At 41.6% G+C, this 142,127-nt stretch overlaps 5 protein-coding genes and 1 long non-coding RNA gene across 14 annotated transcripts in view; 3 read left to right on the top strand and 3 right to left on the bottom strand.

Moving 5' to 3' along the window:
* KPNA3 (karyopherin subunit alpha 3) overlaps positions 1–45,554 on the top strand; it is a 54,085-nt gene extending 8,531 nt beyond the window's left edge. Inside the window, exons 2-17 of one of the 2 annotated variants that reach the window (XM_061353090.1) lie at positions 11,231–11,275; positions 24,929–25,018; positions 25,570–25,599; positions 25,694–25,746; positions 25,836–25,931; positions 28,251–28,336; positions 31,194–31,280; positions 31,669–31,838; positions 32,915–32,959; positions 35,516–35,647; positions 36,941–37,069; positions 38,735–38,839; positions 38,975–39,046; positions 39,145–39,307; positions 40,196–40,290; positions 42,826–45,554. In XM_061353090.1, the coding sequence (XP_061209074.1) occupies positions 11,231–11,275; positions 24,929–25,018; positions 25,570–25,599; positions 25,694–25,746; positions 25,836–25,931; positions 28,251–28,336; positions 31,194–31,280; positions 31,669–31,838; positions 32,915–32,959; positions 35,516–35,647; positions 36,941–37,069; positions 38,735–38,839; positions 38,975–39,046; positions 39,145–39,307; positions 40,196–40,290; positions 42,826–42,924 (1,497 nt within the window). In that variant the 3' untranslated portion in view covers positions 42,925–45,554. The remainder of the gene's footprint in view (positions 1–11,230; positions 11,276–24,928; positions 25,019–25,569; positions 25,600–25,693; positions 25,747–25,835; positions 25,932–28,250; positions 28,337–31,193; positions 31,281–31,668; positions 31,839–32,914; positions 32,960–35,515; positions 35,648–36,940; positions 37,070–38,734; positions 38,840–38,974; positions 39,047–39,144; positions 39,308–40,195; positions 40,291–42,825) is intronic. The other variant, XM_061353091.1, reaches the window with a different exon arrangement.
* Positions 45,555–58,074: 12,520 nt separating this feature from the next.
* ARL11 (ADP ribosylation factor like GTPase 11) lies at positions 58,075–60,204 on the bottom strand. Its single transcript, XM_061353055.1, has one exon. It carries the CDS (start codon positions 59,410–59,412, stop codon positions 58,807–58,809), a length of 606 nt encoding a protein of 201 aa, XP_061209039.1. The 5' UTR covers positions 59,413–60,204; the 3' UTR covers positions 58,075–58,806.
* A 5,826-nt stretch (positions 60,205–66,030) lies between these two features.
* Positions 66,031–88,745, top strand: RCBTB1 (RCC1 and BTB domain containing protein 1). 4 transcript variants are annotated; one of them, XM_061353118.1, is made up of 12 exons: positions 66,031–66,093; positions 71,687–71,857; positions 72,679–72,829; positions 73,313–73,479; positions 75,396–75,554; positions 76,514–76,621; positions 77,536–77,678; positions 80,728–80,918; positions 83,597–83,723; positions 84,207–84,358; positions 85,074–85,204; positions 87,810–88,745. In XM_061353118.1, the coding sequence occupies exons 2-12, from the start codon at positions 71,714–71,716 to the stop codon at positions 87,948–87,950; spliced, it is 1,614 nt and encodes a 537-aa protein (XP_061209102.1). In that variant the 5' UTR covers positions 66,031–66,093; positions 71,687–71,713; the 3' UTR covers positions 87,951–88,745. The 4 variants fall into 4 exon arrangements, 2 of the variants coding, with proteins under 2 accessions (XP_061209102.1, XP_061209103.1); XR_009725383.1 differs by lacking the exons at positions 66,031–66,093; positions 84,207–84,358 and having other exon boundaries at positions 87,810–87,947; XR_009725382.1 differs by lacking the exons at positions 66,031–66,093; positions 87,810–88,745 and having other exon boundaries at positions 84,187–84,358.
* A 1,573-nt stretch (positions 88,746–90,318) lies between these two features.
* PHF11 (PHD finger protein 11) lies at positions 90,319–108,781 on the bottom strand. 2 transcript variants are annotated; one of them, XM_061353123.1, is made up of 10 exons: positions 108,666–108,778; positions 107,462–107,597; positions 103,521–103,628; positions 102,650–102,783; positions 99,956–100,002; positions 97,132–97,190; positions 95,002–95,068; positions 93,888–94,010; positions 92,584–92,655; positions 90,319–91,214 (listed from the first exon to the last, which is right to left on the bottom strand). In XM_061353123.1, exons 2-10 carry the CDS (start codon positions 107,567–107,569, stop codon positions 91,075–91,077), a joined length of 858 nt encoding a protein of 285 aa, XP_061209107.1. In that variant the 5' UTR covers positions 107,570–107,597; positions 108,666–108,778; the 3' UTR covers positions 90,319–91,074. The 2 variants fall into 2 exon arrangements, with proteins under 2 accessions (XP_061209107.1, XP_061209108.1); XM_061353124.1 differs by lacking the exon at positions 90,319–91,214 and adding an exon at positions 92,252–92,325 and having other exon boundaries at positions 108,666–108,781.
* Positions 108,782–113,184: 4,403 nt separating this feature from the next.
* LOC133212094 (uncharacterized) lies at positions 113,185–121,354 on the top strand. The gene is made up of 2 exons (XR_009725392.1): positions 113,185–113,308; positions 121,185–121,354. It is a non-coding gene; the product is annotated as an uncharacterized LOC133212094 (long non-coding RNA).
* SETDB2 (SET domain bifurcated histone lysine methyltransferase 2) lies at positions 118,827–137,551 on the bottom strand. Of its 4 annotated transcripts, none has more exons than XM_061353112.1 (14): positions 137,237–137,551; positions 136,412–136,471; positions 134,339–134,461; positions 132,822–132,887; positions 131,913–132,015; positions 131,104–131,670; positions 129,753–129,872; positions 128,413–128,582; positions 127,754–127,982; positions 126,026–126,113; positions 124,360–124,468; positions 123,294–123,622; positions 121,223–121,311; positions 118,827–119,157 (listed from the first exon to the last, which is right to left on the bottom strand). In XM_061353112.1, the coding sequence occupies exons 1-14, from the start codon at positions 137,247–137,249 to the stop codon at positions 119,040–119,042; spliced, it is 2,184 nt and encodes a 727-aa protein (XP_061209096.1). In that variant the 5' UTR covers positions 137,250–137,551; the 3' UTR covers positions 118,827–119,039. The 4 variants fall into 4 exon arrangements, with proteins under 4 accessions (XP_061209096.1, XP_061209097.1, XP_061209099.1 ...); XM_061353113.1 differs by having other exon boundaries at positions 126,029–126,113; XM_061353115.1 differs by having other exon boundaries at positions 128,413–128,555.
* Positions 137,552–142,127: the final 4,576 nt, after the last annotated feature.

The following is a 142,127-nucleotide window of genomic DNA, read 5'->3' as shown; positions in this document are numbered from 1 at the left end:
GAAATTATTAAATCAGGAAGGTTCCTGACATGACTGGGTTCATAAAATATTGTGGGATGTCACTGGAGTGTATTTTCTAATTCCTAATGTTCCATCTTCTTCCTGGGTTGTCAGCTGGGTTTGTTGTTTTCTCTTGCATCTTAAGCAGAATGATCTCTTCATAGGTTTAATTAGGCAGCTAGCGTATGTTTAATGGGTTTTTTTTTGCCTTTTGATTATATCTTTAAAAAACTAGAAAAAAAAAGTGATTTCATTTGGGCCATGTAATACTATACCAAAAAAACTTGCTGTGGTTGAACACAGACTAGCTCTCTAGGGACTTGATTTGTTGGGGTGTTTTTTTCATGCCACCCTGTGAATGTATGCAAATTGCAATTATTGTTTCCCATTTTACAGATGGAAAAATGGATTTTTTTTTCCTCACTTCACAGGGAGGTGCTTATAAGAATACATCATGGAATCATAGAATGACTGTCTGAGGTACTTTGATATTACAGTTGAAGACTTAAGTATTTGGAAAGGGAGTGTCTTTGTTCAAACATAGATTTCACAAGAAGGTATCTGGCTAGTGTTTAGCCTAGTAGGTTTTCTTGGGTTTCTTGGGTTTTGTTTTTTTTTTGGGGTTTTTTTTTCCTTCCTAGGGAAAACTAGTATAAATATTCAGCAAACTGAAGAGCGTCTGGTCTTGTGTGGCATTTGCCCCAGAAGTCTGAGGCCTTTCTGACCAAACACTTCATTTTGTAATTAGGTTCTTGAAAGTTGGTATGTACAATCTATAAAAGCTTTTACATTAACAAGAAAAAAAAAAAAAAAAAGAGGACACAAGTCTTTATGCTGATCCAGAGATCAAAATTTTAGTCTGATGTATGCACTGAGTTACTGTGAGCAGTCATCTTCATTTTGTTTTGCTGTTTTCTGATTTCATGTCTTGTAGCGAAGTGAAGATAGTATTTTGGCTGTGAAGTATGACATTAAAAGTGGTGGATTTGTTTTCTAGTAACATCTATTAGAAAAAATCTGAACCTATACCTCTGAATTTGGTACACAAGTGTAGACAATGCTTCTTTTGCCAGCTCCTGCAGGACCTACGGATGGATTTCATCAGGTCCCGTGGATTTGTGCACATTCAGGCTCCTAAGATGATCTCAGACCTGATCCTCTTCTACAGTGGGCCTGAGGTCTTCATTCTCACAGTCCCTGCATTTGCCTTCCAAGATGCGGGTGGTGTGGTCATAGCATTTGCCGGTTGAGACTGAGGCAAAGAAGTCATTGAGAACCTCCGCCTTCTTCATATACAGGGTAGCCAGTTCTCTCATTTCCTTCGTTGAACAGCCTATAATATCCCTAGTCTGTCTTTCTTTGCAACATACCTATAAAAGTCCTTCCTGTTATCCATGACCTCCATGTCCAGACTCAATTCCAACTGGGCTTTAGCTTTCTTTCCTGACCTGATACCTAGCTTCCTGGACAGTGTCCCTGTATTCTTCCCAGGCCTCCAGGTGGCATTAAAAGTGGTGGATTTGCTTTCTGGTACATTTATTAGAAAAAACCTGAACCTGTACCTCTGAACTGGGGTCTTCTAGACTATAGAATGGGAATGGGACTCTTGCTGTTTTGCAGTGGCAATCAACTGTTCTGTTCTGCTTCACTAGATAGGTCGGTGTACTTGCCCTTCTGGGTAAGGGAATGGGAGGGATGCTTACTTAGAAGTTCTAGGAGGGGACAGAGTTGGTGTCATGTGTTGGAAGAGATCAAGAAGTCACGTAGGTGCTTTGCTTGTCCCTCAAGGAAAGGATAAACTTATTTCTAGGAGATTCTAAATCATCCGCTGCGCTGCATATGCCATACAGGAAAATAACAAATATCTTTTTAGTGTTCACACATCTGAATAGAAATTTATGTACTGGCAAAAGCAGATTACTGTAACACAAAACTAAACCAAATTTCATATCCTTATATGTGTTTAGAGTGTGTCAAGAAGCCTTAATCTTCTAACTTAAAAAGTGTGAATAGGAATCACTTGTAATTAGGCTGTCTTGGTTATCCAGTGTTTTTGGTGCTTATTTGGCATATCACACTAGTCAGGTAAGGCAGAGCTGGCATCATTGTAAAATTCAGTATGCCCTTCTGTTTCCAAAAAGGGTGGGGGAAAAAGACAGACTTCATACAGGTATCCTTCAGACCAGTAGTTTCTTTTGGTCTGTAGCATAAATGATCACACTCCACCATTAAGTTCAAGGTGGGCCCTTGTCAAACTGTGGTAGCAGTAGCTGCATTGCCACTACTCTTTGGAATACTACATGCTCAGGTTCCTTGCCCTGTTAGGACCATAGGACAAAAAGAGCACTTTAGTTGGTGATCGTTGTTGCCTGCCTGTTGGTCTGCAGAGACCGTTACGTTATGATGAGTTAGCTTGGGGTGCTGTGGCATTACCTGGAAACTTCAGTTTGACTTCAAGTGGAGCCCATGTGACTGCATTATGGTCTTTGGTCTGATGTCAGTAAAGGTGTGATTAACCCTGTTAAGGTCTACATCTGAATAGAAATGCTGTAAAACTTGACTAGGTACAGAGTCCTTAATAAATGCAAGAGCAGTAACTGGAAATCTACTAGATTCTGGCTTCCTTCCTTCCCCCAGTTGAGTTTTGATATAGAAAGAGAATTCCAGCTATTTTGTATTAAATCAGCATGTTGATTGTATTCTGGACTGCTTTGTGTCCCTCAGTATTGGTTCAATTTGTGTTGAATGCAGCCAGCTAAATCGCTTCAGGTCCAGTCTCCTGAGGGTTGTTTGTACTTGTAAACTGGGTAATTGGTATATGGAAATTAAAACATGAGTGATCACATCTTGCTCCCTTGCTGGTGGTAGCTCAATCTGCAGGTTAAACAAATGCAGAGTAGATATCGAGACCTCGAAGAATATGATTATGGAACAGCTGCTAAGAATAATAAACTTAACAATTGCTTTTCTGCCAAGATCTTTTGGAGCAGTAGAAGTATATAATGTGGATGGGCAGCTTTGTCTGCTTCCATAGAGCTTTCAGGTGCGCGGCAGTAGTTGGAGGCTTGTGGCTTTCCCTATTGGTGTATATGTCTGACTTCCGCGAGTCATTACCCATCACAAACTAAGGGAGTTACTGGATCCAGTAACATGCATCCAGTTTGCTGAGAGTAGCCAGGTTCAGATAGCTGAATTATCTTGCCACAGACTGGCTAACAAAAAGCAGCTGGTATTCATTTTAGGGGCCCCAAACTGGGGGTTAAAGAAAAATAAAATGGTGTGACAGCTCCACTAAAGTTTTCTTTCAGTGGCCTTTATTAACGCTGAGGAACATGAGTCCCAGACAGATTATGGCAGTAAAATACAGTAGCGTAAATACTGTTCTCTGCTCCTACATAAAGCCAGAAAGAAACTTTATAGTATTGATGTTCTGCAGCACACAAAGAGTCTGAACCAAGTTCTAATACTTTCTACAAAATAGTAGAATATTTCCCTAAAAGAGGAGCAAATACATTTCAGGTCAAGTATTAATCAGAGTAAAACTCCCTTGGAGTTTCAGGTCAGGGTACAGGCATATTGTGAGTGTATTGGGCTGCTTTGGTAGATCTGTTGCTTGTACTGTGGAATCCATGCCGTCTGCCTGCATTTGCAATTGGGTCAGCATCATTTAATATGGAACTTTGATAACAAAGCTGGAGGTGAAGTTGTTCTAACTTTGTAGTCTGTATGACTGGGGATGGGGGAAATCAGTTTTTCCTAGACAGTTTGGAGCTTTGTTGGAAATAAAGTTTTGTAATTGGGTAAAGCTCAAATTGGGTGTGGGGAAGAAGAGTCTGCCTAGACCATAAATGGGGATGTGAGGGGGAAGGCTGGGTAATAATCCATGATGTAACTAAAGGAATAAACCTAGCAGGAAAGGTTAATTTTGACTAAATTGGCTTTGTATGGATGTAAAATCTTTTCTGCATGCCCAAAAGAAATAGAGGGGATCAGTGTACAGTGTTGCTGGGTTTTGTTTTTTCAGTCGTGATTAAGTCATTGCATTCAGACCATAGTGATGCTGTCCCAGAATTTCAGTTCAGTAGTCACAGGATTTTTCTTTGCTGTATTGTGATTTGCTTGCAATTCTTGGAGTAAGCTGTACTCACTTTGAAAGTGTGAGCAGGTAGAACATCAGTATCACCTTCTATCAGTGTCCCTTTGTCTCTCTTAGGTTTTGGCTGAGGCCAGCTGTACCAGAACAGGTAGAACAATATTATCAGCCTAAGCTTCAACTTTATACGTACTAACAAATTATATTCCTGTGCAAATATGGAATATTTAACTTCTGATGTCAACCAAAGATGGGCAGCGGATGACCTTAATAATCTCAATTATTGTATACAAACAAGCACTTTTTCTGCCCACAACCAGCCCAGCTTCCAAGGCTTCTGCTTTTTCCTGTGCGTTGCAGTGTTTCGTGTTTTATAAAAGGTGTCAGAGAAAGAATAAGGAAAAAAGCCCAGTAAAGTGGTTTCTAAGGAAGAGCAGCGTTTACCTTCACCAGTGCAAGCACCTTCTTCTTTCACCGTACTGTACCCATACCTATGTTGTAAATTATTTAAACTGTACTCTAGAGTATGCTCATATGCAAAAGAGGAAGTATTATTTAAATCCAGCCCAGCTGTTGGAACTAGGCCAGATTTTTTTTCTTTCAGTTAGGCAGGTGGAAATAGTCTGGAATTGGATTGCAAATGCTAAAGCTCTTCAGGTACTCTTTATGTTTAATCAAACTACTTTGCTATCCCAGCTATGTATTCAGGGTAGCTCTTTTCCTGTAAGCATGTATCTTTTGGTTTTCTCAGACTGGTTCCTGTAGTGTTGAGACACAAGGGCAGAAATAAAGAATTTAAATGACAGTTAGCTTTTAATAAAGTTTTGTAGATGCAGAGAAGTTGGAATCAGTGAACTTGTTCTCTCTTTTCCATTTAATAGCTGGATTTTCAAAAGCAACTAAATGCACATCATACTAACGTTCCTGAAAATGTATCTTTTTACATGCACAGAATAGCCAAAACAGGCATTGCTGTGTGGTGCTCATCTTGTCAAGGTGAGCCTGGCTTGTCCACTTCAGTGGGCTAGCTGGAGGCTGATGGATGCCAGTTGGCTGCAGGAGAGCAGGGGCAGCCAGCTAGCTGCTTGCAGAGCAGCTGGCAGGCCAGCCATGCTGTCAGTGTCAGTATGCTGGCTGGCATAAACACATCTGTTTCCTGCTTCTCTATCTCTGATGTCTTCTGGACTTGCTCCTGTTGCAGTGGAAGTAGTGTAAATGTGTTGATTAGAAGATGACACTCTTCAGGTATCGCACTTAATGAGATGGCTAGTCTGGGTGAGCACCACAATGAGATCCAGATCCTGTTGTTAGAATAAATCGATTTTTAGTCATTAAATGATGGTCATGCTTTAATCTTCCCTCTGACAGGGTTGCTATAGCTAAAAATGGTTAAAATTAATACCCCTTACTGTTGCAACATTTGACTTTTTTGTACAGAGAATGTACATTATTAAACACCTTGTACATGAAACTTAGTTTTCAATTTTATGTAAGAAGATTTTATCCTAGCATAACGAATGGAATAACTTGAGCTTCTCACTAGTTGTATCATTCACACATTTAAATAGTTTGTAGTTTCTGATTTGTACTGTAACTGGGAATGAAGTAATCTTATCAAGTATCCAGAATTTCTTGCCTCTGAAAGTGATATACTTAAGGGAGTTTAAAGTGCTTATAATCCATTAAGATTGATTTTTAGATATGAAGTAAAAATTTTAAATTAATAGGAACCTTAAGACTAGTTCTGCTATTTCATTGTGAATGAGATCTAATTTGCATCAAGTGGTACCGATGTTTAGATCATTCTTTCATAGACAGAAGGACTATTTTGACCACTTTGTCTCAGATTTGTTTTTGTCCTTTTCAGTTAGCCTGAATTTTCTTGTTGTAGTCTTGTATAAACTTTGGTAAGGTTTTGATGGGTTTGGTTGGTTGGTTGGTTTGGTTTGGTTTTCTTCATCCCAGGAAAAATACACTATATTCTGTATTTGCTACAGAGGATTTTGGAAAGTGTTGTCTTGTTCTTATGTACATTAGACATGATTGGGTTTGGGATTCTTTGAAATTTATTTATTTATTTTTCTTTTACAGAAGCTATATGAGTTGCCTTTCAGGTAGTTTAATGTATTATGCAGTTAAATGGGTCTTTTTATGTTAAAGGGTCAAGAAGCCAGAGAAACTTGCTAGGCTTAACTCTCTTCTTAGAATCTCAATGCTATTCAAAACTTCAAGGTAATCTTTTGTTGTTGTTTGTTTGCCAGGAAGGTGCACATGGGCTGTCTTAAGACATCAGGTGGCAGTGTTAAAGCAGTGATACTTGCTCTTTTAACATGTAGTGAGCATTTTGTGTGCCTTTGTATAGGATTTCACAAATAGTTCTTGTGAAGTATGTGTGGTTGAGCCATAGGGTCCCAAATGTTAAGACACTTAAAATAGTTCTTTAAGTATGCTGGTGGTAAGGGGGTTACTGTTACGCTGATAATTAAGAATTTCACAGGGTTATCTTTAGCCTTTGCTGTTTGATATCAAGAGGTTTGTGTACGGTTTTGTGCTTTATCATACGCCTAATACCAACTGAGAAATCAGGAAAGCATTTCCCTTTTCCACAGGCAGCTCTGAACTTACCTTTGAGTTTCTTGTCAGCTTCTTGTTGGAAGAGAGGTGCCAGAGCTGAAATACTGATCTGATGGTCTCCTAAATATCGTCTTCTATAAGATTAGCATTTGTGTGTTTACGTTTGTGTGTATCGCCAGGAAAGAAGGTTCCTTTGGTGCTGTTAGAATGACAGCCCTGATATTTGTGCTGATCTTCTTTATTGGCATTTGAAATTAATTTTGGTGTTGATAACTTTGAGGGAACTTGGGAGTATTTTTCTTTCAAGTGAAAGGTGTTCGGGAGAGGTTCTTGGCATGTAACACTTTGTAATTGGCTTTGGAAAAGTATTCAGAAATTCAGGGTAGAAGTGAGAACACCAGTTTATTTAACAGCATCTCGTAGATCTTCTGGGTTTCTTTCCTGGTTTATTTTCTAAAATAACAAAATGCTGAGGAACGTGAAGTTAGAAATACTGCTGAACATCTACTTTTAAATTGTAACAAGACTTAAGGTATGTGGTGCATTACTGTGGTTATGTCAGCCTGTCAAACACACTGGTAAGTAATTGTTCTTCAGAGACCGTGAATGAGGGAGAAGAAATGTCTTGTTACAAAAGCCTTGGGAACCTGAGTTTGACTGGAGTATTGTGTAACAATTGAGATGTAGTGTTGTAGCACAACTTGGTAAGTGTTCTGTGTTCTTGTGTCATAACAGTACATGCTGACTGTTACTCATTTTTACTTTCTACCTTTATGTTTATGAGAAGCCTCACAGTTCAGGTTCTGGAGGAATAAGTTGCCATCATTTATAGGACTTTGCTTATGCTGAGTTTTCCTTTTCAGAGATTGGGAATGATTTTTTTTTTTATTCAGTGAAACAGTTCAAATTTGTGTTGGGGTGGTTTTGAGATGAGCTGTTTCAGTGTGATGTGAAGTTACTTAAGCTTGAGTACATTAAGATGAGAAGTGACCAGTCAAATGCTGTAGGTGTAAAACAGTGTTAGATCCATTGGTAACATCTCACCAGACTTCAACTGTTGTTGCAGATGCAGACTTTAGCAGGTGGTTGCCCTCCCAGCCTGAAAGCTGGTAATGAATCTGTGGGGTTAAATTACAGAATAATTTTGTCTTTTCTCTCTGTTTTAGCTGACCTATATTAGCTGGGAAAAATATTCAACCTTTCTACTATTGTATAAATCTCTTGTAAATGCCTGTTGGTTCCCTACAGGCTGAGGCTTACAGGTAGTATAAAAATGTGGTATTCTGCTTACAGTGTTTCCTTAAAGGAAGGCTTGTAGTGATACTTCAGCTGCTTCTTTTAAATGTGTTTGGCTTATAATACGTTTACTACTTCTGAAGCTTTAGGAAGGCACTGATAATCTGCTATATTTTTAAAATGTTTCATCTGAAACATAAGCTGTAAATGTATTCTCTCATATTGGGGACATAAAGTGTCAGGTTAGAAATAACATTAGCATACGTCTAGCTAAGAGCACTGGTCATGATGAGACCATGACAACCAAGTTTAACTGCCAGAACGCACCATAGGCTCTTTTGGGAACTTCAGTCGCATATACTTGTAGGGAGACTCTAGCTCTAACTATTACTGATTCTTGGATGATCCTCATGACACCAATATAGGCTGAATTTTTAAAGATGCTGTGTCAGCAGGAGACTCTGCAAGACTCTGAGCCCGTAGTTCAGCGGTGGGCAGATAACACTCATCAGTTCTGTGAAGGCTGAATGATATCCCTAGTTATCAATCTACTTGTTCTGTGAATGCAGAAGCAGCTCTGGACTTAGTGGTGAGTACTGCCTATTCTGCCTTTTGAAGGAGGAAGGAAAAAGAAAATGTGCCACAGTTGTTTTGAAAGAGAAGCTACATATAATAAGTTTAAAAGAAAATCTAAAAGAACAGCTGAAAGGGTAAACCCCAGATAGTACAGAGGATGCCTTAAGAGTATTAAAGTTCAGACAGTGTTTGCTACAAGTTAGCAAAAATGTCCACATAGCTGACAACCTTTTTTGACAGCCTCCAAAGAGAGGTAGTTCTCTAAAGGAGGAGAAGGTTCTTATACATTAAATGTAAAACCATAATGGAGTAGTCATATTTTGAAGATCAGCCTGATAAAAGCAGAAAAACTAGTAAAAAAATATTGAGACAGAACTGTAACAGGGTAGGATCAGTGGGGCTGAAATAATGGAAGTATGAAACAAAGATAAACCCCTAGTTGAAAACCTGAACGAATTGTTAGCCTTAAGAAGCTTAGAGCCTTCCCAGTAGAGCCCTTGTAGATGGATGTCTGTGAGTAACTGTCTGTAGTCAAAGCATTGTTAGAGAAGATTTTAGAATAAATTGATGAATAGTAATGTCTTGTCTGGGACTGCACTGTGTTTGTTTTTTTCCTAAGCCAAAAATACTAAACTTCTGAACTGTTGAACACAGCATATGGTCATACTTTAATCTGCCTTGCTTCCAGAAGAATGGTAGGTGGCGAATGTTATGGTTGACCCCCAAGAAGCTCCACATACAGTCTGGTGTTTCTGCTCCACAGAAAATATCCTAGAGTCCCATCACATCGATAAATGAAAAAACGTAGGAGTATATTGTAACTAGAGAGTAAATTTAAAAGCAAATTATGCTTTGCATCAGTTAAGTCACTGGGATGCCAAATCTGGCATGTACAATACTGGATTTTAAGGAGAAAATGCTAATGGACACTTGGGTTAACTGCTTTGTAACATAATGGAGTACCTCTTAAAGTTTAAGATAAGTAGGAATAAAAGATTAAATTTAAGGGGGTGGTGCTTCTAGTGGAAGGTTCTGTAAAGAACATCAGTTTGTAGCCCATTCAAAATGGTCAACAAAAGGAGGTATTACAGCAGAAATGTAAGGCAGCCTTGTCTTTCTTCCATTGAAATGCAGTTATCATAGGGAAGAAGTACTGAAAAACTTTTTTAGCCTATTTAAGGGCATATTTAGTGCCCTTAAATTTGACACTGTTAAGATTATTAAAATATTAAATTCTAATAGAATGAAAAGCTTGAATGACTGGTCTTGTTAGTTGCAGTGTCTGCTCAGGTTCTTCATCCATCCATTCCCTGCCTACCCAGTGCCTTCTCATTCCCCAGCAATCCAGTCCTGTCATACTGAGCTTTTGCAGCAGGCTCAGAAGGGCACAAGAACCAAATGATTTAGCAAAATAATGGAACTGGGGGAAGAAGTGTAGTTCTGGTAGGTGCTGTGGTGCGAGTGTCCTCTTGCTGTGGTGAGGACTTGCTTTGTTTAAGGTAGAGTAGCTCATACTTGTAGAAGTAAAAGGAGAATTTTTGTGTCTCTGCTTACTTGAGTGAATTGGTTAATCAAGCAGTGGATGGTGAACCAAGCCTTCCTTACTCTCAAGTCAACCTAAGGTAATTAAATAAATACTGCTAAGCAAACTGGTTGAGAACAGTGAAGCTAAGATAATGTTCTAAGCACTGGAACTGTGCCACCTTCATGGTGTGAAGTCTGCTCATTTCATTTACCTGTGTTTGAGCTTCAGCATGTTCAGTATTTCTTTTGATGGCTTATGGGGAGTGCTGGTGTTTTCTGTGTACTGCTGGTCTTTGCTGATACTTTTTACCTCAGAGATGTTATTTGCCCTAACTCAGAAGGAACGTGATAGCGGCAGTGAAGGTCAGTAGCAAGGATAGGACATAGAAAGTATTTTAAAAGGCTAATTTTAGTTGGTGTGGGTGATCTTTCTAGGCTGCCAGTGGTCATCCAGTCCTGATTTCCTCTGAACTGCATTCTGGTGGTACATGTCTTTTCCACTGACTGTAAAATGAACCAAGGGAGATTGCCTTCAGTAGGCTAAAATTGTTCTGTGTTAAACCTTGAGCCTCTATTAAGTAAGAGGCATAGCAGCATTGTAGGGAGTGTGTCCTGAGTGCCCTGTATCTTTAAGGAGCTGAGGTGTTTATGGGCTGATTCTCCTTTGCAGTATTCAGGCTGTAGGTCCTAAATAGACTCTGTGCCACTGTACTACTTTGTTTCCTTTTGCCACGAGCCTAATCTTGTTTGCATTCAGCTCAGTCATCTTCTGTCACTCATGGTTGATTTTGGCCAGATAACTGGCATAGGTTATATGTTTAGTTTATGAATATGATCATATGTGAATATGAGACTATCTAACCTCTATTTACTGCTTCTTTTGATATGCACATATCAACAGCTGGAGAGTCAATCCAGTGAAACTCCGTGGGGAAGTCAATGTTTTCTGCCTTTGGGATACTTGGTGTGGTTATAACAAAGCTTTTTGTAAAATAGACAGTCTTTAAAAAAACAAAACCCAAAAACGAACAACAACCAAACCCACAAAAAACAACCACCCTACAAAACCCCAGCTTGTGCATCTAGCCAGGAAAGATTGAGTTATAAATTATGCACAGTTTTCGTTATCTTTTGATGAATAACTGCACCTTTGACCTAGAAACAACTGATTCCAAAGCAAAATAGTACTTTCATTACATACAAGTAATTTTTATTTTTTATTTACAGACTATGAGAAGACACAGAAATGAAGTTACAATTGAATTGCGGAAGGTGAGTCTGCTTTTATTTATCAGCTGTGTTACTTAGCTAAGACACCAGGGACTATTAGCAAAATCTTTTGCCATAAGCTTTATGGCTTCAAACTTACACAGAAAAGTTGTAAATTTGCAGATTGCTAACTGTGGATTCTAATGTTAGTTTTCATCTCCAACTCATTAAGCTTGGTACAGCAGAACAGTACTGCTTTACTCCAGTGAGTCTCTTGGAAATAATCCATATTCAGTTTCTGTACCAGTTCTCATATTATTACAGTGGAGCTGTCAGCTGTTCAAATGTTTAAAGTCTCCAAATGGGAAAAGGGGGGTGGGGGGGGGTTAGCATTTAGAAAGCGTGGATGTTCTTTTGTTTTCTGGAAATTACTCCTGTGCTATAGAGGGAGTTAATTTTAGGTTCGGATTTTGGTTATATTGGGTAAATGCCAGTATAGCTGGGAAGATCACAAGCATAAGAGGTGATCTAGTTCAGTGCTCCGCCTAAATACAGCATTTGTTGCACCCTCATCATTCATAACTTTTCCAACAGCCTTTCTAGGCACCTTAAAGGCTTGCTGATGGAGCACATACAAACTAAACTACTCTTGGCGATTTATGTGAAGAGGAGTAAACTTATATCTTCCTTTGGGAATCTTCATTATATTTGAGAACTGATAGTGGCCCCTTTAGTTTTATCACGTTGAGACAAATACAGTTCTTTATCCTTTCTGTGAACATTCTGTTTTCCTAAATTAGATTTGTTGCTGCTCCTCAGATCCAAATTGCCTATATCTTTCTGGAAGCATGAATGTCTGGAAGGATGCAGGCCACAGCTGAGGTTTAAGTGGGACAATGAAAACCAGTTCTTAACACAGTATTCCTGTTTATATTGAGTACATTGACAGACACAACAACATTATATCCTGTTATATCCTTTGGATGCTTCCTACAGTACCACAAAGAAATGGTAGTTGTTTATGTTCTCCATTTGCATAGTTAAATAAATGCAGAAGTTTTAAACACGATTCCTTCTTGTCTTTTAAATTGCATCTGCTTTTCCCAAGCTTTCCTAAGTTGAATTCCCGTTGTGTTCCCCAGTATGCTTCAAGGCCTCCTCAGCTTGGTATCACCCATGTTTTTTAATATTTTCATTAATGACTGGATGGAAGTGCTTGCTTTGGACATTCTAGATATAGGGCAACCTCCTTTGGGTCTCCTATTTGATGCGCATTTCCAGTTTGCCAGTTGGATCATGGACAGTCTGAGTGGTGCTTGCTTAGAAATGCACACCCACCCAATTTCATCTCAGTTTTTTTCCATTATTTGTAAACAGAGAGAAGACCAGAAACCTTGCTAAAATCAAAGTGAAGGATTTGTAAATACAAGTTATGTTGATAGGAATTAGCTCAACTTGGCTTTGAGAAATGTGGTCTGCATGTACCACAGAATTGTGTAGGAACTACCAAAAATCTTGTGCTAGTACTTTCCAGGGATCCTTCTGCTCTTTAAAAAAAGAGACTTTTTCGGTTTTGTGTTGGTTTTGGGTTTTTTTTTCCCAGGTCTTCCAGAAAAACTTCAGTATCTCATTACAATGTAAAAAATAAGTATTAGTAAGCTTCATCCTAAGACTGTAAGAATTGGTTAAAGAAACCTAATTGGACCCAGATGACTGAAAAAAAAATAATCTTAGTTCTTACATGAGCATGATGTGTCATCTAAAAATTGTTCAGTGCTTTCATATTTTCCTCATCAAGCTAGCTGAAGATGTCTGAATGTGTTGAGTGGCTTAAGTTAGTTATGGCCTCATCAGTACTGGGGTGTGGAGAAAGCTACTTTTGCGTGCAGTGACAGGTACCAAGTGAAAAATGAAATTGGCCAGTTTTTACTTAAAATGAGATTCAGGTAATGAATTTTGATAACTGAATTATCAGCAGTTGAAGATAATACTGGCATGTTAGAGCCCCTTTCTGTTCAGAACTAGTGTGTTGACTCTGTAAAACTCTTATGTAACTGAAATCTGTCCTGGGAAGAGTCATTCATAACACCTAGGCTATGCCAGCTAACAAAGCAATGCTGCTAAAAGATGGCTTAGCTAATGCAGCATATCCTCATTCATCTCATTAAATTGAAACCACACACGAGCATTCCAGTGCAGTCTTCAGAGAGAGCTTTGCAGTGCAAAGTGAAGATTTTAACTTTAATTCTCAATTTAATTGGGTTTTGTAAAGGTCGTATAATTCTTATAAAGGCTTTTTTTTTTTTTTTTTACCATTGAGGGTAATCAGGGGCTGGAGCACCTCCTATATGAAGACAGGCTGAAAAAGTTGGGGCTGGTCAGCCTGGCAAAGAGAAGGCTGCGTGGAGACTTTACAGCAGCCTTCCATTATCTGAAGGGGGGCCTACAAGGATGCTGGAAAGGGACTCTTCAGCAGGAACTGTAGTGATAGGATGGGTTTAAACTAAAACAGGAGAGATTCAGGTTAGATATAAGGAAGAAGTTCTTTACTGTGAGAGTAGTGAGGCATTGGAACAGGTTGCCCAAAGACATGGTAAATGCTCCATCCCTGGTGTTCAAGACCAGGTTGGACAGAGCCTTGGGTGACATGTCTAGCATGAGGCATCCCTGCCCACATCCTGGCAGGTATCCAGGCATCCTGGCAGGGGGGTTGGAACTTGATGATCTTAAGGTCCTTTCCAACCCTAACTGTTCTATGATTCTATAACAGGTCACAGTTTCAAGGCCATTTTATTAAAGAAGCATGGTGGGGAGCGGGTCATACACATAAGGCAATGGATTGTTCGGTGTGGAAGGAATCTTACATGTGCCAGTAATACATGAGTGAAAACGAGGAAGAGGTAGCCTGTGAGCTCCTAGTTGACTTTTCACTGAAAACTGCACATGCAAAGGTCAGTTACATATTTAGAGGAGCCTGAGCTCTGGATCAAGAGTGATCAGCAGCTGCAGAACTCTTAAATGCAGGAAGTTATGTTCTTCTGGAGTGTTTGCCGAACATACTCTACTGCAGAGACCAGAAGAAACCTGCTATAATGAGAGATTCAGCATGTGTCTGAGTTGGTGGTTTGCAGCAACTGAACTGATGCTGGTAGGCAGCTGGTTTGCTGTGGGAGCTGCGTGGCAGCTGTGAGACCATTGCTTCTGGTATGGAACTGAAATATAAAGGGATATATTTTATTAAGCTCCAGCAGTGGAAAGGATAAGCTGTAGTATCATTGCTTCTGTCTTCATCTTTGTAGCTAACACTGCTATTCTAGTATGAGTATGCCAGATTCAGGAAATGGGTTGGCATGACCCCAGTAATCCACCAGTGCCTCTTCAAAACAAAGGGGTATCTTCCCTTTTTCCCAGCTGTTCACAGGCTAAGTGTACACCTGGCTTTTGAAGAAAACGAGGGAATTGAGCATATTCTTGATCTGTACAGTTGAAGCACTACATAGTCACAGGCTTGTCTTTTGAATCATCACGTGTATAAATATTAAATGAATGGATCTGATGAAGTTGCTTACATCTCTTTTTGCAAGCTGGAATAAATAAAATCACGGCTTTGAACAGTAGTAAACAACTTCTGCATTCATTAGTGTGAGGTGTTTATTCCTTTGAGATTAGACATCAACGTGCATTTGCAACACACTCCGTGTTTCAAAAATGTATTGCAAATATTCTTTTATTTGCAATATAAATATTTTTATTTATTTTTGTTGTATGAAGAAGTGAATTTTCACATCTTCACTGTGATGTGAAGATTCACTATCTTCACATCGCATCTTTTACTCAGAAGGAAACTACTTCTTTACTGACACGCCCCCCCATTTTTCTTTTCCCAATCTCTTATTTGTTTAGGATTTGAGCTAATAAAGCTATCTGTGACATAAGAGGGTAGCAGTCATCTGTCATAATTCTGGCTGAGACATGGGTTGGCACTGTGAGCCAGTCAGATGACATTCCTGATGGTCAGGTGCCCTTTTCTGATTCCATATTGGCCTTGCTGAACATGTGTTTTATGTGTTTTGTGAAAGGACCTACTACATTTCGGGAAAGATGGTCTTGGTCTTTGGCTGTATTGTTAGTACAGCAGAGGTTCTAAGAGCTTAAAAAGTAGGCATCTTTCTTTCTAGAGAGACAAGATAATGCAATTTTTTGGTGATGGAGACTTAGGATTTAGAATTTTAAGGTTAATGTAGTATCTTGATAAAGTCTGATTTAGAACATTTATCACTAAATTTCAGCATCACAGAAACCCAAAGTCTGATGTGTTAGCAATAGGGACCGTGGAATTAACTGGCTAATTTAGCTGATTAATCTCACTTTAAAGGGTAGTGAGGTGGACGAGTAATGGTTAGGATTCAGTTTAAGGTTTCATATCAAAGCGAAGCTTCTGCTTTAAGAAAGGTGGTCCTTTGCGAGGTCAGTAATATGGTCATTGAGTTAGATGTCACCCTTCAAAGGAAGCTTTCATACTCCTGACCCCAGCAGAAACGGAGGATCCTGTCCACCTTTAAAGCTTGATAACTAGCTGGAATCCTAAGAACTTACAGGATCTCTCACAGGGTTTATTTTTGACTTCCTTGGCAAACTCATCTGCCTCTGAGAGCTCATGAAAGCTCTAATTGCCAATTAAGTTTGATGCCAGGCAGAGCAACAAGTAGTGGATTCAAAATCCATGGGCATATATCTTTTTTACCTGTTTCTCTGGCATACTGTACCTGTCCTTACTCTGATCTTTCTTAAATAAGATTGCTTATGTTCATAATAGCTCCTAAATAAAGTAGCGAGTCTTGAAGAAAGGAGTCTGTCTTTATGTTGCTGGGAGAGCTAAAGTGGGGAAGAGCCTTTTTCTGATTCTCAAGAAGTCTGAGAATGCAAAAGAAAACAACAAAAAAATCCACATAAACTTGCTTCCGTTTCACATGTTTCCAAGTTCAGTGTTAGTGTATAGCTTTTCATTCACTCTCAAGTTAATTTTTTTATGTGTAAATCTACCAGCTTCCAAGAAACAGCTAGAACCACAGGGAAACTGCAGGCACCATTAGTATGTTCTTCCAGAGGCTTCCCAATCCAGTGTTAGTAGTGCAGATTCTTGGGACAGAACTTACATTTTACCCTGTTGTGACAGATCCATCTTTTTTTGATGGATCAAACAAAAAAAAACCCAACACATTCTAGGAGAAAAATTGTATTCCTAATGTATTCTTCTGGCAACCTAGATGAAAAGGGCTATGAAGAAATTCCTTGGAGGCTTGCTTGAATCCATATTACTAAGAGCCTAACTTAACAGGCCTTAGTCTTTGCACTCTGTGCTTGGGGCTGTTGAGCCACTCACTTGGTGTACACGTATGTGTCTACTTATTTTTCAGTCAGCCTGCTCATCTTCTGAAAAATATGTGCACTAACCAAACGGGAACATTGTGACTGCATGTGGCAGAGGAGTCAGGCACCTCGCTTGTGAGGCAGAAGCAACAATAAATAGATACAACGAAATTCAGTGGTAAATGTGGCAGTGGCTTAATGTGCTTTGATGGCAAGGTTCACTTTTTTGTTTTTTTACTGCAGAGAGGACAGGGTTAGCTAGAAGTGTCAGGTAGACCCTCCAGTTGAGTCATGAGATTCAGAGAGGACCCCCTTGCTTTCTGAACTCCTTCTCAGAGGGGAGTTTAGGTGTGACTGTATCTACTCCTAGGCCCAGACTCAGTTAAAAATTTTTGTCTAAAGGAATACATATATATGCACAATCAAACTTTTATATCACTTAGTCAAGATGTCAGAGTTTAACATACTATGTAATTGCTATTGCGAAGGCCCACAAAACTGACTTAGGTAGGTTACAAGTCCCAGAGGAAATTTATTTAATAAAAAATCATTTAATACTCCGATAACATCAGTAAAGTGCAGTTTCTAGATACCAGGCAGAATCAAATACTGCACAACCAACTTAAGCTTAAATTTCAGAGACAATTAACCCAAAATATGTTTCCCAGCCCAGATGAGGGCTCCTGGCCTCGAGGAATTACCTTGGACAGTATCCCAACTAAAGAGGAGAGTCCTTGGGTGCAGACCTGCGCCTCTGAGGAGGACTGACTCAAGCTCTTGCCCTTTGGCAGGACCCCATTTATATTCTAGTCAGATCTGATCTGTGATCAGAAATATGGTCTGAGGGTTCTTGGCTTTTGACCAAAGTGTGGGTCTAGGAATAGCAAGTTGTGCAACCCTGTTGTGACGAAAATCAGCAGATTTTGTTGTTACCTGAGCCAGACCAAAGTCAGCAGATATCTGTTAGAACTAGCACATATATTTTTATATTTCTTCAGAGACTAGAGTCAGCAGATTTATTTATTACCAAGTACGGGGGCTCAGCGGTCCTTCCATCAGGATGTGTGCAGCTGGCACACTGCTGCCTGTTGTCAGAAAGGTGAGTTAGCAGACCTCAAAGGTAGAAAAGTTTGTCTTCTAACTGCATATTTAGCTATGCTGTATACCTGAAGAACAGCCTTGGAATCTGTTTGACTGCCTTTGGGTGCAGGAGACCTAGTTCACTAAGCTTGTAGGATATAATTTTGAGATCTGTGATTGCAAGATCATCAGTTGACCTGTTCAGCCTGTTTACAGGAGTTTTCCTTAAATCTGTCTAGGTGTTAGTGAGTTCTGAGGCAGTGAGTAGAGCCAACTAATAGTCCTTTCCCAACCATTGAAGAAATCTTTCCCAGGTTCATATCTGAGAGCTGTTAACAGAAATCCAGTCAGGCTAGGTAGCCCTCTTAAGGAAACTTCCATTAAGAGGATATTAAGTAGAGGTTTTCAGAGGTTCCCTTGAACATGATGAGGTTGGATTGGTAGACATTTTCTTCATGATGGACTGTGGCAGGTGCCTTCACCCCCCAAAACTAAAATGGAGATTACATGTAAGTGAAACCTAAAAGTTCAGCTCAGTCTGTTACAGGAGTGGTAGCTTAAAAGGGATATCCAAGTGACCTGGATCTGTCTCCATCACTGGCCTGACCCATTAGTCTTTTGTAGGGTATAAGAGCAGAGGAAAGAGCTGATGTTGTCGTGTGAGTATAGCTAATGCCAGCCAGCACTCAAGTTCCTAATGTTGAGATGTTCTTGATACTCTGCTCTCCGTCCCCAGAGGGCTTAAACATAAATATCTTAACTTTCATGCCAAAAGAACTTATTTCTCCTAGCTGCTGAGTTTTTAAAACTTTCCCTAACCTGAAGAAACATTTCATAATGGTGTTTGTTACCTGAGGGCAAAGATTTTCTTGTTGATTTCTTTTCCCTGTTGAAGTTGAAATTTCCCAACAGAGTTGAGACTCTTCATAGAGTTCTCCCATGTATCAAATGCTGAGAAGCATGTATGAATTTATATTTAACACCTTTCACAGCTCCATTGGAGTATCCTATTGGCCATATCATATAGTACTAAGTGTAATGCAACACAGAGCGTTACGGACATCCTCTTTGCCCACAAGAATTCTTCTGCTGTCTGTCAATACTGTCTTTGGAACTTGTTTGCATTGGTAAGCTGTTTTTTTTTTTTTGAATCCTGTGGCTATCTTCCAGGAAGGTAAACAAGAATGACCAGGATCTGCAGGATTTGCATATTTACTGTTCATGCAGTCTGACCTTCCCTCTGTCAGTGAAGCAAACCATGGGCATTGGTTATAGTGGGATCTCTTATCAGAATGTTGACATGCTTGAAACCAGTGGATAGCTGCTGTTTATAAACTATCAGGCCTTACTGTACATAGTACACATGGTTCAGGCAGTGGTTAAGGATCTTCCCTTTTGAAGATGTGCTTAGTTTTGTTGGTGGCAAGGTCTTACCTTTCATCAGGGATTCCAGCCTTTGAAAGGGCACTTCACCAGGCTTTGAACAGGACAGCTGTATACAGGTATGCTTATTTTTCTTCACTTTCACCACAGGAGCTTGCAGAAGAGGCTGGTGCTACGACTAGGCAAAAACTTTTCAGTTTGTCACAGTAGGACAAAATGCAGGCATTTTTAGGTCATGCCAAACTGCAGATCATGTTCTTTTTACCTTATGCAGAGAGTTACTGGTCTATCAAATTACTGTTTACAGTGGTTTAGCTATCTAGGAATTAGATGCTTTTGCCAATGGACAAAGCTGTTTCAAATAGTCTTAGAGCCACTTTTTAGGCCTGGAAGGTTTCGTAAACACTTTTGACTTTATAAGAAACGCTAGTAAGAATAGCTTTTCCTTACTAAGAAATTGTTAGTGCTTCTCAGTATTAGCCTCTCTGCTTCAGGCTGCTGTGGAAACTCCTCTGTATATGTTCTTGACAGTTGTTTTTCAGCCCAACCATCTGTAAACAGTGAGTAGCTGCAGGAGCATTCTTGCTTTCTCTTACTTTCCTTGGCTAAGGTAATTTTCCCTGGCGCCTATTGCACCATATGACTGGTGGAATTTCAGCATTCACAGAAACTGTAGTGTCAACCTGCAGTCAGTTATGCCCTATGAAGTTCAGCTCTCTGTCTTAAGGAAGGTAGAATTTCTCAGCATTAATGTATACAAGCTTACTCATACTTATTTTGGTTAACTGTAACGTTAGGAAGCATTCTCTTAGGCATATTCATGTTGCCGAAGGAACTGGATAGTTGCGTGCAGGTATAAAAAGCTCTCTAAGGAGCTATTAACTTGCATGCTGGAATGGGAGAGAACTAGGCTCTTGGTTAGCTTATTTATGGTGTATATTGTGGCCTTCTTTAACACATAGCTACAAGTCGAAGGCTTTTCATTGTTTCTCAGTCTTACCATACTAAGATTTCTAATTAGTCCGATATAGTTTTGCTTCTGTCAAGAGACCCTGTCCTACAGTTGAACTTAAACTTAGATAATGTATGTATGATGAGCTAGAACTTGAAAGGATGTTCTTTCATTACCATCTTCTCCATCAGTGGCCTCCCAGTGGGATATCTCCATTCCTGGTAGCTGCAGTACAGTTAGTTGGAAGTACATTTTATTTTGCCTCTGAGCACGCTGTCACCATTAGAACAGTCCTTCTGTGTCTGTTCACCTAGGGATTCATGGGACTCTTCTCCAGGTAAATGGAGTTTTTGAAGGTACCCACTGCATTGATGTATGCATGGACAATTGCTTTAGGAGAGAAACAAATTACTGCTTTGTTACTGTTCTTTCTAACTATGTGTTTATTTACCACCTGCCCACCTTTCCTTTTTGGCCAAGTCCCAGCAATATTTCTGGGGAATTAGAAGAACTTAAAAGTGTTCATCATCAATTCTGTGACCACAAGCAGAGAGAATTTGTGCATGCTCCTCTAAATACTATTCAAGCAAATTATTTCAGCTAATGGTACTTTTATAGAAGCGTGCTCACCATGAATAAGCATGAAGTGTGTATTGAATAAGGGTTACAGGCAGGTAGTCTTTGTGAAGTTCTTCGAGTGAAGCGGCATGGAATAATCCAGTGCTTTGTCCACTGGCGTGCTCTAGACTTACTGCCTGGTGTCTGTGGAAGGTGATTCTTCCAGCTGTTCGGCTGCTGAAGGCCATGCAGCTCATTCCTGGTATTCTGTGATTAGGCTGTTCAGTCACCCACTGTGGGACTCTCGCCTTGTTCCAGCTACATAACTGCGTTGTATGGGGGGGGGGGGGGTGGTTTAGACTAGAGTAACTTTAAAGATCCTTTCCAGATCAGACTATTCTGTGATTCGCTGCTGTATTCCAGCCTCTGCCATCCTGATGTTTCAGGAGGTTTGATAGAGGATCTCAATATACATCTTAATTCTTGCTTTCAAGAATAACCGGATACCATAGCCCTTACGTTATACTGTATTAGAGGCATAACCCTGACAAACATTGATCACTCAGAATGATGTAAGTGTACACATTGAAGAGACACACATCCATAGAGGTATGCGCATTGAGTATCACAGTTGTTGCACTGTGACTTGGCTTTTTGCCTCCCAAAACTTCTAGATCTTTCAAGCTAGAAAATGCATGATGTGATTTCAGCTGTTTCTGTTTAAAGTCTTTTTGGGAGTAAGAATATTTCAGGTAGAAGCAATGTGTGTGATAGATGCTGCCTGTGTGTATGTGAATACTTAATATTATTTCTGATCTTTATTGCAAGTGGATGTTATCTATTTAATGTCAACACAGTTGAGAAGATTTTAGTCTTATTTAAGTTTTTACTTACAATAGCAGTGCAGTAACATGACTTTAAAAGGCTTTTGTATGCCCTCTGCATTTTGGAGGGATTTTGGTCAAAGCTCTCTGAGGCTCATCTATTCTGTGCCAGTGTAGATGCGTTTGTGGGGAGCAGTCAGGAATGGTGGTGTACCGGTTTCTCCCAAAATACCAGACCAGTTCTTAAAGGTCAGAGGATTCAGTGGTGGGGGAATCTGCTAGTACAGGGCTGTGAAACACTTAAATGGGAGAATCTACTGTTTGAGCTCTTAAAAAGCTTTATCATTTTTACTGACAGAAGAAACTTAAAATAGCAAGTGAGGTATTGTGACATTTCTTAACTAGAATTTTCTTTTCAGTAAGTGCAGTAAGAATTGTTTGTTTGCTAGATTCTTGACTATTCTAGGTATTTTATCATTTTTTTTAAATCAAAGGATCTGCAAGAGGCCTGCATCTAAAAGGCATTTTTACCTAAATTTGTAAGTAAAGATCACCTGTCCTTATTGCAGGATGTTGCAGAACACATACTTGAATGCCACTGATACTGAATCAGTTGTTTGAAAAACAAGTAAATATCACCAGGTGGATTGGTGTGGACAACAATCCTTCCATCAAGTATGTTTTAGAAAAAAACTCCCTGAATTTTCTGAGCATTTCTGAGTAGAAAATCCAACCAGATACTTTAGAAGGAACAGAATTGGAAAACCCTTGCCTTACAGCACAGTAGTTTGCCGCTAGTGACAAGGAAACTTTATGCTTCCCAGTAAATGATTTGATTTGAAACATTTAACTTGCTCCAGGAGACAGTGGCAACAGTTCTGCACAAAGACCCTGATTCCTTCAGGATGCATCTTGTCTGAAGTCAGGGAATATCTGCTGGACCAGTGTCTGCCACCCTCATAACTGAGTATGTCTCCCTGTACATGCATATGCCTTGCTCATAACCATGATCTGTGATGACACCTTAGGGTAGGAGGAGGACGGTGTGCTGAAGACATCAGGACCTTCCTCCAGCTTCAGTTCCTTCTCCTGATACTGGCTTGTTTTACCATAACAGTTCAGCTGATCCAGAGGAGCCATTCATCCAAGGTGGGAAGGAACTGCTTCCTCTGCAGGTGGATGTGTGTAGTAGCTGTGCACTAGGGAGAAAAGCCGACGTAATCATGGAGAGGGTCCCTCTGGAAACTGGGTCCAGTCCCTGCTGTTGCCAAAATACAGGCCATGGTTTAGACAAACAGTAGGAAAAGGAATTGTACTTGAGCAAAGCCAGATTGACTGGGGTTGCCTGATTTTTGGTCTTTGCTTAAAATGGCAGTGCCAAGGACATGGTATGGAAAAGTAAGAGAAATACGTTATATAGGTCTGTACAGTGAACCCAGCTGTGGGCGTGTACCTGCCTGATGCAGTTTGTCTGCAGAACACTAATTTCTCAGTGTTTAACTCCCTGCTCATTTCTGTCTTCCTTATCTCCAAAACACTTGACAACAAAAATACCTCTTTAGTGCTTGTCTGTATGATGTGCTCTGAGTATGTTGCTATTACTGTACAGCTCAGGAGAGGCTGCCATAGCTAGTCCAGGTGATCTTGTACACTTTGAGGATTTAGTTTCTGTACTTAGACTTGACAAAAATTAAACTATGCTAAGTTCGTGGGATGTCATCTTCTGCACTCAAGGGTGTCCTGGGTTCAGCAGTAGCAGTCATTTTTCTCCTACTTAGTAGCTGGTGCAGTGCTTTGTTTTTGACTTTCAGCATGGGAACAAATCTGATAACACTGATGTTTTTAGTTGTTGCTAAGTAATGGTTACTCTGATCAAGGACTTTCTGAGTCTCATGTTCTGCCAGGGAGGAGTGGAAGCTAGGAAGAAGCAGAGACAGGACACCTGACCCAAACTAGCCAAAGAGGTATTCCATACCACAGAACATCATGCCCAGTATATAAACGGGGGGCATTTACCTGGAAGGGCTAGATCGCTGCTCAGTTGAGCTGGGTATCGGTGGGTGGTGAGCAGTTGTATTCTTTTCCCTTGTTATTTCCCTTATCATTATTATTATTGGTGGTAGCAGTAGCAGTTTGTGTTACACCTTAGTTACTGGGCTGCTCTTATCTCAGCCCATGGGAGTTATGTTCTTTCAGTTCTCCTCCCCATCCTTCTGGGAGCGGGGAGAGAAAGAAGTGGGGGGAGTGAGCGAGTGGCTCTGTGGTTCTGAGTTACCAGCTGGGCTTAAACAGCAACAAAGGGTTATATTGGTGCTTTTACGTTGTTTAGCATCCTCTTATCTGGGAAAAAAAAAAAATAACATACTGCTTGGGAGCCTTTCAACCTGGAAAAGTTGTTTTGAGTCCTTTTTAAAATGTCTAAGGAACATACGGAAGTGCCAGAAATTTTGGACCTGAGGTTTCTGGTTTTCCTAACATGAAATATTGGGGACTTCTTCAAAGTTCGATTCTGTTTAGAGGCTTTTTTGTACATTGCAAGCAGGGCATGATATAACACATCTCTGTAGTCAGTACTGCTTGGTTATCAGATAATTGTTTGAAGACTGAAAAGCCTGCCTTTCCTTGGTTGTGTAGTAGATTTATTTTAGCTGTTGTAGCTGTTTTTTACACCTTTTCAGTATTTTGCTTCATTAACAATTGAAATGTTAATGTGTTTATTAAAACAAACAAAAACAACCAGTCAGACAAAAACCACAAGAAGGTCTTCAGCTATGCATGCTGCATCATCATGTTTCATTGCCCTTACTGGTTTTTGTTGTACCTCTAGACATACCAAACAAACGATAGTCTGAAATTTAGGAAAGACCATTTAATATTTTTGTAATACTTTTAGTAGCTTTTAAATTTTGAATTTGTCAAAAGATGCATTTGGATACTGTTACAATTGATGATTTTATTCCTTTCTTTCTAAATTAGGGCTTTGGGTGTTCGAATGTTCTAATTATCAAGCTAAAAATGATAAATAGGTATTTTACCAGTGAAAAGGTATTCCTTAAAGGAGCTATGGCTGGAGGTTGCTTTGTTTTTATTCTGAAATTAGGCTAAGCTAACAGTGTGAGTGGGGAATACTACATGTCTCTGTGTACATGGAGCATGCTGCTTTACACACAAGATGAAAATACATGTAACAGGGTACCTCTGAAGCAAGTTTAGCTGAAAACTAACCTTAACACTGGAAAATAATTTGTTGTGTGTGGGTAAATGTTAATTTCAAGAAAGATCGTTGTGTAATGTAAATGTCTGTTAGAAAATTGATCCCCAAACCGCAAGTTTTAATTCATTCAGATGTCATGGATTGTCATAGTTCTGTCTATGATTAGCAAGCTATTAAATTTTTACAGCTGTGAAATACTGCAAATTCTATTTGCATTTACAAATGCCTTAAAAAAAAAAGCAATCTTATAAACTGTTATTTAGAAAGGGGCCATTATACCATCACCCTGTACGAATAAGCATTAAGTATCTTTATCTTTTGTTACGCCTTTGCAGAACAAAAGAGATGAACATCTTTTGAAAAAAAGAAATGTTCCCCAAGAAGAAAGTTTAGAAGATTCTGATGTTGATGCTGACTTCAAAGCAGTAAGTTCTTTGATTCTTGAATTATTTTAAAACTTTGGTGGTGTCTCAGAACAATGTGTTCTGGTTTTACTTTAACACTGGAATTATTGCAGTTATAGAATCGTAGAATCATAGAATAGTTAGGGTTGGAAAGGACCTTAAGATTATCAAGTTCCAACCCTCCCCTGCTATGGGCAGGGACACCTCCCACTAAGCAAAGCCACCGAAGGCTTTGTCCAGTCTGGCCTTGAACACCGCCAGGGATGGAGCATTCACAACCTCCCTGGGCAGCCCATTCCAGTGCCTCACAACCCTTACAGTAAAGAATTTCTTCCTTATATCCAGTCTAAACTTCCCCTGTTTAAGTTTTAACCCATTACCCCTTGTCCTATCACTACAGTCCCTAGTGAAGAGTCCCTCTCCAGCATCCTTGTAGGCCTCCTTCAGATACTGGAAGGCTGCTATACAAGGTTAGGAATTTATACACTCTTAAAATTAGTTTGATTGGATTAAATGTTTAAAAAGACTATAGCAACAGAATTGCTAAAATTTTTCTTGTTTTTCTTTTCAAGCAAAATGTAACACTAGAAGCTATCCTGCAGGTATGTTACCTTTAATCTTTTTTTTTTTTCTTTTTTTTTGAGTAGAAGTGCATGTTCAGTGCTTTTTTGTGGTTTACTGTGGTTTTTTTTCCAGAACGCCACAAGTGACAACCCAGTGATCCAACTGAGTGCTGTCCAAGCTGCAAGGTAAAAATAAATAAAGGCACAGAAATGTATTTCCCATGCACTTCTTATAATGAGAGTTACTTACTTTACTTTTACATCTAATTTCACAGAAAACTCCTATCCAGTGACAGAAATCCACCTATCGATGACTTAATAAAATCAGGAATTTTACCAATCCTGGTAAAATGCCTAGAAAGGGATGATAAGTAAGTATACTTTTACAAATGTTCACTTTTACCAAAAATTTGCATGCCAAACCACATCTCATTACTTCAAATTAAACTGCGGATTCATAGCACCATGTAATCGGACATAGTCGATCACATTCCATGATGATAAACCATAAATTCTCCAGGAGTGTTTATTCTGCCACTGAAATGTCAGTATATTTTTTAAATCTTGCATGAGCATATCCAACTAACGGAGAAATACCTAAATTTCTGTTTATTACATTTCTCATTTGTTTTTAATATTTTGGACTTTTTTGTTCACAGTTTTTAAGAAACCTATCTCAGACATATTGTGTGTATTTGTGTGAAGGCTGAGAATATGCCTGGTTATGAAGAGAGCTCTTCTCTTTGCCAGAATACACTTGTAATCTTTTTCATTAAGGGCATTAGCTTAAGTTTCCAGCTTCTTTTGTTCTCACTGCAAATTGGGTTTCCATCTGGCTCTGTGCTCCCTCATGTGATGGTAGAACAGAATGAGAATGCTGTCTGTTATGATTCTTTGTTGGAAAACAAGAGATTCAGTAAAGGAGATAGAGAACACTGAGCATGTAGTTGCACAGATTTAATGGCATGTAACAAAAATGCCATGTTCTACAATCCATGAGCCTCTTCTTCAGATAAATGGGGATTAACACATTTGAAGTAAATGTTTTAGCCTATCTTTGGTCTCAGCCAGCTGTAAATATATTTGCAGTATTTCAATTTCAAGGTTATTTCTGCAGCCACAAAGGCTGGAAGCTTCAAAATTGCAAATTGGCATTTTGGGTATAATTTGGTGGTTGCAAAAAAATGAAGCTTTGTTTCTAGCTTGTCTAACAAAACAGTTGCTTAGAAAGCAGCTGGCAGTGATGTTCAAACCAGATAGCATTTTAAAATGGATCATGAATGCCTGTCTGCTCTAGACGTAGGATGTTTAGTGCTGTGAAATTCCTCCTAATTTTAATATTTTGTCTAGTTTTTGTGTGGTGCACCTGTGTAAATGTTTAATAAGCCTTTCAGAATTGAACATTTTCTTAATCAGTTCTTTTAATTGTGATTACTATATAATATTTAGTAGAGGTAAACTCTGCAAAGACTTTCTATAACATTGTTAAAGCTGTTGTTCATGTTATACCTGAATGCTTATCAGAAGGGGAAGAAAGGAAGGACTGACCTAAAACTAGAATTTCAGTGTGTTTGATCCTAGAATGTAAAGGTTTATAGATAGCTGCTGACTGGTACTGTTTGTTTTTAGACATCATGTTTACACATCTTGGGCCCTCCTATCAAATTCTTTCCCAATCCCATCCCCAATAAAACCTTAGAATGCACAGAAAAAACTGAAATGAAGCAGGTGCTGTGACACTATATAAAACATAATCGATAAAAGACCCAGAAAAGCATGGAAATGAAAAAGTCATCTACCAGTAAATATTCTCTGCTCCTCCCAAAGCCAGACACTTTACTGTTATGTTAACCACCATAAGTTGTAAACTCTTTATAGCTTCTAGAACCCTGAACCGTTAACATTTGCTTGAAAAACAGTTTTCATGCAAACTGTTTTACTAAACTGCTGTTTGCATAAACAACAGCTAATGGACATCTTGGAAGAGATGTTCCCCCAGCTTTCATAATACTAGCAACTAATTTTATATGCATTTAATAAGTCAGTTCTAATACAGGTATGATGCTGTCATTTGATACTGATACTAGATCTTTCCTCTGTCTGTGATGCAGCAGGAAAATGTCTTTATCCCAGTATACCAGCTTACACTTGATCTGGGTTGTAAGGTTAGAAGGTCCAAGTTTTTATCAGTTATGGTCAGACATGCTTAATGTATTGAGAACTAATGGCAGCAAGGCAGTTGCACTTTCTTCACTAAACATGAGTGTTGTTTGGATCAGTTGAATATGGAGAGCTCTGTCACCCAATAGAGAGCCAGAAATAAGTTTTATGATGAAGGGTGCTAAAAATCTTTCATACAGGAGATAATTGGTTGGCTGGAGTATTGATCATCTTCACTGATTTCTATGTGCTTCAAATAAAAGCAGTATACTTGGTATTTTTTTATTACCAATATGAAGTCAGAATGATGGGTGGTTTACAAAAGATTATAGAATGTAAAATCTTTTTATTCTTACAGCTTTTTCCATGCAATATCCAGGCTTAGATTTTTCTTTAACTTTTAGCCCAGTGGCACTGCTTAACTGTAGAGTGTCTATCTCAGAGTGGATACAGCTAGTAATCTGAAATGAACCATGAAATAATCTGCATATCATGTTTCAGTTTATTACTATAACATTGTTTCATTACAGTCCGTCATTACAATTTGAAGCTGCATGGGCATTGACTAACATAGCATCAGGCACTTCTGCGCAGACTCAAGCTGTCGTACAGTCTAGTAAGTATTACAGTTTGTTTTGAGGGGTGGTGGATGTTGTGGAGAAAAGTGAGAATGGGATATTTGGATAACAAATGCCATTTGTTAATCATTAAAATAATAAATGCATGTCTGTCTTCTTTCTCAAAAAACTTCTGCATTTGCTCTTAAAGATTAATGTTTGTCACTTACAATTAATAGTAAGGGTCCCAGACTTCATTTTCCAATAAGGAAAATAGAGAATGACAGATTATATTGTATTATGACAAAAAATGACAGTCCTTTCTAATTCTTGTGTTGATTTCTGAAATAATGTACCGTTAAATCCCCTATGGGATTATGCTACGAAGTAATGCTTTCTACCTCGAAGATATGTTCGTATATCTTAATGAAGATGTTGAGCACATATAGTTATGTAAGATCATGTAAGTTAAAATTGCCATCCTTTGCTTGACCATATGATCAGTATCTCCTGTACACACCGAGTTTGTTGCGCTTTGTTTCTTGTTTAACCAGTAAGACTTCCATTATGAAAAGAGATGAGAAATTCTGAAGTTAATGAAAGATAAATTACTCAGATTAATTTTTCAGGATTATGTATGTAGCTTTTATGTATCAGTGTCATTATCTTAAAACAGTCACCTTTATGCTAAATACAATGTTTTGTCATTAAACAGTGACACAGTAGATAAGCAAATATATAAATTGTCTTGGCTCGTTAATATTTGGTTGTTTTATATGGGAAAATGGTGACTTTATTATTTTAGTTTTTTTTAGGTATATGAACTTGCCTTTCAAATCAAAATGCTGTTTTGTATATTTTAATTGCTAATAAAATATCTCACTGATTTTAAGTTTCTGTATAGTTAAGCTATTGGAGCAATAAGAATGCTTATCAAAATGCACTTTGGTTAAAATCCAAAGCCTTTAAAAAGAAAACAAAATCAACTTCTAAAATTTATTTCAAAAAATCCTGATGTGATTTGCGCACCTGATTTTAGATTGCTCTTCTGGCATGTAAATGTCTTTGAAAATCTAATCCCAAGTTTTTTCATCCTTCCCTACCTGTTCATTGTTTCCTTCCAATGTTATCATATTTAAATGTATGAATCTAATGAAAAGGCTGTTTAGAGTATTAGCTTTGCAGAAAAAAATCTAGAAAAAAAATAGTAAAAACTCAGAATGCAAAAGAGCACTGCTGTCACCTGAACAATTGCTTAAAGTTCAGGCTGAGACATCTCTCTCCCAAATTCTGTTTAGCTAGTGCTTGAAAATAAGAAAATGGATAAAATGACTTTAAAGAAGCAAAAAGTATTTTGCCAGCTTTACTCCTGAAGAGAAAATGGAAGAAGTTTAGTCTAAAAGTCTTGCTGCTTTGGCTAGGAGATGACTAAGGGAAAACAGCCTTTCCAACTGCCATTAGGTAAGGGATGGATTGATGAAACAAAGCTATAGACCCTTGCACCTATAGAAGAGGCTAGTGCAGGTTAAATACAAAAGAAGGTCCCCTCCTGCAGTCAAGAGGGACAGATGGCAGTTGGAAGGCCCAGCAAAAGAAAAATACTATGTACACAGACTAGATCTCATCAGAAGACAGTTTGGAGCAGAAGTAATTAATTTTATGAGAGCAGTAGATCAGATAACCTACAGCTCCTGCTTTCTCAGGCTGTCCTCCTACCTGAGTGCTGATACGAAATAATTTCATTCCTGCTTTTGAAAGCATAGCAGGTTTGCAATCTAATAAAAACTACATACTTGACCCTCTTCTCTGAAATATGTTGAATGCACATATGACTGAAGTATAATCTTGATAATCACTAAGAAAGAAGCTGGAATATTCCACTTGAGCTAATGGAAGCAGGGTGATTGTTGAAAGAACAGAGAGTGTTCTTGAGCAACAGTGTGATGCTGTCCCTCCTAACTTGTCAGTTATAGGCAATAGCTGAATTACTCATCTAGGCTAGGGAAGGAATTTCAGGTTACCTTTATTCATTACGCTGTTTTTCAGGAAAATACATGAGGGGTTTTTGGCTTATTATCACTTACAATACCAACAGGATATTGATTTTGATTCACAGTTGCTCACAAATTGTGTTCCAGTTTTTTAAAACCTGTGAAGCTCTTAATACAAGAAGAACTTATTTCCTTCAACAGTATATAAATTGATCTATTTTCTTCACTCAGAAAGACTATAGGACAAGTATGATCATAAATAAAGTTTAAAAATTGCTGCAAGAATGGGTGTCTTGCAAGCAGTATGGCTTGTTTGAAGGGAAGTAGTCAATGGGAATAGTAGCGGGATGGTTTCTTAGCTCTATTAAATGTATTTAATTTAGCAGAGGCTGATATTTAAAGTCAGTAACACTTCTTTAATCTGGTATGTTGCCTGCATTATATAAGAGCAAATTAAAACGTGTCTTAGGACTGGCAGATGGATGTAAATCTTCACTGCATATGGAAACTAACTATAGCCACCTCCTGGGAGGAAGCTGTTTTCTAAAAGTCAAGATTTGAAGCACATTTGCACAAGTAGGCTTGTCATTCTTTTATGTATGTATTGTGATATCGGGTAACTGGGAAATCTGAATTACCAGGACGTGAAACCTATCACCTACATACCTGAGGCTCTTGCCTATCACTGAGAAATATGTGAAAATCTTTAAATGTGGAGAGCATTGTTTAATAGTGGCTTGTTCTCAAGTCTTCTTTCGCTCTCTATTATCTATAGAGATAGAGATGTTTAATTGAGGTTTTGTATGCTCTTCATAATAGAAACATGTTGAAGGCATGGTAGGGAAAGTGGTTTATATTAATCAATGAAAGTATTGTGCATATACCATGTTCCAGTAAAAACAAATCCAATCTTTGCATTCTGCAGACGCAGTACCCCTCTTCTTGAGACTACTTCATTCACCACACCAGAATGTTTGCGAGCAAGCTGTCTGGGCTCTCGGAAATATTATAGGTAACTTTTGTCATTATAATGGTTTGAATTCAGGGGGCGTTTCTTTTCAGAATTTGACTTTTGAACATTGGCATTATCATATGAGACTATGTTTCCTCTAAATTCTGTGGCTTAATATAATTTTTCATGTGGCCAGAATTACTCATGTACATGTATTTTTCTAAATAATGATATCACTTGCTACTCAAATATTAACAGGATAAACTTTGTATCTTGTAAAATATACATATGTATCTATACCTATGTATATGTAATTGAACATGACCTTTTAGTAGTAGACTACTGGTGAGGAAACATAGAATTTCAGTATCCCAACATGTCATTGCATACATTTCAAGATTTTTCATTTTTAATGTAATTTATTTTACAACAATTTTCATTTCTGTAGGTGATGGTCCTCAGTGTAGAGATTATGTCATATCACTGGGAGTTGTCAAACCTCTTCTGTCCTTCATCAATCCCTCCATTCCCATCACCTTCCTTCGGAACGTCACATGGGTCATTGTAAATCTCTGCAGGAATAAGGACCCCCCACCGCCTATGGAGACAGTTCAGGAGGTAAAGAATTACGGGACAGATAATTTTTTATACTCTGGACTAGAGGCAAATGTTTTTACATTGTCATACTACAAAATTATGCATGTTTTTTGCAAGCGTTTTGTGCCTTTTACCAGTTGTTAAAGGATCTGACCAATTTAATGCTTTTTACTAAGTCTGTAACAAAGGTATTCGTAACATCTGAAACAGTAAGACTAAAGACTGATAAGCCATATATTAAAATGGACACAACAAAAAAATTAACACACTAGAAAGTGTGTTACTCAGCATTTCATGGTTTTGTCATAAAAAGGCTACATATGTGATTCTGTTCATAGAAATATTCTTACAGAAAATAAATTAGTGAATGTAGTGTAGTTTGTGTTTCGACTAGCTGTGAACATGCAGCCAGTGTCAAGTCCCCACTTGAGAAGCATCTGAAAGCCCTTTTAAACCAGTGAACAGAGCAAATGCAGTGTTTATAGAGCAGGCACAGCTAGTAAAGTGATGCTATTCGACTAGAACTAGAGTTGTAATGTACATGACGTTCTTCTTTTTCAGATAAATTCCAGTGTGTAGGTACTGTTCATGAAGCCATGTGAACTATAATATGGTTAGCAACTAAAGTTCAATGAATTTTTAGAAATGAAGCAGGGAAACTTTTACAAGTTTCACCGAATAGAAACCCCTGTTCTAAGCAGTCTTATCATGTCTCAGTTTTGTTTTCTCCAAACATGAATACAAAAATAAAATTTTACTTTAGTCCAAGAGGGTCTTATTTATTGATATAAGCGTAATGATTTTCATTATATTCTGTGGTAACAAAGCTTTTAAAATAGCAGGGGATGTCTTATCTCTATTCTTTGTTTCGTTTCCTTCTGTGTCGATGAAATACAATACTGTATTGTATTTTTACAAATTTTAAGTATTATATATATGCATATTTTTATATGTACTTTGAGGAAATGACCTGCTGAAAGTTTGTGAATGCAGTATGGTAATGCAGTCTCAAGCTAAGCTTTGTGACTGCAGTACTTGGATGTATGATTGTACAGCCAGTTTTATTCTACTGTAATGACTGATGAACTTCTTTTCAGATTTTGCCAGCATTGTGTGTTCTCATTTACCATACAGATATAAATGTAAGTAATTCTCAAAATTTTAGCTATCTAGATTTTTCATTTCTCTAGAGAGAGAGTTCTGCAAGATTGCGTTTAAGTGGCAAACTTGCTTTTTTGTTAATTTATGTATAATTAAGTAGTAAATGCACAATTTAATATGAAGAATAATATAATTGTAGTCATTCAGAGCATGAAAAGGAAAGTGCAAATACAATTTCTGAAATATCTTTTCTAAAATTATTATTTTATTTTTTTTATCCTTTACGCTAGCAACTACATTTTAAGAGCCCCTGTTTTTTGGAATTGAGCACAAAAAAATTAGCGTGCCAGCTTTACCATCAGCTTCACTTCAGTTCTGACCCAGTTTATAATTTTACGTAGACAATATGTAATGCATGTGTAGGAAAAACAACGTATTATTCCACTTATCAGTCCAATCAAACATTGTGATCATACAGATAAATCTGACTTTTGTAACCTGTTGGGTGCCTGACTTTGCAACCTGTTTGGCTAAGGAAATCACATAGGAAAATATACTTCAATGAACAGCAATAAACTATTGGATTTGGCACCTTTGACAACTTTTCAGGGTTTTAATACTAAACCTTCAGTACTTCCCACATTTCTGATCCATGAGTTTATGTACATTTTCTAAGTCCTAGAGGGGTGGACTTCGCTCCTCAAGTCTTATATTGGGACTTCAGGAGCAAAGATCTGTGTAAATAAGGGATGCTGAGCTGCTCTTCTCATCCTCCTCCTGTCAGGACTTTTTAATGTCTTTGACTCTTGCTCCCGATAGTGGTCCTTCAACTTAGAGAAGCAGGATTGAATCCTTGTGAATTTATCTGGAGATAAAGGATAAGATAGGTGGAACTGTCTTTCGTTACTTCCACGCTGTGGTAGTGGTGTTTCTGCTGCTCTTTTAATGGTGAAGTGAGCTTGGCTCCACAAAATATTTGCAAACAGTTTAATCTGGAATTTTGCCAGGGTTTTCCCAGTGTAATGTGAGTGGGAGATAGCAAATGGTGACTTTCCAATTCGTAATCTGGACAAACTTGAATGGAAATTCATAGCAAAACCAAACATACATCTAACTTCCATGCTTTTTTTCCTGGCCAAATTTGAAAGCTTTTGCAAGCAATGACTGTATGAGAGCTTCTTGAAGTAGGTAAGAGACCATGTGATGCCAGGTTTTGACTAATCTCAATTAGGGTGCCCGTCTTTTTGATCCTGAGAGTCAGGTGCTAGTTTGGAGGTACCAGTCTGGTCCCAGCCTCCCTGTACTGGAGCAGCAAACCTATCTTTGGAGATGAGTCAGTGATGCAGGTAGGTCAGCCAACAGTCCTGTGAGTGCTTCTGGCGGCTGCTGCTCTTGTCACCAGCAGGGCTGTGGGGCAGCAAACTAGTGAGGCACCATCTCTCACTGCTTCTGCTGTGATACTGGCTCCACTGCAGCACATTTTGCTGTTCCTGTGGCATTAGCAGGTGAGGGCAGCAGCAGGCTGTGTTGAGAAAGCATTAGGTCTGTGCAGTCTGGTCCAACAAGCTGGGTGGAAGCAGCCTGTGGGTCAGGACTTGAAAGTCCTTCCTTCATTTCAGCACTATGGTATTTAGCTGTCTGAATAGCTGGGAATTTTAAATAGGTATCCTGTTGTAGAGTAGATCTAGGTGCCTCAACAGGTGATGTCCTCAGTGGGGTTCAGATCTCTCTTCCTGCATTTCCTAACATCATCTCTTAAGTGATTTGATATCCCTCTTTCTGCTGGCTTTGTTTCTGCGTCAGAGACTACCTTTCAATTACTGCATCTTTTGTACCTTTCTTCTTCTTGAGGGCTCTCAAATCATCCTTATCAAGTCATCAGTGACTTAGTCTTTTTTTTTTTCAGTATACTAAGATTTCCCTGCATGATAGTTATTTCTCTGTGGGTTTTTGCTTTGCTTGAACAGTTGTCACCTTACAGTAGTTGCTAGTCTTTTAGCTAAGAGCTGTTTTCCTTTGCTGTGGATTTTAATCTTAGTATGAAGGCAGGAAAAGGTATACATCCAGAACAGTTTGCAGTTTCACTTCAGAGAAGTGCACTATGGATCAGAAATACTAACGTGTAGATAGATGGATTAAGGACTAAGAGAATTTAGCTATTCTGTAATCAGAAGCACACAGTAACAAATTATAGTAATGCTAAGAGGATGGGTTAGTATTTTCTTCAGGAAGTTACTAGCATGACTGCTTACCTGAGCTGGCTATCTTTGAAATGCAAATCGAGCCCAACAGTTTACCTTTGTGAGATGATGTATGCTGTCACTTTATGCACCAAAATGTGGTATTGAATTTAAAAAAATTGGGAGGACATATAGAAATTATGGAACAAATGGCCCCTGTTTTCATAGTTGTACATAATCTAACATTTTACTAGTTAGGGCTCATCATAATCATGTTTGAGGTTTCGCTGTAAATAAATTGCATGCTCTTCCCCCTTCCCCCCCCAACATGTAGAACGTTTATCACTGAATTAAGCCTTCATTATGTGGATTTTACTGTTCAATGTGTAAACAAACCATGGTCTTTCCAATTTGTAGATTCTTGTGGACACTGTTTGGGCTTTGTCCTACTTAACAGATGGTGGAAATGAACAGATACAAATGGTGATTGATTCAGGAGTTGTACCTTTTCTAGTTCCTCTTCTGAGTCATCAGGAGGTTAAAGTTCAAGTAAGTCTGGTTCAGTTGCTATTGAATAGTCTTCTGTAAGGTATTTTCTAAGAAAGTGTGCCTTAAAGTATCTGTTAGTGGAGTACTGAGATGAACATTTATAGCTACATCTGTTACAGGTAGAACTGAACAAAAAGAGTTACCTACACTAGGGAAAAAACATTATCAAAATGAAAGACAACTTGAACAAAACAGTTCTAATATAGTGAGTATTTTAATAACATAGCCTAATTTTAGTGAAGTGACAAGTTAAACATTAACTTGCAGTGTGTGAGTATCAAGGGTGCCTTCCTTTTGTAGTCCTGAAATATTTAGCAACAACAGATTTTATATTTTCCAGGATTAAGTCACATGTGCTCTTTTCTGTTGCTGCACACATGGTTGTGCATACTCTGTCTGAAGAGCTCACAGAAATCAGTATTTTGGGACCTCTTGAATGTTTGCAGATGCTGAGTCCTTTTAGTAAAGTAAATTTCTAATTAGCTGTAAAAGGTAGCTTAACTGAGCTTGTTTGATTGATTTCAAAGACAAAGGGAAACAAAAGTTAATGTGTGCTTGCTTTTAATAAATGAACAGTTGCAATTGGGGGGGAGGGATGGGGATGTATCTGTGCATTTGTCATGTTTGTTTAGTTTGTACTTCGGGTGAGACTTAGCTGTCTTGAAGTATGTCAGACCAGAGTTCACTCAATGAAAAGGAGTCTCTCCACTATTCTGTCACTTGTAAAGCATTTCCCTGGCAGTATTCAAGGCAAGGTTGGACAGAGCTTTGGGCAACGTGGTCTAGTGTGAGGTGTTGGAACTAGGTGATCTTAAGGTCCTTTCCAGCCCTAACTATTCTATGATTCTATATACAGTTCATTTCTGAAAGACAACTGAGAGTCAATAAGAAGAAAAGTAGTTGTGGGGTTTTTAATTTGTAGTGGAGAGCTGAGTGGAGAAATAAGCAACCTTAGCAGACATAGTCAAAGCATAGAAGCAGCTCATGTAATTGTACCTCAGATCAAATACATGATGAATTAACTTTTCTAATGGTTTAATATCCTTTTAATTTATAATGTTTACACTAGTTGAGTTGAGCTGCAGTGCATCTATTCAGTAAAATGCTATACTGTGTACTTCTGTTTTGATGAAACAGTACTCATTTTGGGGATGTAGCTCAGAGGATGAAGTGCTAAATTGTATCTTGCAAAGTGTTTTTATAGAGACGTCTTCAAATGATCTTTGTTTTGGCATAAGTAACAGCAATGTCTTTAACATGCAATTTTTTTTCCTTCCCACTTTGGATATTCAGACAGCAGCACTGAGAGCAGTAGGCAACATAGTAACTGGTACTGATGAACAGACACAAGTTGTTCTCAATTGTGATGTTTTGTCTTATTTCCCAAATCTCCTGACGCATCCAAAAGAGAAGATAAACAAGGTATGATTTGTTTCTTCCTAACTTGAGCTTTCTGTTTAAGAAATAAAACTGTAGAGTTACAGAAGGATTTCTTACAGCTGTTATTTCCAGCATGTGAACTATTTTGTGTAAAGGCACAGCCTTTGAGGCAGGTGCTTCATTAGGACTAAAGCCAAACAGCCATAGTGAGCATCCATGCAGTAGTGCTGATGCCTAGTGCTTTCTGAGAAGACTGATGTTTTTTGCTTTGAAGTGTGATACTTTTTTGTATTGTAGTTGCATCATAGTTTTTCATAACTAAATGTGTTACTTTTGGTTGAATCCAGTTTAACAATCCAGTTTTTCCACTCTGCCATTTCATAGTGGAGTTTGTTCTCTTGTCCGTGTTCACCTTCAAGGAAGTAGGGCGTGCCACTGTCTTTTTCTGAAACTCTCCCTGCATTTCCTCTCCTTTGTTTTGGCAGAGGTAACTTCACTGCTGCAGGGACTGGATGGAATAGGGGGAATTTGATGAAAGAAAGTGATCAGTGCCCACTTTTCCAGAGCTGTAGTTTGTGTTACTTGCATTTGTTTATTTTTCATTGTGCCATCTTCCACTACACAGATAGGGCTGGCTGAGGAGGAGGCTGGTTTTGTTTAGCTCATGTTGATTCCTCCGCTTAGGGTACCATTGAGGGGAAATCTGTAAGGAATTTGTTTCTTCAGGCCCTGTCAAGTGTCAGGAGATCTAAAGAATTTATCTTTGAAAGTTCAAACTGCTGTGATTTGTTTCTGCCTGCCCTTGTAGCTCTCACAAAAGAAGGATGAAGAGCTCTTCTGAGTGCCAAGGAATTACTTTTGTATAAGGGGAGTCTAGAAATTTTAAGTTTGTTGTGAGGTGCAAATACAAATAAAAGCAGGATGCACATCCCTAAAAATTGGAACCCATTATGTTTTTTTCATAATTGGCTATTTGCCACATCTGGTTGTGTTTTATTTAAGATTGGAGCCTTTTTAAGATGTTCTGGATTGCTTTGACAGGTATCCCCCTTTGTAGCCAGGAGTTTGGAGCTGCTGTTAGATAGGTGCTAGCATTATTGATGAACCACCTGAAGGAGACGGCTGCTAGGTGAAGTCTCAGGACTGAGCGTCCCCTCTGATACTTGAATGAGCTTTGTGAGCTCCCCTTTGTGTTTCAGGAAGAAAATGGTAGTTGGATTTCGTGGTCTTTGTATCAGCATAGAAAGTTACTACTGAGCTGTCAGTAGTAGGGTAAAAGTTGGGTTTTTTTTGTATGAGGTTTTACCAGTTTTCCTGCTTCCTTTGCAAAACTGACCAAAAGTTTAAAACATGGCTGTGACTCCAGCAGTGCAAAGTGGATGTAAGGCTGAAGTCAGTACTGCTTTTGATATATGAAGGCACTCCTTGTAAGTAATAATCTGGACCCATAAATTAATCATGTCTATTTTAGATTAATCCTCTGCATGTTTGGTTTTCAAAGTGCAATAAAAGTTTGTGTACTAGAAATGCTATTTGAGGAGGAAACCTGTAGGTTCTGTTCAGTGATTGGTCATGGTATGAATTTAGGTTTTGAGGTTGTTTTATATATTTTGGTTGGGTTTGGGCTTTTTGGTGTGTTTTTTTTTTTTTTTAATCTGTTGACTAGTTTCTAAAAGTGTTTTGCTTTTTTGTTTTGTCCAATTGTAGGAAGCAGTTTGGTTCCTTTCCAATATCACAGCAGGAAACCAGCAACAAGTTCAGGCTGTAATAGATGCTGGGCTAATCCCTATGATCATACACCAGCTGGCTAAGGTCAGTCAAACGATCAGCTATGCAAGTTGTCATCCTCTTTTTATAAATCTGACACGAGGAGTCTGTGATTTTTAATGATAAGCTTGACAGATGTTTCCATGCTGATTTTAATGAGCTATTAATTTTATTTTTCAGGGGGACTTTGGAACACAAAAGGAGGCTGCTTGGGCAATTAGCAATTTGACAATAAGTGGGAGAAAAGATCAGGTATGTGTAGTAGGATTCCGAATTGTCACTAAAATATTGCACATGCAGCCATTTGTAAGAAACACAATGTTGAAAGCACTTTTTTGTTCATTATTTAGGTTGAATACCTTGTACAGCAAAATGTAATCCCACCATTCTGCAATCTACTCTCAGTAAAGGATTCTCAAGTGGTACAGGTGGTGCTGGATGGTCTGAAAAACATCCTGATAATGGCTGGTGATGAGGCCAGCACAATAGCTGAAATTATAGAAGAGTGTGGAGGTTAGTACTTACTAGGCTTTTAAAAAATTAATTTGGTGGATATTATTCTGTCTTCCCCTTGCTGCTGGTCATGTTTACTACAGCATTTTTTTACCATGGCTATTCGAGTAAGTTAAGTGAGACTGTTTGGTTTGGTTTAGAGACGATCATGTTGGAAGAATTGTTGAAGGAGCTTTCTGTAGCTTGAGTATTCTTTAAGTTTAAATGAGAATTGTACTTCTTTTAATTTGATTATTGCATATACTTTTGTTCTGTGGTAAAACACAGTTCTCTCTTTAGTTCACTGCCTTGGAAGCAGTTGTTAGGATCATTTCATTACAAACCAAATCAGGATGAGGAGTCATCTTGACACTGCAATCCAGGTTTTAGCACATACTAATTAATGTATTACAGTAAGATAACAGTAAAAGGATATTGAAGAATTTACGGCACTGGAAGTTTTTTCCCTTGTATTGTTCCATATCCTGTTTGAGAATGGGACTAGTGTTTTAAGTTGCTCTTAGTTTGGGGTTTTGTTGCCTTGCTGCTTTAAACTCCTATGCAACACATAAAAGTAGCCATTTTCTTTTGATGGTATACAGAAAGCACAGTGACTGAAACAAAAGTAGTATGTGTGAGTCTTAAATACGGAGAGTTTTATCTGAAAAGAGAGAAGATTCCATTATCCCTTGTTCATAAAATGGGATATTCCATGGTATACAAAAGTTCCCAAACTACTTCTCTTTTCTCTTAAGAGATAAAGATAGCTACTTTGTAGATGGTATTTGCAAATTGACCTACATACTTTCTAGTATGTTTCAGTAGTAATGTTTCATTATTTTTCTTACTTTTTTTCAAAGTAGTCAGTAACTCCAGTTTAAACTTATAAAACATTTTATTTTTATTTAGGGTTAGAGAAAATCGAAGCCTTGCAACAGCATGAGAATGAAGACATCTATAAACTAGCATTTGAAATCATAGATCAGTATTTCTCTGGTGATGATGTAAGTATGCTAAAGACTGATGAGTGTATGCGCTGTGCTGTTAGCTTAGCAAGTACATTGTCATTGTTCCTCAGTTCCAATTGCTATGAACATAGGGAATGTCTGGGAAGTCAGTTTTCCCACTCCTTTTTCAGTACAGCTTCCCTTAATTGCAAGTCTTTGAAGAGTTTCTCGATACCAAGAATTTTCTTTAACAACATCAAGATGATTGCTCTGGTTTTGCCTAATAAATTGATTGACACTGACCTAATTTTGTCACACTGACATATAAATTTGCATGTAATTTCTTGAGATTAGAATCTAAACAGTTCTTTGGCTCTTTTTTTGCTTTCTCATACATCAGTCTGGAGGGAGGGGTGGATCTTTAGTTTCAGGTAGATTAGGGTATTTCATGTCTGTAATTGCTCAGTGTGGTTTCTGCATTGAAAAGAGTCATCAGAACTGTTAACACTTCCTGCAACTTATTGATCTAGACCATCTGGTATTTGGTTGCACCCTGGTTAGGTATTTTGAGCCTTTGGGTTCTAGCTCTTCCTGCTACTGTCTGGCTGTGAATGCCTCAGAAGCATTTCAACAAGCAATTTGAAGACAAATAATAAAGGCCATCCAGGGTGTCTGTTGTTCTGCAGCCTAGCAGAGCTGTGTCTTCAGTTCCTCTTAAGTTGAACTCTCCAGATACCAGCTCTAACTTTAGGACTTGTTAATTTAAATTTTCAGTTCTTGGGCCCATCACGGGATTGCAAAGTTAGTCACCAGAAGTTGAGATATGCGAAAAGCTCCCTATGCTTGTAATGATTCTGTGAGCAGTGTCTAATAAACTCCAGAATAACTCCAAGACTTCTGTAGCTAAAACCTAGTGTCTAGTCTACGGGGGGGAGTGGGGAGTGTCGAAAAATATCCCTTTTAAACACTAAAGGGGAGTTAGTGCTCCCTTTTGTGCATTTCCTTCTTACTTAAACACAATTTAATTTGTGCTTGATCTGCTGAATTTTGCTCCTTTACTCAGGAGTAAGGACTTCAGATTATTGTTTATACTTCTACCATGTTTTCTGGGGCTTCTAAAACTTAAAATGGTAGAAATTCCATGACTGGAAGATAGGAGTTCAAACATAAAACCAGACCAATCTTCAGGTGGTAATTACAAGTAGGAAAATAACCCATCTCATGTGAGGATTAGTGATAAGACGGGGGGGGGGGGGGGGGGGGAAGAAAATCCAAATTGCCCTGGGGTGGTAAGAGCCTGGTTATGTTATCCTGCTTGGCAGTGTTAAGATTGACTGCCCATGAGTATTCCTGCCTTCTGTCACTTCGAGATCTTCTGTATTCTCATGAGACTTTGCTGGCTGCCAGATATCCCTTCACTTTAAATCCCATCTGTTCCTTTGCTGAGCCCTGTAAAGTGCACAGCTTTGTAAAGGACCAGCACTAATGGCTTTCTGACTTCAGTTTATTGTGTTAAAGGCATGTGTATTTTGTAGTACTCCTGCAGAAGGCAGAAGTGCTAATTTATTAACCGGCAAACATTTTGCAAAGCATTCTGAAACCAGATTTGATCTTCATTTGGGCATGACATGCCCCACCCTTGCTCATGCAGATTGTTGCTGTCACCAAAGGCCTTAATTTCACCCTCCAATTTAGGTATTGTCTCCCAAAATAAAGAGAAACAACGATTTTAGATGAGTCATTTCTGACTCTGGACTGCTCCAAGGTCAGATCTTAGAAAGCTTGGCCCCCCCACAAAAAGGCTCTTAACCTTTCTTCAGAATGACACACGGTTTGACACAAGTGGTTCCTGTAGCCTGGTTTGTAGAGGTGGCATGTTTGGAGGATAGATGCAGCTGGTCATTGGAGGAGGATGGGTAGCGTTTCAAATTCTGCATATTGATAATACTGATCATGTTATTTGCTGTTCCTAGAGGTGGTAAATACCTACATTCTAACAGCTCTGAGGAAGTTGGGTGAAGTTGGATACTGATGCCTTTCATTCTGTATACATAGAGTAATGATGTACTTTTGGATTCTAAAAAAATCAGATTGGCCCATGAGAGCTATATAAAACTGCTCTGAAATGCGTAAGAATCCACCAGATTCTTACAGGAGATACTGAGTACTCTTTTAAGCTTTATATAAGTATTTCTGTCAGTTGCTGATAGAGATTATCTTCATGTTGAAAAAGAAAATAACGGGCGAAAGTACAAAACTGATTTTGGAATTCACAACCAGTGATCAGCCAACTCCAGAAGTACTAAAAATTGGCACTGAAAATTGAATCACACACCTAAAATAGTAATTGTTTTGACCAAGGAGCAACCTGGTCTCTAACCGTTACAATTTTTTGTTTCCCTAACAGTATTAGAACAGATTTAATGTGTTGTTCTTTATCAACATAACTGAGAAATGGGATTTGAAAAACTGGTCTTATTTTATTGCAATAATATTAAGAAAAAAAAGATTGGCATTTGTGAATCTCTTCTACACGTACTGAACTGTGCAGGCAATTGGCCTCTCATGTGTTTTTGTTGTTGTATCTTATAGATCGATGAAGATCCCAGTCTCATTCCCGAAGCCACTCAAGGAGGTACTTACAACTTTGACCCAACAGCCAACCTTCAAACAAAAGAATTTAATTTTTAAGTCGAAAAAAGTGCAGCTTCTCTGTCCCACACCAGAATGAAGCACCACCAGATGGCTACCAAGTGAAGAAACAAAAGGCTCCAAGACACACACGCCTCTTCGTTTTGATGCTTCTAAAGCAAGCCATGTATTGGTCACTTTGCAGTTGCCAAACATCACTATCACATGGACTGTAAATGCATATGCATGATCTCTTAAACTGTTCCAGAATTCTTTTTAACAGTCCCAACCACCTTTTTTTGCCTTTTTCCTGGTGCCACATGCTGAAAACCGCAATCTGCAGTTTTGTTAAGAATATTCCATAGTGGTGGCACATTGGCTTTCCACGGAAAAGTAGCTTCTTTGGAAAACGGTGCGCTGTGGATCAAGACACTTTGGTATGATGCATACATTTTGGAAGACTTTAGAGGGGCCCAGTTTCTCTGAGCCTCCATCATCGTCCTCCACAAACATATTTTCATATACTTTATGTGGAAGAATAGATTCAAAAATGCAAGCCAATTGAATTTCATTGGTGAAACTGAAATAAAAGTAACTTAAACAAAAAAAAACAAACACTTGGCAATTGATTAAACACTTAAGTTTAAAACAAAAAAACTACTTCAGCTATCAGTAATTGATGTGTGTTCATTAACTGCCTCAGAAACCAGGGTTGGAGAACGAACTGTAGATTTGGACTGGTAAAGCTTTTGCCATTATACCTAATTTTTGAGAACAGCGAGCCCTATTTGACCACTCACTTCAGCCTGTGTGTTCCTGCTGTTTTGAAGTAATCAAATGCTGTGCATGGTATTTTACCTGAGCTACAACCTGTTATGGACTTGAACTTCTGTTTAAGCTGAAAGCAAGAGTCCCAGACTGTAGAAAAAGAAAAAAATATCTGTCCAAAAATGTATTAGTTAAAAAGAATCTTGCTTTCAACTTTCAGTAGTCAATATATTTTGTTTTAAATTGATAATTGGATATGGTTGATTTATATTGGGTTTAAACTGTGGAGCTTTCATGTTTACTGTAATTTAGTCTTAAACTATTTTTTACTTAGTAATCAGTGCTTATGATGATGTGGTTGGCAACAAACCAGCAACTACTTAGAAGCGTCATAAAAGCTTCATTCTTGGAGTATCGGAAGAGTAATTCAGAAGTTAGTCTCAAATGTTATTCACATGATTAGAAAAAGATACAAACTGGTTGACGTGTGAGGCTGTATGGAAGCTGCCGCTATTTAGCATCAACCTGATGTGCAGCGCACATTAAATAACTTTATGTAAGGTATGTAAGGTCATTGCTTTTGGAAAATCGTCTGACCCAGTCATTTTCAAAGGGATTTTGGTATAGCTGGGGTGAAGATTGATAACTTTGAAATTCTGTAAGCTGTCACACAAACTGGTTTTGTTGCTGTTGTTTACTGGGTGTAATTTCCCAATGCATTGATGTGAAGGGATAGAAAAATCTAAACTAATTTAGTTATTGGATGTGGGTTGTATTTACTGTGATGAAGATAAGGACAGATGCCATCAGAGCTTTGTGGATCAGCTGTTTTTCCACTGATGAACAACGCATAGCAGGTGTGCATTCATTAAATATATATCTGCCAAGGTGGAGCCACTTTAAAGAGTGAGTTGTCTTGTATCTCAACTGGATACAAGCGTATGTTTAAACTGCAAGATTTTTACTTGCTAGATAATCTGTTTTAATATAGTGGTTTGGCCTCTGATTATTTATAGGTTTTATAAATTTTAGAATCAATTTCTCTTTAAGGTGGCTCAGATTTTTCAACTCTTGTGCACATAAAATTGAGTTGAAGTTCATTGTGCCTTTTTTCTTTTCCCAAAAGTTGAGTTGAAGCTTCATATGGTAACTGCATCCTATTCACACACTATAGTCTAAAAATCCTGAAACTGTGTGGTGTTCGCTAAAAAACTAAACAATAAAAAGTCAAAGTTAGGTAAGGTCACAAAGTTTTTGTGAAATTAGAGTTCCAGCAGATGTTAACGTGAACAAATACTTCCCCCCTTCTAATTCAATTTAGTGTCCCTGTATGCCATATAGACTGACGGATACCCTGTTCCGCCTGCACTAGCTTATTATCCTGGAGGTGACATACAAATTGATACTGAAACAACAGTTTTCCACTACTGTGAAGATTTGATCCTTTTCTTGCACTCAATGCATTACATTAAAAGTGAACATCAGAGAACTGGGTAAGGCAGGACAAAGCATTTGCTCAGTTCTTTCTGTTGTGACCTTATCAGCTTTTGATTGGGATTGCACCATTTCATAGTTAATAAAGGAAACAAAGTATATTGCTGCACTTTTACGTTTTCAGAACAGTGTTTAAAATTGCATTGTTTTTATTATTTTTTTAAACTATCAGTTAAAATAGACTAAAACGTTCTTTCAAAGAGGCATCTAAATGTGTTCCTAATTTTGTATATGGGCTTAGGTTTTGTAACCAATAAAAAGCTGCTATCAAATACTATAAAAAATTCAAGAACTTATTTTGAAGATTCTGAAACTGCGTAGTTCACAGATTGACTTAGGAGTTTTTGACTAGATACTAGTTAGCAGAACTCCGCATCAAAGTTTGAAGTATGTTATACAAGAATGAATAAAGTACGCTAATGCAGTCATCTCTGAAACTTTGGATACTGTTCCAGTATGGAGTTTCATACTTTTTAAGGGAACGTTTCCCAGTCACGTATACGAGGCTGTGGTAAGTGAGCTGCAGCTGATTTGTGTAACTATTAAATAGCAACTTCACTTTAAAGCTTTCACAGTCCTTTTCTACCTCCAGAAATGTCCTTTCCAGGTTCCCAGTGCTGATTCAGCACTGATTTAAGCTCAGGATGGTGTACAAGCAAGCTCAGCTCCTGCCCCAGCATGTGTTGGGAGGAGGTGTGCATCAAGAACAGCCTTAGGCAGGAGACTGGTCTTCCATGGTACTCCATAGCTGGAAGGGATGGACAACATCCCTCACCTCAGGCATGAGTGACCCCATAAAGGAGGATGGCTCAGAGACAGACCAGAGGTTTCAGACTTGCACTGTCCAGCAGCCCCCTAATTAGTACTGCTTTAATTATGCAAGAGCTGCAGTGGAAGAAAACCTCTTGAACTGCTTGAAGGTGCCAGTGATTCTGCAGCTGTGGCTTTGCCATCCTTGCTGTGTGTCAGTCAGGTGAATCGCCCTCTCTCCATGGGTACGTTGATGGTGGAGATGAGCTTCCAGGGCTGTATTTAAATCTTTGCAAATGGTCTTCCAGGGGTGTATAAAGGATAAAGATTTCAGAAGAACCCAACTCCCATTTCCAAAACCAGTTCAATCTCTTCCATTTTCCATCACCTTTCAGTTGGCAAAATGAATGGTTGTGTTTTTTGGCAACCTGTTAATCATGCAGTTAATCCACCTAGATGGTTTGACAGGCACTACCTTGGAATAAAGAATTTTAAGAGACATCTCAGGTCTGCTGATAGGTGTATTGTTTAAAAGCCTTTAAAAATATCTGTGGACTGAATGATAGTTCAGGCCCATTTTGTTACTCTAATCTGAACCATTACCCCCTCTAGATTCTGAGGGTGTTTCAAACCAGATATTTCTACCAAAGCAGCCTAGTTGCCTTGTGTTCAGAATTCTACTTTGCTGTGTAAAAAGTACTCCCTTTTGTGCCATAATTATGCTTCTATTCAAGCATATGTAGGACAACAAATTATGCCAAGCCGTTAGAAACACTTTTCATGATGAAAAGGAAAAAAAATAGAAAACTGGGGGCTCCAGCAGGCAAAGCCTTGGGAGATTTTGCTGCAGGGACTTGTGACGATTGCCACCATCAACTCGACAGCAGCACGGGCAGGGTTGCGCTGGGACTGCCTGAGCTGCCCAGGTCTGCTTTGGGTGGTGCATTAGTTCAGACTGCTCAGGAAAACTACCTCGTGTTAAGTTTGGCACTGCCCTGATTGTGGTTTGTGCTGCAGAAGCAGTAATGGGCAGCTATGATCAGTGCTGCTGGCCTCGACCCAGAGGTGTCCAGCTGCTGTTCCTGCAGCACCAGCAGCTTCCTTTTTAAATGCATTCATGATACAGCTTGCTTGAGCAGCATCAATTTTATAAAGGAGCATAGGATTTACTTTTCTCAACCTCAGTTTTTAACATATGTGTTGGGGACATTACAGCCTTGTGTACTGCACCTACAAATACTAACCCCATGATTCTTATGTTTTAAAATGAAGGCTAAAGTCTTCACTGCTCTCTGCCTTCATCTGCAGCAGTAAAATAGGGTCAACGTCACCACACAAGCTCAGGAGAAATGGCAAGTTTCATGGAGGATTAAGACACCCTGTAGGAAGGCTCTACCCTGGACACAGCAAGGAAGCTGCAGGAGGAGGAGGTTAGCCTTCAGCCTGCTCAATGTGCATTAATCAGGGCCAGGGATGCATGAAGATGCGGAGGATGAATTAGCTGTCCTCTGCTAAATGGAGTCCTGAGGAAAACTGGTGTTGGATTTTTGCAATGTGCAGAAATGGAGCATGAGGAGCTCATGTCTGCATCTTGATTATTTGCAAGCTGATCACCTGCAGTGGGTTTTTTTTCCCTTTTGGTGTTTCTTTTAACCCTACCTCATGAAGACAGATGATCCCTCATACAAACTCTGTACAGGAAAAGGGAGGATGAAACTGAAATATTTGCCAGTGGCTTCAGCAAGTTCAGTTCTAGGTTTGTGCAGGGAAATGCTTAGGGAAGGTGGTACCTCTTGCCCTAGGATTAGACCTGTCACTGTTCCTTTCTGTTCAATACAGTTTATAGCTGGTTTCCCTTGCATTCTGTACTTCTACATCCTGTTAGGGCTCTCTGAAGCCTAGATACTGCCTACATTGAAACTAAGAGATAAAAGTCCTTCTGTTCTCCTTGCCATGGTGACCTCAGCTTACAAGGGAAGGACTGCAGTGAGGTCAGGCCCCATTCCTGTAATTGTGAGAGTATTTGACATTAGCTCTCTGGGAATGGTTTGCATGGTCTCGGGCTTTGTCACTGTAAGCCCAGCAGCACGCAGGAAATCTTGGGATGAAATGTGGGCAGTTGTCGTCTTTGGACTTGTCAAATTCTCATGTTGAAATAAAATACATACAAAATTCCCAAAAAGCGTGTAGTTTCATCGAGAAAGGTTTTCGCATCCCCCAATCTCTGTCATGTTCCACATCTCTGAGCCTTTAGAATAAATATTAAAAAATAAGAGGTTAGAAACCTATCTTTTTCTGCATGTTTGGAAGCAAACAAAAATGGTTTCAACTGCTGCTCAAACACAAGATGATGCCTGTGTCTCACATGGAATAATTTCTGTCCAAAGGGCTCGTTTGTGAACACTTGCAAGGAGCTGGATGTGCAGACATGGTTGGACACGTAGCAATAGCACTCACTTCCAGCTCTGTAATCTCAGTGTTTCAGGGCCCTGTGCTGAAATGTTTAACCCTTTGCTGAGAAAAGGACGCAGTCCAAGGGGAGTATGTAGTGAGGTGGCATCTTGCTTCTGCAGCAGGGCATGTTCCTGCCCACCCTGTAGATCAAACTGCTGGGGTTTCAAACCTGACCTCCCTGTCAACAGCACAGAGCCAAGTGTCTGCACTGAGCTCTGCATGGCTATTGCTATCCAGGGAGGTGGCTTGGGGGAGCTCAATCAGAGATTTGTGCTTGAAATATTAAAAACTGATGGAAAGGGGGGAAATCACTGCTTATAAGAGTCACTGGGTTTTCTGTATTTGGTATTTTAGTTAACATCTGAGCTCTTAGAATACTCTGGAGTTTTCCTGACTGAAGCAGTTGCATATTTATAAACATATATATATATTTATCCTATATATATTTCTGTATATTTGTAGGTCTCTTGTAAGTCTCCTGTAGATATTGGAAGATTGTCACAGGAAGAGGCTCTGGGGAGACCTTAGAACAGCCATCCAGTACCTGAAGGAAGCCTACTCAAAAAGCTGGAGAGGGACTTTTTACAAGAGCATGTAGTGACAGGACAAAGAGTATTGGCTTTAGACTGAAACAGGATAGGTTTAGGTTAGGTATTGGGAAAGAAATTCTTCCCTGTGAGGGTGTTGCGGTACTGGCACAGGGTGCCGAGAGAAGCTGTGGCTGCCCCATCCTTGGCAGCTTTCAAGGCCAGGTTGGATGGGGCTTGGAGCAAGCTGGTCTAGTGGAAGGTGTCCCTTCAGACCTGACAGGCATGTTCTCCTCTGCCTGCACCCCTGCCAGTTGGAGCTCTCTATAGTTGGACCAGAAGCATAAATCTCTGCTCCAACCCAGTCTGACACCTGTCACCTCCAAAGCTCTAATGCTTTAAATCAGTCTGGCAGCATCAGTGTCCTGTCTACTGGCTGCCGTGAGGAGCAATCGCTCCCAGAGTGGATGAACTGGTCTTATATTTCCCCTTAGGCCTTGGATTTCCATTACTTATTATTTTTGCCTGTACTGGCTAGCCACGTTTGGATGTGGCAATGTGGCTGTTTTCTATAGGCCACAACCACTTACACAGGCAAAAACTGCTTGGCAATTGGTGCCTCTGCAGTAATGCCCTGCTTTGCTTTGGAAGTAGGAGCAATATGTGCTGCTTAACTGAACCACTGGGTTCTGCAGTGAGAGGACAAGCTCATACAGGCCCATGTGAGGTTTGAAAATGGAGGGAAAAGACTTGGAAAGAACAAACTGGAGGTTTCCTCATTAACAAAAATACCATCTGAGAGCAGAGCTGGGGCCCTCATTTTCCAGGGACATAGGATCAGGAGAGGGTCTGTTCTCCTCACAAAGACACGCACTTTACACCTCATTATTTTCTGGCTTTTGACAGTACTTAACAGTAGTCATTTTCTTTGGTAATAGTGTAAATGAAGACCAGTGCTAAAAGTCCATCCCCCAACACCGGCAGTAGTTCCAGAGGTTTGGGTTAGTACGGGGCTGGAGCAGGAGTCCAGCACTGCACCGGCTGTAAGGTACCTGCATGGCACACCTCAGGGTGGAGCTTTCACAAGGATGCGAAAGCAGCTTCCCCCTCTCCCTGGGGAAAGGTCAATACCAAGACAAAATATGACAGAGCACTCCTAAGGATACCCCATTATTTTTGCACGATGGGATGGTCCCGTCACTGGCAAAGCAAGGGAAGCTCAGCAGAGAAGAGCAGGAAAGTGGTCCTGAGCCTCCAGAGCTGCCCCAGGAGGGATGGGGACAATATCCACTGTGCCCCTGAGGAAAAATATCTCTTCAAAGGCTGCGCATGGGGATGACTGGGAGGGTTGGGGACATGAACTGGTGGAGATGGCCGCATGCAATACTAGGGCTTTGGGCAATACAGGCACCACAGCCTGCAAGGAGGGTGCTGTTTCAGTCCCTTGTTTCCTTCTGAGCTTTCCCCCTTAGAGAGACCTTTATTCTCCTGAATCTTCACCCTGGACAAAGCACTTGTGACTGCCTTCTACCAGATGCTGCTCTGTCTTCAATATAGAAAACAGCCTCAATGTTTCTGTTGTTCTTTCCTGCACTCTATCTTCATCCCACAGTAAAAAAATCCCTCGCATTGCTATTTATCCCCCCAGCACCATCAGCAGAAGTAACAAGTGACTTCTTGTTCCCTCCCCTTGCAGAGCTGAAGATCCCATTAGGCACCTCTACCACTGCATGGGAGCTCACGTGCTGCTGCTGACGTGAAAATACTAATGCAGGAAAATCGTTGTGGAACAGGACCTCAGAGTCTTGGCTCTCTGGGAGAGATCAGGGCCTTGGCCAGAGGGAGGAGCCAAAAATGCCACAGATTGGCTTATGGCAGGCTATGCCCTATGTGTCCTCAGGGCTGGCTCTGGCTTGCCTTGCTTCTGCCTGTCACTTTGGTCTCATCACCAGCGAGCAGCAGTCTGTGAGACTGGGTCCTCCCGCCACCCAGTTCATGGCCACCAGTGTTCCAGCCACACAGCCCCTGCTGTCTTCCTCATGGGAGATGCATCCTAAATAAATGATTTCAGATTCATTTTGGTGCTGGAACTTAATGGAGCTTCTTGCCATTTTCTTGAAGGTGATGTCCCCCAGGAAAGAAAACAGGCACAAGGAAGGAGCTTTTGAGAACACAACTTACTGTGAATTTCACATCAGCACGTTGTACCCGTGCTGCTGGTACAGGTCCTGCACTGGAAGTCATGTCAACCTTTAAAAAAGGGGGAAAAAGGTAAAGAGCAATGCAAATAACACATCTGTAAAAAAACAAAAGGCCCAGCCAAGCAACCCCTCCAGACCACATAAACCAAGGGCAGTGCAGGAAGTTTCAGCTGCAAAACTAAAGCCAGACCCAAACCAGGCTTCCTCATTCAAGTCATCAACTACTGACTCAAGAAAATGAGGAAGTTGGTGTCAGACTGTTTGGTTTCATCATGTCCTGCCTGGATTTAGGTTTATTTATACTTAGTATAACTAGCATTATGCATTCCCAGCACTGCACATCTCTGTATTGAGCAACTGAACCCAGCACATACAGTGCTTGGAAATAAGCTGCAGCCAATACAGCAGTACATGTTCCACGCTGTAGCTTCAGGATGAAGATCTTCCCAGTAACAGAAACGATCAGTGCTCCATGCAGCCACCCACTTCACAACTCCAAGCGACCACACTCTGAGTAACTCAGGAGGAAGTTACGCACACGCTAAGTTTCTCGGGTGTAACAGAGGTGAACAGCCTGACCTGGGGGGTCAGCCCCATGCAGCTGGCAGTGAAACTTGCCCAGCGAGGAGCTTTTGCCTCGCTGCTGCCATGCTTAGCTCTCACACAAACTTAGCTTGGAAGGAGCACTGACATTCATGCAGTTCAGCAGGCGGTTCTTTTGGTGGTTTCTGAGAGGGGAGAAGAAAAGAGCCCCCAGGTCCTCAGTGTTAACACTTGAACGCTTACAGAGTTTCTCCTTGGGGTTAAGAGCCAAAAACTGATAGGCTCAAGGGCTCTGAGGAACACCTGTAGCATGAGAAGCAGTCCCCAGGTTCCATCAAGAAGAATCATAGAGTTTAATAAACTTCCATTTCTAAACCTGTAGGATTCACATTTTCAAATTTCTCTCCTATCTTTAAGGCCAAATCTTTCTTCTGTTAAATTTAGGCTGATATCATGGAACCACAGAATGGTTTGGGTTAGCTGGGACCTTACAGATGATGCAGTTCCAATGAACCATCAGGCTGGCGTCACCTTTCACAGCAGTTGCCCGATTTAGCTTTCTTTTTCCCTTTTGTGTGAGGTACGAGGTGTGGGGGTGACACGCTCCCAGCCACACACGCACCGCTGAGGTCCTCACCCACACATCAGCCTTCGCCGGGTGTTTTTAACACCTCAGGAGCGTAAGTCAAGCGAGTGCACCGTGAGAAAATCAAGTGTTGGAGAGTTTAGGTGAAGGCCGGTTAATTAACCTTTGGAAAGGTGCAGTGTCTCAAACAGTTCATCATTTGTCATAGTCATAATCACATTAATGCCATTTGCCAACACTAATAATGTTCTTTAAGATGTGGTGTCACACGTGGCTTTGCTCCTTGTTTTTTCTTATTGAGTTACACATGGTGAATCTTTATAGGTGGTATTTCATGGTTTCTCTAAGAGGAGGAAATTAATCTACAGCTGTTAGGTGCACTAAAGCCATAATTAAGACAGCCTGACCCCTAACTAAAGGTTTGTATTTTCAATCTTTTTTGATGTTGTGTTTGAAAAGAGAGCACTTCTTAGGGTTTTTCTTTAAGTTCTTATTGCCCTTTCTTCCCCAGCTGTTTCCCAGGTCTCTGCCTGCTTCCCTAGCACTCTTTTCCCGGCATTACAGCAGGTCACAGCTCACTCTCACTGCCTGTTCCCTCTTTAAAGAGCTCACTGTCACCTGTTTGTGCCCTTGCCCTGCAGCCCTGGCATCACATGGCTCCCCTCTGATCTCAGACGCCTCTGCAAGACCATGGTGAAACCCATCAGAGGAGCTCCATCCGTAAGTGCAGGTCAGGCAGCAGGTAGGTCCATCCACAAACAAATGGTGCCAAGAGCAGAAATCAGCTAATGTGCAAAGAGAAACGGCTTCGTGTCATAGAATAGCTGAAACACGGAAGTTGTGAAGAGGCTGGGTAAAGGTGAATCATCCTTCCTGTACCGGTGAAGGGAAGGGGAAAAGGTGAATTGTCCTTCCTGTGCCGGTTTTAACACTGGTTGTTGTTTTGTTGGTTTTTTTCCAGCTTGCTGTCTCCTTCTCTCTGGGAGCAAATGGAAAACTTCTTGTCAGAAATTCAAACAGAAATCTGGGCTGGGTTTATAGTCATGACGAGAGTTTGTTGAAGCTGCTTTGAAAAGCAGCTCCTCAGAAAGGCTAGTAAATCAGTGGGTAATTAGCTATGCGCCTTTCATAGGAGAAGCTGCTGCTGCCCTGTTTCTGGCAGTGTTCAAGGCCGAGTTGGACAGGGCTTGGAGCAATCTGGTCTAGTGTGTGGTGCCCCTGCCCATGGCAGGGGGGTGAGAACTGGATGAGCTTTAAGATGCCTTCCAACCCAAACCAGTCTGGGATTGTATGATCCCATAAACAGTGTTAAAGACGGCTGAAGTGTCTTGGCTTCCTTCAAAGAGGCAGCAGGACACAATGCAGCTCCCACTGCAGTGATCCCCACAACACAGAGAAGGGATGGGAGGTCCCAGGACTAGAGGAGCTGATGGGCCTGGGCAATGGAGACTGCTCTGAGAGCTCCAAAGAAAGCAGATACTTTCCAGTACAGCTCTTCTCAGTGGAGTGCTGGCTGGGAAGAGTAATGCAGTTATGGATTCCAGTTATGCTACTGTAAAGGTTAATATATACCAGAGTGCCTCTAAAAGTGTTGGGTTGTTGAACCTCCATCCTTGGAGACATTCAAGACTCCTGTGCCAGGCATTGGGTAACCTGATTTAAGCAGGGTTTTGGACCAGATGTTTTTCCAGCCCTTGCTATCTTGGGAGCGGGCCACTTTGCCAATACATTTAGCTCATAGCCACCAGGTTCATGATCACAGAAAAGCAGACCACATTAACACTAAAAACTGACCAGCTCCATTAGAGAGCTGATGCAGCTTAGGAAGCTACTAGCAGAATTTGGAGGTGGGATGCCAGTTACAAGAAGGGGGTGGGGGGGAAACAGCAGTGAAACTATTCCCAAGCAAATACTTGTTGCTGGGGTGGTGGGGCAAAAGGAACAAAAACCAGAAGGAAAAATAGAAGGAAATAAAAGAGAAGCAGGTTGCTTTTCTAAAGGTCTCCCTTTGGCTTTGAAACAGCCAACATCAGGGATAGCAAGTGGATGCAGTTGGTATTCAGAAAAGCCACTAAAGGGAGATCCTGAGCAACCAGAGTGGGCTCTGGGGCCAATAACCCAAAGGAATTTGTGAGGAACCTGAAACAAGGAAGTGTCTGAAGGATTTTTCTTTTCCTGCTACTAAGAGAGAAACTGTGTTATTCTGGAAACTGGCGCAGAGGCTGTGACATCTGTCACATGGAAGATGGAGACTGTAAGTCTAAGGGTGCCCTCCTGGCTGGAGTCTGTAAGCACAGATGTTTAAGGGATTAATACTGCTCTGCGTGGCAGAGGTTCTCCTGCAGAATTACCAGGAAAAAGAGGTAATAAACATCCCTCTCCAGAGCTGGCTTCTTCCTGCAAGTCTCCATGCTGCTCCCTTTGAACCAGGCAGCGGTTTTGAAACTGAAGAATTTAAGAGCTGCTGCAGAGCGTCCCACAGTCTGTTGATTAGAGCAGGGCAGGGCTCACTAGATTGACTTGTTTTAACATGCTTTCAACGCAGGAGAAAAAAAGAAAATAATAAGAAGTAAACTCTGTGTTGCTGTTTCAGATATTATGACCCATCATCGTTTTGACAGTCTCCAACAATGGCATAAATGAACTGAGTAATCAAGGTATCACAGTATGCTAGAGATTGGAAGGGACCTCAAAAGATCATCTAGTCCAATCCCCCTGCTGGAGCAGGACCACCTAGATAAGGTTACACAGGAACGTGTCCAGGAGGGTTTTGAATGTCTCCAAAGAAGGAGATTCCACAACCTCCCTGGGCAGCCTGTTCCAGTGTTCCGTCACCCTCACTGAGAAGAAGTTTCTTCTCAGGTTTAAGTGGAACCTCTTGTGCTCCAATTTGTACCCATTACCCCTTGTCCTTTCATTGTTTGCCACTGAGAAGAGCCTGGCTCCATCCTCGTGACACTCCCCCTTTATATATTTATATACACTAATAAGGTCACCCCTCAATCTCCTCTTCTCCAAACTATAGAGACCCAGCTCCCTCAGTCTTTCCTCATAAGGGAGATGCTCCACTCCCTTAATCATCTTAGTTGCCCTGCGCTGGACTCTCTCCAGCAGGTCCCTGTCCTTCTTAAACTGAGGGGCCCAGAACTGGACACAATATTCCAGATGGGGTCTCACCAGGGCAGAGTAGAGGGGAAGGAGGACCTCTCTCGACCTACTAACCACCCCCTTCTAATACACCCCAGGATGCCATTGGCCTTCTTGGCCACAAGGGCACAGTGTCGGCTCATGGTCACCCTGTTGTCCACCAGGACCCCCAGGTCCCTCTCCCCTACACTGCTCTCTAACAGGTCGTTCCCCAGCCTATACTGGAACCTGGGGTTGTTCCTGCTCAGATGCAGGACTCTACACTTTCCCTTGTTATATTTCATCAAGTTATTCCCCGCCCAGCTCTCCAGCCTGTCCAGGTCTCACTGGATGGCAGCACAGCCTTCTGGCGTGTCGGCCACCCCTCCCAGCTTAGTGTCATCAGCAAACTTGCTGATAGTACACTCAATTCCCTCATCTAAATCGTTGATGAATATATTAAATAATACTGGTCCCAGTACCGACCCTTGAGGCACTCCACTAGATACAGGCCTCCAACTAGACTCCGCCCCATAGACTACAACTCTCTGGCTTCTCTCCTTCAGCCAGTTCACAGTCCACCTCACTACCCGATCATCCAGACCACACTTCCTCAATTTAGCCGCAAGGATGCTGTGGGAGACCGTGTCAAACGCTTTGCTGAAGTCAAGGTAGACCACATCCACCGCTCTGCCATCATCCATCCACCGTGTTATTTCCTCATAAAAGGCTACAAGATTGGTCAAGCACGACTTCCCCTTGGTGAAGCCATGTTGACTGCCCCTCATAACCCTCTTATCCTTGATATGCCTTAGGATGGCACCAAGGATAAGGTGTTCCATCACTTTCCCAGGAATGGAGGTGAGACTAACCAGTCTATAGTTACCCGGGTCCTCCTTCTTGCCCTTTTTGAAGACAGGAGTGACATTTGCTTTCCTCCAGTCCTCAGGCACCTCTCCCGTTTCCCAAGACTTGGTAAAGATGATGGAGAGTGGTCTAGCAATGACCTCAGCCAGTTCCCTCAGCACCCGCAGGTGCATCCCATCTGGACCCATGGATTTATGGATGTAATGAGACCAGGTGTCCCGAAAAGCCTCATTCCAGAAAACAAGGATGGTAAATCACATGATGCCCCATGAGATGGCGTATTTTGCCAAATTACTGTTTCAGGGGAAGTGAACGTTTTCAGTAACCAGGATGTTGCTTCATCAGTTTCAAGCATTCAGGGTTCCAGTGCCAAGAACAACCCCTTCTTCCCCACCTCCTACCTTGCTATTTTGATTTTTAATTGGTGGTGTCTACCAAAGACTGGTGGTTACCTCTATTTGCTACCAAAAGGGCCCATTTTTTTCTCTTTAAAGGGCTTAAAAAACACTCATGGAGTAATGGGAAGGCTTCAGTGCCTTTTAAAATCACCATCAGACAGTCCTGTAGAGTCAAATGGTCAAACATCATTAAGAGTAAAACATCACTGGGACAACTCCTCAGTCTGAGTTTAAACTATTGCTGATCCCCCATGCTAATGCACAATACTCTGTCTTGTACCAGTGAGACACAAGACCAAAATACCATGAATTCAGTAAGGAGATTTCTTTTTGGCATGGCAATGCAACACAAGAGTATTCTGTCTTGTGTCTCTGGGACTGGTGCTCAAAATAGCCAGATGGGCCACCAAGAAGACGTGGCTTTTTCATGTACCAGCAACCAGGCTGCACAGATGACCTGAGTTTGTTCATCTATGTATAGGTATTACCACTTGGTTTGTCTCACAAAACCTGCTTGGTCTGGCTCTGACAGTCAAACACTCAACACATGTGTTGGAGACTTGTGTTATAAACAAATGAACACCTACAGCAAGCCAAAGGCAGATCGACCTGCTGATGTTAACTGCAAAGATTGAAAGATGTGATTTTGTCCTTACCATGCACACGGGTTTGTCATATAATGAATTATATGATTCAGTACTAAGTATACTCATAACCATGATCACTTTGGCCAGATCAAATTGGAGCACTATTTTATAGCATATACTAGTTCTACATTAACACAGCTAAAAAAAAACCCAAGACTTTTCCCACTGGAAAGGATTACTTTTATTGAGATCTTCCTATAAATGTCAGATTCTATTTCTTCATCACCATTTAAGCTCTCTTATTCCAGCTGCTGCCTTCTATGAAATGAGGCTAATAACAGCACCAGTAACAGCTGGGTGATTAACTCCTAACAACTGTAAAATGCTCTGGTATGAACAGAAGATGTGTGTATTTCTCCTTGGTGTTTCTAGGTTGAATATGTTCTTCCTTGAAAGAAGATGACTTCTGCTGCCTGAAAACTTTGTGTCCTTTCTCCCCTTTTCCCCCACCCCTTCCATTCATTTCATAATGAAGTAGAGAATACTATGACATTTCTTAATTTAAAAATGAAAACCAGCATTTTGGGTACAGGGAGCCCTCAGGCACATATTCTATGCAGGCTGAGCAGGGTTGGACAAAGACCACTACAGCAATAAGGGACCCACCCAGCCCCACTGTGAGCTGCCAGGGGCATTTCAGCTACCCTGATGCAGCTGAGTGTGGAGGTCCCTTTGGTTGCCAACCTGCCTGTGGCCATAAGTGCCCATGGTTACCAGTCATTGCATGTAGAGTGGTCTTGGCCAGTTTCAAAAAGTCTGAGAGATGGGATTTCATCTTGGCTGTTCAGACCACCATGAGGATATTTAGAGGTTGACTGGCCATGCAGATGTGTTTCCAACATTTAGAAGTCAGGTTTAATTTCTTCATATTTAAATAAAACACAAAGAAGATGAGGTACCATTTTCATTAAATCAGTTTGGATAAAAGCAGCGAGTAGAAAAGAAAGACCCAGAACAAGAAATGCAGAAATTACATACACATCCTCAAACCGCATTACCCCATCAAATGCTTACTTGCTTCCATGCCTTGAAGTTTATCCCTGCAGATGCTGCACTAACATCAATTAGCTGTTAGACATTTCAAGTCCTGTGCTTCTGCTGCTCCCATTTAGCCATTTCTTTTAGAGGCTGTTTGCTTTTCCAGCCAATGAACATGTGATTCAAGCAGAGACAGAAGCAGCGTGGGACACATTCAAACACCCCCCTGTGGGGATCACCCCATCAGGATATCTGCATCTGGGCTGGGAGCCACAGAAAGAATAAAACTTCTTCTGTCTGTTGTGCACATCTCTGTTATAGGTTATATCGATCTGACAAAAAGCATCCCCACTGAAGCACTGGACATGCACACAATGGATGAACAGAGCCTGGCAAAAGCAGACAAACTGCAGCCAGTGATGAGAGTCCAAGAGACGGGGCCAAGAATGCTCCATGATGGGAGTTCTGCTCGGAGGTTGTCGTGGTGGGTTTCAGTGGTGAGTGGCTGGGCGCTCCATGGTGTGTGCCAGCTGCAGATCTGCTCAGGTTAGGGGGTACCCAGAGGCTGGGATCCTCCATGATTGGGAAAGATGGTCCTGAGGTTCAGGTTTGCTCTGGAGCTTGCCTGCTCCCCACCGGCCCTGTGAAGGGCTGCTCTTGAGATGGGAAGCTCTGCTCCACACCCCGGAGCAGCAATCCCAGAATGGCCAGGACTTCCTGCAGGCCCTGCCCAGTGTGGGCACTGCACCCCCGGAGCACCCAGCGGCGCCTGGCCAGCTGCCCCCAGCACAGCTTCTCCCCCAGCTCGGCCGGAGCCAGCGCTCCCGGCACCTCCTGCTTGTTGGCCAGCAGGAGGACAGGGATGCCAGCCATGCTGGGGTGGCTCAGGGCATCCTCCAGCGCTGCCGCCGCCTCAGGCAGCCGCGCTGTGTCTGTGCTGTCGAGCACGAAGATGAGGGTGTTGGTGTCCTCCAGGTAGTCAGGCCAGCTTGCCCGCAGGCTGCCTTGTCCGCCGATGTCCCAGAGGGTGAAGGATACACCACAGGGGGTCTGCAGAGACTCCACGTTGAAGCCGACCGTTGGGCAGGTCTCCACAGCCTGGCCGCTCTTGAGTTTGTACAGAAGGGTGGATTTGCCAGCCAAGTCGAGCCCCAACATGACAACTCGAGCATCTCTTTTGCGCCGGTCTTTGGAGATCAGCTTCCCCATCAAGATGCTGCCGCAACTGTAGCACAAAAATTGCAGCCAAAAGAAGAAAGCGAGTGTATTTCCTCGATAATGTCAGTTAGTAAGAGTGCTCAGTCCTGCCTCTCTGAGAGAGCACTTAGGTTTGCTGAAGAAAGACAGGCAGCTTGCTTTTGCTTGTCTTCGTAGCTAAAATGAGGTGAGAGCTATTATTTATGAGGTGCGGAACAGAGCCAGGGAGCACCATTTGAAACAGTTCTTATACCCCAGCTCTGCTGCTGCTCACTTCCATTTTCATCCATGACTTGATCAGTGCGAAAGAGAGCTAGCACTCTGCAGGAAGAGGTGGAGAGATGCTGGAACAAGTTTCCCCTTCACCATGTCCAGAAATAAATAAGCTTTTGTTCATTGGCTTCTCAAGAGGAAATCCACCCCCGGCAGGACAGGACAAGGAGGAACCCGGGTTTCAAACCAGTGTTACTCTGGGAATCTGCTGAATCACAGCTTAAGGGTGTGGATTTAAACATGAGCAACAAGAGAACTCACCATTTTTCTGCCAGTCTCGTGTTAAAAAGTACAATACCAACCTCTGCAGCATCAGCTTTTGCTGCCTGCTGTGCAGAGAGAAATGCCAGCAATTTAAAAAATGCACACAAGCATGTTTTTTAACGTCTCATTGAAATACAACCAGTAAAAACGCCTTCCCTGAGGTGAAAATCTACAAGGTATTTACTACATTTTAACTTTTGTAAGGGAAGCCACGTCAGTCGGTGGCTGAGGGGGTAAAAGAATACTCTAAAAGAAGGAAAAAATGTTTTAACAAGGCAGCACACTTGAACTTTACACGCCAGAAGCAAAAATGTGCTGCTGAAACAGCTCCCAGAGTCACTTCTGCAAGAGCAGCACCAGGCAGAGTCCCAGCAAAGCTGGTATTTACCTTCTTTATTGGTTGGGGTTTGTTCCTAAAGGCTGCTCAGAGTCATGCAGAACTACAAGCAGCTGCACATCTCATGTCATGACGTTAACACAGAGCTGTTCTCCAGCCACCTTTGAAAAGACCTCCAGTTAGAATGGATTCGGCTGAAAGGGAACTTAAAGCTCATGTAGTTCAAACCCCTTTGCCGTAGGCAGAGGCACTTCCACTACACCAGATTGCTCAAAGCCCCATCCAACATGGCCTTGTGATCATTGGCAAACTTCATCAGGGTTCATTTGGTCCTGTCACCCACATCACTTATGTTACCACTGTCAGGCTTTTGGTTAGTTCAACAGCTAATGTTTATTTACAGCAGCTGTTGCAAAGTAAGCTAACGGCATAAATGCTCCACCACGCATGGGATACATCATGCACTGTTTGTTTGTGTGTGATCTTTTCTGAAACCAGTCTGTAAGTGCAAAAAGGGCAGGAGAATCTCTAAATGAGAATAAAAAACGATAACTGCAGTGTGTAGCACATCCTAGCCCTTCAGAGGACTCCTTGTATATTCTGAAATGCGTGCTTCTGCTCAAGGGTTACCCACTTGTCCGTGTTCTTCATTTTTTACATCAAGTTACATTGGTGTGTGGCTCCTTAACCTGCTTGTTCTCCATTTTGGGAAAGCCTGCCTGCCCCTACTGCATTGTACTATAAGGTTAACACAGCTGGTATTTTTTATGTACTAATAGGTCAAGTGAATTGTCTCTTGGTCTTTTTGTGTTTCTCCTGCCTTTGCTACTTCTCATCTTCTCTGAGGCTTGACAGGTGGCTGTGTAACCAGTGTTACACCTGACCCAACATTCTTAGCACTGTAATTTCTTTTAAGTAAACTAAAACGTAGATACAGAAAGCAAGGCTGGAGATTCTAACATCTGATGAGTAACTGAGTATTTGAAATATGATGTAATGAAGTCTTTATTGCGTCATTCTCTAACAGGCTACAGAAGCACGCTGCTTCTGTAAAAATGATATAAAAATAAAAAGAAGACATAAAGACAGAATAAAGATTGCAACCAGGGTACAGTTTTACTGAAATTTGCTTTTGGGTTTTCTATGGCACGGAGTCTCTTGCTGGAGCAGAAAGACCATATGCTTAATAATTCAGAAACTGTGTTCAGAGACAAGGACAGCTCCTACCCTACCTATGTCTTACATGGGTGGAACTAATGTCTCTGAATTTACAGGAGCAAAGCCAGTGGTCACTAACATTCACAGTTTCATAGAATTACAGACTATTTATTTGTTTCTGTTTGTTAGGCATGCATCTCCCTGTATCCTAGATATTCATCACAAAGAGCAATAACCAGGACTAGTACTGAATCCCCCTCCTCCCCATGCCCTAATTATTCCAGTAACTGGAATTTTGTCTTGATCACTATATTCATTGTCAAAGCACTTTGCTCTCACACCGGAGGCACAGACAGGAGAAAGGAAGAGACTTGAAACTGCAAGAAGTTTCTACTGGTTATAAAGAAGACATTTTTTATTATGAAGATGGTGAGATGCTGGCACAGGCTGCCCAGAGAAGCTGTGGCTGCCCCATCCCTGGCAGTGCTCAAGGCCAGGTTGGATGGGGCTTTGAGCAACCTGGTCTAGTGGGAGGTGTCCCTGCCCATGGCAGGGAGGTTGGAACTATGCTCAATACTGCATACATGCTGTTTTTACATTAGAAACTAGTTATGATACAGCTCTGACTATCTTGAAATGCCTTAATTACAATTCTACCATTATTCTTAATGTTTCTAATTGAAAAGCAAATTAAGAGCAAAAAACAGGTACATCTACAAAAGTGTCAGCGTTACGTGTGCCAAAACCACCCTCTCACGTATCTTAGTGTTTGCTTCTCCACCTGCTGAATGTAAGAGCTACGAACCAATGACTGTTTTTTTCATTTTCTTTTACTATTCCTTCAGTTGCAATCAAGAAGAACACCTGCAGAGGCTATTGAATGGTGCTTAACCATACTGCCTACCTGCACTATGTATCATACAGGTAGTATCTATTACTTCTGTGGGAAGTAAAAATTATAGCTTGGAGGTACACTGACAAAGCTCCCCTCTCCAGATTAGACTGGAGGAAATTGCAATATACAAATCCAGCTCCCCTTAAGGGGCCTTCCTTCATTCCAGTTCCACAGGAAAACAAAATATGTGATTAAAATGACCGTGATGTAAGCATGGACCTGAAAATGCACTTCCTACAACTTGGTAAGTTCCAAAACAACAGTGGAGTCTCACTGAGCACTCCTCAGACTTGGGGATTCTGGATGCAAGGCTCTGTTTTATCATTTGGTTCTATTTTTTATCTTACCTTACATGTTTAGGACATTTTTATAACAATAAAGGAAAGTTATTGAAAAGATACTGGAAATTATCAACAAGAATGAAAGCTACAAACTGATCTTTACTAAGTGGTGAAACGGATGACAGCAAAAAAACCCTGTGAAAATCCAGACTGCATTTTATCTGGCTGGCCACAGAGTGTCAATATTATCCCACACATTTCTCTATGGAGAGACTATCAGTGGAATCAACTCCTGCCAAACGGCAGATGTCAGAGTCCCTGTTTTGATTAGGGGAGAACTTAGAGCCCTGAGGCCTTTGGCACCATTTTGCAGCGGTATCACTTTGAAAGAGATTTTGCTGAATAACAGCTGTTTGTGTAGCTTGTGTACCTGTTCTTACACATCCACAGAAAGTTGATGGTGAGGACTGCAGAACAGAGTTGGAATTAAGATGCCAGCTCCATGCAGGTGACATTTAGCTCCAGATAGTTTATATATCAGATTTAGCTGGCACCATAACCTAGGGCTCTGCAGTTTGAGGGAAAACAGTTAATCAATTGGTGGAAAAAAATAATGCTGAATGAGGAGAGAAACACTTTGAATAATGTTCTTCTTCCAATATCCTTTAACAGGTCACTGACAGTTGCCATCATGACTCTTCATTGTGGTCACTTATAGAGCTGCAGATACAGAACAGAGCTTTTAATCTACAACTGACAAGATTATAAATCCTCCTAAACCTGGATTTACCTAGGACTACACACACTTTTGTGATATTCAGTCTGGACAATGGCTAGCTAGGAACGAAACTACTGATTTAAAGTGCATTAAGGTTTGGGGTGTAATTCCAGGCTGTGCTATTGTCCATTTTCAATCTCCAGTGTTCCCAGTTTGGTCACTTGAGAAAAGCACATCAAAGTCACCTGCTACTGTTACCAAGGGAGATGTTAGTTGAGACTATCAATGTAAGAGAGAGGGTAAGGCCAGCGTCTCAGCTGACCCACCAAAGTCAGCAAGAGTTACACACATTGTCTGTATACTGTCTTTAGCAATATTTCCTTTTATTCCACAAAACGTGTCTCTGAAAGTCATGGTTTTGTCTAGCTGGCGTATTTAATGCTTTCATAACATTTCCAAGACGGATATAAGGTTTCATATCCCTTTCCTTCAAGAAAATATGATTGGGGGATGGTTGCTTTTTGTTATCATTGGCTTTCACAAAAAAACAAACTGAAAGACAAAGAACTGAAACTAGTTATTTGAAAGATTATAAAATTACTTCTGCTCCATACAGAGCAATTTTTTCAGCTGTTTCAGCCAATTGTAAAGTTCAGGCATGGTATAAACTGCCAACAACCACTGTTTAAGGACCTACTGCACAGAGTAAAAACTGATTAGCGATAACTAGTAACAAGAAACAAACCCACATGAATAAAAAAACCTGACTGGGGGTTTGTGTTCCAGTACTTGCTAGAACAACCAGGTTTCTTGTGTATCATAACTAAGCAGGTCTGTCCTACAGGTACTAAATAGGATCAAAATTCTGTTTACACAGCTCCACCTTCAGCACCACTCCCTAGCACTGTCAGCAAAGGCAGTTGCTCTTGGTCGATGATTCCTCCGTGAAGCTACAAACACAAGCTGAAAATAAGCGTTGTGTATGTTCCCATTCTGGCTCTTTTAGGGCTTCCCGTGGAGGCTCTGATGACACTTTTCAACATATCTCCTTATTTATGCCTTCTCTTTCTGTTGCTCCAGAATTTGCACAGCCAATTTAGCAGTGCTTTGCTGATGCCAGCTAAGGTCACTCAAGAGCACAGCAAGCAGGAACTTAGCAGGGAACATCTCTTTTTGCCCCAGACCTACTGCTGTGCTTTCCTCACTTCATATTCCAAGGCAGAATTTCTTCAGCATCACTGACTCCCTCTCAGAGGGATCCATCCAAACTTGATTCCTGGGTAGTGAACTTGATTTTTCTTTTCTCTTTTTTAACATCATGATTTCTTCTTTAAACAGCTTCCTCCTAATCTGACCAGCCCTAAACTGATTACTTCCAGTGGACCCTGCCCTACTGCTTTATGTTTCAGACTGATCAGTTCCTCTCCTGCTGCAAACCCCAGCTGCCTCCTGACCCTGTGCACAGTCAGGAAAATGAAATCTTGAGAAAAGCGGGAAGCATTTCCTGGTAACAACTTTGTGTAGCAAAAGAGCTCTCTTGGGAGGACTAGTCTCCAATCTTCCCTTTCCTGGATCCTCCCCCAGCTTTGTCTCCTACTTGATCCACAGGTGTAGACACAGAACTGTAACAAGACAAAATTAAAGAATCATAGGTTAGGGTTGGAAAGGACATTGAGATCATCTAGTTCTAACCACTCTGCCATGGGCAGGGACACCTTCCTCTACAACAGGTTGCTCCAAGCCCCGTCCAACCTGGCCTTGAACACTTCCAGGGATGGGGCACCCACAGCTTCTCTGGGCAGTCAGTGCCAGTGTCTCACCAACACTCACTTTAAATAACTTCTTTCTTAGATCTAACCTGAATCTCCCCTTTTTAAGCTTTAACCCATTACCCCTTGTATTATGCTAAGTTGTAACAGGCACATATGTACTGGCTAAATATCACTGAATGGATACAAGCTTTTAAGCGCCTGTGTCAGAAGACAGTCAACACAGTGTATAGGATGCAGCTGGTTTCAGACACTACAGACCTGCAGCAGAACCAGCACATACCCATCACAGCCCTGCTCGGCTGTGTCCACGGAAGGAGGCCTGGGCTGCTTGCGACCCCACCTCATTCTCGCCTCGCCCTCACGGCAGTGAAGATGTGGAGGCAGAAAGGTGCCACTCAGCCTTACCGCCAAAGGGAGCGGTGGCCGTGCCCGCCGGCCTGCCCCTGCCGCGGACACAGATACCGAGAGCAAACACAAGCTCCCGGGCCCTCATGAGCGCTCTCAGAGCGATGCCTGAGAAGGGGGGATGCCAGCCGGGCCAGGACCCACACCTGAGGTACCGAGAGCTCAGCCTCCGGCCGCACGCCCCTCAGAACGACAGCCAAACCCGCCCCAGACCCGCGGGGGTTGAGCGGATACGTCACGTGGTGGCGCTTACCGCGTCCAATAGGCGGTGAGAGGAGGGAGGAACTACTCATCGTCGGACACGTGACGGCGAGCGCGAACGGTCAAGCGGGAGGGGTCCCTCCCGAGGCTTGCCGTCACGTGACACGCCCCCAACCGCCCTCGGCTCCCGCCCGACCCGCTGCTGTCACGTGGGCGGTGCCGGCTCTCGGGCTGCGCACCCGGTCGTGCCCGCTTTGCTCGCGCTGGGGCTGGCACCGAACGGCCGTTAACGGTCCTAACGGCCCTAACGGCCAGTAACACGGCGGGGGCGCCTCAGAGACAGCGGGAGCGGCCGCGGGGAGCCCGCCGGGGAATGCCGCAGGGGCCGGGTGAGAAGCGCTGCGCGCGGCAGCTCCCGTTAGGGCGCTGTGAGGGCCGCGGCTGGGCGGGCAGTAAGGAGCGGGTGGGGTGGGTCCCCGGTGAGGGGCGGCAGGGCCCGTGGTACCCGTCTGGAGGAGGAAAGGGTCCCTCTTACGTAAACAGGGCTTGCTTGGGGGTCATGGTGAGAGTGACTTGGCGAAGCTTTCCTTGGGTCCGCCTGTGACTTCTCCCACACAGCTGTCTGAAAGGCTCTCTTCCTGCTTGGCGTAGCTCACAATATGTGCTCACAGTATGTTTTGGTTTGTTTTGTTTTTTTTTCGGTTTCATGGTGTTTCAGTTTATCCTTCCCTTTGTTGTCTGCTTCCTGAAGGCTCAACATCTTTTCCCCCTCGCTGGGCTCGTGAAAAAACACGAATAGTGTTTCTTCAGTTATTAATGCAGTTCTTCTAAATTTAATATTGAATTAATATTTACTTTATAAAAGGACCATTCAGAGTTCTGATGTACAAAGTTTAACAGACCTCTTTTGGAAAGCATGTCATCTACTGATGAAAGGTAAAATCTACTTGAGTCGTTTATACTAGGGGTGGGCTTATGAGAAAAATAAATGGAAATGTGTTTGAAACACGAAGGTTTTAAGAAAAACAGCGTTTGGAAGATGCAGGAATTGTTTAGAGCCTTAATGTGAATATTTTCCTTTGAATGCTCTCTCTATGCATTGGATCAGAATATAGGTATTGCTTTAGAAGACGTCCTGAGTGCATAGTTCAGTAATGGCTCAGCTTAAAAAAAGAAAAAGAAGGCACACTGTGATTGTAACTACAGTTTTGTTATGGCGTGTGGATGATTGTTATCTTACTAAGGGTTTTTTCCTATGGCTAGAACAGTCTTATGTTCAGTAGGATTTATTTGCATAGTGTTTTTTACTTGTATCTCTTTCAGCCGGTTACTCAACGCAAATAGGAGGTTTCCTTGTCAGATCAGAAGTTTTTCTTTCCCTTGCTTGCTCATAAAAGGCATCCAAAAATAAATCGTGCAGAGGTTTGAACAGACAGATTTTGTCAAAGAAATCTTGCGTTATGTAAGGTCTAAGGAAAGTAAGTTGAGGCATGTGATTTCAGGGAGTGCAATATCCTTGTGTCTGCAGGGAGAAAACCTCAATAATATGACTTGGGTCACACATCTAATTAATGTCAGTAGTATGTATTGTTTCCAAGTTCTTTCTCAATACTGAAATACGAGATTAAAACCCCAGACATGAACTGGAGAAAACATGGAGAAGATTAGTGTTGCATCTAGGATTTTACTCTTTCTTGGTTGATGTGTACTTAAAAAGGTCAAGTGTGCCAGTCCTTTCGTGTTGATCTAAAGCCACATATCCCAGCTTTTGTGTTCTCACTTCTGTTTATAATTCCTGTAGACAATTAGTAGAAATGAAGACCTGACCCTGCAGTTTCTTTCTGTACTGGAGAGAATCTGCCCAGCCAGAATAAACTGCAGCACTGGGGGGGGGGCTGAGGGAAGAGTGAAGCAAACAAACATGCAATTGTGTTCAAATAGTCTTTACAAATCAGGGGGTAATCTTTGAGGAGTTAACTATAGGGTTTTTTGTTGCAGTGACAATGGATACTGTTTTCCTGGTAGGATATTGTTGTAGGCTATTGTTCTCTTCAGCATGGATTTGTGTAGCTGAATATAAACTCTATAAAACTTCGTGTAAAATCATTTAACAAAACATTTTGTAACTACTGGTGGGTTTTCTTCTGGTTTTGTGTTTTGGTTGTTTTTTTTTTTTCTTTAAGGCAGGGATGTATGTTTGCCTGAATGCATTGTTGAGAATCAGCCTGCATGCCTTTTCTTTAAAAGGCAAACTAGTGAGAAGTTGAATGCATAGGAAGCAATACCAAATTTTTGAAGGATTTATGTGTCTGAAACCATGTGGGTTTTTTAAATCTCGAGCAAATCTAGATTTTTTTTCTTTCCCTAACCTTGTTGACTGCTCTGAGTTCAATTTCTTTTTATCCCACTGTACAGCCAGTTCAGTTTCCTTCTCAACGAGTCATCCTTTCTTGCTTATTTTTAGCCTCACTGAAATTCAATCATCTTTGTTTCTGTTCGTGTTTGTATACCGAGATTGTTGGATAATTTCAAAGATGTCAAGGTAGTTAGAAGAGGGATTGCTGATATAAGTGCCCTCTGCTGGTTAGCTCTGCAGTAGAAGGTACATGGTGTATAGTTGTTTATCACTGGATCATGCAGTAGAAATGAAAAGACAGTTAAAGACAGTGACATAAAGTATTTCTGAAAGCAGCTATCTACCAGAGCACCAAATTTAAGCTTATGAGTTTTATATGCATAAGGCTTTCAACTGCAGTTAACTTAAAATCTAGATGTTGGTGTGTGACAGGTATGCCTTAAAGCTGCTGCTGCATGTTGCATATGGAATCTAAACAATAGCTTGAGACATACATTGAAACAGCTATTTGCTTACAGATTAAAATAACCATTACTTTGGACTGCATCTAGTGCATTTGCTACTACATTTGCACATATAAACTTTCAGTTAGGGTGCAGACTGTGCGTAATATGTAATGTGGCAGGGTCCAGGCCTCTGTGTAATTACTGGGAGAAGTAAATAATAACCTTAGCTCTCTTACTGATGCAGTACACGAATGGCGAGTGAAGGACGCTGTGTTTCTTTGTGCCACTGCTTGCAATGACCTGACTGAAGTCTCCTAAATCAGCCCTTTGTAGCAAAGATTTGCCCAGAAGAAACTGTGCACACACCTTTCCCCTTGTATTTAGACAAACGTTGTGCAAGGATGGAGCTTGAGTGTGATTGGTGTGAGAGGTTAATCACTGTATTGCAGAGTATCTGCCCTTTTGGAAAGTGTGCTGTATGCCTTAGAGGATGCTACAATTAATTAGATTTCCGTTTTGGTGGTGCTCATGCCTAGGTTGGGCACTTACTTTCTGTGGAAAATGGAGAATAAGTAGTTAAAGCAGTGTTCCATGCACAGTTAAAGCTCAGGAACAGTAAGGCCATCTATAAGTCCCAGAACTTTGAGGTTTATATGTAATTTCACTCATTTAGATATAAGCAGGAACAAAAATAGCTGCTGTTGCTAGTGTAAAAATGCTGCAACTGAATAGGTACTCCAGCACATGGCAGCATCTAAGGGCAACATTTAGTAGTTGTAGAGGAAGGGAAAAGGGTCTGTGTTTAGGAGAAACAGTGCATATTATATAAAAGGCAAGAGATGTCTTCTGTTTGTTTAAAAATTTTTGTGCTAAACTTGGAGAGGTTTTAGGATTGAGATCTGTTAAAGAAACTAGCTTGGCACTGACAGATGAGTTGCCATTAAAAGGTATTTAAGGAAAACCTTTAAAATAACTTTGTAGAATTGTAGTAGTAGTTGAAATTGGAAATATACAGCACTGTTTTAGGTAAAGCAGTATTACATAAGTCAGAATTTGTAAGGTGGTTCATCTGTGGATGGAGTTCATTGCTCATGTCTTCAATCTGGAAATTCTTGTGTGCTTGAAAGCTTTTCTTTTATCTACGGATATTAATTTGTCTGACAAGATAGCCAGTTGAGCTTTGAGGCATAAAAAATGCAGTGTGACTTGGACAGGTTTGAGAAGTGCTTGGAAATGTTTTGTTGAAGAGGAGTGATTAACTGAGTCATACAATAGTGGAAAATAAACCAAGCAGATTAAAGATCTAGCGCAGAGATCTTTAAGGGGAGCACATTTTAAACTGGATACATTAAGGGTAGAATATGTTCTCAGGGTGCTTTAGAAGTTGTTAATTTACTAGGACATTCTCCATCAAAATAAGATTTTTGTCTTTGTATCTTATATCTCAAGATATGTTGAAAAGAACTTCTGTGAAGAAAATAGTTTTTTGTAATGTCTGTCCAATTTATGACAGTCTTGCGCATTGCTAATTGTACATTATACAAGGCAAAATAAATAGGGAAAGTCAGAAGGAACAATTACTTGGTCTGCACAAATGAGCAAGTCAGTGCTGTCTCCTTTTAACTGATTGATAGTGTCATGTTAAGAGATTTGCCAAAGCAAGGTAACAGATCTTGGCACCTGGTGGCCTGAGTTTGTAATGTGACTAGAAATTAAGAAGGCTTAAGTGCATTCAGATCTGTTTAGCTGCATAGAATGTGCTGTGGTCTCGATATCACGTAGACTTTTAAAAGCTGTTCTACAAATATAATTAGTATGAATGTGCCATCTGGAGACTTCAGGTGTTTTCAAGACCTGCTTCAAATTTGAAATGTAGAGTGAAGGCAGGCTGTTAGTGAGAGAAGTGCCTGTAGAGTAGAGCTGGGTTTGTTGGAGCAAGGTTACAAAATCTGATCAGGAGACAAGTCTGGGTTTTGTTTGTGATTTTGTTTCTTTTTGCATACAAATTTCCAGTGTGACCCCAGTGTTTCTCAAACTTCTTAAAAATATAACAAGCCCCCTCCTTCCACCAAACATCTGCACCGAAAGACCTGTACTTTGGGATTGACTGTTGGTTTTGAATAGCTTTCTGAAGCCGTGTCTTGGTTGTCAGCACAGTTTTGAAAATCATCAGAACCAAATGATGTATGTTTTAAATTTTTTTTTTAATGATTTACTGCAATTTGTTTCATGTCACTGACATTCTGTGGCATTCTCTATCTAGTGCTTTTAAGATCTCACAAAGCTTGCTGATACTCTTGAGCATGGATCATAGGTTGGCAGTGGCAGAATCCCTTCAGGGTATGAGCAGTGTTACAGTTTTTGTGTGCAGGATTGAAGACCTAGATAAGCTCTGTGTGTGTGTGTTGACTGTCAGCTTTGTTCTTGACCTGGTGCAATTGTCCTAGGGAGACTGGGAAGATATGGAGCATTGTGGAAGGATGGATTGTATAGTCTGTGTTCATTGACAGATAATGTCTATACCCAGTTCATGTTTCCAGCTTTTAATGTTGTCAGCTTGTTTTTAACAGATTATGACAATTTTACTTGATCAGTTCTCTGATGTGTTTCACTGCTTAATTGTACAAACCTGTGAGTTTATCTCATGCTTTTGTGCTCTCACAAATAGTTTTTGATCATAAGAAGAGATTTTGATTATGCAAGAGATGGCAGATTTGTGTCATGTGCTCAACAGCTGCTTTATTTTTATTTGCAGATTTGACATACATCAACAGCTTGCTTACATGGCATATATAAGTTGTAAGACTACAATAAGATTCGTGAGTGAAAATTTTATAAATAGGAATCCCAGCTGAAATGCTCTCTGAAAATTCCCTCAGAAGTCCCCTCTGCCACTGGGGGTGTCACAAAGTTTGTGTGTTTGATTGTAGAACAGCAGATGTTCAGTTGGACCAAATACAATTTACTTATTCTGTTAAGAAAAGGCCTCTTCTTCCAGTGTCCTAGCAGTGACTTGCTATTTGTCCACCTTCATGCATATATGATTACATATTTCTTGCAGAACAGAATGTTATACTTTCAAAGCTGCAACACGTTTTTTTCTCCTGTTTAAAGTTATCTTACTGCCTGCTGATTGAAGTGCAGAATACACTTTCTAACAAGTTTCTGTTTTTATTACAGCAATGTCGTCTTACTTGTAGAAACATTATGACACACAGCAGCATCATGGTGGATGTAAGCAAGTGGCCAATATTTACTTTACTGTCACCTCAAGAAATAGCATCTATTCGGAAAGCATGTGTATTTGGTACATCAGCCAATGAAGCTATATACGTAACACACAACGATGAGGTAAGGCTGTAATAAAATGGAACATATACCCTACAACTAGTTGTTTTCATAGTCCACTGAATACTTGTAAATTAATAGCTTATCAAAAGCATTGTGTGAAATTTGTGTATTTCAAAATATGTTGGATGTAACTTTTCTTTTTTAGTCCTGTATGGGGACAATATAGATGGAGTATTTAGAAAACTTGCAAATGGCAAAGGCCAGGATGGATTACGTGCACTTTTGAAGGCAGTCAGAATTCAAAAGAAGTTGTTGTAGCTTGAAATTAAGTGCAAATGCTCCAGGTATGAAGATACATAATTAGGTTATGGCTTGCTAAATAACAGTACAGCAGAAGATTATCTGTGGATTTTAATGATTCTGAAACAATGCGAGTTAGCATTGTGCTGCTGAAAGAGAACAAGCCAGATTTTCTGGGGTGTATTAATGGGAAGGTTTCTTGTAAGAGTGGGTAGAGTAGGACCTTATATTTTTTTTCCCTAAGTCCTGTCAAAGCTGCCTGAAGGATGAGACTCTCACAGTACACCTGTGGCTCCTCTTTGCAAACTGCTTTTAAAAGAAGGGGCTGTCTTCCACTTCCACAGTTTAATACTTCTTATAGGACAGTTCCCACAAATGAGAGGCCTTCATGGATGTGAAGAATTTAAGTTCACCATTTAACTTCCAAAGTGTCTCCATGCTGACTCTTGAGCTTGTTAACTTCCATGAGTGAAGTCTGTAGCCCTCGAGAGTCCATAGTTTCATGAGGACCTGGATATTGCCACATCTGTCCATACCTGAGTAGAAATCTCTTGAAATCAGTATTCCTCTGTTTTTTTCAGGTGTTTGTTTTTGGACTAAATTGCAGTAATTGTTTGGGAACTGGAGATAACCAGAGCACAATAGTACCAAAGAAATTAGAAGCCTTATGTGGAAAGAAGATTTCCAGTCTCAGTTATGGAAGTGGACCCCATGTTGTACTTTGCACTGAAGGTAGAAAATTAACATTTAGTATTGAAACATTAGTTACGGATTTTAAGTTCCACTTGCATTTAACAAGAGTGGATTAATATGTAATTGTATTAAGTTGTTAATTGGGTAATGCACACTAAGGGTTTCTTATTGTTCTTAAGTGGAGCTAAATGTACTCAATAATAGGTAAAGCAAGTTTCCATTTCCATTATGTTGCAACTATAAAGCTTTACTGTTATCATTTATGACATACTTAGTCTTGCCTGTGCGCTTCCGTGTGTTTCCACAATAAACCTAGAGGTTTATTTTGTGATACATGTATATAAAATAGTTGCATATGAAGTATATAGTTTTTTAGTATACAGATGGTTTTTGCAATAGTTTTGCTCTTTGTTAATACCCTTTCACTTTCTTGTTGATGTTTTTAATTTCTTAGAATTCTGTATATCTTAATTTCCTTGGAATTTTTGGTGGTTTTTATCACAAACTTCAATATTTTTGCAGATGGTGAAGTATATGCTTGGGGACATAATGGTTACAGCCAACTCGGGAATGGCACAACTAATCAGGGCATTACTCCTGTTCAAGTTTGCACAAATCTGTTAGTAAAGAAAGTGGTGGAAGTAGCTTGTGGCTCTCATCATTCCATGGCTCTGTCATTTGATGGGGATGTAAGTTGAAACCTGTTCAAATCTCTCCATCTCCTTGGTGTGAGTAGTGCAAGGGACCTTGCAGTCTGACATTTCTCTGTAGTGTAGTTACAGCATAACCTTTTTTTCTACTGTCTTAAATTAGGGTGTCCTTCCCTTCAGAGCAGACTTGAAAACAACTCAAACACCCACCCACAAACCCCAACAAAAAAAACCCATCCAACCACAAAAAAAAAGGGATAAAAGCTTAATAAACTATTGTGTCTTGCATTTGTGGTATGTCCTACAGGGACAAGACCAGAAAGCTGTGTCACAGGTGGAATAATGGTTTGTAAAGTGCAAAATGTAACACTGATTTACTTGCAGTTCTGTTATTTAAGAGGTATTATTGTGTTGTTTGTATTCACTGTATTAGTCTGTTTCTTGTAGTCTTCATGATTTCCAGACTTTTACTGTGAAAGAATGTTGCTCTACACACCTCTGAATACTTTTGTGTGTAGCTAATGAAAGAGCACTTGGTTTATAACCAAGTTTGCTTTATTCTATTTGTTTACATGGCTTAAGGCTAGATGTCATGGGAAACACATACAATTAGTTTCCAGTTAGTCAGATTTGAGCAATCTGTGCATATCTGATTTGAGTTGCATCTTACTGCATGGAGGAAAGCCTCGTTTCAGCTCTGCTTTAGCAAAAGAAGAGTTCTATTTTTAAATCTTCCTAAAAATGAAAATGTAAACTACAGGTTTTTTTCATCCTGGTAGTCTGAGCATGCCTCTGTTATGGTTCAGTAGAGTCATAATGTAACAGTAATACAAAGTAGCAAATCAGTATTTGAGGGTAGGAAAGACTGTTGGGTTAATTTAAGTGTTGTATTTGGAAGGAGAGCCTATTCTTAAGGAAGATCTTCATGCCATCGCATTTGACTTGGTTAAACCATAAAATCTGGTGTGTGTGCAAGAGGGAGAGGGTGTTCATGCATTAAACTAGTGGTGCCAGCTACTGTAAGGTAGCTGCCTGCGATGGCCATGCTGTCTCTTGTAATAAATGTCAGATGCTTGAAATGTCAGTGGAAGCAGGGAAGTTTCTTTGTATTTACCATGGAGTTGGTATTTACAGCCTGCTTGCCATTGTGGCTAGTTAATGTGCTATAAAACTGTCCTTAGCTATACCTTACAGTAGTTTAGTCTGTTTGTGCTCTGAGGTTTTATCTCTACCAGAACTAATTATACAGGAAGCAGCAAAATATGTTAAGTAGAGTTTTATTTATAGAAGGATTTGGCTGCAGAAGCCCTTGGTACATCTGGAGGGTCATTGAAGTTGTAAGAATTCATGGAAATACTTGGCATAATGTGATGGTTTTGGCTGGGATGGGATTAACTTTCTTATTATAGAATCATAGAATGGTTAGGGTTGGAAAGGACCTTAAGATCATTTAGTTCTAACTCCTCTGCCATGGGCAGGAGCACCTCTCCCCAGACTGTGTCACTCAAGGCTCTGTCCAGCCTGGCCTTGAACACTGCTGGGGATGGAGCATTTGCCTCTTCTTTGGGCAACCTGTTCCAGTGTCTACAGTAAAGAATGTCTTCCTTATGCTTCCTTCTTCATAGTAGCTGTTATGGGGACAGTCCACTCACTATGTTCTCTGTCTTGAATCTGACTTACGTGTAATACAGAAATATGTTCCTTTGTTTTCCTGTTGTAGTCAGATACTCCAGTTCTGTAGCAAGAAGCTGAAAAAAGGCCTATGTTCATATTTGCTAGATCAGTTGTGTTGCTGTTTATAATTTTCAGCTGTTGAAATTTAATTTTAAGCATTTTAGCTTGTTCAGTAGGATAGTTTACTCTGCCTGATGATGACTATGGTAAGATTATAGTTTATTACTATCATTACTATTATTACAGCTTAAACTGCATTTTTTGTTTGTTTTTATGGACAGCTGTATGCTTGGGGCTATAATAACTGTGGTCAAGTTGGATCTGGATCTACAGCAAACCAGCCAACTCCTCGTAGAGTTTCAAACTGTTTACAGGGTAAAGTGGTAGTTGGCATTGCTTGTGGTCAGACCTCCTCCATGGCTGTAGTAAACAATGGCGAGGTAAGCATTGCTGTGTTCTCATTGTCTCTTTTACCTAAACTTACGAGGTTAACCTCTGAACATGGAGAGATGCTGACATGGAGTGCTGAAGTTACAGAGTTGTATTGATAGAGTTATATTGATAACTTCTGAGAGATAAATTTAAGGAAAATTCTGCTATTAACTGGAAATGCTGTCTTCAACAGATTCTTTAACAGATGTCTTAATTACATTGATTTTTGAAAGCGTGCAGAGTTAAATAGTTAATCTTTCTGCAGGAATACACTGATTTATCCTGATTCTTAAACACATGGCTTGATTGCCAGGAATAAAACTGAACTCAGCATTTGCACATTGCCCTAGTATTGTGCAACTGTTCTGTTTCACAGAGGTTTATGGTGCTATCTTGCTTCTAGGTATGAACTGTAACCTCAGTTTTACTACATTTCATCAAACTCGGAGTGTTGCATTTCTTTGTGGCTGGAGGGACTGTAAAAGTCCCTGGGGTTGAGATAAGCTTTCATTGTACATATTTTTGTCTTGATACGTCCACTGTAACTAAACTAAAGTAAAACACAGAGCCAAGCTGGGAACTTCAGTTTAAACTAACCCAGTAGCTAACCAGCTGATCAAAGTAACTAATTTCCTTTTTTATTTAAAAAAGAAAGTAATAATGAGAAAGAAATGTGTAGAAGTCAACTGAAATATTGATGCTAGGGCAGAGATTTTGGTGTATTGCAAAATTTCTAGTGCTTTAATGACAAATATACTTTAAATACAGGATGGAAAAGTTGAATACAGTCAATCGTAGTATATTTAATGTCTTTCAGCCTTCTCAGTACTGGTCTTGAAATAATGTACAGGGTTTTTTTTCCTAAGATGTGCTTTTCTGACTTGTGTTTGATACTAAGTCTTAAATGTTCTGTACTTCTGCTGAGGAGTGGCTTTATTGAATTTTTTCATTTTCCTTTTGCAACCAGGTGTATGGCTGGGGTTACAATGGTAATGGTCAGCTAGGTCTTGGAAACAACGGCAATCAACTAACACCATGCAGAGTGGCAGCGTTACATGGTGTGTGTATACTCCAGGTATGTCAAATGTGGGAATGAAAATGCATTCATGTTACTAGCATCTGCTAAAACGGTATCTTCTAGATGCTTCTAGATCTCACAGTTCAAATACTGATTTTTATTTTTGTTTATCTCCTATAAATTTTTTTAGCTTGTGAAAAGTGCAAGTAAGCTGTAAAATACTTGCTTTTGTAAGTGTTCTGAATGATTTAAAGTTAGCTAGTGTAACTATGAGTAAATTATGCTATGGATACATATTGCATTTTTGTTATAAACCTGAGCGAAATGCACTAGGCAAAGACAAGAAAAGAAGGGGAGCAAGGTATTCAAATTATATTCTACATGAATAGTCTAATTAGTCCTTCAGAAGTGAGTGAGAGAGAAAAGGAAAATGAGTTGTGGTGTGGATTTGTTTTTTTGTCAGTGGGTTGTTTTTGCTTTCCCCAGCTAAAGAATTAAGCTAAAAATTGGGACTTCCTAGGGTTTTAGTAAGGTTCTGTGGAGCCTCAAGTGATAACTTAGGTTGAACGGTTGTTAGCTGTTGACCTGCAGCTTTCATAGTTTGTACTGTATTAAAAATACCAAATTCGGAAAGTATTTTAGAGTTACAAGATGTGATGGTACAGTTCACTGTTTGTGTGACGATTCTGCAACTGAAAGCAACTAAAAGCAGGTAGAAGGGAGACTTTGCAAAAGTGTAGTAAATAATTTAGGAGTAACCAATGAACATTAATTTAATGAATTTGGGACTTTTCTGGTATTTACAGTTAATGTATTTTGTTAGCTTTAAATACTGAGAAATAATGCATAGTAGTGCTAAATGAAGAATGCCTGAGAAATTTAACATCAGCTAGACTAAGGCAGTGTGTGCTATAATTGTGCTTCTCATTTCTGTTTTTTTTTAGTAGTAATGCTTATATATTTACTTACAGATTGCCTGTGGCTATGCGCACACACTAGCACTAACAGATGAGGGCTTGCTCTATGCCTGGGGAGCTAACACTTATGGGCAGCTGGGAACTGGCAATAAAAGTAACCAGCTAAGCCCGGTGCAGATCATGATGGAAAAAGAAAGGTAATCTTGCTGATGCTGTTTCTGGATTGATAAATCTGAGCATGTGTTATTCAGTCTCTAGCACTTGAAGCATGCTAGTGTAGGGCATGGTGGATTGTTTTTCTATGGCAAATGTTAAAAGCATAGGAAAGAATGGTAATTTGCTGTTTACGATAGACTGAATGCTTTTTACTATGTGTAATGATTATTGAAAGTAAACATGCTTTGTATTTACTTCATATTGAAAGATAATGAATGACTTGTTAGGCTATTCTAAATATGGTTGCTTTGGTTAAAAATACACAGTTATGAAATCAACAAGCCAAGCTTTTAAGCTATATTGAGGCCTATGTTTAACAAATAAAAAGAGGGGGGGGAAGAAGCACTGCCTTTGTAAGAAGTGACAGGAGGAAAAAACAGTTTTCTGAAAGAGTGACACACCATGTAAACAGAACTCAGTTTGCAAGGTTGCTAGAGCCGAGGACTGATAACAATACTTTTATCAGTGGTACCAGTTAGTAATTTATAGTTTTAGTTTCCTAGACTCATAAAAGGATTGCCCTTACCCTTGTACCCCTTCTTCCAGCACTCTTGTCATCCTCATATTTAGTATGGCTTTTGTTCACTACAAGCTTGGACCTTGATCCCATTCTCTGGGCTCATGTGTATACCTATAGATTAATGTACCTCAGTTTGGAAACATCTTAATCCATAAATTCCTTAACCTGTAAATCTCTTAACTTGTAATCTCCGCTTAACTAAGAAGCATTTGCAGTTGTTTTTTGTCCTCCATGTCTGAACTGTCTTTCTGGGAAGTCACTCCTATTTTTCCTGTTTCTCACACTTAACGTTAAATTAAAAGCTGCACAGAACTGAGATTATTTAAGAGCTTAAAAAGGGGTGGAGGTGGGAAAGGAGAAAAGAACCATTGCAATAGAAACCGCTGAGGTTAGGCTGGCTTGTCTGTGAAGGAACTGACACTAGCATAGCAAAAGGAAATATTATTTTAAAAAGCACTGAAACAGAAATATGCATGTTTGCAAATAGATCAGCTTTGATTTCTTGGCAGTTTATTTCTTGAGTGAACTAAGGGGACCTGTTGCATTTAGTATTGTGTATGTGAACTCAAGCATGGAACTGTAATAAAGCTGGCATTTGTTCAGGGACTAAAGGAGAGAGAAGATATAAAATTTCTGCTTGGCATCTAAGGGGGGTGTAAGTCACTTGAACTTACTCATCTTGCTTGATGCAGCTCCCTTGGAAACAGTGCTGTAAGTGGGTGAGCTGTCATTTCCCATGAAGCATGTTACTGCTGCTTCTCCTGGTCTTTTCATTTATAGAACTCTTTTGTCATTTACATGTAATGCTGGTGACAGTTCCTTAGGAAGTGGCATACAATGCTATCTCGAACTCGAAGCATATTGCACATATAGCTTGTAAAGAACTCTTAGACTGTGTTTTGTGTTAGCTTGGAGGAGCAACTACAAAGGTCAGCTTCCTGAATTCTGATGTGAAGTGTTTGCTTAACATGTTATCCTGTACACGTGCTGTAAGTATTCAGTACATGTACTATGTATGCGTTACAATATGTGTTCTACTATACTTTTTAAGTATAGTATAGTTCGCCCTGGAAATAAGAATCTGTTCTGCTAAGGGAAGAAAGTTTGGGAAGGAAGTAGTTTAGGTGGACAGTTAAGATGAAAAGTTGTCCCTGAAATAATTGCTTTATGATGTCTCTTGCAGAGATGCTGAAATACCATAATGTTGCAGAGAAGTTCTGAAGTTGATAATGGTTTAAAATAACCTGTTAGTCTTTTATCTGCCAGAAATAACTGATACATACACTGAAAGTCATTGGAGATTCTTCCTGTGTTTTATCTTGAAAAAAAATTTGCACTTAAAATGTGGGCTTTGTGCAAAAAAACCTTTTCACCAAAAAGCTAACTCTCCATGTTATTGTTCTGAAAAGGAACAAACATTTTGATATGTACATCCTTAGATTGCTTGGAAAGACGTTTATTTGTCCCCGTTGATCTGTTTCTGGCACAAAACCATGAAATCCTCTGATGCATTTTTAGCATGGAATAAAACCAGGAAAGCGTAGCTTTTATTTTGAACTAGCACTGGAACTTCCCCTGGTTTTTGCTTATCATGTAAACAGAGACACTGGAAACATCCTTGCAGTCCTTTTTAATGGAAGTGTGGCTCTTCTCAGTTCTTGTAATGTTTCAGATGGCAAGGTAGAGATTGCATGAGCAGTGGGAGAACAGAATAGATAAGTGTGCATCAGCAGCTCTACTATTTTAAGGAACTATGTGAGGTGTAAAGTACTGTATAGACTTCATTTGAAAAACAACCCTAGCTCTCAAGAATATGAAGTTAAGTGTGCTTGTGTTCACCTCTCCTCAAATGAAACACTGTCCGTGTTCCCTGCTGAACTTCAGCGTTGAGGAAAGGAAACTAACAGCAAAATGAGGAGGTAGAAATACAAGCAGTAGGTCACATCTCTGTCTAAACAAGAATAAGAAAAAAAAGGGGGAGGGGTTAAAAAAAGGGAGGTAGAAGGGTTTCTTAATAAAGCATTTATTGAAAAACACCGAAGAACTTAATGTGAGATGATTTTTACATCTGTTTGAGAGACGTTCTGAAAAGTGTTCTGTACAAATCTTAGAACTAAAACTTCTCTGCTCATTCTGGAACTGGAAGTTTCATAAGCTCCATAAGCATTTCTTTTTGAGAAAAAGTGATGTGCATTGATTTTAAAGGGGAAACCATAACTTTGGGTTTTTTCTATCTCTTTCCCATCTTTATGGAAGAAAAGGAGGAATGTCAGATGATGAGAATGACATCACTGAAGCAATACATAAGTATAGTAAAATCTACAAGCAATCTGAAGATGTTATTGCAGTTTTAAAGTATCTGTTCAAACAGTATCACATTCATGCAGGGCAAAGAAAGAAGTACAGGAGTGTAGATGCATAGTTTGGTTGGCTGATATTTTGGTGAGGTATTTGGAAAGTCACTTGATTCTGTACCTGTAAGTATCTTACAAGGGTTCTTCTGTTCACAGGGTTGTGGAGATTGCCGCCTGCCACTCTGCTCACACGTCGGCTGCCAAGACCCAGAGTGGCCAAGTGTACATGTGGGGCCAGTGCCGTGGGCAGTCCGTGATCCTTCCCCACCTCACGCACTTTGCCTGCACTGATGATGTGTTTGCTTGCTTTGCTACCCCGGCCGTTATGTGGCGTCTTCTGTCAGTAGGTGAGAATAAGATCTAACATGGCAGCCAGTGCAGTCATCTCTTGTGTACGTTAGTAGTGATTAGTACAGGATACCACTCCTGTTTTAAGGAGAACTGGCAACATGAACTGGCAATATGAAGGATTGAGTCTCTCTCTTATGTGTCATGATAGGAAAGTAAAGTAACAGAATTCCAGGTTTTCTTTTTTTGAGATGATTTCTCTCAACTTGATTTAGTTCAACTTTTATTTAAAGACAGGCAGATTTATAAAGTCCCTCTGAAACAAGATCCTAATAGTTTCCTCTGTCAGAACTCTCTTTTTATGCTACCTTGGATTGCACTTTGGGATACAGTCTCTGTGACCAACAAATAAGCCCAATCCTTTCTTCTTGATTATCTTTGATTCACATTTTGCTAATTCTTTTTTGACCCCAAATATGCTATGAAGTGCTTAGCTTGCTTTTCCACTTCCTTGAAAACATGAAGTCTTCATGCTCAAAACATTAAGATGTTTTCATTTTAGACCTGCTGCTTCAGTTCTTAAAATCATTTAGGAGCTCTAATCTGATTTCATATTGACAACAGGTCCTAATTTTGTTAGTTCCTGTACAAAATCGTTTTTGTGGACAGATCACATCCTGAGTGACCTTTCTGCAGTCTCAGTCTTTAACCTTGCATGTGATTTGTTCTAACCCTGGTTCTCTACCTTTTCTAACTTTTCATTTAGCCGTGTTATCACATTCATAAAGGTCCAGATAACAGCATCTTGTCTATCAAGAACAACTGCATAGTTTTACTAGAGAGAAAAAATTAGCTTGGAGTGATCTGCTTCTGGGTAAATCCAAGTCTTGTTTTATCCTACTCTTGCTTTCTCCATTTTCTAATCCTTTGTGATAGGTGTTAGTCTTGTCCTCTGCAGAGATCTGATGGTTATCCAGTCTGTTGCCTATTGCAGATAGTGAAGACTGTCTAAATGAATAAATCTCCTCATTTTCACTGCCTTTCAAGTTCTTGGTTTTTATGAAGTATTCCCAGACTGAGTATAACAACATGTTTTAACTTTTGTATCTGCTTTTTAACTCCTCTCGCATGTTGGGGGTTATTCCCTTCTTATTCTGATAATCCTACTTCCTGAATATTTAAAGCAAAAGCATTAATTTAATCTCCATCTTCCCCACCTTTTTATTCATACAAGTTAAAAAAAAACCCTTTTTTCTTTCTATGTTTGGGGTTTTTTTGTTAGTGAGAGCTGACTGTACATAAAGGTTATTGTTCTGCTTCCAGTTATGGTTGCTCTGCCAAAAAAAATGACTCAGTCACTCAGGATTGGCTGTGGTGAAGCACAAATCTGCAGCCTTTTTTGAGGAATGAACTTAAGGTATTTGGAGTGAAAGTCGTTCTGCTGCATAGCTTAAGCTAAGCTGATGACCTAGGAAGAAAAAATCACACAAGCAAATAGAGAGGGATTGGAGCGTGTTTAGTTAGCCCTGGTGAGCTGCGGGTTCTGTGGGTGATGTATGTAAATTGTAGGAGTGTGTGGTCTTTGTGGCACAAACATGACTTGTCTGTTGCAGCAGTTTGTTACAGCAGTATTCCTTTTAAAATGGCAACTAATTCAGCTGTCCTGAATGGTGAAAGGTAATTTGTGGATTGTATATGGATGAATAATCTGCAGTCCTGTGGGACACAGGAGGTAGACCACATCCCATTATAGTGGAAATCCACTTATTTTTCTTTTCCATACTTTGCTTCTTAGAGGCCGTGTGTATTGAAAAACACTTTTAAGATGCATCAGTGTAAGCTTCAAATAGCTTAAATTAGTTTTTCTAGAACTTCAGAGATCTTGTTTTACCACAGGTCTGAGCTATTGTGTGCTGCAACTCTTGTATGATTTCTAGAGACATAGAATGGGACCCCTGTGGGACTAGTGCCATGGGCCTTAATATGAAGGACTGTCAAAGAGCTGTGAGCTTTAATCCACTTCCAAAATTGCCAAAGTCCTGTGTCCTTGGTTGTACCAAGCACATGGTATCTACTGTCGCTCTTCTTCAACAGCACTGCTGTTAGGTTTTGTGTTGTCATAACTGACTAAGAAACTGAGTATAATGGTGTCAGTGATAATTCATGCTCTTGAGCCTTGGCAAAGACCTTGACAGACAACCTGCAGGCTATATCCAGTCTGCCAGCACAAACAAGTGGCAACTGGTAACACATTTTCTTACTGTTCAGGCTCAGATCACACCATGTCAGTGCAGCTGAAGTCTCAAGTTGCAGGTGATGCTCTAGACTCCTGTTAAGAGCATTGTGCAGCTGCAGAGGTAGTTTGCAGGTTGCGGAGCTGAGCTGGCTAGCATGAGCACTAGCAGTGAGCTGTGAGGAGGCTGGCAACCTCATGAGGGGTGCCCAGGAGGAGAAAGTTTTCCAGATGCTTTCCATGATGTTCTGCTACCTCTGTGCGATGAGCTGGAACAGGAACTCCTGACCCCTGCTGCTTGTAGCTGGCATGTAGCAGTCCTTGCCAACAGGAAATGGTACTGGATTAATTCATTCCTCCCATTTCACCACTTAAGCCAGTGGAGCTCTAATACTGACCTGTTTTCCTTAACATGCTCTTAATTGAGCTTCTAGCATTAGTTAGTGATGTGTATGTTCTAAGATGCTTAACATGTTTTTGTTTGTTTTAAAATTGTTTCTGTAGAGCATGAGGACTTTTTAACAGTAGCAGAGTCTCTGAAGAAAGAGTTTGACAGCCCAGAAACCTCAGACCTAAAGTTCCGTGTGGATGGCAAGTACATCCATGTCCACAAAGCTGTTCTGAAAATCAGGTAGTGGTCATGTTTCACAGCTCTTGGTTATTCATAAACTCGTAGTATCACATGTAAGGTGGGGGGAAGTAAACGGTAGGGAGTGACTCCTAAACCTGTAATATATAATATCTATGTATCCATAATCACTTTAAATGAAGTGATTGTGAAAAGAGTTGAATCAAAACTCTTGTCTTAAAATGGTCCATAGTTAATTTTCACTAAGCCCATCTGTTGTTTCCAGGATAATGAATTCTGTTAAGTTGGTCTGATTGCAAGAAATACATAGACATTTCTGTATCATAGATCAAATAAGAGTTTTATCTCAATGCATAAAAATTCCCACAGTATTAGGAACCAAAATGTGGACCACCGGCTGTGATGGAGTATGGTAAAATGTCTGTGAATATTGCGGAGTGCCCCAAATATGTATTTCAGGGGGACTGTAATGTAACATTCATGTGTTCATATAATAGTGTTCCAGATTATGTCTTTGTCTCTTAGGTGTGAACACTTCAGAACCATGTTCCAGTCATACTGGAATGAGGATATGAAGGAAGTGATAGAAATAGACCAGTTTTCTTATCCTGTGTATCGTGCCTTTCTTGAGTACTTGTATACAGACAGTGTGGACCTTCCGCCTGAAGATGCAATAGGTATTGCTTATGGTCCAATTATGTTAGAAAGCAGCATCCAGAAAAACTGAGGCAGGGAATACAGTATTAATACAAGCTTCTGGTCTGGCCTATAATGCATTTTACTGGTGATTAATTAGCCTGTCTTAAAAACACTGTTGTAGCAAATGTACCGTGGCAAAACTGGTGCATATTTAGAAATAATCTATGAGCATTTTCTTTCAAGTTTGGGAGAGAAACTGTTTGGGTTAAAATACTGGAATATTTTACTAAATTGAGTCAGTTATTGTTCAGGATAATACCAAAGAATCTCAGTAGCTCTAACACAGAGGAAACTTGGACAGCAGCGCAAAGAGCAAGCCGTAATTCAGGCACAGATTTTTGTGATGGTACCTTTTTGCTCATGTTCTGTGACATTTCCATTCTGTGACTTTTTGCTGCTTATTCTGTGACATTTCCACTCTCACAAGCAGTTAGGTATGCAAAGCAGTAGAACAGCTTATGTATTTGGAGAGATTAACAAGATTATGGCATGAGGCAATAAAAGGCCTTTCTTCTTGTGTAATGGCAACATTCATTTTCCTGAGTACTGGCCCACTTGCAAAAAGCATCTTACAGAGTGATAGAACATTGCACACAGAGTGCAGGTGCAATCTGTAGCCCAGGAGCATAAGCTGCTGTTCAAAGAGCAGAGATAGTTACAACGGACTAATGTACAATGGTGTTTTAATTGCAGGGCTTTTGGATTTGGCTACTTCGTACTGTGAAAATAGACTGAAAAAACTGTGTCAGCATATTATCAAGAGAGGAATTACTGTGGAAAATGCATTTTCATTGCTCTCTGCTGCTGTCAGATATGATGCAGAGGTAAACTTCTAAACTTCAGTCTCTTAAATAGGTGGCTGCTTTCTGACTTAAACTGTGGAGAAAAGCTGCCAGTTATTTTTTCATGTAAGCTTGCTCCTTTACTATCTCAGATAATACTGTTTCCTGTTGTCAGAATTTGAGAATATTGAACTTAAAAAACCCCTGTATTTGCCATGAGAGATGTATCTTCCTCCACCCCCATAAACCAGTACTGAGAAGGTGGACTAGTACACAGATAGCTGAAGATGACTGAAGTTCCAGGCTGAGACTCATTATCTGTAAAAGTTTGCATTGTGTATTTCAATGGTAGAAGGTTATGATGCTGTGCTGAACTTCATGAATTACTGTTTGGGGGGAGATGAAGATGACTAACAAAAAAATTCGGAAACACTAACTCTGAAACTCTGGTGGGTTTGGGGACTGAGTGCATTTAGGTTTGTTTCTTTTGTTGGCTTGGTTTAGCTACGGTTAAATACACTTTCAGTCTTCACAGTATGACAGAATGGCAGGATAAGAACTACTCTGTGGGCCTGATAAATGTTGAGGACAGAGAGCAAGCGTGTGAAAAGGGGGGAAGGCTAGAGAAACTTCTCTATTGCACCATGTCTGACTTCACTACTACATCGCTAGCATGCTGCTTCGTGGACTAACCAGGATGTATGCCTGGTCTTGCTGTGGCTATTTGTGTTCAGCTTAGTATCTGTACATCAGGTTTGCAGCTTTGGTTGGCTTGCTACTTAGCTTGTAAAGCAGTTTTGGTACTCAGTGTATCAATCAGCTCATTGCTTTTTCTTGTACTTAATACACAGTGATTGGCATGAAGGTGCCCTAACTTATTTCAGAGCCTTGTTGTGTGTTGTTTTTTGGTAACACCTTACCTAAAGGGCTGTGTTAGTGTCTGAATTGTGGCTTCAGCTCTACTGTGAATAACAATTTCTTTGGTGCGACTTCATGGAAAATAGGAAAATTTCCATATTTTAGCCTCAGAAGATTGTTTGTGGGATGGGTGTTCAGTGTGTGATTGATTCTGCTTTTAAAGTGTAGAAGAAATCCAGTTACTGTGCCTTGGCTGTACCTCACTAGCAAAATGAAGTTAGAACCATAGGCCTAAATGGTACATCAAGGAGAGAATGGGTGACACCTAGGGTTTGTTTTTTAAACAAAAAGTGTTACGTGCAGTAATGCTGTGTGCGAGCTTGAAATTGCTTGAGTGATGTAGTGCATTCAAGGAACTGCATCTGGAAGACCACAGTTAAAAGAAGCTGCTTCACTCATTTGAAATACCTCTATGACACAAAACTCTCCTGTCCTTTCTTTTGGTGACTGAGTTGAAGTGGCTAGAATTAGGTCAGGTGTGGCTGCTTGTAGTAGCTCTTTAAATCATCCTTGGATGTACCTCGTGCCTTTATTCATTTAAATCTATATTTTAAGGATAATTTGCTGGGAGTGCATCCATCTGCAAATGAAATTCAGTCTTTTTTTTTCAATACAGAACTTTTAAATATTCCAAAATTAGTACTATGACAATATGTTTATTGTATGCTTTTGTCACATTGACTTGGAATATGATTTTTTTAAAAATAAAGCAGTGCAAAATATTGTAATGTGTATGATGTAATTTTGTTACAAATGCTAGCTCATTCTGCTCTTTAAAACCAAGAAACCCATCAGTGTTCAGTTCTAATAAGCTTGTCTTTTTTTGTTGCACAGATGCCACACAAGCCAAGATCTGCAGCTTCAGAATGCCTGGTTTTAGGCCAGGATATATTTTTATGTTGTTGTTGTGTTAAGAACTCTCAGTGGCACACAGTTGCTGTAGTGTTCAATATTGTGAATATTAATCAGTGGCTTAAAGAGCTTTGCAAATGTATTATGCCTTCCTGCAGGGGCCCAGGTGCTGAGCAGCTGAGGAAGGGAGTGTTCTCACATGTGAAGTACTAGTTCTACAAACTTAAAACACAATAGAGGAATTAGAACAGGGTGGGAAGTTGCTATTTTGTAATCCTCCTTATAACAAGAGTCTGTTTCTAAGGCACAGAGAGGCCTTCTGCCTAAACTTAGCTTTAAAACTATCCAGTCAGTATATGCTTGCAGTGATCCTGGGGGACATGCAACTTCAAGGCTTTAGTTAAGCCCTTAACTAAGCAAGAAGCCAGGCAACCTTACAGATAGATTTCAGTTTGTTATGGAACAAGAGCTGAATTTTCTAAATCCACAGTCTTGGTTGTGTATCATTACCCTGAGGTCTCCTGTTTGTGTTGTGTTTTAGTAAATGTCAGTGAGTGCAGGTGAAACTCTTAAAGTGGGGAAACTTTTAAAATACATATTGCTCATAACAGCTGATTTTTGTGACGGCAGCTACATAGTGAGAACAAGTTATGGCTACTGTGCCCCTTGTAACCATGATATGTGGGTAGAATTATTATTTCTGTTGCATTTACATAGTGACTGTTTGGGGGAAAAACATTGGGAGCCACTGGGTTAATGTGTTTGGCTCATCTGTAAAAATAAAGCATATACAGGCATTTGTGCCTGAATGTCATTTCCTGTGCTGGAGAAAGCAAAGATAATAAGATTCTTTTCTTCTTTTCTTTTTTCTGTTTAGGACTTAGAGGAATTCTGCTTTAAGTTTTGTGTCAATCACTTGACAGAAGTGACACAAACCACGGCATTTTGGCAAATGGATGGTCCTCTGCTAAAGGAATTCATTGCTAAAGCCAGTAAATGTGGAGCCTTTAAGAACTGAAATGAGGCTGTTAAGTTACGGGCGTTTGCAGGGATTTTCTGCAGTTATAACAGGATGTTGTAAACTGTACAGGTGAAAGCGAGTGTTGCCTGCTCTCTTATACCAGAAGACATGAAAAGCCACGGTGGAAACAAAAGTTTTCCATGCTCAAGAGTGAACTGTTATAAAATGTCAAGCAAAATACTCACTTGCATTTAGCAAACTTGGATAGTGGAACCAGTTCAAGATTTCAGCTGCAGAGAGGACACACGGTGGCGTGCAGAAGTGACCAGCCAGTGTTGAGGATGCCTCTTTAGCCTGGGAAATCAGAGTTCTAGCACTGCCTCTCAAGACTTTTCAATTTCTTTGGGAGTTGGAGACTAGTCTGACTGTCACTTAAATAATTAACTCCCTGGGATTATAGAGAAGCAAATGGCACGGAAATCTCGTACTGCATTTGCATGACTGTGAATGACTGCGTGTAATTAACCAAGCATCTGGTGCTTAGAAAAGTGTGCACAAATCATCCATCTGCAAAGCCTACACGAGTGACTTTGAAGAAAGGGGTAACTAGCAAATCTAATCAGAAGTCAGTCTCTGTATTTGAGTATACCTTAATATAAGCTGCAATGTATACTTCACATAATCTGTTCAAGCAATATTTATAATGGCTAATGGAAAAAATTTCCTCTTGAATGACTCCAGATTGCATCAGTTCCCTTGAAAGGGAAGGGATACACTGTCCTGAAAGCAGGGGGTTTGCATTTAAGTGTTGTCTAAATGTAAACTACATGTAATAAAATTAACTTTTTTTTATATCTGTCACTAGTGAACTTCTTCAGCCTTTGAAGAAACTGGCAAGCTTTTTGTGTCACCTACAGCATAGAAGTTGCTTTACCTGAAAGAAGTTTGCCCAACCCCACAGCCTAGGTATGATTGAAGCTTACCTGTTTCCCTGTGCTTGACAAATACCTGTAATCTCAACTTCAGAAAAGGGTAGCTTTATTTGTAGACACCAGTGCTGACAAGCTATGGCTCTTTCATAGTGACTTTAACCTTACAGCACATATGTATGGACACAGCTTCCTATTTGTACTGAATACTTTTATGGTGCTACATCTGCACCAACTACAGAGTAAAGCACAGGATCTGGAACGTCAGAGTTGAAGTTCAGGTTAACTGCAGGTCTAAGTCTGGGGTTGTGACTTTGCAGCCTAGAATTTTGGGTGATTGAGAGAGGCCAAGGAGCTTCTACAGCATGATGGAGTTCAGCCTAGGACAGGCTCACAGAATGCTTCAAAATGTGTCGGAAATGTTTCTAATAAACAACTTGGTTTGGATTGCAAACTCTAGGCTAAAGGTTGAGCTTGGCAGGGGGTGGAACACAAGAGTCCAGGACTTGTCCTCTAAGCTGCTCTGAAGCTCATCAGTAAATAGTGGAAAAGAGCTCATGTGAGCTTTTAAGTCTTTCACTAAAAATTTGTAGCTTTGTCCCCCCAATAGCAGATAAATCCAAGCTCCAGGTGTTGTGGTTTAAGCCCAGCCATAAATCAGAACCACGCAGTCACTCTCTCCCTCCCCCTGTGTCCCCCCCCCCACCAACTCCCAGAGGGATATGAAGGAGAATTGAAAGAATTTTAATTCCCACAGGTTGAGATAAGCACAGTCCAGTAACTAAGGTATAACACAAAACCATTGCTACCACCACCAATAATAATAATGATAAGGGAAATAAAAAGGGAAGAGAATACAACTGCTCACCACCTGCTGACCAAAACCCAGCCTGACTGAGCACTGATCTAACCCTTCCGGGTAACTGCCCCCAGTTTGTATAGTGAGCATGCCGTGCTGTGGTATGGAATACCTCTTTGCCTAGTTTGGGTCAGGTGTCCTGTCTCTGCTTCCTCCTGGCTTCCCTTCCTCCATGGCAGAGCATGAGGCTCAGAAAGTCCTTGGTCAGAGTAAACATTACTGAGCAGCAACTAAAACCATCGGTGTTATCAGCACTGTTCCCAGGCTGAAAGTCAAAAACACAGCACTGCACCGGCTGGCAGCTGCTGGTGAATCCTTGGTGCAAGCAGAAGGTTGTATTTCTAGCCCTTGCACAGCCAGCAGGCCTGACTGTGTAAGCAAGTAAAAATACTGGTATTTTGTTTTCCTCATAGTTCTACTTCAGGAGCTCATGTTGTGAAAGTTGTTACTTTCCATCACCGCCTTCACACAGAACAGGACTTTTTACCAGTCACAGAGAGAGTAAAAGTGTTTAACAACCAACAGATCACTCTGGATCAGTGACGGAGAGGCAAGGTGCTGCTGAACCATGGTGAGAAAGCACATCCCCTCCTCTGGTGTGTCCCGTGGGGCAGGGGAGTATGATTAAACCCACAGCTTTCTTACAAACATTTTATTTTGTTAACTTACCCTTTCGTAGCTAAACAATGCTTCTTTGTATTAAAAACATTTTTTTAAAGACAAAACAGATGGAAGTCATAGCCTTTCTTAATAGTGAAAGGAAGACACAGTTTGTTCTTTGACTTGTTTTACATGTTGTTTATAGCGTATGATGCCCAACTGTTTTGGGTCTGCTTGCAAACACTGTTACAGCAGAACTAGTTATATGTTGAGCAGTCAATCAAGAATCACTGAATTAAAAAACGCCTGTTTGTAATTCAGAAGGCTTCATTAAGTGCAAGTTTTGCTAATTTTATCTTCTTTGGAAAGCCGAAGCAGCAACACAATCCTTAAACCATCACTGTCCTGCACACAGTGAAGCAGCTACAGCACAGGCAGAAGAGGGCTCCCACAGCTGAAGCGACTTTAACAAGTGCTCTGTGGCAGCTGGTGGTCCCTTGTCTGAGAGGAAACCAAAGTCTTCACTGGAGGGTTTCACTGAGCTTTAGAAAAAGCTAACATTTGGTGTGTAATGCTCATTGCTCCAGGGGAAAATGTAAAGAAAGGGACAACTTAAAATTATTGCAACAGTGAGGTATAAAAATGAGTAGAACACCCACTTCTTGCCTGTATCCTTATCTTGGGGTAGAGGTGAGGGCCAGAGGGAATTACTCAGACAGTGACCAGACAGGCTCTATGGTTTCTACCATTAAAAAATCCTAAATACTGACACCATTACAGACAGACTTAGGGGTTATTCAGACATTGTACTAGATGTACTCGCAGTGTTCTCTTGGGTAAGAAGGTCAACTTCTTTCAAGTCCTGCAGTAGCTCAATCTTAGTATCCAGTTTTTTTCTGCTTTCCAGAAGTTCCTGGATTTTTTCCTCTGTTCCTGTTCCAAAAAAGAGAGCATTAAAAGCTTTCATTTGTATGTAACTATTATTAATTAAAAATACGTGTTATATATGCATTAATATTCAAAGGCTTAGTGTAACTGCCTTTCTGCTGTAGTCTAACACCCCCTATGCCTGGTCTCTCCATGAAAAGTTGGACTGTGTCCTGTACACAAGAACTAGCTGAAGTATCGGTATGTCAGAAGAAAACACAAAGCAGGACAGTCACCACTTTGTCACCTGTATGTTGTAAGCTCACTGGCTCATTTTAAGAGCTCTTCTTGGATCAGTTTTGGAATCAACCTTGATGTGTGTTCCCATTTTTGACCTTCAAATTAAAAGTAGGCTGACAGTATCAGAAAAGAAGATTGTGAAGTACAGGAAGAACTGAGCCACTCATGTAGTAGGGAACTGGAGACAGCCAACTTTTATGCACAAGAATCACATGGTTGTGTGTATGTAGGTGCCAATATCAGGAATTTCTCCTGTAAGCTGAGAAAAGGATGAAATAAGTGATGCAGCTGTGACAGAACCAAATGTGATCCATGGCTGCGTCACACAAGAAGTTCTGAGCAGAGATGTGTTAATGCCCTCAGATGATGCACTGGTGGAACTCTGTCTCCAGTAACTGCAACACCCATTGCTCCCGTTTCCAGAAGGGGAATTTAAATGTGAGAACAGGAGGCAGGAGCCTGCCTTTTTCAGTTAAGTCAAAGTGAAACGGCAAACATCACCTTCATGCACTGAACCTCAGCTAATTAAAGCCCATTTCCCTTTTCACAGGGATAAATTAAAGCAGAAGTTAGAAGAAGGCTACTAATTGTCAGAGGGAAACAGAGTAAGAGACTTGACTTGCCTATCTGAAAAACAGTTTTAACCTTGGTGCTTACGACAGCTGAGAGCAGAATCCACAACCCAGAGTTCCCTTCCACACTGGTGGTCCCAAGCAACTGCTCCTGCCCTTGTTTTCCCTTCACTCCGACCACTCCATCAAAACTGCCATCAGGTCCACCTCAGTTCTGCTCAAAGCGTTTAACACCCTGAACTGTGTTCAACACAACTGTGGAGGAGGAAGGGCAATAACCTGCAGATACAGGATGGGTGAGCACCCTGCAGGAGAGGGAGGTCTTTGAGAGCTGTGGAACTGCGACTTGCCTCCCCCTTCAGGTCAGCCAGGCAGCCAGCTCTAGCACTGCTTCTGAAGATTCTGGTACTAGTGGCTTTTTTTCAGTTGTTTAGATAAATGTAGGAAAAAAGTTCCTTGGAATTTTCATTTTCAATGGTCTTTTTATCAAAATGCTCAGACACCCAGCCTCAGTGCCAAACCCCAGGGCAACTGCTGCTGCTCTCACAGCTGCGCTCACGTACCTGAGTGAATATTTGTCAGTATATTTTCAAACAGTCCACAGTCAAAGAGTGACATTACTGTCTCTTCATACTCTAGAGAAAGAGAGAATCTGATTTAGTATTATCAAGTAAAGGTTTACAGAACCCTCACTCTAATGCAGAGCCCTATGTGAGATGTAGCACAAAACAGTAATTACTTACATCATACTGACTGCTCAAGGTTTTAAGATATCTTCCTTCTCATATAATCCATCTTAAGAAAGAAGGATCAATTTGTCAATTCTGGTTTTGTTTTTTTTTTGTAGTTTCCATACAGAGAATAGGAAAGGGGACCTGCCTGTAATTCCCTTTTGGGTTTGCACCACCTGAACAGTCCATGTAAAAATGAGGAACGTGTATACACTTCAGTTATGTTTCATTCAGGACTGCATGTGTAATCAGAGTGCTGCCTCCACCAGCTCCTCCTGACAGACTGTGTAACATGTGGGACAGCACTAGCGCTGGTCAGTGTTAAAACGCAGCCCAGGATGATGCCTCCATTTCATAGCTGGGGTTTCCATCAGAACAGAACACAAAACACCTACAGAGTTCACATGACTATTAAGACACTCTTAACGTGAAGACTGTGAGCCCCTAAACGTGTCCTGGACCTCACTGCTGCTTCCAGCAGCTGCTGTCATATTACACACAAGCTGCTCATGAGGAAGATTTAGCCAGGTAGGACTAATGCTCAGACGTGCATGCACTTTGCATAAATCAGCATTCTTTATCCAATGGTATTATTCATAACTTTGTAAAGCTGGGATGACAACAGGAAAGGAAGGTTTCAAATGTTCTTTTTAGCTGTTGTGGACAGTGTAACACTGGAGTGGACTCCTCCAAGAACAAAGGTCTTCATATAAACTAATACTTAAAAGGATGAAACCCCAAAATACACATTAAGAGTTGGCAATGAAGTTCTGACTAATCATTCAAAGACTTAAAATGTATATACTCAGGGATTTTTCTCTCAAAAGAAAGTGCTGATATTAACAGATAGCTGGTGCCTCTTGTGAAGCTGTAAGAACAACACAGACTTATGACCCAAAGAAAACCTTCCAGTTTCGTCTCAGGACTTCTCTCTAAGTGCCTGGGAGAAGTGGCCTGGCTGAACCTCCCTATGCTTATGCCAATGGGCAAAAGGTGGCTTCAAAAATTCAAGCTGGAAGGCCTTGCTAGAGCATTCTGAATTATGATTTAACACTGTGGAAGTATCCCTGGGAAGGTGACCCAGGGCCTGGCTGGAGTTCTGCTCTGAGAGCAGATTCCCTCCTGGGTCTCCATACCTGTTTCTGAAGTGTTGTCATCCATCAGTTTTTCCTGTGCCAGGTGAAGTGTGTCCAGCATTTCTTCAAATATGTCATCCAGGAGCCCAGCTTGCTTACATTTCCTAAGAAAGTCTATTCGCACTGTTGAAACACAGAAACACTCGTCAGAAGCGATCTCTGTAGTGACTTTTGCTTGCTCCCTCCAGAAACTAGAACTTTGGCTGAAGTCCCCCTCCCAGAAACAACCGTTTTGGCAAATCTCTGGCTCCTCCATTTACCCACTCAGCCTTTTCCAGTGGGAACAAAAATGTGATCAGACAAATGCAAGCATTGCACTGGGGTAAAATTTCCCAAGCACCAGATTTAGCTTTGTTCACCCAAAGCAAGTATCTCCACAGCCCTACCGGCACCATTCCCAAAGCTTCCCACTACCCGCAGTATAGGAAACCAAGTGATTTGTCTTATTTTTTTTTTTTCCTTCCAACACTCAGGACCACCCTGTGGACTGAAAGAGAAAACAATGCAAGAAGTGGATCAGTCTTAGACTTGGTGAGAAAACTGAGGCTACTTCTACTCCAGGTGATCCAGGCATGAAACTCATTTATCACAGCCCACTTTAGAGGCTTGCTTTGTCAGATGTGGACTGTTAGTGAACTAACCACCTATTTTGTCTTCATCTCAAAGCAGCAGGTTAGGGACAGGTTTCGGTAAGATCCATCCAGTAGGCTGTTCAAACGGAAAGTGCTATGGGACAGTTCAGGGAAGTCTGCCAGTCTCTATCAGAATGGTACATTTTACTGGAGACTGTTGTGAGAAAAGAAACGTCATTTCACTTACACCAGATGCGCCACAAGTATTCCAGGATTCTTGACATGTTCCCTGTTCTTTATGAGGGTAATAAAGGTTCAGAACAAAACCTGAGGCAGCACCTACTGTTCCAATACATGCCCATGCACTGAGCACAGCCATGGGAAGGTGAATAATCTCCACTAAAGCCTCCCAAGCAGCAGCATAATCCCAACATGCAATGGAGATACTTTTGCAGCATGGCTGCTATCACCCAGCTCCAAGCTCTGAACTACAATACAGCCCACCACAGTATCTCCCAGTTGTTCTATAAAGCGAGTCGCACCTTTATGCCTGTTGTTTTTCCTTTTTAGTATTTGTAAACTGTTTTCTTCTGCTGTCTCTTGTGTGCTCTGCAAGAAAATCAAAATTACATATTTTTACATCATACTGACATTTACTGCTTTGTTTTTCGTTACCCTGCCTCTACAATTGGCAGGGAGATAAAAAGCAGCCCATATACCCGTGAATGCCGTCAGCTTCTCTGCAAAGCTGGTGATACTCCTCTCCAGACATTGTTTTTAAAAAGGAAAGCAAAAATTGCTTCAAAGCAAAACCTCTTTCAGAAAAGCCCAACACCTGGGACACCACCTGCTAGAATTATTGCATTCGCAAACAGCACAGACATGAGCAAATGCTTACTGCTGCCTCCTGGTGCAAACAATGTTTAGCTCCCTCAACCTATGGAATACCAGCAACCATACCCTGGGCTGCATCAAAAGCAGCATGACCAGCAGGTCAAAAGGTGATTCTTTCCCTCTGCTCTCATGAGACCCCCACCTGCAGTGCTGTGTTCAGCTCTGGGGCCCCCAACATAAGAGGGACATGGACCTGTTGGAGCTGGTCCAGAGGAGTCTATGAAGATGATGAGAGGGCTGGAGCACCTCTCCTACGGAGACAGGCTGAGAGAGTTGCACTTATTCAGCACTGATAAGAGAAGGCTCTGGGGAGATGTTAGAACAGCTTCCAGTGCCTAAAGGGCCTACAAGGTATCTGGAGAGGGACCTCTTAGAAGGTCATGTGGAGTAGGACAAGGGGGAATGGCTTTAAACTGACAAAGGGGAGATTTAGATTACATCTTAGGAAAAAATTCTTCCCTGTGAGGGTGGTGGAGCCCTGGCACAGGTTGCTCAGAGTAGCTGTGGCTGCCCCATCTCTGGCAGTGTTCAAGGCCAGCTTGGACAGGGCTTGGAGCAACCTGGTCTAGTGGAAGGTGTCCCTGCCCATGGCAGGGACATTGGAACTAAATGGTTTTTAAGGTCCCTTCCAACTCAAACCGGTCTGTGATTCTATAATTCACAAAAGGGGAATATTTTTCCTTCTTTTGGACAGGATGCAGTCATTCTCAGTTGTTTCATGTCGTACCGCAGGACTACAAATAATCCTTAAGCTCTGTCACAGAACTCCATCAGTGCAAACATGCATTGCTTATACAATGGTAAACAGTATATCCTGCAGGTATAAATCCTGAAGCCACTAAGGTTCTTATCTGCAGCGTTTGTATTGATTTCTGAGATCGCTAGCACTGGAGAGCAGCAGTGGTGGGCAACTGTGGTTGAGAGCAGCAGTGTGGACAACTGGTGAGATGGATCTGTTATACCACTGGGAATGTATGTGGATTTACAGCTGAGAAATTCTTGGAGACAAATAACCTACCCTCAAGAGAGTACTACATACAAGTTGTGAAGGTTGCCCAAATTCCCTCACACAATCTCCCTTTCACTCTCAAGCCCTGGGAAAGGCATTTTTTCCCCAGGGAAAGCTTGATGCCAATTCCTCAGGAAAGGAGAAAGTCCCTAGGGTCAGCAGAGTTCCCATGCATACTGCTGTGGAGACAGGTCAAACAACAGCCTCTGAAACAACTACCCCTGCAACCAGATAGATGCTCTGCTTCACAGTTCCCAAACCCATAGAGGGCCATCTTCACCAGCAGAGCTGAGCACAGCCTGATGGGCACTGAGAACCTTCTAGCTACCCTGAGCACAGGCTTACAAACCAGTAAGTGTCAGTTCAAAAGGCCAAACGACTCACAAAAAGCAGGTGTTCATGCAGACTGTGCCAAGCTGTAAGCACATCTGAGGGGCACAGTACTTCCCAAGAAAAGGAGACCCCAAAGGGAAGATCTCTCCAGTCACTTCATAACCACAGCCACTGAGCCAGCTTGGTTCAGAGGCTTCTACTGCATTTGCACAAAGTTACCCGAGGGCAGCACTGGCTCTGCCTGAAGCAGCTCCAAATGCAAATGTGTTTGTTTTGACAGAATGACAAAATGAGAACAAGGCAACTGTAAAGGAAAAGTTACTGCTTCTGTGAGGAAGTCTGTCTCTGAGCACGCTGTCAAAATACTTCATTAAAGAAGCCCTTTGCTGTAGCAAAAGCAGGTTCCTGGTTTAGAGGTACTTAAATTCAGACTTACCATTTGCTCCGCCATGGTGGAAGATTTCAGTGTATGTCTTCTCCTCTTATTAGCTGTATCTAGAAATCAAGAAATGACAAAGCAACAAACGTGTCAACCTCAGACTGACGATTTCCCATCATTCAAATTCTCTCTTTCCCCCAAAAGCTACAGAAGTCAGGCACTTCAGGTGGCAAGGCAAGAGTATGCTTCAGCTTCCCCAAGTACCCAACATTTTCAGTGGAATTCACATCATTTCCATGTAAGAAAAATAACAAGCCTGAACCATTAAGAAGAAATGCCAGTACTGTTGTATTAGGTTATCACTTTGTCTTTTAAACTCAGTATAAAGCAAACCCCAGTTTTTAACATATGAGTTTTGATTGTGGCACAGTGAACGCCAGAGCAGCACTACCACTAAGTGGTAAAAACTTCAGGCAAATTTATTAAAGATGACTGTTGTTTTTTTTTTTCCCCCAGTCAACTGCTGTTTAAGTTAATACAGCCTCAAAACTGAGACTACATAAAGAATTAATTTAGGTGTCCCAAAGACATGCAAATGGCGTTAGGTTTCTCATTGATATAATGACCCTCCTAGAAGCCTTGTCAGTTTAATAGTATTTATGCTACAAGGTGTTTTCAATGACGTCGCATGAGAACTCTGCAGAACCATCTGCTTTCACTCTGCCCTTTCCGTCAGCATGCACCAGCCTCTCTCCAACATCTTAGCTGGCAGCTGCTAGTAACAGTTACAGCATCACAAGCAGAGAAAGGTAACTGCAAGGAAGACATGGCAGGAGCAGAGAAAGCCGGAGAAGGAAGGGTTCAACAGCCTACCAAAACTTGAGGGTTTTAAATGCCCCTCTCCCATTTAACTACATCCTTTGGGCAGCACTTAGGTTTTTTTCCTGTTCCTGATTTGTAACAGGAAAAGAGGCATGAGGAGTTGGTACAGGAAGGCTGTTGAAACAGGTTTGGGTTCTAGGTATCAGTGCTGTACATTTGCATTTTTCATGTTCTGAAAGGAAATCCGCCTCTCACTTCATCCAAAATAAAGCTGGACTATTTTGAAGCAGTCTAGGAGATGCTAGTGCAGGCACAGTGTTCCTTGCTGCACAGCATGACATTGTTAACATGTGGCAGGACTCTTCTAATGTTTGCTTTAGGGATGTCTTATAAAACAAGAGCACAGTCAAAAGAGCAGCCCAACTCCTGAAGCCCACAGTGTTCTCCACTCTTCCACCTTTGTCAGCCTTTACTCTAGGCACATCCAACACTCCCAGTTAAGCAGAAGTTGGAGCCTGTTTCCAAGTCCAAATTGCCCCCCATTCTTGCTACAGAGATGCAAGGAAACTTCTCAGCCCCTAAGGCACCCTATCCCCACAGCAGCAGCCCCAACAAGCAAATCCCCACACAGCAACGCCCCAACATTTCAGCACAGGAATGTGTGTCTGAACCAAGAACCAGGAGATGTTCCCTCACCCCATTTTCTCCAAGCTACCAGGGAAAACAAGCCTGGAGAGGCAGCCCTTCTGTACAGCTCCTGCTCCCACACAACCCTCCCCAGAGGAATGGCTGAGCTGCTTCACCCAAGTTGGATCCTGAAAGTCAAAACACTACCAGGAAGGCACAGCGCTCACACAGGAGCCAGGACAGCCACCACCAGCAGAATCCATTTACCCCTCATAGAACAAAAGGTATCCAAATTAAGCGCCTCTGGAAGATCTTCTCTAGATGATCCCTCTTCCAAGTGAACAGCCCATACACTATACACACAGCACTTGCAGACACAAAGACCTTCAACTTCATGAGATTTATGCCTTCCTTCTGAAGGAGCTGGTCTACAGGGCTGGACCTAATGCCCAGATCTCATCTTATACTGGACAGGCAGCAATCCTGGCTCTGTCCAGTAGTCAGGCAGGAGACCAGCCAGGACCCTGGACAGACTCAGCAGAATGACAACCCTAAAACCAAAGGAATCAAATTCATTTTAAAAAGGGAGGGAATGTCAGGCCTCAGAACTACAGATAAATAAAAAGCAAAACTACTGAGTGAAATAAAGCTGCATTTGGTTAGTGAGCCACAGCAGTGTCAGGTGTTAAATGGACTGTATGGCTGGCAAAGCAGCCCCAGACCTGTGACCACAAGTTTAAATGACTATCACCTAACCCACCCCGAGTGGCACCAGGGTGAAGCCAGGCCTTGTCACGATTAGCCAAAGTCTGCTCCATTTCAGTGTGAGCACCCCACTCTTAGCATTGGTGTTCCCAGTTCGACTAAGTTTGTCTTCAAAGTGGAGGCCAAGCTAGGACCATTTGGAACAGGATTGTGTGCTTTAGGTTAACAAAGTCACCACTTCAGCTGGTTAATTCACTGAGATTCTCGACTACCTGTGAATCAGCAAGGACCAGGACTGCCCAATTCAGCTGCATTTCTGCAGCGAAGGGAGCAAGCCTTAAACAGTGGTTGTATAACCCTTTAGTTACACTTAGAAAGCTCTTTGGGATCCTTCAGAATGAAAGGCCCTATTTAAAAAAACTACTGCAGTGAATAGAGAAGATGCAAATGTGAATATTTTAATGTAAATACACATTAAAAATCCCAAGGTGACCTCTCCTGTTGCAGTGCCTCTTTGCTAATCAAGTGCAAGCTTGTGCATCACTCATCAGCGTGACTCTCATGTCTCACATGGATTTCATAAACTGCTTGAGCCTACCTGCCCGCACAAGTCAGAATAATCCAATATAAAGGTGGAACAACATTTGTTTTGTTCAAATAAGTCATTGACTTTAGGATGCAAACTTTTAAAACAAATTAAATCAATGAAGCCATTAAAGAAACTCACCATAGTGATTGGTCCTATTGCCTGGGTCATGTTTTGGGCAGAACACTCTAAAATTTAAGTTTAATTTTAAGAAAAAGAGAAAAAGTATTAATAAATACGTAAACAGAGTCATGCTGACTGATTTTAACAGATATTTTCCCCTCTTTTCATTGAAAGATGCTTAAAAAAGAATGAGCAGGATTTTTGTTCCGCATTGCCCACCTAGGAAAACACCTGCCTTGAAATCCCACACATGCACAAGCTTGTATTTTTACTTTTAGAGCCTCAGTGGACTCCCAGCACTGAAGCTTTGAATCATCAGTTCCATTATCCCACTCTGTGTGGACCTGCTCCATGTTCCAATCCCGAGTCTGCCACAGTGATCGCCACACCAGGTGAAATGTGTCTGAGGTGCTCTTGCTCAAATGCCTTATTAAAATGAGATGGATGTTGTCAAGATGAAATACCACAGTACTGATACTGCTTGATTCTAGCTACTGCAGTTCTGCCCCCTTGCCCTGTCCTGCTCAGGCCAGGTCCAGAACCTCTTTAGATACATCTGCTTCCCAGTCAGCTTGAACTGGTAAGCCCTGCATGACGTACTGGCACTGCCATGCTTGGAGATCTCAATGCCGTTCCCTTTCCCCTGCCTAGGATGTGCTCCCCAGTCCTGAGGCAGTAGGGCACCCTGTTTGAGATCCAGTAGGTTAAAACTGCTCAATCTATTTGTTCCTGAAAGACTTTGGTAATATATGAGATGGGAATGTTTTTTCTGGTTCTAGGAGAGCAAGGTGAACGACTCTGAAGAGGCAAAATGCACCAAATACAGCTAGAAATATTCTTTATCTTCTGAATACAATAATGAACCAGCTTTCAGAATATGCCTTTCTTACAGAAGGATCCCAAATCATTTATTAAGCAAAATTGCTTTGTCAGTAGTGTGATTTAGCTGATCTCTTCATAACAGATGTATTTGCCCAGACTAATGCTCAAGTTCTTGGAAGCAGTTTTTAAAGGAAACTGCATTTACTAGGATATTCCTAATTATTGTCATTTTTCTATTTTAACAAAATAGAAGCAGTGACTTAAGAAACACAGCCTGATTCCTTGAGGAGCCAGTTTTCTGGCATTAAATTCATTCTGGTGCACAAAAAACCCAGATCTATGCATGCCTAACAATTCAGTCACACAGCTGAGTATAGAAAACACCTTATTTACATTGCTGAATTTCCAATATTGCCCTTTGTAGGTTGTTTTTTTCCTTCCACCCTTTAACTTTATTCTTCTCAGTTAAGAACAGTCTTCCTAAGTACAAGAACATCTTTGGAAGGACAGTATGTTTTAGTACTCAGGCCACTTTAATTGGAAGCACATCCCTACTACCATTTCTGCAGGATGGCAGTAAAAACTACAGTTCTTTCCCACCTCTCCTTTTAGTAGCCACTTCTACAGCACTGTATGCCTCCTGGCTTTGATAATCACTGCTGCTCATCACAACAACAGCAACTCAGAATTTAAAACCACCAGCTCTCTTTCTCTTGATGGAATTCTCTCTTTGGATATGTTTTTCATCAGCTCAGAAACCCACCAGACCAAATCATGTATTCAACCACTCCTTTACCAGTTAGTATCTAGACTGTTATCAGTCCCGTTCATTCTCAACTTCATAGGAAGTTCAGTTTTCTTCGGTCTAAGGCATCCTTTCCAAAGCTGCATGACAGCATTTATTCTGCGATCAGAGAAGTTTCCCTCTCCCCAGCTACACTCTTTCATGAGCTTTGCAGGCTCCCAAATACCTTATAAGCATAAACTAACCATATAGTCTTCTCTAAGGCTAGGCTTACAGCTTAGCACAAAGACCTATTTATTTTGGACTGAGAGCCCTAGTGAAGCAGCCAGGAGCACAAGGGACACAAAAAGACCTATCTCCCACTGCTACTGACTGCACTAGTCCACATCCTCCTGAAACAAGTACTGATTAGATGGTCTACCAGATTAGTCTAGGACTAACATGGCCTGTGATCTCTCTTGCCTTGCAGAGTCAGACATTAGGGTTTTGTTTCTTTTACCTCAGACTTTACTATAACTTCAGCTCTTTAAAAAGTCAAAGTCCCAGTTTCTCAACCCCTTCAACTACAGCTTCCAAACAACTTGTTCCATCTAACAGCAACACAGGCAGTCCAAGGGCAGCGGAGACTAGGGCTTGCATGGTCAGGACAAAAAATTTACTCGAGGTCTGATTAGTTGTGCTAATACTAACAATGTATTTGAAACAGAAGAAGGTGTTTGATGGGCATACAAAGTTCTCTATCAGAATTTTCCTAATGTGAACAGACACAGAAGTGCTCTGTGCTCAGAGCACATTTAATGAAGCTTCTGAGCCAACAGAAATTGAGAATTTGAGTGACATTAGTAAAAATCTTGGTCCTTGAAGACTGGCTAGCTAGCCAGTAAGGACTGACTTCCTCAATTTTGGCCTACTGATCATTCAGGTGTGTTGAAGGCTCGAACACTGAACAGATTCCCTCCCACTGCTGTGATGCTTTTCTCTGAAAGGAAAACATTTTCCCTATTGCCTGTGAACAGAGGATCAGGCATCACTTCAAGAGAAGATAAAAATAGTGTTGTTTTAAAAGGAAATATGTTAAGTCTCTCCTCCTGATACCACCGCCAAACCCTTGACAATCATTAGTTAGAAAATACTTGGTTAAATACCGGTAGACTCCATTTACTTCATCGGTTTCTATGGCTGCGTCGTCACAGAGTGCACAGAAGTAGTGGTAGCTTCTGCGACAGGCTCTTTCCTCACAGCCCACAGTGGCTCCTTTCTTGCGGCAGAAGTTGCACACCTAGAACAGGATGAGGTTCCACAGGTAAGCATTGCACACAGCTCCTGACAATCTTGCCACACAAGGCAAATGCTATCCTGTGGGAAAAAAATCAAATCTTTCATTGCAGTCGCCTCTGTGTAACTCGTGCAAGTTCAATCCTGCAACCTCCTATCCTGGTCATTATTTCAACCACCTTTTTGCTATCTTATCTCTATTTCATACTGATGAATTTCTAAACTGATGCAAACGTGAGGGTCCTGGGCAATTTTCCCCCTCCCCTAAATCTTGCCCAAGGTTTTCAGTGCTTTTAGTGTGCTAGTATATTTACGTTTTCTAGGCTAACTTTGCAAGGGAAAGACTTCCACCCAGGATGTAAGAGAGGAGAACAGCTGAAGACAAGGACAGTAAGAAAACCTCATACAAACAGCCTTCCTTCTGCTAAAACCAGAAGGTGTTTCCCCTTACACACATGGATTGTGTAATTTTGTTCAGGCACTGCCTTAGTCCTTTAGAAAATCTCTTAGGAAACTTAGACTAAGGACTTGAAGGCCAGGTATCCAACACAAATTTAATACAAAATTAAGTAGATTTTGCCAAATACAATGTCAAATCAATGTTTCTAACTCTTAAATCTGTAATTTCCCCAACCTTAGTAGAGCAAGTAATACTTTTCTGCATTTTTTTCCCAAACATAAACTGACTAGACAACCTTCAGTACTCTGAGACACGACTAAGTGCAGAGAGAAACTCCTTACCAGCCGCTTTCCTCTCTTGAGTTCTTTCAACACTGATGCCACATCAAACCTTAGATCCAGGTTATCTGGGTTATACTCTTCAGATTCCACAAATCCTGAAGAAAATAACTAAAGACAAAAGACGTTATGTTAAAATTTAATAGAGGGATTCGGTGACCAGTGCAGAAAAGGGAGAAAGGGCACATCTTTTCTTCTTGAGCTTGCCCTAAGACTGATTTTTCTGTTTTAAAAAGGCTTCACCTACACTGAACAAGGTACTTAAACCTTTTACCAGTCAAAAGTAGTTCTTCTGTATATACAGGAGATTTCAAAGGAACTGAAAGCAAGCTAAGAAAAGATAACAAGATGAGGAAGTGAACTTAGCAAAAAGTGTGAATGAAGGAAGTCTGCAAGTCCAGGCTGGACAGAGTAAGGAGAAGCTTGTCACCTGACAGACCTCCACACCCTGAACATCTTGGTGTCTCCCCAGCTGCTCCACCTTACAGCTAGGTGCAGTATTGCTCTGTAATAATATTTTCATACAGTCCAATGCTGACGACAGTTGACTGCATGAGAAACCTAGGAACATTGTATAAAGCCTGGGAGAAGCCCACAGAAAATGTATACATGTATACCTGGGCCACTTTCATTCCCACGTAAGTGCTGAGCCATGACAGTAAGAGAGGAAAGGGAAGTTCTTAGCAACATTTTTCCTAATCATAGAATAAGCTAGGTTTGAAAAAGACCTTTAAGATCATCAAGTCCACCCATTACATGTTATAGATATATATATATATAGCACAGTGCTGAGGCTTTGACTTTAGCCTGACAACAATGCTGATAACACTGATGTTTTTAGTTGCTGCTAAGTAATGTTTACTCTGACCAAGGATTTTTCAGTCTCATGCTCTGCCAGCGAGGAGGTGCACAGGAAGCTGGGAGGAAGCAGAGACAGGACACCTGAACCAAACTAGCCAAAACAGTCACATCACAGCATATTGCACCTGGTATGGCAAATAGGGGAAGTTACCCAAAAGGGCTAGATCGCTGCTTGGGTTGGGCTGGGTATTGGTCAGTGGGTGGTGAGCAGTTGTATTCTCTTCCCTTGTTATTTCCCTTATCATTATTATTATTGGTGGCAGCAGCAGTGGTTTGTGTTATACCTTAGTTATTGGACTGCTCTTATCTCAGCCGTTGGAGTTACATTCTTTCAATTCCCCCCATCCCTCCAGGGCAGGGGCAGGGAAGAAAAGGGGTGGTGAGCGAGCAGACATGTGACTCCGAGTTACCAGCTGGGCTTAAACCATGACAATGCCCCATATATTATAGCATTGTAGAGCCAATTCCAAACGAAATTGAGCTGCCCTTACATCAACAGGCAGGCATAGTCTGCTCAGAAGGTGATAGCTAACCACAAAATCCCAAACAGCACAGAGAAGCCTAAAGCAGAGAAATTGGTACAGCTGGGGGGGAGGAAGGGAAGAGAGGAAGATAGAAAGAAAATGTTTCAATACTGGAGCAACATTATAGCCCTAACTAAACCTGTTTCAAAGAAAACATCCAAGTAACACTGTAAAACAGGTATCAAATGTTCTCAAACATTCTGCTGAAAAAAAAAATACCCAAAGCAAGACAAGGGTAGTAAAAAATGAGGAAAAGCCAGAAAGCAGCAATCACACCTCCTGCACACAGTGACTCCCACAGTAGGAAAAATATGGCATCTGTAACAGATTCTGCACAACAAGAACCAGCGCCACTGAGACCCTGGAATAAAGGGGACGCATACTCGCTGCAAGAAGAATGAATACATTCTAGATCACAGCATGCTTAGTGCTTGACAGCTATTTTTATACAATCAGTTTCTGGTATTTTTATTACTTATTTAAAAAAAGGCACAGACTGGGAAGCTTTTTACCTAGATGTATCAAGTGAAACGAGTATTTTCCTGCAAAGGTGTAAGTGTGGGAAAATCACTTGCAGAGCATGCGGTGGAGGTAGCATGTCACAGTTTAAACCCAACCGGTAACTCAGAACCACAGAGCCGCTCGATCACTCCCCCCACTTCTTCCTCTCCCTGCTCCCAGAGACATGGGGAGGAAAACTGAAAGAATGTAACTCCCACGGGTTGAGATAAGAGCAGCCCAGTAACTAAGGTGTAACACAAATCACTGCTGCTACCACCAATAATACTAATGATAACGGAAATAACAAGGGAAGATAATACAACCACTCACTGCCCACCAACAGATACCCAGCCAAACCCGAGCAGCAACATAGCCCTCCCGGGTAACTGCCTCCAGTTGCTATGCTGGGCATGACATGCTGTGGTATGGAATACCCCTTTGGCTAGTTTGGGTCACATGTCCTGTCTCTGCTTCCTCCCAGCTTCCCCTCCTCCCTGGCAGAGCATGAGGCTCAGAAAGTCCTTGGTCAGACTAAACATTACTGAGCAGCAACTAAAAACATCGGTGTTATCAGCACTGTTCCCAGGCTGAAAGTCAAAAACACAGCTCTGCACCAGCTACTAAGGAGAAAAATGACTGCTACTGCTGAACCCAGGACACAGAGAAAACTGGGGTCTAGCAGAAGTTGCAGTAATATAGAAAACATTTTAGTGTAAAATATAGTTGCCACTTTCAGGACTGCTGGAATGCATGGAATCTGCTCCACCACGGTTCCCTGGGTAACACAACCTACTATCCTATAGGAGCAATGGAGGGTGGAGAGGAGTGGAGACACTGCGGCCAGGCTGTTGTGGTTACAGCAGGACTGGGAACGTGATGGTACCATACGGCTGATAAGCTACATAGCAGCTGCCAAACGGGAAATATTAGAGATGTCTATTGCTGAGCCAGCAACTGCGGCAAAAATCACTCGCCTGAGGTAAATCTTCCTCATTATATCTCATTGTAATACCAAAGCACACTTCCATCCCAAAGTTCCCCACCTCCAAGGTACGATCACCCCTCACTGAGCATGAGCTTTGTATTTTTTATTGGCTGTATCTTTAAGTGAAAAGCATTTTACACCAATCAGTAACTACAGCATGTATGACTGGAGTCACACCTAAACATAAAGAAATCATATAAAAGCAAGTTGAAGATGGAGGAAAAGTCAGGGAAGACTCCAACATAACTGCTGGGATGAGACCATGGGCCAAACCATTCTCCTCATCCATAAGAACACCCACTGGGTAAGTTTTACACTCTATGCGCACTGAACACTTTTATTGGAGATTAGAGCTTGTCTGTGTAATGCTTTAAATCTGTTTTTGCAGTCAGGTATTATCACCTGCAATCCATGAACCTGAATTTGTCAGGATTTGATATTAATAGTGTTATTTTGCAAATTGTCAGTGTTAATCCTTCATGGGAGCCAGCAGTCGCTGGCAGTGGGTCACACATTCAGATGGGCAGACCTGCTGAGGGGTTGCCCTGATGCTGTTGGCGCATTTTCCTCAGCAGGCCAGTGGAATCACCCTCTTATCCAGGAGGACTGGATCAGTGGTGAAGGGTCACTATAATGGGATGCTGACAGACTAGTCGGGCATAAGGGTCTTGGCTTTTCTGGAGCACTGACTGACAGAGCAGACACTAGGGATCGAGAAAATCTCTCCCTTTCTCATGACTTTAAGTAAGCACACAACTTTCTGTGGGCTGAGAAGTGTCTCAAGAAGGCCTATTCCTACCGCTAGACTAGATGTGCGTCTAGAAACACTGACCAGGAACAGACACACATGAAAACATCACAAATCAACATGTCCAGCTGTGCAGCAGTGTGCTCCCTCTCTCCAACATTCCAGCCAAGCCTGTTGCTTTCAATCTAATACAAGCTTGCTGATTTGGATAACCAACCTTTTCACTCAGACACCACTGCAGAGTTAAAAATGGACAAGCAGTGGAAACTTCCACTTTAGTCCTTTTCCATTCCTCTTAGATACCAACCAGCTCAAAGCCACTCACCAGACAATCCTGATGAGCTGCAATATTTCGCTCTTTGGCAATATACATCACAGAACCAGCCTCCCCATCTGAGCAAAATGCACATGTTCTTCTCACCATCTTCTCCATTATGCACAAAACACCTAGAGCAGGAAAACTGGGACAAAACACAAAGCAAACTGAGGCCAAGCAGGACAGAGGACAGCAGAGCTTGCTAGCACTTGTTCTCCAACTGCTCCTTCACCTGCATCCCCTGAACCTTGGTGCTTTGCTCCTCCAGCAACAACTATGAGTAGAAAAGGCAAAGCCTGCTCTTGGGACAGCAGTGGGATGGAAACCAGCCCCCAGGAGCTCCAACAGTTACAAGCAGGAGGAAAATTAGCTTACTTCCTCTTGGAAAGCCACACACAAGTCATAAGGGGTAACAACAATTTTTAAGGTTGTTCAGCAAATACCTGATCCAACAACAGGCCCAAGAATGGGCCAGCAAGTCACACCCTATGTGTTAAACCCTTTTTATTTGGAGGAGGACAATCATTCATAGCAGTGCCTTCCTTAAGATAGTTCTGCTACATGAGAATCTGCAAGTTAACTGAGGAGAGAAAAACAGCTGTTCTCAAATTTCTCCAGTGCCCTCCATGAATTCACAAGGAGGAAACACTAATTCCTTCCTGTCCTCCAGGGAAACAAGTAAACACCAATTCCTTACTGAAAAAAAGGATGTAGCAAAGAAGCGGGGAGAGGTTTGCAAGTAAAAGGGCCGAAGACAGAGTCAGAAACAGAAGATGTTAATATTCTCTCTCAATGAGCACTCACATGAGCCACATAATTTTCTCTGTGCACTGGGATATCCCTCATGGACAACTGTTCTCTTTTCCTGGCCGTATCATAGAATAGTTCGGGCTGAAAAGGACCTTAAGATCATCTACTTCAAACCCCCCTGCCATGTGTGGGGACACCTCACTCTAGACCATGTCACCCAAGGCTCTGTCCAACCTGGACTTTAACACTGCCAGGGATGGAGCATTTATCACTTCTTTGGGCAACCCAAATCTTAATATTTCTTCGCACAGCTTCTCTTTTCTACCAGCAGCTGAAAAATGTTCAGGCCAGCTACTTATTTCACAAAACAGTCTAACTGCTTCTGAATAAGCCTTTACTCCTTCGCCCCTCCCTTCCCCCAGGAGCTGAATGTCACTCAGTAGTAGCAAAAATTTTACTTTACCTGTGGTTCCTGTGCAAGTCCACTGCAGAAATCTTCAACAACTTCCCGCTATTACCAGGTGCGATACTCCAACCTGCCCTTTGCTGGAGATGTCACCTCTGACAGCACAAACTCTTGTAGGATAACATAAGAAAAGTTTTCTTTTACTTTCAAAAAGTAAGAAGACTTTAAGTTAAATTATTCTAGTGAGAGAGGCAGCAAGGCCTAAGCACAAAACAGGCAGGAAATTAAAAGGCAGGAAATTACAAAGTCCAGCAAATCTTTTAACCTTTCTGTGGCTTTTAACAGCCAACCACTATTTTCATTAGTTCCTACCTCCCTTCCATAAATCAGAGAAGGCTCTTTCAAGTAAGAACACTAGAGTAGAAGAGGATTTATTTGGTGGGGGTTGGGTTTGTTTTTCCTTTAACTCTGTCATCGAGAATTTGCTTAATCTTAAAGTTACAGCAAGTGACTTTGCCTCCACACACATCTGTTTTTTTCCCTTGTTCTCCTGTCCCTTGTAAGCAAGGCAGGATAGCAGCCAACTTCCAATATCCATCACAACAGTCTCAGAACATTAAGCACAAAATAAATACCACAGAAATAAACAGAAATGTATAGAAATGTTAGAAATGGAACAGAAAACAAAGAAATAAATTAGAAAGCGGAACAAGCTAGAGTTTGAATGCTCTAGAACTCAGAAGTTGTTCTCTGCAGCAAGCTAATACCTGAGTTTCATGCAGATACATAGGTCCTGCTCAGGCCCAGTCAGAGGATCCAGCTCCAGAGGCTCTGGGAATTTCGTGAGGAAGAGGCTGAAGGTTGAGTCTACTGTCCCTGGTGCTCCCACAGGCTCAGAAGAAATCCTGGTGCTGCAGAACAGAGCATGCTCAGTCAAGGTCAGCCTTGGGGTGGCTCCATCACCTCTGCAGGAATCCTGAGGTGGTGGAAAAAACATTCTTCACTAAGGAAGCAGCCAGCCTTCATGTGCTGCCCTGCTGAGCTCAGTGTCATGTCCCCCACAGGACCACTGCTTTAGCCCTGTCCCTTCCCCAGCTTTCTGCTACAGAGGGAGAGGTTACCAAGAGCTAAATGGGGCAATGGATCCAGCTGGCTGCTCTCAAATGAGGAGGGAGAGCACATGGCTCCAGCTCCAAACTCCACATTTTGCTTAAACAACACCCTTCTTTTGCAGGTCTTAAGTCTGCTCTTGAACGCTATTTGAGGATCTGTCTGAAAAGGTGAGAAATTATTCCTTATTGAGCTCCTCCAGTAATGCTTGTGACAACATACATCTGTTATTCTTTTATTATTTCTCCTACTCTGTTTCAAGTTGAAGAATCTGAAACTATTTAGTTTTCCCTTGTACAGAAGAGGTTCCACCCCTGTCATTCCCAATCTTTCTTTACTCCTGCTACATTCTAAGAGGAAAAAAAAATATCTTCAAAAATGGTGGGCTACCATTTGCAGTATAAAGTCACAATGCATTCTGTATTTTTCAGTTCTCTTCTTAATAGATCTTCATTTTCGATCACAGCTTAGACTGTGTTTCTGAGCACAGAGCTAACACTTTAGCAGTGTAGAGCTCTCTGTGCAGAAATATAGCCTTTCAAATCTCTTTCCTAAGTGGTATTAGACAGTATGGAGGGCACCAGTGTTATGACCGTTGCTCATGCATCATTTTCCACTTGTCAGTGCTGGATTATTACCTGGTATTTTAACAGTCAAATCACTGGCTGTCACAAAGTCCTTCTGCAGCTCTTCAGAGCAGCTTCCGCTTTGACTGACACAGAAGCAGACTATGGGAACCAAAGGAGACTAATTCATATGCAAGAGGCGGAGACCCTTCCGCTACCTCCCACTAACAACCGAGCAAATGAAGCTGCAAAATAGAAGACAGGAGAAGCAGCTGACAGGCAGAACCAGTCACAGCTTCTGGCTGCTTCTCTGGTACTGTGCCATTTCCTAGAAGGAGTTTAGTTTTTGTTTCCAACAGTGACAAAATGGAACAAGAAATGAAACAGAAAGTAAAAAGAGACACAACCATCACTGCCAAGTGTGCAGGGACTGTGCCACTTCCAAATATACCTTGCTAAACATTACCAGTTTGTCTAAGTATTTCTGCTCCGGAAGCAATCCTGAAAGCATTTACGTACGTAATACGTACATTTTACACAGAAGGAAACTAAGGCACAGAATGTCACTTGGCATATCATAGTATGCCTGGAGTAAGGAAAAGAACCCAAGTCCTCCAACTGCCAGTATGCTACTGAAACCCACTGCCCTATCTCGTGCCCTGTTCTGCTCTTCTCTTCGCCCCAGTGTAGTCGAGGATTTGATATACCAGAGTACGGAGAAAGGAAGTCACACACCCCTTACCTTCACTGCATTCTCCATTTGCATTTTGTGGGAACAGAAGCACTGCTGGTCATAACCTACACAAGCCCCCTCCCTGTTCTCCCTAAGTGATCAGCAGCACAAACACACCCAGTTTTGCAAGGCTGCCAGAACTTACTATAGTGTCACTGCAAGACCAAGACAGCCAACAGTCACTAGTGGTCACTCACCGGTCATTCTAGTCCCTTAGCCATTTCCATATATTCTCACCTTAACTGGGAGGGTTGGGGGGTCTTCACCATAACCCCCGGTAAGCACCTCTCAAGTGCTCACCACAACCCCCCGACATCCCCCACTCACACCACAAACTTCATGTCTCACAGTGTTTCAGCTACCAGTGAGGCACAATCAGCCACAGTATAACATGGCTGTGTCTCAAAATGATGTCACAAACTCCTTATTCGTATAACATATTGCGTTCAGATGTTCCTATCACTGATCGCAAACTCCCTTGGCTGGATTCCACATCCTGGAACCTATGCCCTACAGACTTTCCATTCCACCTATAGCATGCTCGTAACAAAACTTCCTGTATTTTTCTCACACTATACCTTCACTGCAACACCAAGACAGCCAATGGTCACTAGTCAGAACAGAACCAAGCAAATCTTTATCGCCTTTCACTCATTAAAGGGGAAGTATTTTAAATGGTATATATAAAATATAACTTTTTAGAAAGGTATATGTCAACATATCTAACCCAAGGGATGAGTGACTGGAGTTTCTCATTAGATACAAACTCTTACCTTTTCACAAGATGACAGAATCATGGTTTGGGTTGGAACAGACCTTAAAGCTCATCCAGTTCCAACCCTCTGCCACGGGCAGGGGCACCTCCTACCAGACCAGGTTGCTAAAAGCCCCGTCCAACCTGGCCTTGAACGCTTCCAGTCACCTAGTCGGGCCTGCCCCGGGCCTGAGCCTCCAGGGGTTGCTGCTCATATTTCCCTCCCATCCCGGAAGACTCACGGCTGGGGCAGGCCTAGGCGTGGGGCACCTCCAAGACAACATCCACGAGTGCCGAGGTAAGCCCGGGGTCGCGCTCACAGTCGCACTCTCCCCCAGCTCCAGCAGGGCCCATTCACTGACACGCGTCGGGAAATGGGTTAGCCACTGAGGGGGCACCGTCCACCGTGTTCTCCGGTCCCCCCACCCCGTTCCCGAAGCAGACTCACCGCCGGGCAGCAGGAACCATACACAGGGCTCCTAGCTCGCAGCCCGGCCTGCACACACCAGCACTTCCGAACTCGAACGCTTCACCCACCTCGGCCCCTCTGCCTCGCGGAAGTGGGCGGGCTCAACCGCGGTGACAAGCATGCGCAGTAGAAGCGCGGAGCCAAGTGGTGCCCACCCAGGGCTGATTGGCTGAGGCTCCGACGGGGAAAGGAAGGGAACTAGCGGAGCGCAGCCTCTCCACCAATTACGTGGTGAAGGAGGGGGCGCTCGGCCCATTCCCCGCTCCTTTGGGCGTGCGGGGTGCGGGGATTCTAGGTTCGAGACCCGCGCCCGCCACTCTCGGTGGCCGCCGTCGGGCAGCCAGTTCCCGAGAGGCTTCCCGCTCGAGGAAAGGGGCATCCTACATCCTCCCATCGCCACTCGTTTATTTTTCACGTCTCTTAACCAGGGGAGGTGGGAATGAATGAGGAGCTGGATGTAATGGGGAGGTCATGATCAGTGCCCAGTGTGGGGCTCTCAGGGGACATCTGTTCAAGCAGCTGATCCAGAGGATGCATAGGAAAGGCTGGGACAGGGCGCTGTGCCTTTTGCTTAGTCTCCTCCACTGTGGAGGGGCAGCAGCTGCCCTGTGGTGGCTTTATACCTGTCCAGCACACTAAGGACAGGACCATGGCAGTGCCACCAGTCAGCGCTTCACTTTGTGCAGGAGGTCAAAGACAGGCTTGTCCTCAGGTGCCACATATATGACTTCCAATCATGACAGGTCCTTGCTGCAGGGCATTGCTGGTGCTTCCTTGCTGGTAAACTTGACGGCTCATGTATGGGCTGATCCCCTCCTGCTGCTTGTGTTGGCAGATGTCAAATGCACACCGTGTAATGCAAAGCATACGCAATAGTGGGAGCAGCTTGTGGCTCTGCAGATCTCCACACACCACTGGGAGATTTCCTCTTCCTGCTTCTCACAGGTGCAATGATTCTGCAAGCTCTCTGAACATCAGTGGCTTCAGGCAAAATCAGAACCACGGTATGTCAAACAGGGCCACGGGAGAGGAGAACTGAGGTTTCATTGCAAACAGAATGGTTTACAGGTCTGTGTCTCTGAGAAGGCTGTGTGGAGACCTCATAGCAGCCTTCCGGTATCTGAAGGGGGCCTATAAGGATGCTAGGGAGGAGCTCTTCATTAGGGACTGCAGTGATAGGACAAGGGGTAACGGGTTAAAACTCAAACAGGGGAAGTTTAGATTGAATATAAGGAGGAAGTTCTTTACTGTAAGGGTGGTGAAGCACTGGTATGGGTTCCTGGTGGACCAGTTTCCCTGGTCTTGCAGCCAGCTCTTCAACTGCAGTAGTCCTTGGGAAAACAGGCAGCGATTCCTCATATCAATCTTCTTGGTAATGTACAGAAGAGTCTTAGCACTTTCCCACTTTTTCCTCAGGCAATGGATGGTGGAGTCCCAGTTCATCTCCTCACACCCTTCTCCCAGGCAATGAATATTGGAGTCTTACCTCAGTTCCTCCCACCCATCTCTGAGACAAAAGATAGGTGGAATTCCATCTCAGCTTCTCATACCAATCTTTGAGACAATGGACAGTGGAATCTGATTTCAGATAGTCTCCACACATCCCTCTCTGTGTTTATGACACAAAGAGAAGTCCTTGAGAAATCCAGTGTGCCTCATTTCAGTGTCATGTGCAGTCTGGGACAGAAATCCTTGCATTGTGGTATGAGAGAGAAACAAGCTACGTAAGGTAACACTGAGTGCAGATGTAGGAGGTGGCTCTGAAGTGGAGCAACAGATGGGTGTGTAAATGTGTGTTTGATCCTCGTGCAAAGAAGGTAATGTTGCAGACTGCTTGAAGAACCAGCACTGAAGATGTCAGCAAAAGTGGTTTAATTGAAGTAAGCTGTTGTGAAAGTGAGATAAGACAAAGTTTGATAGCAAGGTTCACTCTGTTTCTGCAGAGAGAGGATATAATAATGATTCAAAGTTACCAACACAAAAAACAGTGCAGTATAATACAAGGTTGTGTGTGATACTGGTCATGTACCAAAGATCTGCAGTTGGTAAGGGGTCTCTCAGCCTCGAGGAGTAACCTTGAGAGGTGCTCCAGCTCAAGCATGCAGTCCGCAGTTTAGCAGAGAGAGCTCAAAAGAAGGCTCACTTCAGGCTGTTGTGTTCATGGAATAAAGTGGTTGTCTTGCAGCCAAATTACACGTTATAGAAAAGGTAAGCTTGAGACTCCTTGTACCCACAACATTCTTTGTTCCTTGATAAATGAGTCTTGGAAGAACCACCTGCTATTCATGTGTTAATTGCACAACTGGTGTTTGGTTTCCAAGCCCATATGCATCAGTGCTCACTGTGACACCCTGTTCCTGTGTGGGTTTTCAGAGAACAGGCTGGAACTTGAGAAGTTTTTGGCTTGGCTATAGCTGAAGCCTTTGCTTCCTTTGGACACTGAACCAGAAGACCTCAACTTTGGTCAAGAGGTGGATTAAAAGCTGACCCTGAAGTTCACCTTACCTTCACTTCCTGAATTTGTGGGAGGTTGTGCGCTGCAGATCATGCAGAACTGCGTGCTGGAATTTGCTCAGCCATTAGCAGGTTTTGTCATTGGATTTCCTGTTTTACAGAGCTGAAAGAAGTGCCGCTTGCAAGAGTTAGTGGTGATTCAGGTAATTGTATATGGGAGAGAAAAGTGCCTGTGAGAGACTGACATAGAATCATAAAATAGTTAGTATTGGAAAGGACCTTAAGATCATCTAGTTCCAAAGCCCTGCCATGGGCAGGGACACCTCACACTAAACCATGCTGCCCAACGCTCTGTCCAACCTGGCCTTGAACACAGCTTGCCACAACTTCCCTGGGCAACCCATTCCAGTGCCTCACCACCCTTACAGTAAAGAACTTCTTCCTTATATCCAATCTAAACTTCCCCTGTTTAAGTTTTAACCCATTACCCCTTGTCCTATCACTACAGTGCCTAATGAAGAGCCCCTCACTAGTATCCTTATAGGCCCCCTTCAGATACTGGAAGGCTGCTATGAGGTCTCCACACAGCCTTCTCTTCTCCAGCCTGAACAGCCCCAACTTTCTCAGCCTGTCTTCATACAGGAGGTGCTCCAGTCCCCTGATCATCCTCGTGGCCCTCCTCTGGACTTGTTCCAACAGTTCTATGTCCTTTTTCTGTTGAGGACACCAGAACTGCACACAATACTCCAAGTGAGGTCTCATGAGAGCAGAGTAGAGGGGCAGGATCACCTCCTTCGACATGCTGGTCACGCTCCTTTTGATCCAGCCCAGGATACGGTTGGCTTTCTGGGCTACGAGCGGCCACTGCCGGCTCATGTTCAGTTTCTCATCTACCAATACCTCCAAGTCCTTCTCTTCATGGCTGCTCTGAATCTCTTCTTTGCTCAACAGACAAAGATGTTGTTGAACAAGACTGGTCCCAACATCGATCCCTGAAGGACACCACTCGTTAGAGGTCTCCAGCCAGGCACTGAGCCATTGACCACAACTCTTTGCATGCAGCCATCCAGCCAGTTCTTTATCCACCAAGTGGTCCACCTATCAAATTGATGTCTCCCCAATTTAGAGACAAGGATGCCGTGTGGGACAGTGTCAAATGCTTTGCACAAGTCCCAGGTAGATGACATCAACTGCTCTACCCTGTCCATCAGTTCCGTAGACACAAATTGGTCATGCAGGATTTCCCCTTAGTGAAGCCATGCTGGCTGTCACCAAGCACCTTGGTGTTTTTCATGTGCCTTAGCATGCTTTCCCAGAGAATCTGCTCCAAGATTTGCCCAGGCACAGAGGTGAGACTGACTGGTCTGTAATTCCCCGGGTCATCCATTTTCCCCTTCTTGAAAATGGGGGTTATATTTCCCTTTTTCCAGTCATCAGGAAATTCACCTGACTGCCATGATTTTTCAAATATGATGGCCAGCGGCTTAGCAACTTCATTTGCCAGCTCCTTCAGGACCCGTGGATGGATTTCATCAGGACCCATGGACTTGTGCACGTTTAGGTTTTAAGATGGTCTCGAACCAGATCCTCTCCTACAGTGGGCCCAAGTTCTTCATTCTCACAGTCCCTGCGTCTGCCTTCCATGACTTGGGTGGTGCAGTCAGAGCCTTTGCCAGTGAAGACCGAGACAAAGAAGTCATTCAGAACCTCAGCCTTCTCCAAATCCAGGATAGCCAGTTGTCCTGACAGCTTCCAGCGAGGGCCTACATTATCCCTAGTCTGTCTTTTTTATTTGCAATGTAACTATAGAATCCCTTCCTGTTATCTTTCACATCCTTAGCCAAGTTTAATTCTAAGTGGGCCTTAGCTTTCCTAACCTGGTCCCTAGCTTCCCAGACAGCATCCCTATATTCTTCCCAGGCCACCTGTCCTTGCTTCCACCATTTATAAGCCTCTTTTTTCCTTTGAAGTTTCCTCAGCAGCTCCTTATCCATCCAAGGAGGTCTCCTGGCCCTCCTGATGCACTTCCAGTTTGGATGCAACACTCCTGTGCTTGTAGCAGGTGATCCTTGAATATCAACCAACAGTCTTGGGCTCCCCTGCCCTCTAGGGCTATATCCCATGGAACCTTACTAAGCAGGTTCCTGAAGAGGCCAAAGTCTGCTCTCTTGAAGTCCAGGGCAGTGAGCTTGCTGCACGCTCTTCTCACTGTCCTGAGGATCTCGAATTCAACCATCTCATGATCACTGCATCCAAGGCTGTCCTGGAGCGCCACATTTCCATCCAGCCCTTCCCTATTGGTGAGCATGAGGTCAAGCATGGCACCTCTCCTTGTTGGCTCCTCTATTACTTGCAGAAGGAAGTTGTCTTCCACACAATCAAGGAACCTTCTGGATTGCTTGTGCCGGGCCGTACTGTTGCTCCAACAGATACCAGGGTGGTTGAAGTCCCCCATAAGGACAAGGGCCTGCGGCCTTGAGGCTGGTTCCTATCTATCTATAAAACATGGCCTTGGAGTAGAGATTTCAAGCCTCTAGCTATACGACAAACTGAAAGAAAAACAAGAACAAGTGCTTGGCCCTGAGGCCAAGAGGCAACTGATGACTTATTTCTGTGTGGCTTAGGGTTACTCCTCTTTTAATTGGGCTGCATCTTTGCTGTGTAACTGTGGAAAAATGTGGTACCTGTGGCCCTAAGCTGTTTTTTTCATGTTTTGGATGCTTCAAGTTTAAAAAACATGGAGTTGTGCTGCAACATACAATGCTCTTGAATTTCTCAACAGCCTCGCCATGCATGAGGATAGTTTAAGCTTATTAAAAGTGGACTTTCAACAGAGACAACAGACCTGTAAACCATTCTGTTTACAATGAAACCTCAGTTCTCCTCTCCCGTGGCCCTGTTTGACATACTGTGGTTCTGATTTTGCCTGAAGCCACTGATGTTCAAAGAGCTTGCAGAATCATTGCACCTGTGAGAAGCAGGAAGAGGAAATCTCCCAGTGCTGTGTGTGTTGTCCTGTCGCTACAGTTCCTAATGAAGAGTCCCTCCCCAGCATCCTTATAGACTGCCTTCAGATACTGGAAGGCTGCTGTGAGTTCTCCATGCAGCCTTCTCTTCTCCAGTCTTAAAATGTGTAATATATGACATAAAGAACAGAGATACTCCCACCAACTCTTTAGAAAAGGGGAAAAGGTAATCACAAAAGGGAGCCATTGCCATGAGAATGACTCCAGAGGGACACCTCTGTAAGGACACTCTGCACTGACGACTACTGCCGATTCTGAGTGACACCCTCCATAAGACACTGCCATGAGGGCAATTCCACCAGGACACCTCCAAGGTTACCTTCAAGGGGATGACTCCACGAGGACCCCCACCCTCCAACAACTACTACTGGCTCTTGGGGGACACTCTGTTCCAATAACGACTATAAACACTGAAGGACTCCCACCAGCAATGCTGACAGATCCTTGGGACACCACTGGATCCATGGTGGTGACTCTGTCTCCCTCTGCAACCCGAATCCTTGCTTCATCTCCATCCTTTCTTCGATCTTTCCTGTTGCTATCCTCTTTATTACAATAATTTCCCTTTTTTTTATAATAATTGCCTTTTTGTAGTAAACCAACTGATCAATTACAGTACTTGACCTCGTTTGTGTCTTAATTTCACTCGTGGGATCATGAACAAAACAGGGTCTGACACTGGGGTTTTCTCCAATTGGACTCTGACAGTATGCAGCCCCCAAAACCACAGTTGTTTCCCTCCTGCAGCAGCAGGACTTGCCCAGCTCACTATGTAGCACAAAGCTCTAAAAAACCATTCTGATTAATCTCATCCCTGTACAAGACTACCTGTCCCGCTGCATCCATCAGGTTTAGGTATATTGTAATAATTCTTGGCCCCCAAACAGGCAGACTTCCATTCATAATGAGTGTCAGAAACCTGAGCTTTGCTGACTCACCCTTGTGGAAGGGCACAGAAAACATCAACCAACCGTTGCTCTACATCAGGCATGTCTTTGATTTTGGTGACAGCATGGCACAGCAGCCTGAGTTCCTGGACTGTGCTGAGAACTCTATTTGTGAATTAAAAGGGGGTGTGGGGGGGGGATGACAAGACTAGGAGCATTGGAAAATTTTGATGCCTGTTGTTACGACAAACAGTTCAAATTCTGTAAACTAGAAAAGTGGCATTCAAATATAAATTTTAAAAAATGATCAGGTGAAAGGCATTTTAATTGAATGTAATTAGCTCCACAGACTGAAGTGTACTGCTCACTGTGCAGTAGTCCTTCCAGCATATTGATCTTCAGGTACATGTGTTGGTAGTAACAAAGCTTTGCCTATAAGGTTTTTTTCCTGCACTTCTGAACTCCACACTCACAGGAAATTTCTATCTCTGGCATGCTTCCAGCTTCATAACCATAATCCCACGTGAGTTCTGTTCCAGCTTTCACATGCCTAAGAAATAAAACAGTCAATTTGTTTGAACCAAGTGAAACAATGCTGTTCTTGCAATTTGTCACCAGCCCCTCACATGCAACCCCTAAAATCATAGGGGCAGGAGCTTGTTGGGAGAGAGCCAAGAGATAAAAAGAATCTCTGGGACATGCATGCTGCTTTGCCTACCAGAGCTATGCAGTGTGCAAATAGCCACACCTAGGAGAAAACAATTTATCAAGCAGTGCAGTAAGGTCAAAGCCTAAACAGCCTGGTTTAGCCTGCTCTAGCTTAGAGGCAAATTCTGGGAAACAAAAAATTAACAAAAACAAAACAACAAAAAAACCCAAAAAAAAAAAAAAAAAGGAAAAAATAGAATTGAATAAATCTAAATAAGAACACAGATAGTTTTGTTAATTTTTACTATGTACAGTGCATCACTAAGATTCAAACAAATCTCTAGATACACTGGTAAGGAAGACTATCACCTCTGGTCTGACAAGCCAGGTTTTAATGCAATTGCACTATCTATATGCAGAAAGCCTAAGACTCGGAATTAAGCACATGCTACTCATGAACCAGCCACTCTGACACAGTACATGAAAGAAAAGAAATTTCTCAGGTAGGCAGTTCACTGCCCCAAATGAATGCCAAATTAAATACCTCAGTCTAAGATGCTGAGTGACAAGTGAGGAAAACAACAATTAAATAGGAATATTACGAAGAGAGTAATTCTCCAATATAAGGAACATTCAGTGAATTACAGGCAGCAGGCTGAGAACAAAGAACGAGGACTTTTCAAATATCACATAATTGCAACCTGGAACCATAGAATCATAGAGTAGTCAGGGTTGGAAAGGACCTTAAGATCATCGAGTTCCAACCCCCCTGCCATGGGCAGGGACACCTCGTTCTAAACCGTATTACCCAAGGCCTTGTCCAACCTGGCCTGAACACTGCCAGGGATGGAGCATTCACAGATCCCTGGACAACCCAGAAACTTCAAACAAATGAAAAGGTGACTGAACAAGTTCACAGTTAAGCTAAATGACCCAGATTCAATCCTTAATGTAGAAAAGCTGCAAAAGGGTGATTGCCAGAAAGCAGGAGGTCCAGCCAGGAGGACTTCCCTTCAACAATCTTCCCTAAGTGTCTTCTGCTGACCACTGTTACCTCTCTCCACTGGCTTCAGTCCCCATTAATTTTTTACCAAGTACCTGAGCAAGAAAGACTCTCGCTAAACAAAAGCTTTTTCTGGTATATCTCAAAACATTGTCTTCACAGTTCTTGGAAGTCCTCCTCACAGCGCAGTCCACAGCATCTGTGCTGATATGGACCAGGGCTGCAAGGCTCCACAAAGGATCAGTGCTCCCTGGGGTTTGTTTGGAATGAATTCTCTATTGTAAGTTTTCACCTAGCACACTTGCTGTCACATGCATCAGCTAGCTTAATTCACACAATTGATCTTTCTCCTCCTGGGTTTAGCTGCTGCCTTCTCATGTCCCAATGGTACCAGCTCTCTGTACCTCACTTCCTGTCATCCACTAAGGGAAGACGAACACCTTCTGCTTTCAGAGGAAGTTTTCACCATCATAACACACCATCACCATCATCACAGCCATGTCCCCAGGACACATGTGGCTACACAAAGTCCTGCTACTTTTGGCAGCTGCAAGGAGAAGAGCTGGAACCACCTTGTTTGGCCCACAAAATGTCTCAGCCTTAAGACCCTGTAGGATCTAATCCTGCCTTACAGGACACAGATCTGCTGACCATTCCTTGAGACACAACATTGGAATCAGTGAATCCTGGCTTTCGTATGACCATGCTGAATTAAACCTATTTTACCACTGAAAATTATCACTGAAAGGGACCCATCAAAATCAAGCTTTCCTCTTTTTCAGTGCAAAACTGAATAATAACTCATTATGATAAACAGCTGTATTTTTTCAATGTTTAGTGCTCAGTAATAAGTCACCACTAAGAAGGTTCCAAACATCTATCTGTTGTTATTATTTCCGAGGACCTAAGCACTGCTTATTTCCTAGTGCCTTGAATGGACAGCATTCAACTTCCAAAAGCTCACCTGTTTGTGAAGAACGCCACCCATGGGAAACTTCTGTTGTGAGTCTCTACAAAAATGCACTGTGCAAAGAGATTTGGGGAGCAGCTGTGCTGTAAAACAGAATATTTGAATTAGAAACAGTACACCTCATAATTGGCCAAAGAACCTATTCTGTATCAGATACCTGTCACTAGTAAAGGTAGTTTCTTCCTTCCCTTCTCCAGCCCACACAGAATCTTGATTACTCAGTGCCATTGCCACTAATGTTTGCAGAAACTATGCCTCTTTCAACTACTATTTCCATCATATTATGAAAGTATTTTTGCCTAGGAAAACCAAGTTATTTTATCAAGCTGTCCTCCAGAAATTTATGGATAGAATTCATCTTAGATTCAGAATGCACCACAAATACTCAATACATGAAAGATGCTCTTGCTGGCAGCCAGGGGGCAGTACTACTACCAGGAAGCAAGGAACAAATGAAATGATTGTGTACATTGGCAAAGAAATACCAGATGTGAAAGGTCATTCAGGTGCCTATAGAAACACGTGTATATTCCTGGATGCAGACGAAAGGTTTCAGCAAGATGTGCTACTAATCTTAGAATCATAGAATAGTTAGGGTTGGAAAGGACCTTGAGATCATCAATTTCCAACCCCCCTGCCATGGGCAGGGACACTTTGCTCTAAACCATATCACCCAAGGCCTCGTCCAACCTGGCCTTGAACACCGCCAGGGATGGAGCATTCACAACCTCCCTGGGCAACCTATTCCAGTGCCTCACCACCGTAACAGGAAAGAATTTCTTCCTTATATCCAATCTAAACTTCCCCTGTTTAAGTTTTAACCCATTACCCCTTGTCCTATCACTACAGTGCCTAATGAAGAGTCCTTCCCCAGCATCCCTATAGGCTCCCTTCAGATACCGGAAGGCTGCTATGAGGTCTCCACGCAGCCTTCTCTTCTCCAGGCTGAACAGCCCCAACTTTCTCAGCCTATCTTCATATGGGAGGTGCTCCAGTCCTCTGATCATCCTCGTGGCCCTCCTCTGGACTTGTTCCAACAGTTCCATGTCCTTTTTATGTTGAGGACACCAGAACTGCACACAACACTCCAAGTGAGGTCTCACGAGAGTAGAGTAAAGGGGCAGGATCACCTCCTTTGACCTGCTGGTCACGCTCCTTTTGATGCAGCCCAGGATACGGTTGGCTTTCTGGGCTGGAAGCGCACACTGCTGGCTCATGTTCATTTTCTCATTGACCAGCACCCCCAAGTCCTTCTCTGCAGGGCTGCTCTGAATCTCTTCTCTGCCCAGCCTGTAGCTGTGCCTGGGATTGCTCCAACCCAGGTGCAGGACCTTGCACTTGTCATGGTTAAATCTTAATCTTAACACCATATTATCTCTGCAAGGTGGAACACCTTAAATATATGCAAAGATTTTGCTGTAACACACATAATCATGCCAATGAAGAGAAACAAGTTAATTGCAGAGTACATGCAAATGTGTCTATGAACTATTTGTCTTAGTTGCAGTACTTGGTAATTCATTACTTTTTCTTGGCAAGTCAAAATTGAGAGTTATTTACCAGATATGTACGCAATATGACAGACTACTTTCTGAACATATGATGGAACAGTAGGGAAATTTCCTACAATATCACAACACTTACCCTAAATCAGCACAAGCTAGAATTTACAATGGTTGGGAACAAAAACCAACAAGGCTGGGAGGCGGCTTGTGGTTCAACAAAATGTGCCATTTGATCCCTGGACCTCCCAAAAAGGCTGTTCAAAAATTTGGGAGAAAGATGTCGTTCACTATTGGGGAATATTTTACTCAGGTAACTAGTGGTGCTAAGAATGACAGCTAGTATGTAGTATGCATCATCTTAGGGAGGCACTAACAGCCAGTGTGACCCAGCCTGCTGTTCTGTCAGTTCAGAATGCAAGGACCACCACACACTGCCTTTTCATGCACCTACAAACAGATATGTTTGCATTTATGTGCAAAAGCTTTCCTGTTTATGCAGGTGCATGATTTATTTATTTAAGCTAAGACAACCACGAAAGCACACGCAACTTTTTACTTACGTTAAGAAAACGACCCACATTTCCTTCTTTTGTGGCATCCAGTATATAAGTATTTCCTTCACTAGCATTTTTCAGAAGCATCCTGCCACCATCAGCCTCCTCACAAAATGAGTCTTTCGATTGCCTGTGATTTTCCTTTTTGCAGTCAGCCTTTAGTGGTGAGTTTTTGAATGGACTCACAACACACAAGTCATTCAGCACACCTGACTTGCCACAATCAGCACCCTGCAGAGACACATTCTTTCTTTTGCATTCTGCACTGTCCACATCAGCAGACTCAGTCTGTCCAATTTCCATTGGATGTGCTTCCTTTTGCTGTTGAGTGGATTCTGTCAATGGACACGCAAGTTATTTTTCAGTGACAGCCTAAACCTTTGCCTGGTTTATCACAGAACTATTACCCACCCAACCTTTGTTCTCCAAAATGTACGCAGCTTCCTTTCTATTTACAAGTCTGTAACACAACTACCCTTTTCCATGCCCCTCATCAATCCTCCCACAAATAACTGATTCCTGCTGTGGTGCCTAAAGCACTTGCTCACATGAGTAAGCTAGTCTCTCGTTCTTAAATCCCACTCCAGACTGACTTCTTCCACATAGCACTTTATCTTCATTTTATCTTCACTGTAATTTCTGAGAGAATCACAAACTGTTACTAAGACAGAGACAAGATGCAAGTAGTTTCAAACTGTCTTCCCAGCTTGAGGTCCCCTGCATTATATCCTCTTTTTTTTTTTTTTGTGTACAGAAAGATTCACAAGACTGACTCTCCCACAATTGCACTGGATTTGAAAAGTTGCTGTCAGGACTGTTTGACATGACCCAAGATCAATTTTGCAGGCAAAAGACTGCCCTTACCAGTTAATGCAATGTATCATGCAAAGCAGCAATACCTCCTGTACCACTGAGCTCTCTTAAGATAGCCTAAGCACTATGCAGACAACATCATTCTAGTCTGAGAACAGGCCTGCCCACATCCAAAAATCACTTTCTACATTTCTACATCGATCACCTGATAGGGCACAAATGTACTAAGACTGCAGTATTTATAGCTCTGCAAACCTACTTTTTTTTCCTGTCTTTGATCCACTGGTTAGTTTTGTTTTGCTTGACTGACGAATCTCAGAACTATTATCTTCATCTGAGGTGGCACTGTACACCATTGTATCAATTTCCTTTAAACAGAATAAAAGATAATGAATAGGTTGTGATGTATTGTTGCTGTATGCAATTCTGGGTTAACACAGGATAGCAAGTGGCTTTTAGGACTCTAGGGCTGAAGTTTCAAACCTACTATAATGGCTATGGCTATGTTTCGAAAGTTATTGCAATGCAACATTTATCTTCATTTCAAATTATCATTCAGAATAACCTGGAAAGTGCTTGCTGCTCAATAAAATATTCAAGTAAGTGCTTAGGTCCCACAGTCTCACCAGAATTTAAATACATTTGAGTAAGTTGCTGAGCCAAAGCCCAAACACACTTTTTACACCATTTCAATAAAATGAACAGATGTGGCAGCATTTCTCCTCTCCCACCACAAAAAGGCAGTTAGTTACATGAGCTTAAGAATGGACAGTGCTGCCAAATGTTAGCGTGAAAATCCCACGTGCATTTCTTAAGTGCAATGAAACCAACGGCACTTACAGAGTAAGTTTCCCTAGATTCCTTCCTTTGCAAGTATTTGCAGGCAACACTTCATGCCCATCAAACTCTCCCAGCTGCTGCACTGCATCACAAAACTGTGTCCAGCTCCTGAGATTTTCCTTCTCTCCCTGCTGTGTCATTTGTTGGGGAGACATCGCAAGAATATTATAACTCTGCAGTTAACTACAAGAGGCAGTGGAGGGGGAGTGTTTTAACCCCAGCCAGCAACCAAATAGCACACAGCCACTCATTCACTGCCAACCCCTGGTGGGACGGGGAGGAGAACTGGAAAACTGTAAAACCCATGGGTTGATAATAACTGAAATAAAGTTAAAATTATTATTAACAATAATAATAGCAATAGTAATGAAAAGGGAGATGACAGAGAGAGGAATAAAACCCAAGTCAGACAAGTGATGCACAATACAATCACTCACCACCTGCTGACCAATGCCCAGCCTGTCCCTGAGCAGTCCCTCTGAGCTAATTCCCCCAGTTCATATACTGAGCATGATGTTCTGTGGCAAGGGGGTTGGAACAAGATGATATTTAAGGTCCCTTCCAACCCAAACCATTCTATGATTCTATGAATATCCCTTTGGCTAGTTCAGGTGTCCTGCCTCTGCTTCTTCCCAGCTTCTTGTGCCCCTCCTCACTGGCAGAGCATGAGACTGAAAAGTCCTTGATCAGGGTAACTGCTACTTAAAACTAAAACATTGGTCTGTTACCAGCACTGTTCTCAGACTAAGGCCAAAATACAGCACTGCACCTGCACAGGAAGAAAATTAACTCTAACCCAGATGAAACAGGACAGGGAGAATGATTTAAGACTCTCAAGGCTGGAGTGTAAGTGAAGGGTGGGGAAGGGAAGGCTGTGAGTAGTTAATGCTGGTCTCAGGGAACATATTGAAAGATTGGTAATGGAGAAGGGATGGGTTATAGCTTTCAGCACACCAGCTTAACTCAGTGTGATACAGTTCCACAAAGAAAGACCATGGGAACTATTTAAATGTGTAAAGTGAAAAGGTCAAAATTAACATACATATTCAGCACAGTGAAAAATTAATCTATTAAAGCCACTTAACTACCTTTTTTTGCTGGTGATTATGAAAAATAACTGTTCTAGTTCCAGGCCTTCTTGCAGTGTCAATGCTTAAATTCCTTGGATGAACCCTGTACAGAAAGGTCAAAATGAAATTATAAAGACAAAAAGAGCCATAAGTATCTTTTACACATACATTTCTCTAACAATCTCTAGTTCATAAAGAACAGACTACAGCAGAGCCTGCTGTCTAGCCTTGGCCCAAGTTCTGTGATTATTTTGCCTTTAAGAATTGAGGACACAGATTAGATTCTCAATAGCATTTGCAAAAAATCCCCAGTTTTTCATACTTTTTTGAGAGATGAGCGACTGCTTTTACATCTTTTCCCAGTTCTCTTGCTGAGAACCAAGTTCTCTGTTTTTTTACTACTGTAATATCAGATAATCTCAAAATAGAGCACCTACAGACAAGAGCATTGCCTTTTTTCTGCTACCACTTGCAATAGTTTTGACAATGGAGCTTTCAAACAAGAAAGCGAAGATGTTGTGGGAACAAAGATAGAGAGGAAGACAGATGTAGAAAATACTATCCCACAGAAGAACCTCACTCCTTCACATCAGGAGAAGGTTGAGGAAGGATGGGAAGCAGTGTTTGGCATATACATTTAAAACATCTAAAATCATATTAATTTGGATTACATTCAGAGTGCAGCAGAAAACACCACTTTCAAAACTAATCTTAGTAACTGTGCAATGTCTAGCAAAAAGTAACAGCTCTTATTCAAGAAAAGTTTCAATGTAAAACATTTAGATGTGTTTTCTCGCCACAAAAAACCAACATGGTACTTCTTTGGGCTACTGATAATGGCAACAAATGCTACTCTCTGAGGCTTTCTTAAGATTTAAACTCCTTTATAAATTCAAAAGTTGCAGTAGCCGCAAGAAGTCATGACAATATTACATAACATTGTTTGTCCTTTTAAAGGCAATCTGAGTGAACGATATGTCAAGCTTAGCACACTGTCCTGAGTTCTACAATATTATCTACAATAATCATCTACTGTGAAATGAGCAAGAATCTGCAGTCATTTATGAGCAGTACAGTTTTTACAAAGCAGTGTGGCAGAGCAAGGAATAAAGTCTAACAAAACAAGCTCCTGACTTCCCTCTGAAAAGGCTATTCACAAAGGCACGTGGTTATTTTGCAGTAATTCAATTTTAAGAATCCTGATAGTCTATGAAATCCTGACTGTAAAATGAACACAGGAGCAGAACTTTTGCATAAATCACTGCAAAAGTGAGGTGGTGTCATACACCTTAAAGGAAAGGTGAACGCTCCCAACAGGAAAGGTTATGTTACAAAGAACAAGAGGTTTAGAGACTGGGAGCTAAGGACAGGATGATTGGTGGCTCATTTGTTATTAAATTCTTCAGTGACATCAAGTATCTTTAAATCATTTATCTCAAGTCTTTTTTATTAATTCTGTCAAATTAGCACAATTATGAATGCCCTGAACAGACCAAGAACACCCAGGAAAGAAACTGGAATTCTAAAAATGCCAAGTAGTGCACACAGTAAGGGAAATTAATATAGAGGAAAAACTGTCCCATTAAAAGAAATAATCAGGAATTAACAAAAAAGTTGAGAAAAAAATTCCAACAAACCACCCTCAGGTGAGGACATTCAGCTGTACTTTAAGTTTTACAAAGGACTTTCTATAACAGCAGAGTATTAGTCTTGCTGTGCTTAAGTTTGCTTTGGTAAACTTACACTGTTGATTTATTTTCATTATCCACAATCTGAGACAAAGATCCTTGCTTCTCAGGAATGTCATTTTTGCCAGTCTGCACTAGTTCAATCACAGAGTCTGAACTATCAGTGTCAAGTTTTCTTTTTTTGGAAAAAAAGCCATGGCCTCCGTTATTCACAGCATTCTTTTCTTTCAGCTCTTGACCAGCATCTCCCAGTACTTGAACTTCAGCTCTGCTCATTAATCTGCCTGGGGAGAAAGGAGAGGGGGGAAGATAAATACATTTTAAATTGCTTGCTTGCTAGGATGGCTCACACTTGCTATTGCAGCTCAGACTTACATAAGAACAACCAGCAACCATGAACATTATCTGGGAAAGCAAAATATGAACGAACCTACACTGAAGAAAAACTAGCTCTGGCACACAATATGCACAGAACTGTGAGGCAAAAATCAACAGTCTGAGATAGGCTTTACTCCGGAATGTTTTTGATTGCCTTGCATCATCACACTGCAGAGTTCTTCAAGGTTCTTCAATCATCTAACCATCTTGCAAGTTAAGACTGTTGACTCACTTCTCTTCCAACCCCGTACTTCCCTGTTCTCAAAAAAACTCCAGGGCACAGGCCACAGGATAGGGAGTATTACTCTACATATTCTATGGGCCACCTTCTGTTACCTGAGTAAGTACAGACAAAAGTCCCCTTGTCGATATCATCTAGGCAGCGGACGCCCCAGCCTTTCTTCTCCGTGTTGAACACTTGCAACCTGACTTGAATGCCATGCTGTACAACTCTGTTCTGACACATCATCTTGTCACACCTGCACAACACACTACACTCATAAATTCTGTCAAGAGGAAGCAAAACAGAACTGTGTCAAAGAATGCATTACCAAAGCAAAGTCATTACTATTAATTTCCCTCTTAAGCATTAATAAAGCAGTTGACTAAAACTGATTGTGGAGCAGTGCTCTAAAGCCCATAACTTTCTTGATGGCTGATTCGTCAATTTTAATACTCTGTCAGCCAGATTTTGGTATAAGTAGACAAAAAGTAAATGACACCTTTTTATTTTATAGGATTTAATCACACAGAAGCAGAAAACCCTGTGAAGCACCTTTTTTCTATGGTGGAACAGATTATAGCAGAGCCAACCTGTCACCTGTCTGGTGACTCTACCTGTCATGGGTTTTAGAATTTAATGAAACATTTCTAAAACAATTCAAAATTGTGTTTTTTTTTTTTTTTTGTTTCTAGGCTTACTGGCAGCTTTAATTCTGCACACCAACCATAAACTAACATCACACAGCAACAAAGGACTGAAAGAGGTCCTTAAGCTTACGGGTTCAGCCCTTAGCTATTGCAGCAAGCTACTTTGCACAATTCCTCTCCTAAACATCTGAGTTCCTGGCACCTTCCCTATATATTAATAATCCATGGGACCTGAATAAGAGAAAGGGCAAATACCTGCAGCACTGGGATGGCTTTAGAGATTCTTGGAAGAGTCACATATAACCAAGCCTGGCAACAGCAGCCGGCTCATATTTCTTTAGGACTCTGGTCCCACTGAGCAAATGGGTATAAAAGACAGAGGGCAAAACCCAAGGGTGGCTACTGCTTCCTACTTCTTTGGCTGACACATGTTGCAATACTCGTGACAGACCTCCTTCCCTTGTGGAAAGTTTCTTTCCTGTCTCCCTTCTCCCCTTGGCATGCCTGAATGAACCAGCATATGTGCCAGATATGGCCTGAGCTCCTGGACCAGCTAATACTTAATACTCTTCTTGCACCTTGAGCTAAGCTGTGAAAATCGTAGTTCCTGCAGTATAAAATAGTTTTATTGCTTCCATTACTCAAGTCACATTAATTGTTTTTCTGTCATCCTGATCGGTCAGTAAATTGTGACAAAAATTGAAGGTTTCAGTAATCTAGACACTGCAGATATTTTAGTACTGTAACACACTACAGGAGTACAGTAAGAGCAAATGAAATAACAGTTAATAGTTGGTCTTTCTTACCCACTAGGAACAGGTCGCTCTAGTCTTTTGTAGCTGTATCCATATGATGTTTTACCACTTGGAGATAAAGAAGTTTTACTACAGCCTCTTGCAGTTAGCTGTAGGCATGCACATTTTGACCTAAAAAAAAAAAATCAGTAAAACATCCCAGAATGTATCTGGGGCAGTGTAAATTAAACATACATCTAGATAATTTAAAAGTACTTGACTGTACACACCCCTTTATATATACCTGTTTTCCCTCTCACCCCTGCCCCCAGGAAGTGAAGAATTTCACACTGTGGATTGGAGAACACAGGCAACAATGCTGGTCTTCATCACCACGTCAGGACAACTTCAAAGACTCAATGGATCAAATCCTGGACCCCAAAACTGCATATCAAAAGCATCTCAGCTCTTGGGAAAATTAAGCGCAAAGAAGCAGCATGCTATGTGTTTGCTTTTCCTCACTGCTCAGCTGAAATGAAGTAATTTTAATTACTGAATCTTCACTACACTAGACTGTGATTTCAAGCTTTATTTGGCTTATGGGCAATTATACTGCACACCAGCACATGCAACTGCCCTAGCTATCAATAATACAAAATGGATTCCACACCAAATAACACCTACAGGCATAGATCACACAAACACCCTTCAAGAAAGTGGACAAAATTATCAACAAACTCACATTTGCTAACTGTGGGAAGTTCCTACTGAGTATTATATAGCCTAGAGTTACTGAGCTTTAGAAAAAGACAGCAATGAGCAACAGAACATTAATGTGTTCTGTGACCCCTAGTTTCTGTTTAGACAAGGGGAAGGATTAGATGCAGAGGTTGTGAATGGGGATGTTTCCTCCTCTGTCCTCAGTAACCTCCTAAGTTCCAAATGATCTGGTCTCTCCAGCTGTCCCATTCATCTATAGGATAATATCCCACAGCAGGAGTTGCAGCAGAAGTTGTCACACAGAATCCTTCCCTGCCTGCCAGGAAAATGAGCTTTCCTCTGCTGGCACAGGACTCTCCCTCTCCCACTCCTTTCCCAAAGCTGAGAAATCTGCCTCCCAGCTCCACCAGAAGCAACAGCACTGTTAATTTAGGAAGAAAGGGAAAAGAACACAGTAATCCACCCGCTGATCACCTCCTCCCCTACAACAGAGGCTGCATGGGTAGGAGCACCCAAGTTCTACGAAGACAAAGACACACTAGTGTCAGTCAACACAGAACATGGCACAAGAAAACTACCAGATACTCCAGCAGTGTTGATCCTATGTTATTCAGCACTGCTTGGTACTGTGTGCCTCCACACTTACACCACTACCCTAACATTGAGGCATCACGCGCCACTTGACTGGAATTTTTCTACCTACCTATCAATGCAGCCATCTGTGCAGCCACATGAATCAACAAACATGCTGGATAAGTTGTTGAGGTAATATCCACGTGGCCACGATGCCCTCCGATATTTGAAATAAGGTAATCTTGCATGGTCAATATCGTTGCAGAAGGAAACAGGCACAGACTCAGCTCCATGGCTAATATCAGAATCAAACACAAGGGGTTCTGGATTTACAGTGTTCCTGCCCAACAGTACATATGTGTTAAAGGAGAAATAATCAACAAATAAGAAATTGCACTGAGTTTCAAACAAATAATTTTGTACATCTTGAAAGCTTCTCAGACTCCGACCGCATGGAGCTTTGTAATTCACATCCAGTGATTTGGAAAGGCAGTCTGCTTTTGCATGGCGTCTTTGGAAGCGAAACAGGATCGGTATCTTAAGAGGATTTTCACCCTTGTAGAAGCCTGCTGCTCTGTTGGCAAGACATGCACTAGAGCACTTGTGGTTCTGATACTGCAGGTCTGAAGGTAAATCTTGAATTTTACTAGATGCTTCTTTACTCCCTGAACCTGTTTTCTCCATCTCCTTCTTTCTGCTATTTGGAATAAAAAAGAAAGAAAGAAAGAAAAAAAAAAAGCAGCAGCTTAGAAAACAAAACTACTTAAAACCTCAGGTTTTTCATGTAGGCCAAATTAAAAACACTTTCACTTTGAAAACTGGCAGCATTCAAAACTGAGTTGAAAATGATGAATTTAGAAATAAAGAGATTAAAATCTCTCAAATGCACTAAAGAATATGGTAAATAAGGAACTGGAATAAATGTATAAATACACTGACCTTTGAGAACCTTCTACAGACTTTGCAGTGTTGTCATCTGTAAGAAGAGGCTGCAATTTGGGTTTGGTTTCCTGTATGCCATCTTTGTCAAACACATCACTTACTGCAAAAATTTGAATGCAAGCAAAACCTTCATCAATCCACATTTCTAGTTATAATAAAACTTACTTTAGACACTGAAGAGATAGTTGCCAAAATACATTAAAACCAATACACCGCTATGAACTACAGCTAACAAAGAGCATGCTAGCAAGTACCTTACTAAAAAGCCCTACTGCTTTTTATAATTTATACAAAAGTAATGTGTTTGCATACAGATTTGCAAGTGAGTGACTAGCTGACACAAGACATACTATTATACCTTCTGTCCTGCTCCTCCTCTCCCTCTCTTTCTCTTTTCTTTTCCCCCAAAGGGTAAAACTTAGGTGTGCACTGATAAACCCGAGGCAGAAATGTATCATGAAAATGTACCCCCTTTCACAGATGACCATGTCATTTGCTCATTTTGCTTTCGAAGTTCATGGAGACAACATGCATATGAAACACATATACATGTATTTCTTTTCATGATTGGAGGTGAAAGGCTGCCAGGGTATTACACCTAGTGGAGCCATGCACAAGATGAACCCCAGCTATCTACAAGCAGAGTTATCAGGCTTACTAACTCAAATTCTCTTCACTTGGTACAAGCCACACGCATATACACACAAACCACAAAAGTACAAACCCAGGTGACAGTTCAAGGTCCAGTACCTGAGGAAACTAATAATTACATTTTTTTCCCTTGTAATGTTAGCAGGCTTCTCAGAATTATTTTACTGATTTCAACAAAGGGAAATAAGCGCCTGGTGAGTAAAACAAGACAAATTAAATCCACACATCAAATAAATGTAATCGAGATGCACATACCATTTGTCAAGGTTAAGAGATCACCTACATCAGCTTCATTCACCAGTGCCCAAGCTTGCCAGCATTCTGTGCAACCCCCAAAACAAAACAGATATTAAGTGTAATTTATGTAATGATAATAGGGAAAACAAGGTGCAAGTCCTTTAGAGGCACTTGTGTCCTCACAATAATAAAATAGAGCATTGTAAGACTGATACTATTAGAGACCTTTTGCACCACAGTCTTTAATTACTACAAAATTACAGCTCATATTAGTAGTTGTGAATCAGCACTAAGTATCTTCGGGCTTTTGGAAAGCTGATGGAAAGTTTCCAAGCACACACAAAACAGTAGCAGTAATGCCTATAAGCACGATTTAGTGAAAGTTTTTCTATTTACTTCGTCATCAGGCTAGTCATCTTCTGGATAAGAAGAGCTAGATCTTGGCAGACTTACTCCTAAACTGATGGAAATGGCCTTCAGATAGTAAGAACACAAAGAGACCGGCTCTGTCTCAACCTCTTACCCCATGCAATAAGTATTACAAGGTAGCAGACAAATGGCAGCACAATCCATGTTAATATTTTAGTTTGAAATTTTTACAGAACAAAGCCTAGAAAAAATGAGATTTCACTATGTTAGAAATTCATTGTGTCATCTGGGGATTTCAGTTCAAGTTTTATCTATGCACTGCTGTAATATTTTGTCATAAAAATCACAATGCGGCAGCTCAAATACACAAAAAATGCGCTCCCAATTTAAAGCAAGCACTACAATGCAGAGTGCGTGGTTATACCTGTTTAAAAGCCTATTACACTATTGCATGTTTTCTTGAACAAAAAAAGGTGTAATAGGATCCATATAATACATGTACATGGGCAACTTTATTAAAAAAAAAAAAAAAGTGTTGTTTTTTTTTTTCACTTAAATAAGCCAGTAAAAAGAAACTTGTGTACTGCTCAAAGCTTATCAGACTTCTGATTTTGATATAGATAAAGGAAATTTATTTCCCTGGAAATCACAAACAATCTTTAATGCATCACTCACATTTTTCTACTAATGTTTCAAGTTACAATGGTGTCTCTGACATGAAATAACACATGACCATAATCCCACCCCAAACCCATTCCATTCACCAAGATCAACTTGAATGTCTAAACCTTCTGATGACAGACAAAAGGCAGTGCAGATACTTCATTATTTCTCAAGAATTAATCTTCACTTGGTACAAGCCATACCAATAATAAACATTATCATAAGTGTTTCTCAATAATAAACATTTCAGTTTTAGATGCTTAAGAGCCACATGTTGTTTGAAAAAGTATACAGGCAAAAATGAGAAAATCGCAAAATGCACCTGAAATTATTAATATTTTTTCCAAAGAAAGAAGGTATATTTTTTAAAGTTCTTAAAAATGCCATCTACCAAGTAATTTAAATTCAGATATATCTGAATTCTGACAGATAACACACAGGCCTAGACAGAGCAGGCCACAGCTCCCCAGCAGTCCAGCTTAACCGTCACAAAGATTTCAAACCTTGGTTTGTGGCAGTTCCATTCTTGATCTTTTCCTTTAGCAAAAGCAGTACATTTTGCACCTGCTCAAATATGGCATCCACTCTTCTACCTCCCAACTGTGTCCAAAAGGTCTTCAAATCACCTGAAATGCAAATTCCCATTTACAAGTCTGTACACCTCCTGAGAAGCCTAAAACCATCAGTAGCTCCTAGTGGACATCTGAAAGGCTCCCGCTCATTTCATTGGGAGGCACTTCTGAAAAACCAGTCAGGACACCTATCTTCTTCCGTAGGCTTAAACTTTCAGAAGTCTATTCCTAAACCTAGTAATGAAAGTGAAACAGAAGCCAAGTGACAAACTAGAATGACTTCCAATGGCCCATGATGATTTTTCAAGTCATTTTCAAGGACATCTACAAAAGGTGCTCTGGAAGCCTTTCTCCAAACACCAGCAAATTAGTCCCACTATAAATTAATCACCACTGAAACTCATAGAAGTAACACATGAACTGAACATATTATTAAATAAAAGACATCTGGATTTTGTTAACAGCTGTAACTCTCTTAGCTACACATGCTACCCTGCCCCATCGATATTTTTGTTATGGTTTCTAGAGAAAAAAGGTTCAAAATGTTTTCATATTAAAGCAATTTGATAAATTTTGTTGACCAAGTGATATCAGTTGCAGTAATTCATGCAACCCTAATATCATGCCTCCTTCCTCCACTAGAAATATTTATAAAGAATATTTCATTTAAAGAAGTGTTTTTTAAGCTACTAGTTCAGAAGCTCTTCTTTTCCAAGTGTCTGTACCTTTGAAGGCAGGGCAAGGAAGGCTGGGCCATGGCAAGGCAAGGCAAAGCACAGCAAAGCAAGGCAAAGCACAGCAAAACAAGGCAAGGAAAGGCAAGTTAAAGTGGGGTGGGGTGGGGCAAGGCAAGGCCTTCAGTTCTGGGCCCCTCACTACAAGAGAGATATTGAGGTGCTAGAACCAGTCGAGAGAAGGGCAGTGGAGCTTGTGAAGGGCCTGGAGCACAGGTGTGATAAGGAACAGCTGAGGAAACGGGGGCCGTGTTACTCTAGAGAAGACTCAGTGGGGACCTTATCGCTCTCTACAACTACATGAAAGGAGGATGGAATAAGAAAATGGCTGTAAGAAGTGATAGGACAAGAGGTAATGGCCTCAAGCTGTACCAGGGTAGGTTTAGACTGGAGATTAGGAACAATTTCTTCACAGGGAGGGTGATCAGGCATTGGAACAGGCTGTTCAGGTCGGTGGTGGAGTCATTATGGAAGTGTTCACAAACCATGTAGACAAGGCCTTTAGTGACAGACACAGTTTAGTGGTGGCCTTGGCAGTGCTGGGGTAAAGGTTGGACTTGATGATTTTTAAAGTCTTTTCCAATCTAGTTGATTCTATGATTTCATAAAACATATACTACACTATGTGTAGTGCTCAAACCACTCACCTTAGCAATTCTTCCCCAGTTCTCATGTTGGAGTGCCCCAAAACTTTAGCAGCAAAATCTTGGTTTTGCATGGAGAAGCAAAGATCGCATATGAAGCTCACAATATAACTGTCATTTCAAAAAAGATAGATGTCCACACCACTGATCTCTCCAGTGTTAATGTTGCTGTTGTCAACCCCAGCTAGGAAGAAAGGGAACGAACAGCTACAGGATGTATCTACGTTGTCAGCTTTCAAAACGATCTCACCAGCTGATGACTCCGGGCATGGACTGGCATCTGATGGCAACAGTCCTAAACCTGGCTGAGGCCATTACCTCTGAAGGGATATTCTTTCCCCCCTACAGAATCCTTGTTGCCATATATCTCTCTTTTTCAGCACTGTGCAGGGGAATAATGCTAGAGCAAGAAAAAAAAAACAAACAGCCAAGGGCATGGCTACTCATGCCAGCTACTGGAAAAAATACTTGGGTGTGTGTTTCATACATAAGACCTGTAGTGCTGCTGACATCTTATACACTATAGAAGACAAAACTATTGTTTTCTGGTTATCATTTTCACACCAGAAGTGGTGCCAAATATATACTACTTTCCCCTTACCCTCCACAAATTCAAATTATCCTACCTTCAAATTTCTCCTCCCCAGAACCGGTAAGGTTCTCCACTTCAGAGAAGTCACCCAGTGCTGCAAGAGGTGCAGAATGAACAAGTAAGAGATCAGGTGAGAAATTAAAATGGTTGTAGCTACTTAGTTTTCCAAAATTTGTACCAGTAAATACTACAGCAGGCATCAGTGGGAGGACTGTGTGGTGAAATAACCATTCCACTTTCAAATAGCTATCCCACATCTTGTCAGGACTTAGCTAACAAATACTCAGATGAAACAAGCTCTGGGAGGAAATTCTTTTTTACTTGGGTAACTTCTTACCCCTCCAGCATGAAGCTGTCACAGGATAACCCATACTTTCCAGCACACTCAGCTAAGCCTATGTAAACCCCACTGCCTCTTAGCTCACATTTATCTCTTTTTTTAATTAATGCTGCCAGAACAGCAGTATTGCAACTATATTGATTTATTTAGGAAAAAAATAAGGTAAAAAAAACCCCAACCGAATCCACTTCTCAACTGGTAAAGTGAGGTATCTGCAGTGTAATACCACTAGGGAGAAGTAAAGCAGCATTCTGCAACCAAACTGAAGACACCAAATTTCTGACTTATCACCTTTAACAACATCGAGAACATAAAATGCACCTTACTTATAAGTTAGCTACTTAATCTCTTCTATAACTGAAAAAAAAAAAAACCCAAAAAAAAAACCCCAAAACATATCCATTCATTCTGGCACAGAAATTTCATTTGGTTGACAGGGAAAAGACTGCCCATTCCTAGACAGGTTTCTCACATGATCTGCCCATTGACTTTTCGAAACATATCTGTTTTAAGGCTTACTTTTGTTTTCCATCTTCTGGGCGGGCTGTACGGAGGGCTGTTACACTCGTTGTGGTATCACCAGCACTGAGCCCAGCTCAGGTAGGAGAGCCCTGTGTTGATCTCGCTGTCCTCCAACACCGCTGCAGGGGCCTGCGGACAGGAGCTGGTCTGCCAGTCAGGCTGGAAAAGCTGGGCCAGCACTTGTCCTGGGCTGACATGAGGTGAGCCTGTGGTAGGGCCAGCCCCCGGCCAAGGCCCAAGCTGGGTCGGTCCTGGGATACTCGTGCACCACTCGGGGCCTTGCTCCAGCACCTCCTCTGGCCAACGCCTCTCAGCTCGTCTGGGGACTAAGCAGAGAAAAGGATGAAAGCCATGCGGTGCCACGCTGAGGCGCCGCGTTACCCACACCACGCTGCTCCTCTCGGCACGCATTTCTCGTGACCTGGGGAGAACAGGCTGCGGCCTGGGGCGGGCCGTACCGGGCCGATCCCCCCCGCCGACTGACAGGCCCATGTACCGCAGTTCTGCGTCCGCAGGGGCAGCCTCCCCCGGGGCTTTGCTGATGGAAAGCGCGGCCGCGGCGGAGCCGCAACCCTCCCCTCTTAACTCAACCCCGCTTTAACGGTACCTGCGGACAACACTCAGCCGGACCGTGCCGAACCCCACGCCCGCCAGGGGGCGCCGCGCCGCCAGGAAGACCCCGCTATCTCCGCCCCCTCTCCCTCCGCAGGGCCATCACCATCACCCCCACCCCTACTCCCTCACAGCGGGCACCGCGCGCGCGCGCACCAGCACTCGCCCTCTTTCGGCCCGGAGCGAGGACGCATGCGCAGAGCCTACAGCACCTCCCCCCCGCCCCCCTACGGCGCACGGCAGGCGCGTGATGATTGGACTCCGAACCTTCCGGGTTGCGGCGCTGAGGCGGTGGCTGCTCTCTCCCGCATGCGCAAGGCGGGGCTGTGTCGCGCGAGCGAATGGCCGCACGCAGGAGGTGGGCCGCGCATGTAAGGATGTTCGCCTCTCTTTGTTGCTATTGGCGAGGCTTTGGCCAATGGGGCAGTACTGGGTGGGGAAGGGGGCGTGCAGCAGCGGAGATGTAGCGGGCGGGGACGCCGTCTTGTGGGGGGGAGGGTTGTAGCTCTTGAGTGTTGGTGGTGCGGGCCTGTGGGGACGCTGCCATCTTGGCACAGCGCCGGCCGGCTGGGGAGAGTGAGGGGAGAAGGGACAAGGGACAGCTCAGGGAGCGCTAGGCTGAAGGGATGGACTCGGACGTTTATTTGGGCTTGGTGGGGCCTGCGTGGCCTGAGGTGATGGGGAATGGGCTTATCAGCGTGTGGTTGTGGGTCGCGGCAGCGTGCTGTGCGCCCCCAATGCCTGTGGATCTTCCCACAGCTAGCGGGGAGTCCGGACAGTCACTAAACTCCTGTGAGAAGCTGTCTTATTCAAAGAGTCAAGAGAGGCTGGACCACCTCTCCTATGAAGAAAGGCTGAGGGACTTTTTACAAGGGTATATAGGGACAAGAATAGTGGCTTTAAATTGAAACTCAAAGAGGGTATGCCTAGATTAGCTATTAGGAAGAAATTTTTCCTTGAGGGTGGTGTGCCACTGGCACAGGTTGCCCAGAGAAGCTGTGGCTGCCCCATCCCTGGAAGTGTTCTAGACCAGGTTGTGCAGGGCTTTGAGCAACATGCTCTGGTGGAAGATGTCCCTGCCTATGGCAGTGGGGTTAGAGCTACATGATGTTTGAAGTTACTTCTAACCCAAGCCACTCCATGAGAGCAGTCGTAGCAGCTGGGTGAGATCAGTGGCACACAGGTGGGGAGCATGGGAGAATAACAGCGAGTTTTTGAAGGATGTTTGGGTCTTTGATTCCAGTTGAAAAAGATACTTAGAAAGTAAATCTGTTGCATAACTTCACTGCTGGCTGGTCTATTTGCTTTTGCTGGTTGCAGCTGTACCCTCTGAAGTGCCAAAGTATTAGTGCCTTTTTGACTCAAAATGTGAGAAGTTTTACATTGCCCTTATTTTTTTGAGCACCATTGCTATACAAGTGTTTGCTCTGTGGCTGTGTAAAGTCTATATTGTTTAGGGTGGCAAAAATTAACCCGGTTTTTCAAGGTGGTGAAAGGTGGTTTGTCATTGCTTTATGTCACTTCTTTTTTACCACCAGTTTAAACTATAGACATAATATGCTCAAGTAATTGTCATATCATTTCCAATCTTGTGGATATTATTAAAGGTATAAAGAAATACTTCGGGGAAATAGCGGGGGGAGGGGGTGGGAAGTGTTACATTTATATGGCTTAGAGCTGTGGTCAGAGCCAGAATCATCCAGAAGAATCTGATGTCCAGCGTCTGCTTTGTACTCTTATAAAACCTTTTAAATGTTTACATAGGTATCTCTACCTCTGTGCCTGTGTTTGAAGTTCACTGATTTGCCAATGAGTACAGCCTAATTCTACAGAGGGAAATGAGACAATGAGCAATAACATTGGTGGGAACAGGGTGGGTCAGCATTGCTGACGTGCTGACGAATCTCCCAATGAAAATGGTAGTTTACGTGTTTAAAAAGATTTCTGTCATTACATACGTTAAGTATGGGCTTTTTTTTTGCTCTTGGAATATAGTGCATTATGAGATGATGATTGCAGAGTAAATTAATTCTACTGAATTATTAATATATGTGCAAGAGAGTACTATGTTATGAAACACTTGCGGTGTTACAAATTGTATATGAGGAATGTTACCAAATACAGAGAAGATGGAGCCCAGCATCCTAATAATTGTATTAATTAGAAGTTGCTTTAACAGGTGAATTCCTCCTAAGTTTTTCCTTCCTTAAAGGAAAGGAAATGCCTCTTTTCCTTCCTTAAATGCCTCCTAAATGGCCTCCTGTATTTGCCTGCATGCTTTGAAAGTATATGGTGAACATTTATCAGCAATCTGGAGATGATATAGTAATCTCATAAACAATGAGTGTCATTAAATAATTGTATTCATGGTTGGATAACAGGGTTGTATGTGTCTGACTGATAGATAGTGTGATGATTTGATTGCAGTTTTGTGATTATAAACTTGCTGTATGCTTCATGGTCATGAGCAGCAAATGAGCCTTTTTCGAGCAATAATTCATTAAAATGTAGGTATTAGGAATCTGACCAATATGGCAGTTATACTTGGGAGCAGTGCATGGCGTTATCCTGCAGCTCTGAGCAAGCTGCTGGAGCTTATTCTGCCTGCCACAGTGGGGTCTTGTCAGAGAACACACACCACTGTGCTGCATGGTGGTCAAGGAGATACAGGCTCCAGAGAACAGAGTGTGGGAGTGCTGAGGCTATCCTTGGGAGGCCAGTGCAAGGCATCTGCTGAAATGAAATTCATGACTGATTGGAATTGGACTTTTTCATTCATGCATCTGTTTATGTCAGTGTGACTGGAAATACAGTTGTCTGTATTTTAGCAAGTGAATGTAGAGGACATGTAGTGGAGAGGTTAACGGTGTAGTCTGTGTTATTCCCTGTAAAGTAGCACTCAGAAACTTTTATAAGCAACTGGCAGTGATGGAAGAAGCTGTAAGCACATGACTACATGTCTCAGAAAAAAAAAATCAGTAATATATTTTGCTTGTTACTTGAAGCAAAAGTAATGGGAAATAGGTCTTAAAATTAAGGGCTAAGAGGGGACAGTTTTGAAGCATATCTGAGTTTCCTTGGTTTTGCTTTCATGTAGAACAGTGAAATAGGCTTTCTGCAACACAGCAGCAAATTCTGCCAGTGAGTTCAGTTCTTCCCAGACTTGTTAGGTGGCAGAAGCGCACAAGTGATGTTCATCTGGCATTGCAGTAACCTGCCCACAGCATTACTTCAGCAGTGGTTTGAGCTTCCTGGGGCTCTGCAGTCTAGACCTGAAGTGACTAACTGCACCAAAAGGTGAGGCCAGCCCATTCCACATGATTACGGGTTTGCTAGCATCTTCGTTAGGGTGACAGGGAAAGGGCTGACTGTCCTGTGAATGGTGCTTTTTATGGAGTTGCTGAATTATGCTTGTGTCTGATTGTATTTGGAGACTTCAGGTGAACAACTTCATAGATGGGAAGACCACAAATGGCTCCTTTGAGTGGGTGGAGATGAAGCTGGTCAAAAAGGAACTATCTTTTCCAGTATTATTCTCCAGTGATATTTTTATCGTCTTGAATGTGGTGAGGATTCGGGTGTTTCTTCATATGGCCACATAAACTCGGGTGAGGTGCAGAAACACCAGCTGCACTCCAGAAAACACTAAAGCAGTCTAAGCCATAGACTTTGGAAAGCCAAGGGCATTCAGAAAATGTTTCATAATTCTCATTTGGCTATTGTCCTTTTGTGATGAGATTTGCTCTTTGTTTTACTGTGTCTTCTTAAAGCATCTTCATATCAATTGAGTACTTCTCTGTCACATCCTTCCTCTTACCCTTCTTGGTGAGTTAACTTGCTCCCTTATAGATTAAGCACCCACACCTCATTCTTTCAAAATGCAACTTTAACATAATACTCTCTTTTATGACATTGATGAGTTTAAATATGGTTTATATGTAGTCTCTTGTTTTTCATGCATCTGATCAAGATGCATGAAAAGATAATAGTTCAGAGAAAAGGCAATTTTATACACATCATAGATCATTGCTTCTTTACAAATGTGTTCAGTGAGGTATCCTTTGGTTTATCTTAGACATGATGTAACACATTGTTATTTATGAAGACAGACTAATATTCCCTGTAGGTATCTTGCTTACTAATTGGGCTTACCACAGACTATTTACACTCCCTCAGTATCTTTTGTTACTCCGTTCTGCAATTCTGTTGCTATTGTAGATGTGGTAGGTTTCAATCAGGTTATTTGGATGTTAATTTTTCCCAGCCATTAAATCAA

This window comes from Neopsephotus bourkii, unplaced genomic scaffold (genome assembly GCF_033783945.1).
Source record: "Neopsephotus bourkii isolate Nb327-2 ecotype Australia unplaced genomic scaffold, CSIRO-AGI_Nbou_v1 NB_663, whole genome shotgun sequence".
Lineage (NCBI taxonomy): Eukaryota > Metazoa > Chordata > Aves > Psittaciformes > Psittacidae > Neopsephotus > Neopsephotus bourkii.
Note: the sequence above shows the minus strand (reverse complement) of the source record. Positions and strands in the feature narration are given on the sequence as shown.

What these genes read in the sequence shown, in the direction of transcription:
- RCBTB1 (XM_061353118.1), top strand. Translation starts at nt 71,714, where the DNA reads ATGACACACAGCAGCATCATGGTGGATGTAAGCAAGTGGCCAATATTT. An exon ending in TGTTGTACTTTGCACTGAAG is followed by an intron (nt 72,830 to 73,312) that starts GTAGAAAATTAA and finishes ATATTTTTGCAG; the next exon opens with ATGGTGAAGTATATGCTTGG. An exon ending in TCCGCCTGAAGATGCAATAG is followed by an intron (nt 84,359 to 85,073) that starts GTATTGCTTATG and finishes TTTTAATTGCAG; the next exon opens with GGCTTTTGGATTTGGCTACT.
- SETDB2 (XM_061353112.1), bottom strand. An exon ending in TCTCTTAACCTTGACAAATG is followed by an intron (nt 132,016 to 132,821) that starts GTATGTGCATCT and finishes AAATTTTTGCAG; the next exon opens with TAAGTGATGTGTTTGACAAA. An exon ending in AATGAAAATAAATCAACAGT is followed by an intron (nt 126,114 to 127,753) that starts GTAAGTTTACCA and finishes CTTTCTGTACAG; the next exon opens with GGTTCATCCAAGGAATTTAA.
- PHF11 (XM_061353123.1), bottom strand. Translation starts at nt 107,569, where the DNA reads ATGGAGAAGATGGTGAGAAGAACATGTGCATTTTGCTCAGATGGGGAG. An exon ending in TCAAGAGAGGAAAGCGGCTG is followed by an intron (nt 102,784 to 103,520) that starts GTAAGGAGTTTC and finishes ATCCTGTTCTAG; the next exon opens with GTGTGCAACTTCTGCCGCAA. An exon ending in ACTGACAAATATTCACTCAG is followed by an intron (nt 91,215 to 92,583) that starts GTACGTGAGCGC and finishes TTTTTGGAACAG; the next exon opens with GAACAGAGGAAAAAATCCAG.
- ARL11 (XM_061353055.1), bottom strand. Translation starts at nt 59,412, where the DNA reads ATGGGGAAGCTGATCTCCAAAGACCGGCGCAAAAGAGATGCTCGAGTT.